This window comes from Urocitellus parryii, chromosome 15 (assembly GCF_045843805.1).
Source record: "Urocitellus parryii isolate mUroPar1 chromosome 15, mUroPar1.hap1, whole genome shotgun sequence".
Taxonomy (NCBI): Eukaryota; Metazoa; Chordata; class Mammalia; order Rodentia; family Sciuridae; genus Urocitellus; species Urocitellus parryii.
Genome location: NC_135545.1, coordinates 888,016 through 1,028,380, shown reverse-complemented (window position 1 = coordinate 1,028,380; position 140,365 = coordinate 888,016). Strand labels below are relative to the sequence as shown.

General features: G+C 46.7%; 7 protein-coding genes, 1 long non-coding RNA gene and 1 pseudogene across 14 annotated transcripts in view; 7 read left to right on the top strand and 2 right to left on the bottom strand.

Moving 5' to 3' along the window:
• The window catches only part of LOC113177137 (uncharacterized), a 22,921-nt gene extending 12,479 nt beyond the window's left edge, over window positions 1-10,442 (top strand). For 2 of the 4 annotated variants that reach the window (XR_013342438.1, XR_013342441.1), the window contains exon 5: window positions 9,663-10,090. The gene's annotated coding sequence lies outside the window, so the exon portion shown is untranslated. Of the gene's footprint in view, window positions 1-9,217; window positions 9,287-9,662; window positions 10,091-10,410 lie in introns of those variants that run through there. The other 2 variants (XR_013342439.1, XR_013342440.1) reach the window with 2 other exon arrangements.
• Window positions 10,144-13,772, top strand: Aurkc (aurora kinase C). The gene is made up of 7 exons (XM_077792878.1): window positions 10,144-10,496; window positions 10,622-10,661; window positions 10,879-11,070; window positions 11,366-11,504; window positions 12,214-12,362; window positions 13,161-13,335; window positions 13,520-13,772. Exons 1-7 carry the CDS (start codon window positions 10,385-10,387, stop codon window positions 13,688-13,690), a joined length of 978 nt encoding a protein of 325 aa, XP_077649004.1. The 5' UTR covers window positions 10,144-10,384; the 3' UTR covers window positions 13,691-13,772.
• A 6,761-nt stretch (window positions 13,773-20,533) lies between these two features.
• On the top strand, window positions 20,534-47,673 carry LOC113177139 (NACHT, LRR and PYD domains-containing protein 7-like). The gene is made up of 11 exons (XM_077792855.1): window positions 20,534-20,607; window positions 22,122-22,200; window positions 34,769-34,840; window positions 34,926-36,522; window positions 38,035-38,202; window positions 39,305-39,472; window positions 41,256-41,426; window positions 41,726-41,896; window positions 43,843-44,010; window positions 45,346-45,516; window positions 47,396-47,673. Exons 2-11 carry the CDS (start codon window positions 22,170-22,172, stop codon window positions 47,532-47,534), a joined length of 2,856 nt encoding a protein of 951 aa, XP_077648981.1. The 5' UTR covers window positions 20,534-20,607; window positions 22,122-22,169; the 3' UTR covers window positions 47,535-47,673.
• LOC113177145 (uncharacterized) lies at window positions 47,574-51,483 on the bottom strand. The gene is made up of 3 exons (XR_003300109.2): window positions 51,011-51,483; window positions 50,114-50,207; window positions 47,574-47,658 (listed from the first exon to the last, which is right to left on the bottom strand). It is a non-coding gene; the product is annotated as an uncharacterized LOC113177145 (long non-coding RNA).
• Window positions 51,484-51,579: 96 nt separating this feature from the next.
• On the top strand, window positions 51,580-61,158 carry LOC113177138 (uncharacterized). The gene is made up of 4 exons (XM_077792858.1): window positions 51,580-51,788; window positions 54,163-54,289; window positions 56,240-56,335; window positions 58,549-61,158. The coding sequence occupies exons 1-4, from the start codon at window positions 51,759-51,761 to the stop codon at window positions 60,174-60,176; spliced, it is 1,881 nt and encodes a 626-aa protein (XP_077648984.1). The 5' UTR covers window positions 51,580-51,758; the 3' UTR covers window positions 60,177-61,158.
• A 7,530-nt stretch (window positions 61,159-68,688) lies between these two features.
• Window positions 68,689-86,181, top strand: LOC113177144 (uncharacterized; annotated as a pseudogene). Its single transcript, XR_013342443.1, has 5 exons — window positions 68,689-68,884; window positions 71,482-71,608; window positions 74,802-74,893; window positions 76,922-77,528; window positions 77,682-86,181. The product of XR_013342443.1 is annotated as an uncharacterized LOC113177144 (transcript).
• A 2,143-nt stretch (window positions 86,182-88,324) lies between these two features.
• Znf304 (zinc finger protein 304) lies at window positions 88,325-97,667 on the top strand. The gene is made up of 3 exons (XM_026381667.2): window positions 88,325-88,424; window positions 90,243-90,369; window positions 93,921-97,667. Exons 1-3 carry the CDS (start codon window positions 88,410-88,412, stop codon window positions 95,627-95,629), a joined length of 1,851 nt encoding a protein of 616 aa, XP_026237452.1. The 5' UTR covers window positions 88,325-88,409; the 3' UTR covers window positions 95,630-97,667.
• Window positions 97,668-121,832: 24,165 nt separating this feature from the next.
• Znf772 (zinc finger protein 772) lies at window positions 121,833-128,191 on the bottom strand. 2 transcript variants are annotated; one of them, XM_026381672.2, is made up of 4 exons: window positions 128,017-128,191; window positions 127,143-127,269; window positions 126,562-126,669; window positions 121,833-125,931 (listed from the first exon to the last, which is right to left on the bottom strand). In XM_026381672.2, the coding sequence occupies exons 1-4, from the start codon at window positions 128,041-128,043 to the stop codon at window positions 124,784-124,786; spliced, it is 1,410 nt and encodes a 469-aa protein (XP_026237457.1). In that variant the 5' UTR covers window positions 128,044-128,191; the 3' UTR covers window positions 121,833-124,783. The 2 variants fall into 2 exon arrangements, with proteins under 2 accessions (XP_026237457.1, XP_026237458.1); XM_026381673.1 differs by lacking the exon at window positions 121,833-125,931 and adding an exon at window positions 125,996-126,378.
• A 3,449-nt stretch (window positions 128,192-131,640) lies between these two features.
• On the top strand, window positions 131,641-137,759 carry LOC113177141 (uncharacterized). 2 transcript variants are annotated; one of them, XM_026381670.2, is made up of 4 exons: window positions 131,641-131,785; window positions 133,576-133,614; window positions 134,357-134,483; window positions 135,664-137,759. In XM_026381670.2, the coding sequence occupies exons 1-4, from the start codon at window positions 131,765-131,767 to the stop codon at window positions 136,809-136,811; spliced, it is 1,335 nt and encodes a 444-aa protein (XP_026237455.1). In that variant the 5' UTR covers window positions 131,641-131,764; the 3' UTR covers window positions 136,812-137,759. The 2 variants fall into 2 exon arrangements, with proteins under 2 accessions (XP_026237455.1, XP_026237456.1); XM_026381671.2 differs by lacking the exon at window positions 131,641-131,785 and adding an exon at window positions 131,802-131,941.
• The last annotated feature ends 2,606 nt before the right edge of the window (window positions 137,760-140,365 follow it).

Genomic DNA, 140,365 nt, shown 5'->3' with positions numbered 1-140,365 from the left:
TGGGAGTGATTATTGACTTGAGGCTTTTCAGTTTTCCAATGTGAGCAGTTAATTCTGTAACTTTCCCTCATAGAACTATTATTTCATTCAATACTGAAATTTCTTTTTTCATTTCTGTGTGTGTGTGTGTGTGTGTGTGTGTGTTGTTGCTTATGGAGCCCAGACCCTCATGTGGGGCAAGTGTTATCCTACTGGGCCACACCCCCAGCCCCTCAATTCTGAACTTTCTTGATTCCTTTTGAGACTTAGTCTCTGATTCATAATTATTTGGAAGTATGCTGTTTAATTTCCTAGTATTTCACATATTTCCTGCTGTTACTGATTTCTGATTGTTTTACATTTGACCTGGGTTTTGTTGTTGTTTGTTTGTTTTGTTTTGTTTTGTTTTGTTTTGTTTTTATTTTTATGAACCAGCACACGGTCCATCCTGTTAGGTGTGCTGCCTGAGATGAGCCTGTGTTCTGCTTCCATTGGCTAGAGTGTCTGTACATGTCTGCTTGTCCTGTTGATGATGGCATTCAGATATTCAGTGTCTTAGCTGATTTTCTGACCAGTGTTTGTTTTTTGTTTTAAATCTTTGTCCAGTGTAGTTTTCTTTGTAAAACTTTATTGAGGATTTTAAGTCAGATATCCAATATAAGATAGCTTGAATTGTTTCAGCTTGTCTTTGTTTAAACCTCTGGTTGACCTTCACCTACTCTGGCACTTCACAGGGCCCTGGATTTGACATTTTCCATCTTGACATCGCTTCCAGGACCTCCTTCCAAGACCTCCAGTCTTGCAGAGACTTTTCTGGAGTTCAGCTTCCAGGTCAGGCCCTCGAACCTCAGGGCTCCCTCCCCTCTTTCCTGGCCTGGTGTGACGTCTTGCCTCTCAGATGGTGGCTGCTCTTGTTGGAGTTGCTTACCACTGCACTGCCGGGAGGTCACAGGCCCAGCTGGGGAGAAGATCCTCATTCCTCTGCTTTTCCTCTAGATTTAGATCGTTGTCCCTCTCATATTTCACATGAACGAGTCTCAGAGAGAAGAACTTATGTCACATTTCTATCAGTTGCTGAGAGAGTCCTGTTGATGTCTTGAACTGTAATTGGGGGATTGTGTATTCTGCATTAGATTTCTGTCCCTGGGTCAGAAAGTGTGAGATGATCTGAAAGGAGGGAGGTTTCTCTAGCTCATGGTCTTGAAGTCTCGGTCCATGGTTGCTTGGCTCTTGTTTGGGGCCTCTGGTGCGGGAGTGCCTCACGGCAGAGAGCCTGTGGTAGAACAGAGCTGCTCACCCCGGCAGACAGCATGCAGAGGGAGGAGGGGTGCCCTGTGACCCCACGTCCCCTCTGTAGGTCCGCCTCCTTGGGGTCTGTCACTTTGCAGTGGCACTTGGGCCCGAGGAGGACAGGAAGACTTTTCCTCCCTTAAATTCCGTCAGGGTTTATATCACGTAGCTCCGTGCTCTGTGGTTTGGCACATATGTTGAAAACCGCTGTCATCATTTATTGACCCTTTACCACTGGGTTGTGTCCTTTTATGCCACTGTGAGTTTTCTTGGCTGACTTCTATTTAGTCTCTTTAATCCTGATTTAATCTGTTTTGTGTCATCATTACTGTAATTTTTTTAATGTTTAGTTTACATTTTATTTGGATTTTTTAGCCATGTCTGTCATTTGAAGTGAGCTTTTTATGAACAGTATATGCTTGCATCATGCTTTTTTATTTATTTTGGATATTTCTGACAATTTATATATTTAGACAATTTAAAATAACTACTGATGTTAATGCTTTTATCTGCCATTTTAATTTGTTTGTGTTCCCTATTTATTGTCCTTTCTTTTTTATTGTTTTTCTTGGTGGAGGGTGGGTTCTCTTTTCTTGTAGGTTAGTGTATTTTTTTTAGGAGATGTAAGGTATTTGAATGTGTGTATTTAATTTGCCACAATTTCATGGTATTCGCAGTTTACATTCTGTATAGCCCCTGTCGTTGCCTGTTAGGTTTTCTTTGTTTCTCTTCGGATGCTCAGCGCCATATTGGGAGATGTGCTTTCTGACTTGGCGGTCAGACGTGCCCGACAGGCGTGAGAGTGTGTTCCTGCCCCTGCTACCCAGGCTGTTGGTTTTTCTCCAGATCCCAGGTGGTCTTCCCTTCTGTTTGGTGAGTGTCCTGGGCTTTTTTTCTGGGGTAGTTCTGCTAGTGATCGCTAGTTTTCTTCGTGTTCTTCTGTTTTTGTGAGAGATAGGATCTGGGCTCCACAGGCCTGGCCCTGGGTAAGCCTGTCCGTTCCTCTGTCCACTTTGGTTTTTTCCTTTCTTTTTTCTCTTCTGATTGTTCACTGTGGCTCCAGATAAGGAGTCCCCTTCCGTGTAGACCATTATTTTATTGCAGGTTGTCATTTCTGTCAAGCTGGGTTCAAACGTTGTTCCTTGTCTGTGGGGTTTGGAAGTTGGATTGCGTGTGTGATGTGGAATGTTTGGAGTTGCTTTGTGGCTTGTGATTAGTACCGCTGGTCACCAGAGCTCCTGACCAGATACCACTGCAGTTCTGAGGTAGTCCTGTAGTGAAAGATGACCAGGACCAGAGTGGGGCGTTGTCAAGTTCATCTCCCAAATAGGAATATGGTTGTCCAACATTGATTCCCAGATCCAGCATCTAAATGTCTTAGCAGAGATGGGACAGCAGTGGAAAGAAATGACCTAAAGGAACTCTGGGAGAAAGAAAAAAACTATTGTAGATGTTAGTTTCAAAAACCATGGATGACCCAGAATTCCATAATACGGCTTATATCAGGTGAAGGGTAGGAGGCAAGGGAGATGTCGTATTTGCTTTGAGCAAAGACTAAGAGTAACATGATAGGGTTAGGACAGGACAGGATGGAAGTTGGCTAGGCAGACGGACTTTCTATACAGGCACCCATCTATACAGGATTGTTGGCCACGGTACTCATGCAGTAGAGAAAAGGGACTCTGCCCTCCCACAAGGTGCTGCTCCAGGGAGGCAACTCTTCAGGGATCCTCAGGGGTCCTAGGGCCACACAGGAGTATGGATACACAGGAGATGGAAGTGTGTCACGAGCCAGTGCGTCCCACTGGGGTCCTTTAGGATTGAGTCCTTCAAAGAGCAACTGGAAGTACAGACTAGCTAAAGAACGTGGGTAAGTTCAGCATAGTGGTGCCTGCCTGTAATCCCAGTGGCTCAGGAGGCTCAGTCAGGAGGATCGTGAGTTCAAAGCCAGCCTCAGCAACTTGGTGAGACCCTGTCTCTAAATAAAATATAAAATAAAAAAGGGCTTTGGATGTGGCTCAGTGGTTAAGCGCCTCTGGGTTCCATCCTCAGTACAAAAAAGAGACATGGATAAATGTCATGAAATTAATCAAATTATACTTTTATGGACGTACAAGTAGGCCACAATGATGACCACCGATCTCTAAAATGTGCTAATTTAGAGAAGAGAACACCTGTGAGAAGTGAAGGTGTGAACCTGCAGCTGGTGGTCCTCAGAATGAGGACTTCTGTGCCTGGAAACCCTCAGCTCCCTTCTTCCAAGTAAAATCTTAATGTCGTTTCAGCCCTTGATGAGGCACTTGTCGTCCCTTCATCCAGGTCGGGGTCCTCCAGCTGTGTTGTGGAACACTGAGTGTTCCAGGGGGTCCCTGAGATGGGGAGGTAAACACTTTCACCCACCCCAAACAACGCTGCCCTGGGGGAGAGTTTAGAAATAAGAAATCAGTGGACGCACCAAGAGAGCACCCTGCATGCAGGTCATCCCTGTGGTGCGGTCTGAACTCGGAACCTCATGGTGATTTCAAGCTGGAGGAAACCAGGCTTGGTCCAAGCCCACCCTTTTGAGGACCTCCACTGGCTGCTGCAGAAGGGGTGCGGGCCGCTGTGTCGTGAAGAGCCCCAGGGCATGCTCCCACTGGGTCAGACTGTCTCGGTGTCTGTTCTCTCTGCTGGAAGGCTCATTCCCAGAGCTGGGCTTGCCAGGTTGGTTCTGCGGTTCCAGATCTGGAGAGATCAGGGAGATGGTCTTTGAGGACCCGCCAGCCCTTTCTGTCACTGTGCCACAGTCTTTGGAAGAAGCTGTTGTCGTTCCACATGTTGTGGTCACTCACTTTGATCCAACTGTCTTCTTGCTTGACCAAGGCAAAAGTCTTAGGGAAGATCGGGTCCTCTGGGTCAGGCTCACCTCCAGTTTCTATTCCTGGCCTGCGGTGCTGGCCAGCCACCTGCGTAGGGCCTGGTAACTGGGTGCTTTCCCCACAGTCCAGTGAGCTCAGCTCTGCGGCCTCATCCAAGGTCTGGGCTGCCCTGTCTGCCCTCGGAACATGACGTTTCCTTCACCTTCTTTCTCTCACAGGCTCGGCCCCTGTAGCGGTCTGTGGCCTGCTTGTCCCCAGGCCCTCACGTTCCCTTCACTCTGGGCTCCTCCACCTGACTTGAGGCTCCCAAGTGCTCTTTGTCCCCTTCTCTGTTGCGTCTTTGCAGTGCTGGCCCCGTCTGGGCCTCGGTCCTCTCCTGCCTGGGTGTCTTCCCTTGCCCTCCAGGGCTCTGCAGCCCGCCCGGGCCCTGTTTCCAGGTGGGCTGGTCATGCCGCGTGCCTCTTGTGGGCCGAGTGCTGTGCGCACCTCAGCTCTTGCCTCTTGACCACCACTCTGGCACGTAGCGTCCTTTTCCTGGTTTCCTGGCCAGGACCATTAGGCACAGAGGCCAGGGCTACACAGACAGGCAGCTGGAGTCTGGGACTGGAGGCCACTTAATGTGCTGCAGCTCCCAGCCCCGCCCGTTTCCTGGGTCTCCACTCGTGGGGAGGGCCTTTGTTCTTCTAGTCACTGTTCTGTGGGGGGTTTGGGTGGTTTCTTGTTTTTTGTTTTCCTGGCAGAAGGGATTGAACCCAAGGGTGGTGATTAAACACTGCCACATCCCCAGTCCCCCCCCCCTCCTTTTTTTTAATATAGAGACAGGTCTCACTGAGTTGCTTAGGGCCTGGCTAAGGTGCTGAGGCTGGCTTTGAACTCGAGATCCTCCTGCCTCAGTTTCCTGAGCTGCTGGGGTGACAGCGTGGCCACTGTGCCATTTCTGTCTTTAACATGCCACTCACTCATCTGGAGCCGGCTGTCCCTGTGTGATGGTGTATTGGGGCCATCTCTTCAGGTTGGGTGAGGTCAACCAGATTCCGTCTTTGTGGTGGCATTGTCTGTCATCAGTGGAAATAGAGGTGTGGGGGGAGGCGGTCGAGAAGCCATGACGGCATCCAGACCAGGTGTGCTTTTTGGAGTGAAGACCTCTCTGAGCTCCAGCTTCAGCCCCATTGCCACACACTCCCCTCCCTCCGTGTCCCACATCCTGCCCCTGCCCTTCAGGTGTGTTTGGTGACGGCCACGTGCACAGCAGCTTGTGTTGAGGAATTTTGTCCTTCAAAGTGCATATTGTTGTCACCATGTGTGACAGGTTGACATTGAGGCATACCTGCATGGACAGGAAGTACAAGTTGCAGAGGTCGTGATGAATGACAGTGGGAGTACTGGAAGATCACCTCTAGGTTTATTGATCTTGGAAAGACCCAGGACTCAGGATTCTGTCACACTCGCAGCTGTGACTTGTCACAGCCAGAGGAGACATAGCAAACCCCACAGAGCAAAGAGCCTCCCGGGGCAATGTCCAGAGAACCAGAGTGTTCTTCTCGTCCTGCCTCAGTGAGGTCACAGGTGGGCCTTGTTGGCACGTCACCGGGGACTGGGCTAGCATGTGAGAAGTGTCTCCTAGGAAGCCTGTTGGGAAATCCCTGCCAGGGTGAGTGTTGGGCACACTGTCCTCTGTCCAGCACATACCAGACTCTGGACCTCCCGAAGGGTTCTGGTGTTCATTGTGAGTCCCATGTTTCCACAAAAGACCTGGCCACACAAAGCTGCCTTCTCTGGAGCTGTGGGAAGCCTCCCAACATCTCAGTCCCAAGCTGCCACCAAGGCTCACCCTGTGAGCTGCAGGGTGGTGGTCTCTGGCCCCACTGTGACTTCTCCTCACAGAGACCCAAGTGATACTAAAGCACTGTGTATGTTCGGGTGTCTGTCACTTTAAGCAAACACTATTTCCTTCAGTGAAAAATGAAGATCTTAATTTTGAGATGAAGACTCATATAACTGTTGTAATAAAAAATCCAAGGCACAGTGGAACTTGTTACAAACCCCCGGGACAGGATTTAGTTCAGTTACAAGGTACAGAGGACACTGCTGAGAGAAGGACTTGGTGCTGGTACACGTGTGTACCTGTATGTGTGTGCCCAGTGTGTGTGTGTGCCTACTGTGTGCATATGTGTGATACACACGAATGGCTGCGATGGTCTGACCTGAATTCTCCCTCCACTTGCCTTTGCCTGTGAAGACAGAGTGGCCAGGGGGCAAGGTGTAGTTCCATGGTTTATACTGAAACGCTTCTTGTCCCTTTACTGCTGCTATCTGAAGCCTTGGCTTCAGCGGAGAACTAAGGAGTATGACACTCGTAACAGTCCCTGCATCATTAAAGGCAGATGACTCTAAAGGACATTATTGCAGACACTCGGGTGTCTGTTGGTTTATGTCTGGGGGGAGTCATTGACCCCAGCTGAGAGGGCCTCTGCAGACACTTGCTGGAAGCATCTGAGGAAGGCTGTCCTGCCTCAGCTGTGGGAAGCTAGTGCCTCCTGCAAGGTCTAGTGATGATGTCACTGTGTTCTGGAGGCTAAGGATTTTTAATCTTGGCTGGGGTATAGCTCACTAGCACACACAAGGCCCTGGGTCCACCCCTAGCAGCAGCTCCCACACACAGGGTGTTGGACATCTTAACAGTGGCATGGTCTCAGCTAGGTCAAGTGGGCAGCTTGTCTTGCCTGCTTGGAGCAGAGGATTGTTGTGCAGGGAGGATCCAGTAGTGAGACTGTGGGTATTTCCTGTCACTGCTCTTACCTGTAGGGTGGCTACGGAAGTTCCTGGCTTGGAGGTGGAGCACTGGCCTAGCATGCACAAAACACTAGGCTCCCTCTCCAGCAACACGTAAAACAACAGACAAACACCCATGCCCTGGGGCTGGGGTTGTGGCACCGGCAAAGCAGTGGGTTGGATCCTCAGCACCACATAAAAACAAAATAAAGATAGCCACCTAAACTAAAAAATAAATATTCAAACAAACACACACCCATGTCCTGCTTCCTTTCAGGCCTGGATATTAAGCTTCTTTCTGTTTTTATTCTCTTTGGACAAAGGGGACCTCTCTGATCTGGAGACTGCTCCTCCCAGGGAAGGCTAATCCCCAGGGCCCTGCACTCCCTGCTGTGGGCTTGCCTTTCATAAGCAAGTCCACCAGCCCAGAGTCCACAGCCCTCCACTACTGTGCCCATCATGTCCCTCCTGTTACCGTTCCTTGGTTTGCAGCTCTAGGTACTGAGGAGCTGGGGCAGTCCCAACACTAGGGCTCGCTGGGTCAAGCCAGGCGATGTCTAGATTGACCCCACAGCTTCCCCCACACTGCACGTGGCTCCTACCTCCTGACATGGTGCCTCTTGGCCCTGTGTGCGTTGGCATGCCACTCTGGGGAGCCGCGAGTGACAAGCTTCAATGTCAGTGTCTCCTGGCCTCATCAGAACCACAGAATGATGAGATGTGCGTTTAAAAATAGATCCACCTGAAAGCACTGGTCAGAGGAGTCCTCGAGGACTTGGAGCAGGTCTGCACATGCACGTCATTTCCAAGGAACAGTGCTGCAGCGGGGCTAGTGCCAGGAAGTGCCCTGGCAGCTAGGGCTCCCAAGGCCTGAGGGCTTGGGCACTGAGGAACTTTCCTCCAGGGGATCCTCTCCAAGCATGGTACTGTGTGTGCTGTGTCAGCCACAACTGGTTGACCCCTGTCCACCACGGCCTCCAGTATCCAGTCCCCTGTGTCCTTTCTCCAGCTTCTGATGATGGCAGATGCCTCCAGGGTTACTCCCACCCAGGCCTGCAGCATTGGCTTCCCCCTTTCTGGGCTCATCTTCTCTTCACTTTATGTCGCCTGTAGCTGTGCCATCTTTTGGCATCTCTGGGTTGCTGTCCGTCCTCCCAGGGCCGAGCCTTGTCCCTACTCTCAAGAAGGAGCACACATTTGGAAGTGTGCTACTTGCTCATCTCTGGAACCACTGCTTCTTCACCAGTCCCTGTCACCACTGTGGTTTTCCTTGTGTGTGTCTAGGCTTCTGCAACTCCTGATTCTTTGTCTTCTCTCCCCTCTCTCTTAAGCGAAGGGCCTCTTGGGGCTGACTTTGTCCCCGAGCCAAATCTGTGTTAGCTCTTTTTTGCTTTATTCCCTCTCACTTATCCAGACCCCACTCCTGTGACTCTCTTTGCTGCAGAGCCTCCCTGGCCAAGGTAGGAAGAGACTTCACATAAAGAAATCCTATCTCCTTGTGTTTCTTGGGCTGTGGGCAGGACTCCATCCTGCTGACCACTCCCTCCATTCTTGACATACTCTTTCCTTGGTTCTGTGCATCCTTCTCCTAGGTCACTCCCTCTTTTCTCTGCTGGCTTATCCATGGCTGGCCACCTATGTCGTGCTGGAATTTCTAAGTCCCTGGTCTGCTTTGCTCTCCCTTGTCTGTATTCATGGGTCCATACCTGCTTTGCCTACCAACACCTAGCTTTATCTCCCCAGTCCTGACCTTGTATGGTGCTCTAGACCTGTACACCAATGCCTGCTGTCAGCCAGTGGGCTGTCCACGTGACTTAAGTAAGGTCGGTAAATGGTTCCCACTTGAGCTGTGCCCTGCACCTGAGGTCCCAGCTACTCAGGAGGCTGAGGCAGGGGGATCTTTTGAGCACAGGTGTTGGCAACATAGTGAGACCCCATCTCAATGCTGGGGATGTAGTTCAGCAGCACAGTGCATTGGAGGCCCTGGGTCCCATCCTCAGCACCACCCACACTCACACAAAAACACCTGACCCTCTGCATTAGAATCCCTGCCACTGGGCTGGGGATGTGGCTCAAGTGGTAGGCTCGCCTGGCATGCGTGCAGCCCGGGTTCAATCCTCAGCACCACAAAGATGTTGTGTCTGCCACTGTGAATTCTGTCTCTGCAACTGTGAGATTGTAATTTTTTTTTCCTGTACTAGGGATTGAACCCAGGAGCACTTTACCATGGAGCTACATCCCCAGCCCTTTTTATATTTTATTTGGAGACAAGAGTCTCCAAAAGTTGCTGAGGGTCTTGTTAAATCTTCCTTCCGCAGCCTCCAGAGTAACTGTGAATCTTGTTAGAAACCTCCTACCAATTTTGCAACCCAGAGAGTCTTCCATCTCTGACACATAAACATGGAAGTAGACAGCACCCCATCTCCCAGGTTCTGTGGGAGAGAAGGAGCCTGACTTCCCTGGGTACCTTGATCCAAGTTGCAAACTACCTGCTATTGTAAACAAAGAAGTTTCTTTTCCCCTCTGAAGCCAAAGTAACTCAGAGTCACAAGGTAAGTTAGGATGAACTGTGTGGCAACTCCTGACATGTCCCCTCACTTGAAGACCATTATTTATTTTGAAAACAGCATATAATGGTCCCTCTGCTTGGGCATATGAAGGGTGAGGTTTTACTCTGTCTTTGCAGTGTCTTACTGTATAGCCGGTGATGTGAATCACATTCTGATTTAGTGTTGTTCAATAATACAACTTTTCTTAAATTAGGTAGGTGGGATGACACCCGTAATCCCAGCTAATCTGGAAGTCCAGGCAGGAAGATCACAAGATTAAGGCTGGCCGCAGCAATTCAGCAAGCCCAAGTCTGAGAAAGGGCCGGGCATGTAGTTGAGTGGTAAGAGTGCTTGCCCAGCAGCGAAGATCTTTCCCCAACACGAGTGACACACCCTCACTCGCAGTCTCTATCTATTGGTTACGAAGATTTTTTTTTCAAGTATAAACGACATATCCCATTTCCCGCCTAAAAATATTCGATTTCGAATGTTCTTGGAAGCCTCCATACTTGCCAAATATGTTCCGCTTTTCCTACATTTAAGACCAAAATTGCAAACATTACAGGGTTCGCAAAGAACCGAGACCGGGACCTGGCGACCTGGCGGCCGGATACTTGCACCCCCAGGGTGACTGCCTCAGACCCGCACGTGCCCTTGAGCCTGCCTCGCCAGCCTCACCCTGGCCCCGCCCCTGCGTAGCCCGCCTGTTCCGCCTCATTGGCCCATGCTCTGATAGACACGCCCAACTCCTGTCTTCATTGGGCACGCTGCCGATGGCGTCAGAGATTTCGACCAGTGGGAATGAGGAACCTTATCGGCCCCGCCCTGGAGGCTGGGGCACGGCTATAAAAGGCCTACTGCCCAGCCGGTGGGGACTTCCCGCCACATACCTCTTGCTTACTTTCATGTTTCCTCGTGGCCGCTTTCCACAACCATATGGACCCTGGCTGGCAACTCCAAAGGGCTCAGGAGGGCCCTGGCTCGCCCTCACCTGTATCATCCTCCACCCGGAGGCGGCGGTCCTCTCGGGCACCGCGTGGACCCACAGGTGAGGGGGGAGCAGCGGAACCTGTGGGTCCAAGGGCCAGCCCCTGGAGGGCTGGGGGCGCTGAAGAAAGAGTTTGACACCTCTCTCCCTCCCTGCCCTCCCTCCCTCCCCATCTCCTCTCCCAGGAGCTGCAGCGGGGCAGACGCGACCCGGAATCCCCGCCCTGTGAGTGCTTAGCCTTGTCGTCTGGAAGGGGAATGGGGGGCTTCCGAGGGCGCCAAGCTCGGCCTGGGCGAGTGGAGTGGAGGGTCGGCGCCTGGACGTGCGCTGCTGTTTTCCAACCAAACACCCCTGGCTGGGCCCTCAAGACGGGCAAGAGGACCTCGGGCCCCTGACTCCCCTCCACCTGCAGAACTGGGATCCTTTCTTCCTGTCCACTTAGGAAGCGCTTCACAATCAAAGACTTTGAAATCGGGCGTCCTCTGGGCAAGGGAAGATTTGGGAACGTCTACCTGGCTCGACTGAAGAAGAACCATTTCATCGTGGCCCTGAAGGTCCTCTTCAAGTCCCAGATCGAGAAGGCGGGACTGGAGCACCAGCTGCGCAGGGAAATCGAGATCCAGGCGCACCTACGGTAAGGACAGGCTCTGCCTGCGCCTCTCACGCTGGCTCTCTACACCGGTTTCCCCTTCCTGCTGCACATCCCAACTCGGCCTTTCCCACTGCCCCCAAGTAAGCCCTGGGCCTTGATTTTTCTGTGCTGCTCATTCCAGTTCGACCATATAAAGTTTCCTTCCTGGGTGGACATCCCAATCCTGACCACGGTCCCTGACCCCAGCACAGTTTGCCCCTTGTGTGACCAGTCACTGGTGATAGCAGCAGTTTTGGCCTCAGGGAGAAGTTTGACCCACCCTCCGTCCCTCCTGCAGACACCCGAACATCCTACGCCTCTACAGCTATTTCTATGACTCTACCCGGATATACCTGATTCTGGAGTTTGCTCCCAGGGGTGAGCTCTACAACTTGCTGCAGAGAAGCGGCCCCTTGGATGAGCAGCACACAGCCACGGTGAGGGGGCCTGGGCTCTGGGGGTCTTGGGCTCACTACCGGCCTGTGGTGGGGCGTGGGGGCTCTGTGGCTGGTCAAATTGCCGTTTAAGTTTATTTCTGAATTTTATTCTATAAATTTTATATAATGATGCATCCTCACATTTTTACATCTTAATTGCCCCCAGTGTGCTCCAGAATATTGTGTGTGTGAAGTTAGATTCATTTCTCATAATCAACAATCTAACTCCACTATCTTATACAAAACATGAAAGCAAAAAACACGTATATTGAAAGGCTACAAGGGATTTGCTAAATAAATGGGTGGAACTGGTAACTGGAGATTTCTAAAAGGGCACCAGGAGGACAGGACCCAGAGCCGTGGCCATGCCAACAGCAGTGGCTGAGCTGCTTGCCGTCTGGATGAATGAGTCTTTGTTGCCTCCTGATCCTCCTATTCCCTTGGTCAGGACTCAAGTCTTTTGGGAGATGGTTGTTGGCTCAGTGGAGGTTCTGTCTGGCTACTTGCTGTGGGAGGGCAATAGGACCTGTCCAGTTCAACATCCATCCTTTCCCCTTCCCAAATTGGACCTCTGGTGCCACTAAAAGGTGGTGTTGGGGTGAGTTGCAGAGAGCAAGATTCCTCTGCACTCCCAAGGTTCACGAGGAGCATTCTGTCTGATGGGAAGTGTGGAAGGCTTGCCTTTCAGATGTCTTCACTTTGTTCACAGATAATGGAGGAGGTGGCAGATGCCCTGACATACTGCCACAACAATAAGGTGATTCACAGGGACATTAAGCCAGAGAATCTGCTGCTGGGGCTGATGGGTGAGGTGAAGATTGCAGACTTTGGCTGGTCTGTGCACGCCCCCTCCCTCAGGTAGGTCAGATAGTGGTTGGGTGGGCCCCGAGTGCCAGTGAAGAGTGGTCCAGTTGAATTCATTGCAAATGTAAGACCCAGATACAAACCTGGGTTTGTACCTGAACACTGCCTTTTTTTTTTTTAAAGAGAGAGAATTTTTTGATATTTATTTATTTAATTTTTTTTTAGTTTTCGGCAGACACAACATCTTTGTATGTGGTGCTGAGGATCGAACCCGGGCCACACACATGCCAGGCAAGCGTGCTACCGCTTGAGCCACATCCCCAGCCCAACACTGCCATTTTTAAGTAGAAAATTGTCAGATATTTTCAGGGCTGGGGATGTAGCTGAGTGGCAGAGTGCTTGTCTAGCAAACGTGGTTCAATCCCCAGTACTGCAACTAAAAAGAAAACAGGTTTATTGTAGCCCAACTAGAACTTTCATTTTCTGATCTTTGTTAATGTATGACTTTAGCAATAAGATTTCATGTAAATACCTAATAACTTATGAACCATTGCCCCATACTTCCAGCAGTGTATTGTTCTGAATGAATAGATTAGAATCCATTCACTGGGTCCTTAATGTACCATCACTCTGTTTCTTGATGCTGAGAATATTTTTGTGAAAGCGTTCTGGATCATGAGCTAAATGATTGCATGAATTTCAACACACGTTGTTAGTGGTCCCGGTACATGCTTTCTCTGTACCGTGATCCATGATAAACGTTGGTGTCTTCAAACTCCGGTGCTTGGGCGGGGACTTCCAGGATTTCCCTGATCTGGGCCTCTGCACAGTGCTCCCCTCTCCCTCCACCAGGAGACAGACTATGTGTGGGACTCTGGACTACTTGCCCCCAGAAATAGTGGAAGGCAGGACCTACGATGAGAAGGTGGACCTGTGGTGCGTCGGGGTGCTCTGCTACGAGCTGCTGGTGGGACGGCCACCTTTTGAGAGCCCCTCTCAGAGCGAGACCCAGAGGCGCATCCTCAAGGTGGGATGGCCACACAGCGGGCATATACGGGGAGCTGGGTGGGGGCAGCTGCTGAGCCTGGGGGGGACTGGGGCACACACATGAGGTTACCTGCTAGGGTCCCGAGGAGTGCCTCGAGGAGGCACAGAGAACATGGAGCAAAGGAATGAACCAGACTTCCCTTGTTTCTCCTTGGCCTCATCAGGTGGATGTGACCTTTCCCCCTTCAATGCCCGAGGGGGCCCAGGACTTGGTCTCCAAGCTTCTGAGATACCAGCCCTCAGAGCGGCTTCCCCTGGCTCAGGTCCTGGAGCACCCCTGGGTGAAGGCTCACTCCCGGAGGGTGTTTCCTCCCGGTTTTCAGAAGGCTTCCTGAGCCCATCTACCTCTGTCCTTCATGTGCACCCAGGGAAGGGAAGGCTTCCTCGTTTGTCTTTTTAAATATAGGATGATAACTAATAAACACTTGAGTCATTTACTACAAGGGCTGTTTAGTTGTGTGCCTTGATGCACAACTGGGCAGAGTCTTTATTTTTTTGGAATCAGGAAAACTGCCCGAGATGGGGCCCTCTTGGCCTTGGAGATGGTGGCAGGGTTCTCCTTGAGCGCTGGTGGATAACTTCTGATAAAGGCCCTGGAGGTTCCCAACCTGCTGCCTATCAGTGCTTCCTCCTCTCAACTATTCCCCATGTTTTCAGGACATTTGTAACTGGGACCATCATCACACCAAAGCTCCACCCTCTGGAGGTATCCGGTGTGCTGCCATTTTTGAAGTAAAAGTAGTTCACTGCATTCCAGGGCCACAGGATTCCCAAATGCACCCACAGGCACCCCGACCTGCGTCATCTCTAGTAGCAAACGCAGCTTCTCTTCTGAGGTCTGTCACTGTGCCTGCCGCAATCTCAGTGTCCCCTTCCAGACTTGTCCACAGTCCCACGTGGCAGCCTCTGTGCGTCAGTGGAAGCTGACCACACCTGAGTCCACCTCCAGGCCCCAGCTATAAGCTCCAGGGTGTTTCCTGTGCAGTGCAGCCATCACTTCCGCCAGTGGTCCTTGTGACAGTTTGCCTTGAGCAGGGTCTCCCCTGTGGCCTTGTCCAGCCAATGTAGGATGATTCCTGGTATGACGGGAAGTACCAGTGAAAATCATGCAGATGATAGAGAAGAAAAGCCGGCTGTGGGCTGTAGCTCGGTGGTAGGATGCTTGTCTACCATGCAGGAGGCCCTGGGTTCCAAGCCACCCCTGCAATAAGGAGTAAAGCCAACAGTCAAGGGCCAGGCACAGTGGAGCACATCTGTAATCCCAGCAGCTCGCTGAGACAGGAGGATCACGAGTTCAAAGCCAGCCTCAGCAATGGTGAGGTGCTAAGCAACTCAGTGAGACCCTGTCTCTAAATAAAGTATAAGATAGGGCTGGGGATGTGGCTCAGTGGCCGAGTGCCCCTGGGGTTGAACTCTCTGGTACCAAAAAGCAGTCAAGTCATCCTGCCCCTCTGCCTCAGGTGAGCAGCTTCCTACTGAATCCTCAGCAGCTCCAGGACGCTGGTTTACAATCTGCATCTTCAGAGCTTGCATCTCTGCTTTCTAGCCTTATCTATCCGTTTTCTTGAGTTTATATTTCAGTTCAACACTTGGTGATTTTTTTTTTTTAAGAGAGAGTGAGGGGAGAGAGAGAGAATTTTAATATTTATTTTTTAGTTATCGGCGGACACAACATCTTTGTTTGTATGTGGTACTGAGGATCGAACCCTGGCTGCGCTGCATGCCAGACGGGCACGCTACCGCTTGACCCAAATCCCCAGCCCAACACTTGGTGATTTTTTAAAAAGGAGCTGGCTGGCATGTATAAACCCTGCAGTTTACACATCCGAGGAGAATAAACTCATCACTGCTTTGGGCAGGTAGATAAAGACAGAAAAATCACTAGGGCCTCAACAATGGCAACCAGATGGTGATACCTTGGTTTACCTTTTAAAAAGGACCCCTGAAAACACGAGAAGAGTGAGGGTATGCTTTGGCTTACCATTCTGGAGGCTTCCATCCATGGTTGGCCCCACTGCTTGTGGGTCAGGGCAAGGCCAGGGTGTGAGAGAGGAAGGGGTCTTGCTCCCTCCTATCCCCTTGAGGGGCACACCCCCAATGGCTGGAAGGCTTCCCACCTCCTCCCAACAGGATGGAGCCAGGAGAAAGCCTTCAACACTTGGGTCTCTTGGGAGCATTCTAGACGTGAACCGGGCCACACAGGTCCATACTTAGACAAGGTTACACTGGGGGTTTGAAGTGTACCCAGTGTCTACACAGCTTTCCTTATTCACTGATTCCACTCTGGCCTCCCATGAAGCATGGAATGTAAACATGTTTTCTTTTAATTCTTTAAATTTCTGGCATCAGGGATTGAATCCAGGGGTGGTTAAACACTGGGCCACATCCTCAGTGCCCCCTGCCTTTTTTTTTTTTTTTTTTTAATTTAGAGACAGGGTCTCAGTGAATTTCTTAGGGCATCACTAAGATGAGATGCTGACACTGGCCAGGAACTTGGGATCCTCCTGCCTCGGCCTCCCCCATTGCTGGGATTATGGGCATGTGTCACCACCCCCAATTCACAATGTTTATGTCATGAGAGCCTTTTCAGCACAGTTTCCATTTTCATAACCGCACATATCTTCAACTCATGAAAAGTTGGCTGATGCCTAGTGTGAGCCAGGACTTCCCTTCTGTCACCTGCACCTCAAGGGAGAAGCCCCAAGGCAGTTTACTCTCAGGTTCATGATAAGGAGAAGAAAAAGGCCACTGTTGCAGGCTACTCTTGTCAGGGGAGGACAGGAGTGTGGGAACCTGTGAGGTTGAGGGAATGACCCTATGAAAGGGGGGCTGGGGTAGTGGCTCAGTGGTAGAGCACTCCCCTAGCATGTTTGGGGCCCTGGTTTCCATCCCACCACATAAAACAAAACAAAGGTATTGTGTCCAACTACAACTAAAACATAAAGTTAAGAAAACCTATGAAAGGGGCCCACTGTGCTGACCCCCACGTTTTATTTCCAAGAAGCATTTACCTGCAGCCCTGACTGGCTGAAGAGGGCAGAATGTGTCACAGTCCTCAGCACACTACCTGTTATTTGCAGGAGAAATGCAAGTCCAAAATAAAATCGCTAAGAGGAAACCAAGTTTCTCTGACAGGAGAGACTAACCCTTTTCATGGACCAGATCCTGAAAGTCACAGATAAGGAAAAAAGATGACCATGAAATCTAAGAATACATCATTAAGAATTCAGTTAGAACCAGTGACCATGGGCCCACGTGCCCTGAGTCGCCCTGCAGTGCAGACCTGAGAGAGACATCATCCTGCTGTCAGCTGACACTCAAGAGGAAGAGTTGAGTGGACTCTGGAAATTTCCCCTATAAATCCAGAGGGCAGGAGGAGGCACACTGTCCCTCTCCTCTCTGAGAAGACCCACCCTCTCCCTTGAGTGTGTCCCTTTTCCTTCAACAAACTCATTGCCTGTTGGAAGCAGATGAAAGAGAAGACAAATGAGAAACGCAGGTGGACCTCAGTGGGTCGGCCAGGGGCAGGTTTTCAGAGGGAAAATGGCAACTGGCTGCAGTAGGGTCTAGATTAGGTCAAGGGCAGGGAACCTGTGGGGAGGAGCCAGGGAAGGAGGCCCTGGGTGGAAAGGGCACAAGACTGTCCAGGGCTGGAGGGTGGCTCTGGGCTGCAGCACTGGCCTAGCACATGTGCTCCTGGGCTCAGCACCGATCACTGAAAACACAAGGCCCGATCCCACGCAGCAGGCTCCCCACAGTCTCATGGCTGTCCGGCTGGGCACTTGTCCTTCTCCAAAGACCCGGGAAGCAGGTGGGCTCTGCAGGACTTGCAGTTGGCAGGCCTGGGCTGGCTCTCAGCTGGGAGCCAGTCTACAGGGCAGGCACTCACTCTGTGGTTTGCTGTCCCCCCACAGGCAAAGGGATTAAGGCTGTGGGCCTCAAGGGAGCTTTTGCAAGGATATTAGAGTGCACGGGACATCCACTGTCACGTGGAGGTGACAGGCTCGAGGGGGAAGCCCACCCTGGTTGTGGGAGTGAGAAACTTCTGAAGGTGTTCTCCCCTCTGTCCCTCATCCCCTCAAGTGACCTGTGGGGTCTCAGGTATTCTGTGCCAGGGTCTCTTTGGTAGGTGGGAAGGCTGTGCACGGTGTCCAGGCAGTCTGTCCCCTCCCCACTTCCAGCCACAGCCTGTTAGGTCCCTCCAGTCCCCACTACTTCTCCCTGTGTCCTGCTGAGCCTGGCCTGGCCTAAGATGATTGCAGCATTTGCTAAGTGGGACCAGGACTGGGTCAGAGGACCAGCTGCGGGGACACATGGGGACCAGGATGGCCACATAGGGATGGTGGAGGAAGGAGAGGAAGACGGAGAAAGGCAGCACATTACTGATAGGAGAGAGAGAGAGACCATGGGCCAACGTAACTGCAGACAGACACACTTCAGCGGACCCTTGATTCTCGACAGATTATGAGCTTCTCAATAAACTAGCTATTCCATGGGGAGGAAACCCCTAGGTCAGCCAGGTGGGTGGCTCATGTCTGTGTTATGCTCAAATTCAGGACCCCCCAAAGACCACCAGAGACCCAAGATCAATGTAAGCAGCAAAGAGGTGTTTATTGTCAGCTAGCTCTGTCCTCCGCGCACACACACAGCAACTGGTGATGCTGAGAGGCCTGGAGCCCAGGGTTTGCAGCAGTTTTATACACTCTTTGGGGAAGGCAGGGACCCCCACATACATCATAGCCTCTTTTAGCAAATCATCACACACCACGGGAAAATCAAATAACCACTCTAAAACATGATTAGCACATTCACTGGTGGGAACAAGTTGGGTAGGGGTGATTGGTTAGTACAAGAGGGGGATTCTTTGAACTGATTGGTTTAGGCCGTAGGGGTGTACCTGCTGAACTACATGGTTTCCCAACTTGTTATCAACCACCATGAACTACTGGGGGGTCATCTGGCACCCCAGGTATTTCCCTGTCTCATGCTGATTGGTGGCTGCTAGGGGGCTGCTATGGATCCCCACCTAGCCTGACTGAGTCAGGGACACCTGGCCCAGCAGATCTCTCCTGTTATTTGTAGATAAACACCTTAGCAGGGTGGGAATGTGCCTAGGAGTGCTCTGTGGGTTTTTCCAAGGACAAAGGCATGTCCCTTCCTTGGACAGGCTTTGCTCTGAGATAGAGGCTGGTTTTTCAGTCTGTAATCCCAGTGACTGGGGAGGCTGAGGCAGGAGGATCGCATTAGTGAGGCCCTACCTAAATTAGGGACGCCCTGTGTCAAAATGAGGTCCATTTCTGCCTGTGGCACACCTCTCATGCTGAGGCACCGGCTCTGCCCTCCAGAAGCTCTGAGTCGGGGAACAGTCGGCCAGCATCCTCCTCTTGCTGACGCAGGTCTCCTCAGGTGCCCTCTGTTCTGCTCTGACCTTCTCAGTGGCTCTTTCCAGACCCCAAAGAAGAGCATGAAAAGAAAACCTCAGGACTCTGTGCTCCTGATTGTTTACCCCGAGACACGTCACACCTGCTTCGCGCTTGGACACAGTTAAGGACCCCAGGACCCGCTTTGTCCTAGAGAGTAGTGCCAAGTGAAGAGCCACTGCCACACCGGTCACCAGGGGGCCATGTCACCCAGGAGGCAGGCACGGTCCACACCTCTCGTGTCTGCACACAGTGGGGACAGCTTTGTCTCACTGGAACTCTGTGCTTGGGGCTCCAACCCGGCTGCTGCCTTTTCCTGGGGCTCCATGAGCTGGCTCCTGGCTTCTGGAGTCTGTCTAGAGGCAGCCAGTCCAGACAGGGTCCTCGGAGGCAGACATCCCCCTGCCTGCGCTGGGAGCCCCGAGCTTGCGGAACTTGGTGGCCTGGGCACTCTGCTGACCTGCTCTCCCCCGGGCGTGGAAACCCAGCCTTTGCCACTCAGCACCCTCGGCCCGGTGGATGGCTTTGGATTGTGGCTTCTTACCAGTTCCTCAAGGGCTCTGTTCAGGCCACACTCTTCCTCTCCCACACAGCCGGTCACCTTTGCAGGCTCTGTCTACCCCACCCCAGGCCACTCATCCCAACAAAAGTCTGTTTCAATCTGTCATCCTCCCCAGGGAATTACGTAACCATGGAGATGCTACCCGACATTTCAGTCCCGATTCCTGGGAAGAACAGAAGTCAGAAAGAAGCAAAAGATAACTTCTCAATCTCCACGCATTTGTATATTTTAAAACCCCCACAGGCTGGGGTGGGCTCGGTGGTGGAGCGCCTGCCCAGCATGCCGAGGCCCTGGGTCGGGTTGCTAGCACCACAAAGTGTAACAAATAAAAATGCCTTTTAAAAAGGCTAACTTTGCCAGTGCATCTGTGATCCTAGGGACAAAGGAGGCTGAGACAGGAGATCCCAAGTTCTAGGTCAGCCTGGGCAACTGTGTCAAAGCAAAAATTTAAAAGGGCTGGGGCGTAGCTCAGTGGTAGAGCGCTTGCCCAGCATGTGCAAGGCCCTGGTTTGATCCCCAGCACGAAAAAACAAAATGTGGAAAGACCTTCACTGGGACCACCTCGCCCAGCTCCCCAGGCCTTTCGATCTTTGCTACAGGGTCTCTCTGAGTTGCCCAGGCTGGCCTTGAACCTGCCACTCCCCTGCCTCAGCTCTGCCTCTGCCTCAGCATAGCTGGGATTATAGGCCTGTGCCACTGTGGCCGGCTTCTTTCACTTTGTTCAACCTCCGGAGCTGTTTCTGGGAGGGGGAAGACAAAAGGTCAAATATTTAACAAAAGACACGTCTATTAGAAAAATCCTAAAGGGGCTTTTGAGAGAGCCAGGGGCCCTGCACAGAGCTCAAAGTGTATGTCTCCTGTTGCCTCCTGATCGCCCACCTGACCCAGGGGATCCAGAAAGGGGCTTGGACCAAGGATCCTGATTCCCAGTTCCCCAGGCCAATTAAGTTAGATTGGCCCAGGGCAGGCCAGGTGCCTCCTGTGAGTCCCCATCACAGGTGAGGACCACCCAGCAGCAAGGCCTGGGGTGGGAAGGAATCCTGCCTACCCCGCCCAAGGGCCAATCGCAGAGCCAGGCTGGTGGAGCGCCTCATAAAGCCCCATCCTCTTCCCCGACTCGGGAGCAGGTCCTGGCCCTGGAGAGTCAACTCCTCATCTCCTCTGGGGAGGGGCAGTTCCCGTGGGATTCGACCCTGGAACTTTCTGAGGCTGAAGCATTGCTGTGAGCCTTGGAGGATTTGCAAGGGGCCTCGAGCTGAGCTCTCCCCTGGTGAGTACAGATTTGGAGAGAAGAGCCCCCAGTGATTCTGTAGGTTTTCCTTTAATTTATTTATTTTTATTTATTTATTTTTAGTTTTTGGCAGACACAACATCTCTGTTTGTATGCGGTGCTGAGGATTGAACCCTGGCTGCAAGCATGCCAGGCGAGCGCACTACAGCTTGAGCTACATCCCCAGCCCCTGTAGTTTTTCCTAACATTGGTTTTGTCTGAGTTTTATAAAATGCACTTTCTTCTAATATTTTTAGTTATTGATGGACCTCTATTTTATTTATTTATATGCAGTGCTGAGAATCGAACCCAGGGCCTCACACATGCTGGGCAAGCTCTCTATCATTGAGCCCCAGCCCTAAAATGAAATTTCTATCTCATTAAATTTACCCACTTTAGATGAAGAGTAGCTTTGATTGGGTTTATGCAATGGAGCAAGTACCACCTGGGTTAGGACAAAGGGCGCACTCCTGACAGAGGTGGGCAGCGAACCTCGGGTCAGCAGGCTTTTCTCTATTCTGTATTTAGTGGCGGAGTCAACTGTAGACCCTGGCAGGGCTCATTTTCAGGGCAGAAAATGGCGGCCGGCTGAAGCCAGGGTCTGGGTTATCTGGGCTTCCTTTAGGGTGGGACAGGAATGTGAATAGGGAGTTCCCTTGGCTTATTGGCTTCTGGTGACCCATTAGGGTGGAGGGTGTGGTGTCAATCAGGAGAAGTTCCTCTGTGTTCCTTTGCTCAGTCTGAGGCCTGGGTTTTTTGTTTTTTTTGTTTTTTTTTTTTTTTTTTAAGAGAGAGTGAGAGGAGAGAGAGAGAGAGAGAGAGAGAGAATTTTTTAATATTTATTTTTTAGTTCTCGGCGGACACAACATCTTTGTTGGTATGTGGTGCTGAGGATCGAACCCGGGCCACACGCATGCCAGGCAAGCACACTACCGCTTGAGCCACATCCCCGGCCTGGCCTGGGGTTTTAAATGACAAAAGCTTAGGAAAATGGCTTCAAACTTATTTTCTATACCCTTCAACTCCCCCCTCATTGGGCAGCATTTGCACCTCCCAGAGAAGGTCCCTTGGCCCGCCACTGCGGCGGAGGCCTGTGCCTGTAGTTTTGAGATGGTGTCCTGTCTACAACTTGGATGGTGGGATCTTGATCCCCCAGGACTTGGGTAGAGCGTCACAGAGGCTGGGGGCGGTGACCTGTGCTCAGGAAGGTCACAGGTCTGTGTCCCACGCCCCACACCTGCGGGACTGTGCTTGCAGGAAGGGGAAGGCTGAGCCACCAGGGTTGTCCAAGGGCCCTGCCATCCCAGGCTAGAGCAACCAGGTTGCTTCCTGCGTCTTTGCAGCCAGAGTTTAACCTGCAGGCCCTTCTGCAAAAGCTGACCTGAACAGGGATGAATGAAGGAGTTTTAAATCTCTATTAAGGATCCTCCCGAGCCGGAGGACGACCTACAGAGGCCCTTGTGGTGTGAGTGGAAGAGGCCACCAGCAAAAAACTGACAAATTCTGATCCACAGATTCCCAGACAAGTGGCTACAGAACGTGACCTGCACATCTTGGAAAAGATGAGTTGCACAGAATCGTCTCCAATCCCAGGTAAGGACACTGGGCTTTTGAAACCCAGAGTAGTCGTCCCCAGGGGGTTCAGTGTTGTTGCAACTTGCAGCCCCTGCTCTGATGTCAGGAGGTGTGAGGGCCACCTCGCTGGGGGACCCTGCCACACGTGTTTCTCTCCTCTTCTGTCTACCCCAGGCTTTTCCCCACTCCGCTCTCCCTGTTGTGGTAACTTGATGATTGCGGCTGTATTGCACCAGTATTTGTGATTTTATTTTACCTCCTTTGATGGTATGTTCCACATTTTTAAACCTTTTTGTTTGGGAATAATTTTATACTTATAGAAAAGTTGCAAAGACGGTACCAAGAGATCCCATGCACCCTTCACCCAGCACCCCCTAATGTCTGCAGCTCCCCTTTGTCAAAACTAAATAGTAAACTTCATGATGCTGTTAATGAAACTCTAGACAGAGTTCATTGGCCTCTCCCTAATAACGTGTTGGTTTCCAGGTCCAAACCAGGAACTCCCTGCGCATTTAGAAGATGATGTCTCCCCAGCCATGAGTACTCGCTTTCTCTCTTTCACGAGTTATGTGGGGTTTTAGGGTTTGTTATTTTGTTTTTCAGTACTGGGGACCAGACCCAGGGCCTCATGCATGCTAGGCAAGCACCTACCACTGAGCTGACCCCAGCCCTTCAAGTTGTGTGTTCAGTGTCTTTGAAAAATGAGTTCCTAATTAGCTACCAATTAAATTGGCATTCTGTGGATGTTCCAGTTCCCACATAGAAGAAATTCCACCCAATTCCATTGCTTTGAAAGAAAAACATGCACTCAGCATCTCCTCCAGGGTAGGAGGGGAATTTCTTCTGTAGGAAAGTTCTAGTAGTAAGTTATTTTAGGCCTCAGACCGTGTGGTCTATGTCAGAACTGCACAACTTAATTCTTGTACCATTTATGGGTTGCAATCGCTGCACAATTCTGTCTTCTGTGCTGGGGTTGGAACCTAGGGACTTCCCCGGGTGAGGCAAGTGCTCCACCACTGAGCTGCCCTGGCCCTGCTGTTGCACTTTGAAAACAGCCGTTTGGTGATAAATGGGTGCAACTTTGTACCAATAAGACGTTACATTATCTGTAAAAAGGCAGACCACACCTGGACTGTGACCACAGTTTTCCAATAGCCCCCTGGTTCTCTTCCCCCCCACCCCTGGTTCTCTTCCCCACCCTTCTCTTCCAGTCCTGCCCCCTGGTTCTCTTCCCCCTGCCCCCTGGTTCTCTTCCCCCCACCCCTGGTTCTCTCCCCCCCACCCCTGTTTCTCTTCCAGTCCCGCCCCCTGGCTCTCTTCCAGTCCCGCCCCCTGGTTCTCTCCCCCCCACCCCTGTTTCTCTTCCAGTCCCGCCCCCTGGTTCTCTTCCAGCCCCGCCCCCTGGTTCTCTTCCAGCCCCGCCCCCTGGTTCTCTTCCAGTCCCGCCCCCTGGTTCTCTTCCAGTCCCGCCCCCTGGTTCTCTCCCCCCCACCCCTGGTTCTCTTCCAGTCCCGCCCCCTGGTTCTCTTCCAGCCCCGCCCCCTGGTTCTCTTCCAGTCCCGCCCCCTGGTTCTCTTCCAGTCCCGCCCCCTGGTTCTCTTCCAGTCCCTCCCCCTGGTTCTCTTCCAGCCCCGCCCCCTGGTTCTCTTCCAGTCCCGCCCCCTGGTTCTCTTCCAGTCCCGCCCCCTGGTTCTCTTCCAGTCCCGCCCCCTGGTTCTCTCCCCCCACCCCTGTTTCTCTTCCAGCCCCGCCCCCTGGTTCTCTTCCAGTCCCGCCCCCTGGTTCTCTTCCAGCCCCGCCCCCTGGTTCTCTTCCAGTCCCGCCCCCTGGTTCTCTTCCAGTCCCGCCCCCTGGTTCTCTTCCAGTCCCGCCCCCTGGTTCTCTTCCAGTCCCGCCCCCTGGTTCTCTTCCAGTCCCGCCCCCTGGTTCTCTCCCCCCACCCCTGTTTCTCTTCCAGCCCCGCCCCCTGGTTCTCTTCCAGTCCCGCCCCCTGGTTCTCTCCCCCCCCCTTTATCTTCCAGTCCCGCCCCCTGGTTCTCTTCCCTCCCACCCCTGGTTCTCTTCCCACCCCGCCCTTTGGTTCTCTTCCAGCCCCGCCCCCTGGTTCTCTTCCAGCCCCGCCCCCTGGTTCTCTTCCAGCCCCGCCCCCTGGTTCTCTTCCAGTCCCGCCCCCTGGTTCTCTTCCAGTCCCGCCCCCTGGTTCTCTTCCAGTCCCTCCCCCTGGTTCTCTTCCAGCCCCGCCCCCTGGTTCTCTTCCCCCTTCCTTCTCTTCCAGTCCCGCCCCCTGGTTCTCTTCCAGTCCCGCCCCCTGGTTCTCTCCCCCCACCCCTGTTTCTCTTCCAGCCCCGCCCCCTGGTTCTCTTCCAGTCCCGCCCCCTGGTTCTCTCCCCCCCCCTTTATCTTCCAGTCCCGCCCCCTGGTTCTCTTCCCTCCCACCCCTGGTTCTCTTCCCACCCCGCCCTTTGGTTCTCTTCCAGCCCCGCCCCCTGGTTCTCTTCCAGCCCCGCCCCCTGGTTCTCTTCCAGCCCCGCCCCCTGGTTCTCTTCCAGTCCCGCCCCCTGGTTCTCTTCCAGTCCCGCCCCCTGGTTCTCTTCCAGTCCCTCCCCCTGGTTCTCTTCCAGCCCCGCCCCCTGGTTCTCTTCCCCCTTCCTTCTCTTCCAGTCCCGCCCCCTGGTTCTCTTCCCCCCACCCCTGGTTCTCTTCCCCTTTCCTTCTCTTCCAGTCCCGCCCCCTGGTTCTCTTCCCTCCCACCCCTGGTTCTCTTCCCACCCCGCCCCCTGGTTCTCTTCCAGCCCCGCCCCCTGGTTCTCTTCCAGTCCCTCCCCCTGGTTCTCTTCCAGTCCCACCCCCTGGTTCTCTTCCAGTCCCGCCCCCTGGTTCTCTCCCCCCCCCTTTATCTTCCAGTCCCGCCCCCTGGTTCTCTTCCCTCCCACCCCTGGTTCTCTTCCAGCCCCGCGCCCTGGTTCTCTTCCAGCCCCGCCCCCTGGTTCTCTTCCAGTCCCACCCCCTGGTTCTCTTCCAGTCCCGCCCCCTGGTTCTCTTCCCTCCCACCCCTGGTTCTCTTCCAGCCCCGCCCTTTGGTTCTCTTCCAGCCCCGCCCCCTGGTTCTCTTCCAGTCCCGCCCCCTGGTTCTCTTCCCTCCCACCACTGGTTCTCTTCCAGCCCCGCCCCCTGGTTCTCTTCCAGCCCCGCCCCCTGGTTCTCTTCCAGTCCCGCCCTCTGGTTCTCTTCCAGTCCCGCCCCCTGGTTGTCTTCCAGCCCCGCCCCCTGGTTCTCTTCCAGCCCCGCCCCCTGGTTCTCTTCCAGTCCCGCCCTCTGGTTCTCTTCCAGTCCCGCCCCCTGGTTCTCTTCCAGCCCCGCCCCCTGGTTCTCTTCCAGCCCCGCCCCCTGGTTCTCTCCCCCTCCCCCCACCCCCTGGTTCTCCCCCCCACCCCTGGTTCTCTTCCAGTCCTGCCCCCTGGTTCTCTCCCCCTCCCCCCGCCCCCTGGTTCTCTCCCCCTATTCTCTTCCAGCCCCACCCCCTGGTTCTCTTCCAGTCCCTCCCTTCTCTTCTTCCCCCCCTGCTCCCTGGTTCTCCCCCCTTCTCCACCCCCACACCCCTGGTTCTCTTCCAGCCCCGCCCCCTGGTTTTCTTCCTCCCTGTAGAATGCTCCCTAATCTCCAGACGCACAGGTTCTTTGCCTGCTCTTCCTGACATGGCAGCACCTGGTGGCCAGCGGGCTGCTTTGCTGCTTTGCTGCCCTTGTCCCAGTCCATCTCTGGTTGAGCTACCTGATGCCTCCCCAGGCCCTGCAGCCAGCTTCTCTCGCAGGCGGCGGCTCCTGTGATCCTCTGAGTCCCACAGTTAAGTTCAACTCTTCCCCATCAAAACCCGGCCGGTGTGTGCCTCCTCTGCCCTCTGTGTCAGCCGCCTGCACCTCCCCAGGCCCAGGTCACAGTCCCTCTCTATGAAAGTGGAGGGGACCCCTGAGGCCTTTTCTCCTTGGGCCAGCGTGAGTGTTGAGTGGCATGTGAATTCCCTCATGGCTCCCTCTAGAGTAGGGCGCCACAGAACCCTGAACCAGGGTTCCTCCGGCTCTGATCTTTAGAAGTCATTAACCCCGTGCTGGGGGCTCAGTGATGGGCTCTGGTGCCACAGTGACACTGCCCCCAAATGTGTATTTCCACCATGCGGCCAGCGCAATGGTTTCATTAGTGAGGTTCTTGGCATAAAAGTTAGAAGAGATCAAAATAAAACACACAGACTCAGTTACCTTATTTCTATTGCTAGGTCCGAGATGGCTCCCCTCTCTGGTTCCCTCCTCTAACTGCCCAGCAGGGCAGCGAGGATTACTCAGGGCTAGCAGGAGAGAGAGAGAGAGTGAACAGCCTGGGAGTAGCTTTTTATTGGGGAACAAGAGATTCAGGGGAGAATTCCTTCCAATGAAGGCTGAGGGGGGGCTGCACCCCAAGGTCAGGGTCAGTGATTGGGCCCCCCGGGGTCAGTGGTCAGTCACACCCCCACACGGATGGGTTCTCTCATCAGGAAAGGGCCGGGAAAGTTCCGACACAGCCAGAGCGCCTCAGACCCTTAACGGGAGCTGCCCAATCACGTGTCAGAAATGGTTTCCCACATATTCCCCTTTCCTTTTCTTAACAATGAGGCGTGGGTTCACTCTCTGGAGTTTCTGGATTCTTGTTTCGAAGACACGCCATCCTATGGTTACAACACAAAAGAGAATTAACAGCAAAGAGAATAATCCAATAATGTACCAAGCGGAGTGTTTAAGAATATTTCCAGGGTTGAATCCATTCAACTCCTTCAATATTTGGTTAGCCAAGGGAGAAGGATCTGAAAAACCAGCTCTATTATTTTGAATGTCTTGGATATGGTGATGAAGTTCCAGAATATCCAAGCTATTATTACTATTTTGCCAAGTACCTAATAAATGGTTTTTAACCTTCTCCCAATCCCAGAGAGAAGTATTGTACTTGGCAGCTGTAACACATACATTCTTATAATTAGCATGGCATTTAAGCCTTTCCTTAAATTTTAAGGCTGAAAGTTCATTACCTATGTTTATAACAGTTGCCTCTAAGGCATTTAATTTAGTTTCAATCTTTTCATCCATATTTACTTGATTACGCAGAGCCTTGGAAGGATTTTGAGCTAAGTTATTAAGAAATTTTGCATGCTGAATATTCTGAGACAATGTCAGAGATGCAGAGACAGTTGAGGCAATAAACGAGACTAGCGCTAAAACACCAACAATTATAACTCCAATAGCACGTTTAGGTCTTGTTAGCTGGGCATGAATTTGCTGCAAGACTTGTAAACCAGCATCAGCATACCATGGCTCTGAAATATTAACAGGTAATAAAACAAAAGAGGGCTGATGAAGTATCAGCACTCCTTTTCCTCCATTATACCTAGTAATACAATTGGTTAGGTTGCACTTATTACAAGTAACAATATGTCTGTCATCTATCCATTTAACTTTTACATTTCCAATAATTAAAACATAAGGAGATTGGACACAAGCTCGTAAGCCATAGCAAGATCCCTCTTTACAGTTCTTGCTGGCTAATTTTGGTAAAAGTTTATCTGTAAAATGTAAATATCCTGAGGCAGCAATGAAACGTCAAATATCTTTTTGAACACCTCCTTCACTATAAGTCAAAACATTACTAACAAATCCTGTAGATGTCATAGCAGAATTTCTTCTTAATTGTCTCTTATCAATTTTTGGGGACCAGTCTAAAATATACCCACTATCTTTAGACACCTTATGTTGTACAGGAAGGGCATTTATGCAATCCATCCATTTAGGAAAGGTGCCAATCTCAATTATAGAACCATTTGGACAGTGGGGTATCAGTGGAGGTTTTACAGAAATGACTGGCTTGTTATGGGAAAGTCCCATCTTAATTACTGATCTAGTATTAGGTTTTAAGTCCCCATAAATAGAATTATTTGTCAGTCTAGGTCTACCAATCGCTGTCTTTTCTTCAAATGATACTCTCAGACAGCCAGCATGATTATCATGTGACCAACACAAAGGTAATTGGGCACTGTAGCCAGAATAATTAAATCTAGTCACACAATTGGGAGTAATATGAGTATCTGTAAATCCTCCCATCATGAATGAGTCATTAGTAAATGCTGGAATAGATTCTGCAGTCCACACACCTGGGTGTACCAGGGGTGGATCTGGAAAATATGTCCAATAAGTGTCTACTTGATTCCCCTTTACCTGACAGCCCAGTAGGGCAATTACTGTCGCTACCATCAAGACTGGGGTCCTATTCTTTCTAGGTGTCAAAGTATTCGGGAAGCCTGGGTTGTTAGCTTTTTCATGTCTTCCCACGAAATCAGCTTTTTGGCTGGTTCAGTCTGGTCTTTCTTCATCCTTTTCCGAAATCTCCTCCTTCTGGGTAGTGGCTCCTCTGGGTTGATCCTCAGTCTCTTGAGTCTGGGTTCTATCTCTTCCATGTCTGATAGCACGTTCAGGCACCCAAATAGGATCAAAAGCACCTTCTGGGAAGATACAAGCATGACCTCTGCCCCACATAATCACTGGGTCTGGGCCTCTCCACTGACCAGTCTGTAAATCTTTCCACAAAACTCTGCCTAAAGGGCCTGTTACTGAGGGAGACATTTGTCTCTCAGCAGCAGTGTGACCTTCTGCATCACAGTTTAAAAAATTTAAAACAAACAAGGCATGATTAAGGCTATTTTGGGGAGTCACAACCATATTCCCTCCCTTTAATTTTTGTAATTGAAGCTTAATAGATAAATGAGCTCGTTCCACAATGGCTTGACCTTGGGGGTTGTAAGGAATCCCTGTTTTATGATTAATTTTAAACTCTTGGCAAAATTGTTGAAAAGAAGAGCTTATGTAAGCTGGAGCATTATCTGTTTTAATCTGCATAGGGCACCCTAAAACGGAAAAACCTGCTAAGCAATGAGAAATTAAATGTTGAGTATTTTCTTTAGTACGTGCTGTGGCAAAAATAAATCTAGAATAAGTGTCCACTATGACATGCACATAACATTGCTTACCAAATTGAGGAATATGAGTTACATCCATTTGCCATATTTGATTTGGTTTTAATCCACAGGGATTTACCCCTGATGGCAGAGATGGAGTGTGAATAACACACTTTGGGCATTGGCTTACAATCTGAAGAGCTTGTTTTCTGGTAATATTAAATTTTTTACGTGAGCTAGAAGCATTTTGATGATGCAAGGAATGGGAAGCTAGTGCACAGTCATATGAAGACATCTGTTGACAAAAAGCTACTAACTTATCAATTTTGTCATTACCTGAAACTAGAGGTCCAGGAAGATTAGTATGGGCTCGAATGTGTCCTATGAAACATGGGTACTTTCACATTAGCACTGTCTTTTGTAAATTATGAAATAATTCAAATAACTCATGTGATGAAGTATACCCAATAACTGAGGTTTCAATATTTTTGGTAACTCCAACTGCATATAAGCTGTCAGAATAAATATTAATAGGCTCATTTGAAAAGTAATCTATGGCACAAATCAGAGCTTGAAGCTCTGCTCTTTGGGCGGAAGTATAAGAAGTTTGTATTACCTCTGTGTGAACACGGCTATAAAAACCTGCTTTACCTGAGTTAGAACCATCCGTCAACACCGATAAAGCTTTATCTATTGGATGAGCATGTACAATCTTTGGAAAAATAAGTGACGTTAATGATGCAAATTGTATAATCTTATTACGAGGATAATGGCTATCTATCTGGCCAGGAAAGTCAGCAAAAGCTATTTGCCATGAGCTAGAAGTTTGAAGAAGCCAATTAGTCTATTGAACAGAAAATGGAATAGTTATGATATCAGGCTCAGATCCAATTAATTGTAAAATCCTAGTTCTACCTTTAATTACTAATTGAGCTATAGAATCATGAAAAGGAATTAATGTTTTTTGAGGGGAGTGGGATAAATAAATCCACTCAATAACTCCTAATCTTTGCCATATGGCTCCTGTTGGGGTATGCTCAGTTGGAAATATTAATAAATACACTATTTCTTTAGGATCAATTTTAGTAAGCTGTGTATTTTTAATTGCATTTTCCACTCTCCTTAAAGTTATTTTAGTTTCCAAGGTTAGCTGACATGGAGAGGTTGGAGAAGGATTTCCTTGTAATATCTGAAATAAAGGACTTAATTTAGAAGTAGTTAGTTTTAAGGATGGCTTTAGCCAATTAATCTCTCTTAAAAGCCTTGAAAATCTTTATGGGTTTGTACGGAAACTGTTTGTTCCGCTCCAGTAAAAATTAAAGACGGTGGCCCCCATGGTTGGCACGATGACATCACATTGCGCGACCACTTACTTCCTCATTCTCTGGCCCGGGGGCAGGCCGACTGGAAGTTTGTGTTCCGTGTAGGCGGAAATGATAAGAAGGCGGGCTCATCTGCGCCATCTGGATCCACCGCATGGGGCTGAGTCCTGAAATATCTATTATCGCCAGTAGATGGAGCCCTGAACTTAAAATTGCGCATGCGACACTCATGCGCAAAATGATTATTTTTTTCCAAAAACGTAACATCTCCTGCAGGACTTTTGTCTTAAATCCTGTGGCCTCAAAGTTTCTTTTAGTGCTGCAGCTAGGGCTACTGTTTGTAATTGAGTAGAGTCTATGTTAGAACACAGGCAGATATACTCAGAGACTGTTCCTTTTTTACGGTGCGGTCTGAGGATATCCTGATGGTATCTATTTGCATTTTCAAATGCCAATTGTCTAACAATGAATTTGTTCGCCCCTGGATCACCGATGGACCTGTTTGCAGCCTGATACAATCGGGCTACAAAATCTGAATAAGTCTCACTGGCACCCTCTCTGATTTTGGTAAGAACTAAATTGGATTGGTCCTTGGAGATGATCTTTCTCCAAGCACGTTTTGCACAATCACTTATTTGATTGTATACTACAAAATCATAATTTAACTGTCTTTCTAAATCAGCAAAATCTCTGGTCCCTAGAAACATCTCTATTGGTGTCTCTATATCTTGTTTTTTGTTCCTTTCTGCCTGTTCAGTACAAAAATCAGTCCAGTACGTCCTCCAAAGTAAGAAATCTCCCCGGTTCAGACAAGATCTGGCTAAAGAAATCCAATCGCTAGGAGGAAGGGGTTGTGAGCAAATATTTTCTATCAGGCTCTGTACGAACGGGGAATTTGGACCATACGTCTCACATGCACTTTTTAGTTCCTTAATGGTTTTAAATGGGATTACAGCATGAACTCTAACTCTCTGATCTTGCTCATTAACTTGCTCAAAAACTGGAAAAAGGTGAAAACCGCTAGTATCTTCCCCCAATTCTTGAGCCTTCTTTTTTTTTAAAGAGAGAGTGAGAGAGGAGAGAGAGAGAGAATTTTTAATATTTATTTATTTTTTTAGTTCTCGGGGGACACAACATCTTTGTTGGTATGTGGTGCTGAGGATCGAACCCAGGCCGCACGCATGCCAGGCGAGCGCGCTACTGCTTGAGCCACATCCCCAGCCCCTTGAGCCTTCTTAATACCTTGCTGGACTGCGGTAAGAAAAGTCATTTTTAATCCAGCATACCTGTTAAATTTTGTCCTTTTAGCAGGTACTGGCCGAATTCGAATACCTGGGCAGGCGGTGTTAAACACAGCCTATTAAAATTTCTCTGTAAGTCCTGAATTTCAACCTCTGATTCTTTTTCCTCAGACTGCAAGACATGGTCAGACTCTGCACTATCGCCATTTTGAATTTGGGTTTCTAAACCACGTGGTTGAGAAGAACTCTGAGCCCCTCTAGGAATCTTTTCCATGTTTTCCTCTCCAGGAAGATCATCTACCTCTTCCAGAGGGCTTTCTAGGATTTGGGATGTTTCTCCTGTATGATGCTGCTCTGTATAATCTCCCTGAGGGCTAGCCTGATCTAGTTTAAGTTCACATTTTTAACCTTTGGCTTGGCCCCTAGTGCCTTTGTTTTTAATAACAAAGGCACTAGGGGCCAAGCCAAAGGGAAAGGCAATTAACTTAGCAGCAGGCTGATTTTCCATTTGAATAGACCTAACAGCTCTTTGAATGCCTTTTAAGAGGTCCTCAGGGGGCCATGATCTCTGGCCCATATATTCAAAAAGACAAACTTCTAGAGCCATCCAAGTTTTCTGAATATTTTCTATGCCTCCAGGTAATTCATTAGAAAGACAAACTTTTTGTAACTTCCTTCCTAATTTCTCCCAAGTAAGTAAATCTGGAGACTCTTGTTCACAAAACCAAGGCAATATTCACCTACAATCTTTAAAAATTGTAATAACTGAGTTTTCTTTATCTGTTTTCCTTTCTGATTAATTATACTGTCTAAAATAGTCAGATACATTTCCTTATCCATAGAAGTTGAATTTCCCATTTTAATTAATTTAACGTCTCTTTCCTTCAATATCTCCAGGTACTTTTGTGACCCAATTTGTCACCTCTTCCTCTATCTTTATTTTTTCCTTATCTTTATAGCGTGCTCCCACTCAATCTAACTAATCTAGAATGCCCCGCGTTGGGCGCCAATTCCACCATGCGGCCTGCGCAATGGTTTCATTAATGAGGTTCTTGGCATAAAAGTTACCTAGAAGAGATCGAAATAAAACATACAGACTCAGTTACCTTATTTCTATTGCCAGGTCCGAGACGAGCTCCCCTCTCTGGTTCCCTCGTCTAACCGCCCAGCAGGGCAGCAAGGATTACTCAGGGCTAGCAGGACAGAGAGAGAGTGAACAGCCTGGGAGTAGCTTTTTATTGGGGAACAAGAGATTCAGGGGAGAATTCCATACAATGAAGGTTGAGGAGGGACTGCACTCCAAGGTCAGGGTCAGTGATTGATCCCCCGGGGTCAGTGGTCAGGCACACCCCCACACGGATGGGTTCTCTCATCAGGAAAGGGCCGGGAAAGTTCCGAAACAGCCAGAATGCCTCAGACCCTTAACGGGAGCCACCCAGTCACATGTCAGAATGGCTTCCTACATGTATTGAGGGGTTCCTGGAGCCTGGGTTAGCTGCTGCATAAAAGGCTGGAGGGAGCAGCTTTGGTCCTCCCATTTCCACCATGGTGAAGCATCAGAAGCCCTCGCCAGGTAAGGGGACCTCCCAGCACCTCCCTCTTGGACTTTCTAGCCTCCAGAACTGAGAAGGTCCCATTCTGTACCAATTACTGACCCTCGGGTATCATTGCCCAGCAACAGGAGGGGATCAGACCCCCAAAGCCGGATTTAAGATGTCTTCCTGGTGTGCGTTTCAGGGGTGCTGTGACAAAAAGCCCAACTGCCCTCACTTTCAGAGCTCCCTGGGGCCCCAGACTCTGGAAACCTCTGCAGGAGAACAAAGATGACTCAAGGGAGCAACGGGCTTGGATCATGTTACCGGGGGCTGGGGCAGCGTGATAAGTGACAGCCCAGGTTCCTGTGCTCTCTGCCGCCACCGTCCACAGTTGATGTTGTCCCCTGTGTGTCATGGGGCTTAGTTCCTCATCAAACCAAGAGGCCTCATGAGAGCGGGAACCCAGCCTCCTGGAAGCCCAGCAGTGCCGGGCCTGTGCTTCTGGTGGCTACTGAGGGTGCTGGTCTCCTCTGCTCCGGCTGCCGGCGCCGAACACTACAGACCCGGTGCCTTCTGCGAAAGCTATTTTCTCACCATTCTGGGGGCTGGATGCGCCAGATCAAGGTCTGGCGGGCTGGCCTCTCTCTCTAGCAAGAGAGCTGTCTTCTCTGTGTGCCTCCTGGGCCCCTTGTTGCCAGGACACACGTCCTGTCTGCCTCATTTGTCCTCCACGGCGTCTCGTCTTCAGTGTGTTGGGGTTAGGGCTTCAGGGTCAACCCCTGGTGCACAGAGTTCAGTCCATGGTGCCTGCTTTAGACTTCTGATTTTTCTCCTGGTTAATTAGCATGTTTTCCAGCAGTATGGTGATTCTACAAGAATAGAATTACCGTCTAACTCGGCAATTCTCCTAGGTATATGTGCAAAAGGGTTAAAGATGGGTATTGAAACAAGAAAATGTGTGAGTGTATGTTGGCAGCATGAGTCACAATTCCCAGAAGGTAGGCACAACCAGATGTCCCCCGTGGGTGAGTGGACGAATGAAATCCCTGTCCATGCCATGGGCATTCCCCGCCACAGAGGGCAGGACACTGCAGCTTGGAAGGGCAGCCAGTGCTGTTCAGGGAAGGGAGTCACAGAAGGCCATTCCCTCAGGAGCCTGTTTATATGAAACTCCCCAAATAAACCCGGAGACGAGATGAGGGTCAGTATGTACCAGGAACTGGGGAGGGGTGATGGGTGGTTCTGGGTGTGAGGGATCGGAAGGAGTTTGGGAACAGACGGTGGTGATGGTCTCGTGACACTGTGGAAGTACCAATTGTACACGTTTCCATCTTTCATGGTGCTGGGGACTGAACCTCAAGTCCCCTGCTGAGCTGTCCCTCCAACCTGAAAGTGGTCAGTCTTGTGCATTTTGCCACAATAAAGCAGACCCCGTCCCGGAGGCCTTCTTTGCCTCCTTTGACTGTTGGTGCAGGAGAACCCATGGCCCCGCAGTCCAGCTCCTTCTGTGTGTTACAGAGGATGCCCAGGGGCTCACGATGGAGCACGCCATCCTGCGAGACCTGGAGGAGTCCTTGCAGAAAGAGGCAGGTGGGTGAACTCCCTCTCATGCCACAAATTTGGTGTTTGAGGGCATAGGAGGTAAATCGCCTTCCTGGCATTTTATGTTTTTCAGGAGAGGAGGAGGATGGGAAGCCCAGCGTTCTCGAGCATAAGCCTGCTTCAGCCTGGACAAGCACATTTTGGCCTGAAGACAGTGACATTTTCCACGACGTCACCCAGAGAAACCAGAAGCTGATACCATTCTTGAGTCCACTTATGGGCCCTGAGGCCAGGCCGCGCACAGTGGTGCTGCACGGTGCTGCAGGCGTTGGGAAAACTACGCAGGCCAAGAGGACTTTGCTGGACTGGACGGAGTTCAGTCAGAGTCCTCTGCACTGCGCCTTCTACCTCAGCTGCAGGGAGCTCAACCACATGATCCCATGCACCTTCGCAGAGCTGATCTCCAAGGACTGCCCCGAGATGCAGGAAGTCGCCCTGGAGGTCCTGACCCAGGTGGAGAATGTCCTGTTCGTGGTGGATGGCTTCGAGGAGCTGAAGGTGCCGGCGGGGGTGCTGATCCATGACATCTGTAGTGACTGGAACCAGAAGAAGCCAGTGCCCATCCTGCTGAGCAGCTTGCTGAAGAGGAAGATGGTGGCCAAGGCCACCCTGCTGGTCACCACGCGGTCCGAGGCCCTGCGGGAGCTCCTGCTCCTTGTGGAACAGCCGCTGCTGGTGGAGGTGGAGGGCTTCTCGGAGGCCGAGAGGGAGCAGTTCTTCCTGAGACACTTTGAGGACACGGACCAGGCACTGCGAGCTCTGGACACCGTGAAGCACAGCCCAGCCCTGTTCCACCTGGGCGCTGCGCCCGCCGTGTGCCAGCTGCTCTGCACAAGTCTAAAGCTCCTGATGGACGGTGGAGAGGACCCTGGCTTGGCTTGCCAGACCACCACATCACTGTTCCTGAGGTTCCTCTGTGACCAGTTCACGCCAGCGCCCAGCGGCCATCCCCAGCACCACCTGCAACGCCCTCTGAAGGCCCTGTGTCTCCTGGCTGCTCAGGGCCTGTGGACCCAGTTGTCCCTGTTCGACACAGAAGACCTGGAGCCACTTGAGGTGGAAGAGGCTGACCTCCGTCCCTTCCTGGACAAGCATGTCCTCCAGAGGGACAGAGACCATGAGGACTGCTTCTCCTTCATCCACCTCAGCATGCAGCAGTTCCTGGCGGCCGCCTTCTACATCCTGCGGTTCCCCGGGGACAGCAAGTGGCAGGGCTCCATGTTGGACATCAGGGGTGTGCGAGAGCTGTTCTCCACGGAGGCCAGAGCAAGGAATCCCCAGCTGGCCCAGGCCAGCCGCTTCCTGTGGGGCCTCCTGAACGGGGCCAGGGCGAGGGAGCTGGAGGCCACTTTCAGCTGCCAAGTGTCCTTGGAGGCCGTGCAGGAGCTGCTGCAGCGCACGTCGGAGGAGGAGGAGCCCGTGCTGTGGGCAGTGGGCCTTCTGGAGGTCTTCCACTGCCTCTACGAGTCTCAGGACCCAGAGCTGGTGAGCAAAGCCACGGCCGCTCTGAAGGACGCATCCCTGCACCTGACCACCAGCCAGGACCTCCTGAGCTGCTCCTTCTGCCTCCGGCACTGCCAGGACCTGCAGAGGCTCTCGCTGCGGGTGGCCAAGGGGGTGCTCCTGGAGGAGAAGATGGCCGTGCTGGAGCCCTGCCTGCGGGGTGTGAGGTGAGAGCTGTTCCCTGTACCAGCTCCTCCACCTCATCACGTCCCCTGAGGATGAAGCTGGAGTCCCCTGTGGTCTTGGCTTCAGCTCTCAACATCCTTCTCACTGGATTCTCTTCCTGTTTAGCTCTCCACATGGGACGGGATGTTGCAGCTTGGTAGGGGGGCTTGGAGTTGACCTTGCTTGGTGCCTGTGTTCTCGAGTGGGCGGAGCCCTGGATCCTCTTGGATCTTATACTCTTTTACATATTCTCTCCATTAATACCTGACATTTTTGCCATGTTTTTTATTTGTTTAGATTTTTATTTGTTTTAGATTAAAAAATTTTAGTGTTTTTTTTTTTTTTGAGAGGGTCGGGCAGGAATTGAACATGGGGGCACTGAGCCACATCTCCAGTCCTATTTTTTGTATTTTATTTAGAGACAGGGTCTCATGGAGTTTAGTGCCTCCCTTTTTGCTGAGGCTAGCTTTGAATTCGTGATCCACCTATCTTGGCCTCTCAAGCTGCTGGGATTATAGGCATATGCCACTGCGCCTAGCTTAAAGACTCATTTTTAATTGGCAAGTAATAACTATAGGTACATATGTGTGGGACTCAGGATTATGTTTTGATTACATGGAGGTGACAGATATGTTAATGAACTTGATCTTGGTGTAAAACATTTACTGTCCACTCTTGGAAACATGGATCCTTACAGTCCACACTCGGTACACTGGGCCCAAAGCTCATTCCCAGTTACTGAGGGATGCTTACGTGCAAAACGCTGGGCCCCGTCAACAGGAGGAGCCACACGTCAGTATTCCCAGTCGATGCCATAAGCCTATCTGCCACCTCCCATAGATTCCTCTGCCATCTTATTATAAAACTTAAGAGATCTATCCTTTTAGTAAATTCTTACACACTGGATGCAGATTTTTAACGACAGGCATGATTAGCCTTTTTAAAAAATTCTTTTTTTTTTTTTAGTGGTAGATGGACACAATACCTTTATTTATTTGTATTTTGTTATTTTGTGCTGGGGAATGAACCCAGTGCTCACACATGGCAGGCAAGTGCTCTGCCACTGAGCCACAGCCCTGGCCCAAGACTTTTCACTTTTGAGATGGAGTCTGGCTGTGTTGCCCAGGTTGGCCACTATCTCCTGGCCTCGAGCGATTCTCCTGTCCCTGCCTCCTGTCTTAAGTCGCTGGGACCCAGGCATGTGCCAGGGCACCCAGCTGGGCGTTGTTCTATGCCTCTGAGTGCTGCAGTTTCACGTTCTGGTCAGAATTATGTAAAATAACATGGCTGAAGCCTTCCCCTCGGGACAGACCCTCACATCAACACGCCTTAGACTTCCTCAGGCCACAGAAAGTGGAGTGCTCTCACTGGGCGAGAGTCCCTGTGACCAGCCTCTGAGGAGCTCTGTGGTCACTGGCACGGGCTAGTCGGGCCTGGAAGGGAGCAGTCGTCCTAGAGACCTGCTGCACCCCACTGCACTCTCCCGTCTGCTCCTTTCCATCCCTTCTTTGCAGGTCTCGGCCAGACAGTGAGACACTCTGCCTCTGGATGGACCTCTGCTCTGTGGTCTCTAACAAGAACCTGCGTGCCCTGGACATCAGCGGGAGCTTCCTGAGTGAGCCAGCCGTGAGGCTTCTCTGTGACTGTATGACCCACATTTCCTGCCGTCTGCAGACCGTGACGTAAGTAGAGGCCTCCACGGAGAGCCTGGGGCAGGGCTGGGCTTCGCATGTTGATGGCAGGAGCCGTATTGGAATACCTGACTGGACTCTGACCAGGTGCTCAGAATATGAAGAAAGGAAATGGTTCCTGGCCTCAAGGTTCGGGAAAACTGGGTCAAGAGCTTGGATGTCTGCCAACATCCCCTGTGGGGAGTAGTGTAAACCCAGCAGATACGTCACTGGTCACCATGGGGTGCAGGTGGCCACTGAACGTCTTCCTGTCTGAAATTTTTTATGCTCCAATCTCTCTCCCTCCAGCCTTAGCAACCATCATTCTCCTCTCTTAACATGTCAAACTCGGAGGTAGAAGGATGGTGGGTACATTAGGCTAAGCCAAATAAGCCAGTTTGACTAGAAAAACCCTGCTACTCTGTACCAGGTGAGATTCCCTCCAGTCCCTCTGACACCTCCACAGTGTTACAGCTGATAGGAAATTGCCAGAAACAGCCCTGAAGCCATCGAGAAGATCCTCCTGGACACAGGCTCTCGGCATGGGTCACCTCCCTTCCCATGGACAGGGAATTTGGACTGGCCTAACTGAGGCCTGGCCACAGCCCAGGGCAGTGAGCGGTGGGCCATGCTAACAGCAGAGTGGGCAGGGTTGCTCCCACACCTGCTTCATGCTGCAGACCATCCTTGGTGGGGGCCCAGCTGCCCTCCATCAGGGGGTTACCACGTGGCTTCTTGCTGCTTTTCAGTCAGGGGGAGACTGACTCGGAAAGATGGTGCTACCATCTCGGGAGTCGGTGATGTCACCACCTGTGACTGCCCCACCTCCCCTGCCCTGTTCTGTTCAGCTGAAGGAGGTCACGGGCCCGCTCACATTCGGGGACATGTCCGTCCATCTGGGTTCTTGCAAGGTGGCTGTTCCCGGGGATGTCACCCTGTCATCCTTTCTCCCCAGCAAACGCTTGTTGGAAATGAAATGGGGCTCATCATGTCCCTTGGCAAGGGCCAGCAAGTCTGGAGAAAGGAGCAGCAGACACATCCTGGCACCAGGCCTAGGGCTGCCTTCTCCAGGGACAGGACTGTGTCCCCCGTGACCTCCGTCCTGTCTCCCCAGGGCTAGGAACGTCTTCCCTGTGACTGCTTACCAGGACTTGTGTCTGGCGCTCCTGGGCAAGAGGACCCTGACTCACCTGACGTTGGGAGGCAGCGTCCCGGAGGCAAAGATGATGCAGCTGCTGGGAGAGACCCTCAAACATAATCGGTGCCGCCTGCAGTGCCTGAGGTGGGCCCTGTGGTCACTGCTGCCCCCTCCCCTGAGGTCCTCATCGTGGGCCACAGGGTGGTGTGTGCTGGACCAGGAGAAGGGAGTGGCTGTGACTGAGTACCCAATGGGACATGGAGTTGGGCGGGTGGCTCTGGATGTGATCCCCGGGGGCAGAGCAATGCCCAGGAGGCTGTGCCCCCGACTGTGGGGCATGGGGGGTGACATTGCAGGCTGCCTGTGGTGATCTAGGACAGCCTTGGGCCTTCATGGGCCCCACAGTGACTATGCCCAGTCACGTGTTCTGGCTCCTTGGTGGCTCCCTGGCTGGAGAAGCTGCTGTCACCCGGCTCTCAGAATAGGTGCTCCTCGAGTTGTCTCCACAAGTGGTCACCAGGGGCCTCCTTTCCCTTTGAGGACACTGGCTGGTGGCACAGGTTTCAGACTTAGAAATGACATGTCCTAAGTGTGCGTGAGCTCTTGTCATCCACGAGGGGGACTTGCTTTCCCTGGGTCAGAGGGTAGCTCTTGGTATTGATTTCGAAGCAGGCTGTTTTCTGTTTGTTCCCCTGTAGCTTTTAGATATTGATAAGGTGACCTCCTTAGTGACACTGAGTGAGGGCAGGCTGCGGGTCTCCTGTGACTTGAGGCCCTTACAGTCCCACTTGCCCTGGGCCCTGGAGTGGATCCACAGTCTGGGTGGTAGGGTCGAGTCCAGGGGAAGGCGCGACCTGCGAGCAGTCTTACGTGGGACACTGTGCTAAACGTGCCCTTCCTGTGGCCTTGACTTGGCTGGCATGAAGGTGCAGACCACCCAAAGTGGGAGCAGAAGGACACCCCAAAGGCTAAGCCCAGGGCAGAGCGTGAGCTTGGGCAGAGCTGTGGAGTGGTCAGTCCAGTCTGATCTGCCTGGAGTAGCCAGTGGAGCTGGGCCCCCCCCCCCCCCGCAGGGTGGGTTTGAACTGCAGCATGGGGGAAGGGAAGAGCTGGGCTTGGAGTCCAGTGCAGCCTCCTGACACCTGCGTCCGGGCCACCCACACCCATTGGCCAGAGCCCCAAGTTCTCTATCCTTGCCACACTGAAGCCCAACACACCGTGGACCTGGCTGCTTGGGTACCAGGTTGCACCTTGTCACTTCCACCTTCTCATGTCCTAAGAACTTTTGAAACAAAAAGTCTTCTGTGTGGACATGCGACTAAATCAGGGTCACTCCAAGTGACTTTGGGCTGATTAAAGACACAGAAAGTACCTTTTCTTGGGTTCAGTGATTGCTCCTCAGCCACAGCTCCCACAAGGTGTGGGGCAAGACCGGCAAGAAAGAGGGCGCACACTGGGTTTTACTGGGGAGAAGTCATTCAAATGAGGCAAGGGAGAGGGTTACAACAGACAAGTGGGTGTAATCCAACCCCATAGGGTGACGCTCACTCGGGGAGCTGTGCCTCTTATCTGAGCTGAGGTGAGGTCCAGTTGCATTGCAGCGGGTGCAATACCAGTTCAGCACCTCTTTACTCAGGACTTCCAGGTGTGCACGTAGCTCCTGGCCAGAGCGGCTCCTCGCAGTCTGGAGTATTGAGCATAAGCTTTAAGCCAGCTGTGTTGGTGAATATCATAGAGTTGTATTAGCAGTTTTATTTTCTCTCTTGGAGACCAGGCAGGATGTTGATCAAATGGCCGTGGGATACTTGAACAGGCAGGGCTGATGGTGGAGGAGCCACATTACTCAGGGCACACGAGGTAGTGCAGCACGGTGAGCTGACCTGGTCTCTGTCCTCCCAGGAAATGACGGGCTCCGTCTCCCCCATAGGCTGGGGCTCTGTTCTGCCCCCACCCAGCATTGGTCATACCTCTTCCTGACCCTCCAAGCCCCCTATTCCCTGACATGCCTGGACCTCTCCGACAGCGAGCTCCTGGACGAGGGGGCCAAGCTGCTGTGCGCAGGGCTGAGGTACCCCACGTGCCCCGTGCAGAGGCTGTCGTAAGTCTCCCCACCTCCTGGGTGTCCTGTGGGGTCTGGGGACGCAGGGGAAGAACGGTGGCCCTGGGCCTGCAGGCAGCCCTGTGGACCCACCCAGTGACCCTACGCCTGCTCCCGTCTCTGGTCCAGGCCAACAGTTCCAGCATCTCACCCCTGTCCTTTCCATCCCCACGGGGTCACCAGCAGGGTGGGAAGAGGACGAGGAACTGAGACGGGCTTTAGGGACCCCCTGTTTGGAGACGGCTGGGAAGACTGGGTGTGGGTGCTCTGCTCACTGGCCTTTCCTGTGACTCCTGCAGGTTGGAGAACTGTCAACTCACGGAAGCCTGTTGCAAGGAAGTGTCTGTCACTCTGGTCGTCAGCCAGAGACTGACACACCTGTGCCTGGCTGAGAACGACCTCGGGGACAATGGGGTGGAGACCCTGTGTGAGGGCTTGCGCTACCCCTACTGCCAGCTGCAGGCGCTGGTGTAAGTCCTGGGGCTGCCGCGAGCGTGAGCCATGTGGGTCGGTGTGGGGCTGCCAGCCACACTGACAACCCATTCAGATGGGACTGAGAGCCTGGTGGGAACTGTGGAAAGGGCGGGTGGTCACGGGAAGGGTGCTAGCATTTACCTGTTTTTCCAAAGACTCTTCTGCGTGGACTTGGATAGGCAGGTGGTTCTGCCTCATGCCTTGTGTGTGTCGACGTTCATAGCATGCCCTCGCCCTGCAGTGCTGATGAGATGGAGTTTACAGTGGCACCAGGGAAATGTTTTGTGTAGAGGGCCAGAGGGGTGACTGTTCCTGGTTTGGTGGGCCGTGAGGTCTCTGTTGTGGGCCTGTGAGGACTAGGCAGACTGTTCCAGTGATGCTAGGCAGCAGGACTGGGTCTCACCGGTGGACTGTGGCTCTCTGGCCCTTGCCATGTGGAGGCAGGCCCAGCACAAGCCACATGTCCATAAGCACAACTGTGACAGCACTCCTGAGATTGCACGGGGCTGGAGACCTCTTTCTGTTCAGAATTTCTGTCCTCTTCTGGTTTCTCTGGGGCTCCTGCTGCCCCATAGACCTATTGCCTACAGGCTTGCACTGTGGCTTCGAGGGAGTCCGAGAAACTCCCAGTGGCCTACCCCAGGATCACCGTAGGTCCAGGTATGTGCCAAACACTGAGATTGAAGTGTTTAGACTCAAGGGGCAGATGCGAGGGGGATGATCGTGTTTGTACCCAAAGATATTCCTCAGCAGAGTGTGGGCTTGATGTCATGCAGGTCACCACCAGGCAGATGGCCCTCTCTTGGAGCTGACTTGGGCATCTAAACAGTGCAACTTGCATATGGGGTCTATGCTAAATTTTTCAAGTATTATTTTTCAAAATCCTCACAATCTTATGAGAGTGATACCTTGATCTTTCTGACTATAGAAATCTAAAGCTTGTCCACGAAGCTTGCCCATGGCTACATGTGTGAAGTAGGCATGAAGCCCACTCTATAGACAGAGTTGTCAGTCATTACTCTAAATGTGTAAAGTCATCGTCTGACCGCACTTGTATTTCTGTAGCCTGTTGTAACTTCATTTGGTCTTTGGTTTAGTATTTGCTCCCCAAACACTCTAGGTTCATACACAGCTTTGGGACTTGCACAGTACGAACTGGTAGCTCTTGTTCAGTGACTCTGTGCCTGATCTTCTAGTGCTCCTTGAGTTCTGTGGCCTCCTGCGATGCTGGGCTTGGGCACAGGGTGGGAGGGCTGAGATGCACCAGTTGGCCCTAAGGTAGGATCGTCTGTCTGGCAGCATCCCACATGACTTGAGGTGTCACATGCTGCCGATGACTCTGTATCTGCCACTCAAATCTGAACACTGCAATCCTCAGTGCTTGGGTACAGGCTGTGAGGTCCAGTTGCCTGGATGTCTGATGTCACTGTCCTGCTCTAGTGAGCATCCCTGAAGGAGCACTGAGGAAGTCCAGTCTTACCAGAGGGTCTGCAAGATTCAAATATGAAGTGTGTTCCCTGAGTTGTGAGAAACGACCGGCTTTCCAGGTGCCCCTCAATTCTGCTGGGCCCACAAAGTCTGAGATTGGGAATAAACAGAAGGATAGCAGATGGACCTCAGTGACCTAGTGATGCAGGAAGTGAATGAGGCCTCAGCTCCTGACAGGTCTGGAGGAAGCCGGGCCCAGGCTCCTGACCTGCAAGACGGGCTGTGCCTGAGGAAACCTGTCTCTTAGGAGGTGTGTGTCTCCCTCTAGGAGAGGTGCCAGACTAAGGCCAGTCCTGTCCCCTGCCACTTGGGCTGGGCAGAAGTGTCCCGTGTCTGCAGTGCTGTGTGCACATCCACCTGGAAGCAGCGCTCTCCCATGAGGCTGAGGTGCTGGGGGCTGCGCAGGACGGGGGCCTTGGAGGGGATCCTGTCTCTTCATCCGATTGCTCTGCAGGTTGCGGGACTGCAAAGTGGGGAAACGTGGATGCAGACAACTCTCGACGCTGCTCCGGGAGAACTGCAGCCTCACACACTTGGACCTGGGCCTGAATCCCATAGCTGCTGGGCTGTGGTTTCTCTGTGACGCCTTGAGGAATCCAAATTTCCACCTAAAGTACCTAGGGTAGGTGTTTGTGCTCTTCTAAAGTGTTTGGAAAGCTTTAGTTTCTATATTCCAAAATACCTTGGATTGTGGCAATGTGTATCACCTGAGTTTTTAGGATTGGACCCCTCCAGGGGAAATATAGGTGTGTGGGTGCTCACATTTATCAGAGGTAGGTTTCAGAAATGTGCTGCTTCTGCTGGGATCCAGGATCAGGAAGCAAAGCCGGTCCCAGTTCAATGCCCAGGGGCTGAAGATGGGCTCCTACCCCTTAGGAAACCCATCAGCCCCATAAATAGGTTGGTGAGCTCTGCCTCCCTTCTCAGCCCGGCCCTCACATTGATGCAGCCCTCTTTGCAACTGGACAGAGGACCTGCAAGCTGGAAAGGTGGTCTGGGCTGTGTAAGGACCTCCTCACTGTGCTGCAGAGACCAGAGCAGACACAGAATACTGGTGCTTCTGTTTTGTGGTCCTGGCTGATCCTGGGGAAATCTTGGCATTCTGGTGGTCAGGATCCAGTGGAGCCACATGCAGAGTCGCATGACGTGCCTTTTCCCTCACGGAACCTCCCCACCTTCCACAGACAAAGGAAGCGTGGTCTCCAAGAGGCTCTGTGGAAAGAGGGGAATGTGAAGTGACAATAATGTCATACATTCTAATGACCGATTCGGCTCTGAGCAATAAGGTTTATAAAAGCAACCCGACCATCCCCGGCTCAGATTACTGCTCATTTCTCAGCTGGTCCAGCTGCCTGGGATCTGACCACCTGTCCCTCTGTGGCAAACTCTCCTCTGAACCTGCAGCTCTCCCAGGGATTGTGTTTCTATCTCGGACGTGATCTGCACGTTTCTCATTTCCTAGCAACTCTTAACCGATCACCCCAAGGGACCTTTCCAGTTGCAAGTTACACCACAGCATCTTTATTTCCAAAGCCTCAAATCTCATTACAAGTGGATGCTCCTTAGGAGCTGACTCTAGGCGTGCTGTTTGTGGGGGCATGGAACCCTGGGCCTGGCACAGCTAGACAAGGGCTCTGCCACTGAGCTGCACCCCAGCTGTGGAGCCCAGATCTCCTGCATTCCTCCTCCCCTGCTCGCGGCTCCTCCCCCAGTTGCCATATACTACAGGGTCTTCCTGCCTTGAAGGTCCATTCTCATGGAGAACTTCCTGCCCACTATAAGTAAAACCCTCTCTGGCCCACTCACCTGTTTTGTTCCAAGATCGTCCACGACACCCCCCACCACCACCACGGAGCTGATTACCTGCCCCATTTGCTCCCGGCTGGATCCCAGGACAGCGTGTGCACCAGGCGGCACACTGCGTTCCAGTATGTGAGCAGCTCTCTGCCCTCCACAGGCTCTGGGGATGCTCCCTCACCCCTCTGCACTGTCAGAAGCTGGCATCTGCCCTCATGAGCAACCAGACGCTGGAGACTCTGGACCTGGGCCAGAACGCCTTGGGACTGAGCGGAGTGACCGTGCTCCTGGAGGCCCTGAGGGACAGCAGCGGGCCCCTGAGGACGCTCAGGTATGGTCTTCCTGCTCCACTCTTGGGCTTCCCTCGAAGGGATCAGTGCTTCCCAGGAAGGGGAGGCGGAGTGACACACCCCTTTCCCAGCAGCCCTCGCCTAGGGGAGTCCGTCCACGGCCCGCTTCTCCTAAGCACTTCTCTTGGAGTCGAGTGTTGTCCAGTGTTGTCCAGCACACTCGGTACTGGGCACGCGGATGCCCAGACCCCCTGGGGCACAGGCTGGAGCTCGCCTGTGGGTGTGCAGGACTGGCGTGGGCGCACCGTACACCCCAGCCAGGATGTGTGGTTTCTGGTTTGCCGTCTCCCGGGTCCCAGGGTTGACTTGGTCCCCGCTGAGCGGAAGCTGGTTCTCCAGGGGTTTCCCTGACGTGGGAACATCTGCAGCCCTCCAGTCCCTTGATCTGTCTTGGGCTTCCTCTGGCCTTTCCCCAAAGCCCTTGTAGACGGCTCCTCCCTTCAGCAGAGCAGACCACAGGTGTGCACACTGTCACCAGAGGCCCAGGGAGAGGAGAGCGAGCCGTCCCCACCTGCCAGGTGGAGCAAGGCAGAGGAGGAGGGCTTTATTTAAGATACAGGCAGGGGCTGGAGATGTGGCTCAGCGGTAACGCGCTCGCCTGGCGTGCGTGCCGCACGGGTTCGATCCTCAGCACCACATACCAACAAAGATGTTGTGTCCGCCGAGAACTAAAAAATAAATATTAAAATTCTCTCTCTCTCTCTCTCTCTCTCTCTCTCTCTCTCTCTCCCCCCCCTCTCACTCTCTCTTTAAAAAAAAAAAAAAAAAAAAAAAAAAAAAAAAAAAAGATACAGGCAGGACGGGAGCTGGCCAACCCTGCTGTGGTCCTCTGTGCACCGTCCCATCTCCACTGCCATCTCTCTTTGGGGAGGATTGGGGTAGGGACCAGTAAGCGGTGTTCCTAATTCTCACCCCTGGTAAAAGTTGTGGAACCTGTGACATCCCCGGTGGCCAGCCCACTGTCACTCGCTCCAGGAATGCAACTCCTGCTTCCACGGGAATGTCCCCGCTGGCCTCATTCAGGGGCTGTTAGTTGTCAACATGGCGACCACTCAACCTGGTCTGCAGTGCAGGGGTGTGTCGGGGGCTGGAGCAGTGGAGCCATAATGCCACCAAGAAGTATGGTGGGACCTCGAGCCCTGTGGCCTCCCGCCTCATGTTGTGGTCTGGACCTATTTCTGTCCCCTGTTATCTCTCAGCGACACCCTCCGCCATCCCATCTCGCATGAGCGGGGCTGGACATGGCGGCCACGTGGATCCAAGTTGATGTTTCACCCTGGGGTTTGCTTTGGGATTGTTCTACTGAATGGTGCTTTTTTCCACTAGAAGGTTCCAACCCAGTGCCCCATGTGTGCCAGGCAAGCACTGAATGGTGCAGGGTTGGGGAACTTATCCCTGAGCCATATCCCTAGCCCTTTTTATTTGGCACCTAAGTTGTTAGGGCCTTGCTGAGACTGGTTTGAACTTGTGATCATCCTGCTTCAGCCTCCACTGCTGGGATAATAAGTGTGCCCAGCTCTACCGAATATTTGACTAACTAATATCTTCTTTGCTTTAGAAAATAGTTTATTCATTCACTCAAATATTGAGCATTTTAATGCATATATATGAGGCACAGTGTAATTGGATGTGTGTAGTGTGTACTGATCAAATCAGGGGAGCCCGTTGCTGGGTTCTTGAGGTCTCTGCAGGACGTGTGTCTGCACTCTGACGTTTCTCAGGATTGCTATTTTGTGGATCCAAAAGTGTCTCCCGCCGCAAGTGTCCTGAAACCTTCCTGGGCCCTTGGGCCGTTTGTGGTGAATTCTGGGACAACAGAACTAGCTTTTCTGTAAACGCTGATGTCCTCTGGTCCCCCAGGTTGAAGATGGATGCGTGGAACGCGAAGGTCCAGGAGGTGCTGAGGGAGGTGAAGGAGAGCAACCCTGGCCTGACCCTGGACAGTGCCGTGGGGACGAGGGCTCCCTCCTGCTGCCAGTTCTTTTTCTCCACACCCTGAGTCTCTCTCCCTCCTGGCTGTGTGTCCCAGGGGGGTCTCTCATGGTGGTGGTCCCTGGGCTGGGGGTCCAACGTCGGCTTGAGCATCGATTTCTCTCTTCACAGTGAGTTCTGATCACGGGCACCTCGGGGGTAATAAAGGGAAGGTCCTGAGCTTGGAGCTGCCTTTGTCCACGTGGTGGGGGGGTCACAGGGGCGTGGCTGGCGGATCAGCTGGGAAAAGGGCAGCCTGGGAGTGTGCTCAGGACTGTCCATTCCTGTCCTTGGCCTGATATAGTCGCTGCCTGGTGACTACAGGATTGGTGTATGTGTGTTTTTAAATATTGTTTTGGTTGTAGATGGGCACAATCTTTATTTTTGTGTGGTGCTGAGGATGGAACCCAGTGCCCCACGTGTGCCAGGCAAGCGCTCCACCGCTGAGTGGCAGCCACAGGGTCAGTATTCTTGTTATATCCTATCTTGGGATTTGGCAGATTTTTTTTCCCCAAAGGGCCAGATAGTCACTTTTAGGCACCGAAGGCCACGTAGACCCCGCCACGCTGCTCAGCCCTGCGCTCAGGGCAGGGAAGTGGTCACCATGGGTCAACAGATGGATGGGATTCTGTGCCAATGGAACTTTATTTACAAAGCCAGTGTGGGCCAGTTTGGCCTAGAGCCACAGCTCTCCAAAGCTGCTCTTGGCATCCTCTTACTTGGGAAGCACAACTCCAGCCACATCATGTCTCACTGGAAACCTCCTTGTCTATTCTTTCTCCTCCCCTCAGCAATTTGAAGGGAGAATGGCCCGTCCTGTACTAGTGTGACTATTTCTGGTAATTCATAGAAAACACATAAGTCTACTTGAGAACTAAGAGTCCAAGTCGCTGTTCAAGCAGTGATTCCCAGGTCTGACTGGACGGTCTGTCCATTTCCCCAGTCAACTTCCACCAAATGTAAGGTGCAGGTGACAGGACTGATCGTCTCCACCCCACCCTGGGGTTTCCAATGTCCCTCTCAGAGGTAGGGTCCTCTGGCCAGTGATTGGCTGGAAAGAGTAAATGGCAATTCTTTTCATGTCTCAAATATGGAGGTAGAATGAGTCGGCCCTCAGAGCGGGAAAAGTTGGCTGATGCCTAGTGTGAGCCAGGACTTCCCTTCTGTCACCTGCACCTCAAGGGAGAAGCCCCAAGGCAGTTTACTCTCAGGTTCATGATAAGGAGAAGAAAAAGGCCACTGTTGCAGGCTACTCTTGTCAGGGGAGGACAGGAGTGTGGGAACCTGTGAGGTTGAGGGAATGACCCTATGAAAGGGGGGCTGGGGTAGTGGCTCAGTGGTAGAGCACTCCCCTAGCATGTTTGGGGCCCTGGTTTCCATCCCACCACATAAAACAAAACAAAGGTATTGTGTCCAACTACAACTAAAACATAAAGTTAAGAAAACCTATGAAAGGGGCCCACTGTGCTGACCCCCACGTTTTATTTCCAAAAAACATTTACCTGCAGCCCTGACTGGCTGAAGAGGGCAGAATGTGTCACAGTCCTCAGCACACTACCTGTTATTTGCAGGAGAAATGCAAGTCCAAAATAAAGTTCCTAAGAGGAAACCAAGTTTCTCTGACAGGAGAGACTAACCCTTTTCATGGACCAGATCCTGAAAGTCACAGATAAGGAAAAAAGATGACCATGAAATCTAAGAATACATCATTAAGAATTCAGTTAGAACCAGTGACCATGGGCCCACGTGCCCTGAGTCGCCCTGCAATGCAGACCTGAGAGAGACATCATCCTGCTGTCAGCTGACACTCAAGAGGAAGAGTTGAGTGGACTCTGGAAATTTCCCCTATAAATCCAGAGGGCAGGAGGAGGCACACTGTCCCTCTCCTCTCTGAGAAGACCCACCCTCTCCCTTGAGTGTGTCCCTTTTCCTTCAACAAACTCATTGCCTGTTGGAAGCAGATGAAAGAGAAGACAAATGAGAAACGCAGGTGGACCTCAGTGGGTCAGCCATGCTTTATTAAACAGCCAGGGGCAGGTTTTCAGAGGGAAAATGGCAACTGGCTGCAGTAGGGTCTAAGTTTTATAGGGCTGACGGGGACTGGGTCCTGGCAGGAAACGTGTTGGTTACAGCTGAGGGAGACCTTGGGCAGTCAGGGCTGTGGTCACAGGTGATAAGAAAAACTGCCACAGGTTCAGAGCCCACCAGGCTCCCTTTCTCCTGGGGGTTAATATTTTCCATATCCTTCGCCTGTTACTCTGAGCAACATGCCTGAAATCTTCCCGACTCCTTACAAGGACTGGGGTGTGAAGGAGCAGGTCTTCATGCAGCCCAGTTTCCTGGAAGGCCCAGCTCTGTAACTCTGACTCTGCATAATGCATTCACAATTTCCAACACAATGTTGTTGGTTTACTGTCTGCAGCCAGTTGATGTGTGGTGGTTCCGGGCTCACTCTTCCCGTTGTTTTTTCTCCATCTATATTTTTATGGTGGTGCTGGGGATTGAACCCATATCCTTGCGTATACAAGTGCCCTACACCTGAACTCCATCTCCAGCCCTGCTCATTTTATTTCCTCGTGGTCTTACCTGGTGTCATGATGGTCTTACCTGGTGTCATGATTTGAAATAGCAGCTTCACATGTCCCAGCAGGATCCCTCTCCTCTACCATTGAATTGTCTGTGACCCAGACACATTGTGGTCCTGGGGACATGTCAAACAGACAGTAGTTGGAGTCCTGAGCTTTTCGATTCCCCCCCCCCCATGGCAAAACCCTCTACTGGGCCCACACGCCAGGCCTCATTTGAGGGGGACACATTCCAAAACCCTTATGGTTGACTGAAACCAGACTTTTACTGAGCCTTACAGATACACGCATCTATAAAGTAAATGACACCTTGACACTTCAAGGCTTCTGTCTCTGGATGGCCTGCATGATCCTTGCTGCACTTTTTGGCTATTAAGTAAAATAATTGCTACTTGGACACAAAAAACTACGATATCTGGCAACCAGTCTGACAACCAAGGCAGCTACTAACAAGTGGTCCACACTGTGAGCATGTGCCTGGGAAAGGGTTCCCCCGTCTTGGGCAGGAACCGGATAGAAGTGAGAAGTGATCAACCCGCACAATTTAACTCATGAATCATTTATTTCCAAATTTTCCCTTTCATCCTCTCTTGTGATAGTTGACCGGGGATAAATGAAATAGCAGATTTGAACAGACTGCCAGGGCCGAGTTTTGTTTCCCCAAACGTGTAGAAATGCTGAGGCAAGCATAGAAAGCAAGTCATTTATTTAAGGATAGAACAAAGACTGAGAAGGGGTCCTGTCCTGCCCCTTTTATACATTTTAGATTTTGTTTTTCTCCTCATCTTGCTTTTGTTTAATCCTGTTTATGTGACCAAAAGGGTGGGCCAAAACGTGAAGATGGCCGGTGGAAAGGACCAGCCCTGGAGGTGTTAATTAACATCTCCCCGCAGGGAGGAAGAATACCTGGGGCAGTTACCTTAGCAACAGGTGGGCGGAGGGGGGAATCGTTGGATTTCCTTTGCTTCCCAGCCCGCCTTCATCTTCCAGATCGAACCTAATTATCTACACGGATGATCTCTGGCCCCCGCCCCCGCCTCCAGACGACCGGACGTTTGCAGCGTTCCCACAGCCCGCGCAGGTGGGGAGAGCGGGCTTGAGGGGGCCAGGGCTTCGGCTACCTGCGGGCCGACTGCGCTCTGGGCTTCCTTCTCCTTGCCAGGTGAGCAGCCCGCCACGTGAGGTGAGGCTCGGCCCCTCCGCGTCTGCGCGCTGGCCCTGAGCAAACAGTGCGGCTGCCGGAGCCACCCCTCCCCGGAGAAGAAAGGAGAGGCCCACCTGCCGCCCGGTCCGGCAGAGCTGGCACCTGGGTGAAGAGCTGGCGCCAGGACCCGGACCCCGTGGCTTCACCGTCACCCAGAAGGCACCGCGCTCGTCCGCGGCGGCGTTGGCCCCTGGTGGCCCAGGACGGAGGCACTTCCGGTGGGCCTCGTGACCCGGGCGGAACTGCCCGACCTTCGGCGATGACGTCACTGGACGCGACGGCGCCGTCCACGCCGGCTGTGGGTCGCCCAGCGGTGTTCGGCTGCCAGCTTCCCGTGGCTGCTCGGAAAGAAGGAGGAGGGCAGCGGAGACTGGCCTCGGTGCCTGGGACCCCGCCGTGGGCCTCCGGGGCTGGTGGAGCGCGGCCGGCGCCCAGGGTCACCCCTGAGGCATCCCGGCCCAGGATGGCCGCGGCGCTGGTGGACCTGGCGCAGGTGAGTGGCTGGGGTTTCGGCTTGGCGACTTCTGTGCTGGTGGGGAGAGGCTGGCAGCCGAAACGGCCCCGGGGTTCCCTTTGCACTTGTGTTTACGAAAAGCCGGCTCATACTTACAAACGGCACTCTGTGCAGTCTGCAGCAGCCGGCCGGGAAGCAAGCCCCGCTTCAGCCGCACCTGCAGGCAGCCTGCGCTGTCATGCTTGCGTGAAGCCAGGATGCCATCTCTAGTGATAGTCGAGGAAGGTGAAAGGTAACTTCTCTGTTACCTGGTCCACTAGGTCCAGGACTTGACTAGTACCTCTTTCCCAGGTTTGTTCCTGCTTTAATAGGACCTACCAGGGAAAGCCATGTATGCACTCTTCCCCAATATGGTAGGATATACTCTGCGAGTTAGCTCTTACACTTTCCTCTTACACTCGTATCACATCTCTGACAGTTGCTCATTAATTGGTTGAGGTTCTACACCATGGCCTCCTGTCACAGCATAATACAACCTCTCAGCCACGGTCTGCAGGTCGCTTCCTCATCTGCCCTGCTTGACTACTTCTGATCTTGTCTCCTTCCTATCGTTCCTGGCTCACTGCTCTTCAGATACACCAACCTGACCATAGAAAGTTTTCTTTAGTCTCCCAGCCATTGCTCTTTCAGTTCACTGGGCCTCAGACGTTGTTCTCGGATTTCTGTAAGGCCATTCTTTGCATCTTTTTGGCTCTGCTCAAATTTTACTTCTTTGGAGAGGTCTTTACTGGCAGTGTAGGCTGAAGTAGGTCCTTCTCTGCTTGTCCTTGGCCTGCCTTTGTGTGTGTGTGTGTGTGTGTGTGTGTAGGCTATCTGGCACAGTTTTAAAATGTTGCTAAATTGAGGTTTTCCGTGATGTTGGGAGGCCAAATGAAGTAGGTAATAGCACGAGGCCCATAATAGCAGTCCTTCATTGTCTCTGATGTAAGCTGAGGGGAGGCATCATAACCACCTTACTTAATCTGATTTCAGGTTCAGTTACTACCACTGTTTAACATCAGAATAGTTCAGGACTTTGACACTACCCAATGTCACACAGCATTGAGGAGCAGAAACTGACATTTAGCATACAGACCATCAGAGCCTTTGTTTTTTACAGTTAGAAGGCTGGGAAGCCCTGGAGGTGACAGCTAAGGAGAACTATGCAAGTTGAGCAATGCTCCTCTAGGAAGTTGCTTTGGGCATTAAAGTGGAGGGCCAGACATCTAAGCAGAGAGAATTGTTTAGACAAAGGCAAGGTTGTTTAAGGAGGTCTAAGAGGGCCTGAGAGGTTGCCATGATTCTGTCCCTTTTCCCCACCTGCTGAAACATGTTTCAGAATGGTGAGATCCTGTGGTGGTTTGTTCCATGTGCATGCCACCTTGACTGTACAGCATTGTGACCAGTCACAAGCCCATGTTTTCAGGATCACCACCTGCATTATCCTTAGTTGTTTGGATTTCCTGTCTAAAAGTACTTTGGCCTTAGGGTTATCAAAGGGTTTAGCACCCTGTGGGTATTTTCCATGCACTTGGATGATGGCTTTACCCATATTGTAAGTATTTTTTGAGGAGCTGCTGAAAAAAATTGAATAGTAAAATTTAGTGGGAAGACTTAACCACCTTGTTACTATAGACTTACATTGGTGGTAGAGTAATTGACATTACAATCCTCAAACCGGGACTCAAATGCCATAACTGCTCAAACATGAAACTGGGTGAATTGGTGGGGTCCTTCAGGCTCATGTCACTGACTGCCATGTAGAGGTGAATGATGCTGGTGTTTACCCCGGAAGCTATGGAAGGATTAATAGAAATCCTAAAGGCCATGCATAGAATATTTTCTTTTTCAACCTTATGACTTTCATTGATAAAGCCAGAGTTCCTGTATTGCTATGGAAATGAAGGCTCAGAGATAATGAAAGCTCCTTAAGGCTCCATAGATGGCAAGTGCCAATTTCAGGAGTTTGGATTCTATCAGTCTGACTTTGAGCTGGGGACTGGCAGTCATTTGAACACAGAATGTTCTCAGCCTGGGGCAGCACCTGCCTGCACCAGGAAGATGCAGATTGCACTAGTGGGGTCATTATCATTGTTTCCTCACTCCTCTGATGTCCTAGAGCCCTTCTGTCTACATCTCACAGTGCAGAATTTGATCCCATTGACTGTTCTTGCATAAGCAGCATCTTTCCCTTACATGGTATTATGTTGAAGCAGCTCCTCCTTCCTTCTCCAGCCCAGCATGGAGCATGGCCCTTGGGAAACACCATGTGATTTAGGCCTTGATCTCTTTGCATGTTTTTCAGTGAAACAGACTCTCCTGTCTCTTGGAACAGCCCCACGACCAACAGTGTTCCCTCTGATTGACTTTCCAGGGGTCTGTGACCTTCGAGGATGTAGCTGTGACTTTCACCCAGGAGGAGTGGGGACAACTGGACCCAGCTCAGAGGACCTTGTACCAGGAGGTGATGCTGGAAAACTGTGGGCTCCTGGTCTCACTAGGTAAGGCCTTCCACCTCGAGCATCCAGCGGACCTGCGGCCTCCTTCACTCCACCCTGGCTGCTCCAGAAGCCTCTGGATCCAGCCTTCTTCCCAGGGCTTCAGTCATTTACTGGACTCACCTCTTCCTGTCTGGTGTCCTGTGTCTCTCTGGGCAGTGGAAGTAGGGCCCTTGGGCTCCCAGGGTGCTGTGGAGAAGGCGACAGTGGAAGGAATGGGGAGGCATTCAGGACCCAAGGTGAGGTTTCGAGGGAGAACCTGAAGACCACCACAATTTCTCCTGGCTCCTGCCACCATATCCAAACAAGGGCCTTTTCTTCCTGAGCCAGTTTGCAGCATCAGTGGCCTTCTGGTCCTTGCTGTGTGTGACCACCAGATTCCTGGTCCTGTTGTCAGCATGTTTGTATTTTTCCTTATTTGCTGCTGGCTCTTGTGGGACACCCTTGAGGCAGCAAATGGCAACCATGAGCCATCCTTCCCTCAGCCTCTCACTCGGTGCCCAGCGTAGATTGGCCCCAGTCTGTGGTTCTTTTTTATGCCATCTTTCAGTGGGGAGTCTGACTTAGGAGCAGGGTTGGATCAGGTCTCCCCAGTAGCTCAGTGTGCAGGGTGGTGTGGGATATGATCTTTGCTAGGGAGGGGTTTGATAGAATCAGATACGTAAATTCTTAACAATAAGGAGTCCTCTGTAACCCAGCCGACCTTCGCTCACCTTTGGTGCTCCGGCCCAGACTCCCCACACTCCAGTCTTTGCAACTTCCTGCCCTTCCTCCCCTGCCCTCCTGCCTGCCGCAGGACAGCACTTGCAGTTTTCTCCTTGTCCTGTGGTGTGCTCAGGGTGATGCAGCGTTCCACTCTGCTGCCCTTTCTCAGCATCTTCTCACCAGAGCCTTCCTGAACACAGTCTCCAGGAGGCCCCGCCCCATCACATGCTGCTTCTCCCATCTGCCTGTATTTATTTCTATCCTCCTAAGCCAGAGGTTCTCAAGTGGGGAGCCCTTCCGCACACATGGGGTGACGTGGGAAAATGTTCTTGGTTTTTACGTTGGGTTGGAGGTATTACTGGCATTTAGTGGGTGGAGACCTGGATGCTGCTGAGCGTCCTTGTAATGCACAGGACAGATCACCACTGCACACGGGACCTAAAAATCAGTTGGCGGAGGTTGGACCTGTATGAGAGGAAGCACAGACACCCCCTCACCTGGCATCAAGAGACCCTGGAGAAGCCATTCTTGAGGACTAATCTGGTCTGGAGACATGCCCTGGACAAGCAGTTCCTTGAGCACCTTTTTCCTGCCACTGAGATTTGTTGAATGAAAAGTCTGGGTTTAGAGCTGAGTCTCAGCCCAGCCCCTTTCCCTGACACTTGCTGATCCCCTTTCACCAGAGGGAGAAAGTACAGAGGTGGGACTCAGGTGGAAGGTCATAGGGTCATTGTCGGCACTGCCCTTGGAAAAGATTAATCTGCGTTAATTTGCCTGAGTTGGATGTGAAATCTCCAAAGCCGTGTGCTAAGTAGACCTCTGTTGTTTTCATTGCCAAGAGTCAGGCATTAGATGAGGAATGGAAAACTGACTAATACATATACCTTTGCTTTGAGTGAAGAGAGATTTTAGATGTCTGTTTCCCCCTAAATTACTGCTTAAATATTGTTCAGGTTTGAGCTGACCCAGTGCATTCAACCTGCTTGCCTAGTCCTGTGGATGTGGTTAGCCCCAATATGAGCCAGCTTCTGAGTGCATACTGGGGCACAGTGGTCATCCAGTGTGGATGGCCAGCCTTGTTCCAGGTCACATGTCAGCTTTCTTTTTGTTCTGGTGGGAAAGGCTTCATTCTAAGGACTGGCTGCTGGGCTTGAGGCCTGAAGGAGATGGAGGATGTTTACTGCTTTTCACAAAATCCATGTTTCTCCCTTTTTTTCTTTTTTTTTTTTTTCTTTTGTCCCTGAATAGGGTATCCTGTTCCCAAACCTGAGCTGATCTTCCAGCTGGAGCAGGGGCAGCAGTTGTGGACAGTGATGATAGACCTCTCTCAGAGCACCTGTCCAGGTAGGAGCCATGACCTTGGCTAGTGGAGGCCCTGCAGGCTTGAGGCAGGGAAGACACTGGCCTCGGTATCTCTTGGGAAGCATCGTACTGTGGCCTCTGGATTTTGTAGCCATGTTGCCCTTTGACCTGTACCCCTCTGGTCAGCCAGACCCATCAACTTGTTCCAGGTCCTGGGAAAGAGTGAGGTTAGTGAGCTAACACCTGGCCAGGGCTCCAACTGTGTGGTCATGAAACCTGGCTTGGCCATCACCAGCTCTGAGGCCCTTCCTAGTAAGGTTGAAGACTCGTGGTTTTGTACATAAGGGTGATGGAGTTGGTACAAGGCTCAGCGGCTCAGCATGTGTAGCTGTGATTTTCACTGTCCCCAGGTCTGCGTGGTTCTTTCCCTCATCAGCCTGCTCTCTGATGGTTTTTCTGCCTTTCTCCAGTGAGCACAACCATTCCCACTCCAGGGACACCAGTCCCCTCACATTCTACCTGAGGAACTAGATATTATCCACACTTGTGTACAAACTGTGGAGTATATGTCCAGGAAAACAGACAGTGTGTTGAATATCTCAATTCTCTCCTCTTAAGTAGCTGTGCTTATTTCAGATTAAGTGTACATATTAGAAGAGGTGTGAATTGTGGGACAGAAGGGTGTCCAAGCAGGAAGCTTCTGTATCCTCAGGGATTTGTTAATCATCTGGTTTCTCCCTGTGACGATATATAGTTGGTATGTTGCTGACTTGGGATGGTCACTGCAGTATTGATGGACAATTCTGTTGGGTTTCATTTTATATATATATATATATATATATATATATATATATACACACACACACACAGCTGATTAAGTAATTGATTATGTAAAACCGTCTCTAGCAGTGTCCCCTTTTAAGAGCCATAATTGGTAACTTTTTTTATTTTTTCTTAAGGTACTAGGGGTTGAAACTAGGGGTGCTTTACTCTGAGCAATATCTCCAGACCTTTTTACTTTTTATTTTGAGACAGAGTCTTGCTGAATTGCTTTGGGCCTCACTAAATTGCTGAGGCTGTCCTCCAACTTGCAATCCTCCTGCCTTGGCCTCCCCGGCTGCTGGGATTATAGGTGTACACCACTGCACCAGGCTTTGGTTGCTACACTGTGGCTTAATGCTCTCACGGTCGTCTTACTAATTTTTCTGGTTTTGCCAGACCTTAGCCTGATTCATTTCTTTAGAATACAATATTTAGGGGCTCACAATGAGATAACTTTTTGTAAATTGTCAATATGGAATTGAGATAATGTCTCCCCTAAAGACTTTCTGTCCCTTCACCCAGCCTCTTCATTTGGTCTGGCTTTCAAGGAGTCAAGAATTAAGAAGTGTCTGAATGTGGTGGATACCCTATATCCCAGCAGCTCAGAATGGTGATTCAGGAGGATCACAAGTTCAGTGCTAGTCTTAGCAATTCAACCAGACCCTGTCTCAAAATGAAAAATAAAAAGGACTGGAGATGTAGCTTAGTGGTAGAGGATCCCTGGGTTTAATCCCCAATGCCGTCAAAAAGATGGATATATAAATTCAACAACTGATACAGAGAAGGAAAGAAATTAATCACAAAACTGGGGTTTAACAGATGTGAACCTTTCCAAAAAGTTGAGGTTAGATATTGTTGCTCTGTCTCTGATCACATGTTTTGTCTTTCTGGTGTAGACAGATCTTTCCCTGAGTCATCTCTTCAGGATAAATTGAAAGGGGGTCCAAAGTGATATGAGGAGCCTACCTTGTATGAAGCAGAAATTCCAGAAATCTAGTGTTCGATGATTCCCATTGATCAAACACCAAATGTGACTTTTGCTGAGATTTCTCATCATACGCTTCCTGTCTTCCATGTGGGCCACCTTCGTTGTGCTTTCCTGGTGTCCCTGTAACAGCATGGGATGGCGTCCTGTAGAGGAAGCTTCCTCCACATGGTCTCAGCATTGCTCTGTCCAGCCACGTGTGGGCTGCAGTTGTGGAGCTTACTCCACTGCAGACGCTCTGTGTGCTGACTGACCTCTCCCCAGGTCTCCCTTTCAAGGAAGGTTTGGGATCCAAGGGTCAGGAAGAAAGATGTTCAAACCTAAGGTTCAGAGGTAACAGAGTGGACAGAGAGGCTGTGTTTTGAGTTCCATGTTTTCACTGAAGTGAGGATCTTGTCCTTCTGTGTTGTTATTAACAGGCCCTGTTGTGTGTTTAATTTTCTTTCAGGTGATAACAGAAAACCTCAAGCCACCAAACCTACTACTTGTGAGCCAGCCTTGTCCGAGGGTGCCTCACTCCAGGGACAGTTAACACAAGGGGCCTCAGGGTGCTCCCAGGTGGTGGCAGCCAGAGGTCAGAATGGGCCATCAGCAGTGCAGGAAGGACTCTTGAGACCAGGTGTAGAGCTGCAGGAGAAGCTTCCTGGGAAAAGTATCCCTAGACCTGGTGGTTCAGGGGCATCTGAGGACATTTGTTCAAGGATGGTACAGGTCCCTGTCTGTCTAGGAGATGCTGTTCATGACTGTGACCCACAGATCACTGCTATGGATTCCATGAGTCAGGAGAATGAAAACATCTTCAAATGCAGTGAATGTGGGAAAGTGTTTAACAAGAAACGCCTTCTTGCCCGACATGAGAGGATCCACTCTGGAGTGAAGCCCTACGAGTGCACGGAGTGTGGGAAGACCTTCAGCAAAAGCACATACCTGCTTCAACACCACATGGTCCACACAGGGGAGAAGCCCTATAAATGTATGGAGTGTGGAAAGGCCTTCAACCGCAAATCACACCTTACTCAGCATCAGCGGATCCACAGTGGGGAGAAGCCCTACAAGTGCAGCGAGTGTGGAAAGGCCTTCACCCACCGCTCCACTTTTGTCTTGCATAACAGGAGCCACACTGGAGAGAAACCTTTTGTGTGCAAAGAATGTGGCAAAGCCTTTCGTGATAGGCCGGGTTTCATTCGACACTACATCATCCACAGTGGGGAGAATCCCTATGAGTGTTTTGAGTGTGGCAAGGTCTTCAAGCACAGATCATATCTTATGTGGCACCAGCAGACTCACACTGGGGAGAAACCCTATGAGTGCAGCGAGTGTGGGAAAGCCTTCTGTGAGAGTGCGGCCCTAATCCACCACTACGTCATCCACACTGGGGAGAAGCCCTTTGAGTGCCTCGAGTGTGGGAAGGCCTTCAACCACAGGTCCTACCTCAAGAGGCACCAGCGCATTCATACTGGAGAAAAGCCTTATGTGTGCAGTGAGTGTGGGAAGGCCTTCACCCACTGCTCTACTTATATCTTGCATAAAAGGGCCCACACTGGAGAAAAACCCTTTGAGTGCAAAGAATGTGGGAAAGCCTTTAGCAATAGGGCAGACCTCATTCGCCACTTCAGCATCCACACTGGGGAGAAGCCCTATGAGTGCATGGAGTGTGGGAAGGCCTTCAACCGCAGGTCAGGCCTCACGAGGCACCAGCGTATTCATAGTGGGGAGAAACCCTATGAATGCATCGAGTGTGGGAAAACCTTTTGCTGGAGCACAAATCTCATTCGACACTCTATTATCCACACTGGAGAGAAGCCCTATGAGTGCAGTGAGTGTGGAAAGGCCTTCAGCCGCAGCTCATCCCTCACTCACCATCAAAGGATGCACACTGGCAGAAACCCTGTCAGCACAGCAGAGGAGGGGCCCCCTTTCACAAGTGCTCATGCCTCCGTCAACATTCAGGAACTTCTATTAGGGGATGACTTTGTGAATGTAACTGATAAGGAAAAGCTTTTGAAAGAGGAAACATCCTACATGGCATCTGATCATTCATACCAAAGAGAAAACCCACAAATGTCTTCATTATAAGAAAACCTTATTATTTGTTATCTGAAGACTCATTAGAAATTGACTTAGCTTACAACACTGTTCTCCATCTGAGAATTCATCCCAGGAGAGAGAGACAGGTTATTTTGCACTTAGGACTACTTTCAGCTGCATCTTTCTTCTCATTTACAGTGCAATGTTATCTCAGGAATGTTTATAGAAAGGAAGTGATATAGAGTGAAACATCGGCACTGCTTCTTTCACACTATTCCACTCAGTCTATGGGACTCGTTCATGGATTTCTTAGTTTATTTGGGTGGAGAGGGTTCTGGTTTAGGAGACAAAGAACCTTGACTGTCTTGTATATGCATTCAGTGCTGTCCAGTGTTGAGAGTTAGAAAGTTGAGGTCAAGTCTAGAAACTTACTAAATATCCTCCTTATTGTACAATATTGTCTCTGTCTTGTGGAGCACACGTTTTTAAGAAGAATATGAAGGTGTGAGTGCAGTGAGTGTGGGAATACTTTTATATTTAAGGGAATAAGGAAACATGTTTTTGTGTTTGTGTGTGTAGTGCTAGGAATTGAACCCAGGGCCGCAAGCAATTTAAGCATGCAGTATACCAGTGAGCTACATCCAGCCCCAGGGTATACAAATGAATGGACACTTGTTATTGCACCACTTAAGACTGGCAAACTCTCTTTAATATGGTTTCAAACACCACTCAGAATTTTTCTTGATCCCCTCTTTTCGTTTACTTGAAGCTATGTAGTAAGTCTTAAAATTGGGTAAAATGATTCCTTTTCTTTCTTTTATTTCAAGTTGATTTAGTACTTTTTTTTTTACTTTCGACGTACACTTTAGGATTTGTTTTTCTGATATCATAATGAAATACCAGTTATTTGATAGATGTTGAGTTAAATCTAGGATCAGTTTTTTGAGAATTGTATCTTTCTATTGTGGTGAGTCATCCATTTATGAATGTGGTTTTATGAACATGGTATATCATTTTGTTTATTTAAGTATTCCTTGACTTATTCCTTTACTGTTTTATAATTTATAGCATATAGCTTTTGTATATTTTTAATAAGATTTATACCTTTTTTTTAACAGTTATAAAATTAATATTTAAACTTTCAATTTCCACATGATGTTTGGCAGTATGCAGAAATGTAATTAGTTTTTGGATATTGTCTTACTATCCTTCAACTTTGCTGATGTATATCTAGCATTGTTTATATTTGTTTTGCTAGAGAATCCTTTGGATTTTAAACAAAGAAATGTCCTCTGTAAATAGAATCTTTTCTTCTTTCCCATCTTGCATATCTTTTATTTCCCTTATTTTAATTCACTAGCTAGGATTTTCAGTATGATGTTGAATAGGATTAGTGAGAACTCATCCATACTAGTAGGGAAGAAATGTTCAGTTTCTCATAAATAATGATGTTGAACATAAGATTTATTTTAGCCAAAAATAGAAAATTTTTTTCTATTCTGAATTTGCTGAGATTTTTTTATTACTGATTGTTGAAATTCGTCAAATGTTTTTTCTCAATCATTTGAAATCATCATTATATGTTGCTTCTATATTCTGTTGATATGATATGTCGTATTACTTTGAGATCTGAATATTTAGCCAGACTTGCGTCCATGGAATAATCCCCAGTTGGTCATGGCATGTGATTTTGTCTACCATTATTCCATTTGCTAGTGTTTTGTAGAGGAAAATTTCCCTGATTTCATTAATTATAAGGAAGCTGTGTTTTCTTCATTGCTTTTGGACTGTCTTCATCTGGTGTCAGGGTGACGCTCATCTCCCAATATGAATGGGGAACCCTTCTCGTCTTTTCAGTTATTTGGAAGATAATTTGTAGAATCGGTGTAATTCCCGTCATGCTTGGTAGTATTCTCCAGTGAAGCATTTGGACCTGGAGGTTTTTCTTTAAGATGTTTAATTATATATTTATTTTATTTTATATGTATAGAACTTATAAGAGTATTTCATATTGGATAAATTATCATGGTTCTTTTCAAGGAATTGTTTTATTTCATGCAAATTATTTAATTTGTTTGAACTATTTTCTATTATCCTTTGATTGCAGCAGGATATGTTCTTTTTTTTTTTAAACGAATTACCATCTTAAAGCATGCAGTTTTTTTTTTTTTTTTTAAGAGAGAGTGAGAGAGAGGGGGACAGAGAGAGAGAGAGAATTTCAACATTTATTTATTTTTTCTTAGTTTTTGGCGGACACAACATCTTTGTTGGTATGTGGTGCTGAGGATCGAACCCGGGCTGCACGCACGCTGGGCGAACGCGCTACCGCTTGAGCCACATCCCCAGCCCAGGATATGTTCTTATATGCCTTGTTTTACTTCTGATATTGGAAATATATCCATTTTCTCTCTCTCTTCTTTGTTTCACAGTACTCTGGATGGAACCCCAGGGTGCTCTAATGCTGAGCTCCATCCCCAGCCCTTTTTGTTTTGAGACAGGGTCTTCCCTAAGTTGCCCAGGCTGGTCTTGAACTTATGAACTTCCTGCTTCAGCCTCTTCAGTAGCTGGGAGTGTATTCATTATAGCCATTCTGCTTTTGTCTTTGTAATCTTTTTTAGATTTTTTCAATTTTCTCAGTTATTTAAAATTGTGTCAATTTTTTTCTCTACTATGTGTTCTTAATTCAACCCATTTCTTGGATCTGTGTTATATCCTTTCTTCTACCTAATTTATTTATATTTGGCTCTTATTAGTTTCTCAAAGTGGGTGCTTATTGATTTGAAGCCTTTTTCTTTTCTAATGTAAGCATGAAATTCTTTGAATTTGAATCACAGTACTGTTAGCTTCATCTTAATTAGTTTTAATTATATTTCTCCAATTTTGAAATTCTTGGTGAGACTTCATTTCTAATGCATGAGTTATTTAGAAGTTGTTTAATTTCTTAGTGTTTTGAATATTTCCTTTTATCTATTTGTTGTTGATTTCTAACTTGTTTCACATTTGTCCTGTTTATATTTGTTAAAGTCTTTCATGACCTGTTTTGTATGGCTTCTTGCAAAAAAAAAAAAAAAAATGCATGTTCTGCTGTAATTGGGTGGAATTTCTGTAGAGGTCCAGATGATCCTGTTTGTTGGTAGTGTTATTCAGATTACCAAGAGAATGGTGCTAAACTCCTGAACTATATGAATGGAAGTATCTGTTCCTCCTTGTAAGTTCTATCTTCTATCAATTTTTCTTTCATATACTCACAGCTCTGTGTTTGGTATGTACATACATGTAAGTTTACTAAGACTTCTTTGTGTATTGGCCTTTTTATAACTTTTTCTGGTGGAGGTGGGGTACTGGGGATTGAACTCAGGGCCACTCAACCACTGAGCCACATCCCCAGCTCTTTTTTGTATTTTATATAGAGACAGGGTGTCACTGAGTTGCTTAGTGTCTCACCATTGCTGAGGCTGGCTTTGCCATCCTCCTGCTTCAGATTCCCAAGCCACTGGGATTACAAGTGTGCACCACTGCGCCTGGTTTTTATCATTTTTTAACACCCTGGTTTTGCCCCTGTAAGTACTTTTAGCTCTGAAGTATACTTTATCTGATATTTGTATATTCACTCTTACATTTTTTTTTTTGGCTAATCCTCGTATCCTTTATATTTTTTCATTATTTTATTTCAGACCCTTAACATATTTGAAACAAGTTTCTCATGAATAGCATACACACTGATTCTGCTTTTATATCCTTTTTATACATTTGTCTTTTAATTGGTATATTTAGGCCATTTAAAGTAATTATTGATTTGCTAGCATTCACAGCTCCATTTTATGATTTGAATTTTTTTTCCCTGCTAACTGTTCCTCTCTTGTGTTTGATGTTTTCTTCCCATTGGTTAATTCACCTTATTTTAGAATTCCATGGATGTATCTGTAGTTTTGTATGTATTCTATCCAATAAGCAATTTTACTTCTCAGGGTCATCATGGCCATTGTTTTTATAATTTTTCTTGTTCCCCACAAATGAATGAATTCTCCTCAAGGCATTTTACTGTCAGTGGTCTAGAGAGCTTACCCAAATCATGTTTCCCAGTTGAACATTTCTCATGTCCTTTACCCACTGATCATCCTGCATCTTTACTGTATTAATACACACTGATCCCAGTATGTATGTATCCACCATGTGGCTATAGGTGAGCAATCATATAAGATCAAGTAAACATGGTATTACTATGTGTTAGAGATTGGGAAGTTTTACACGTATCAACTGTTTTTGCCGCAGTCTGGCTGGGCACAAAATAACTGAACCGCCATGAAGCACTTGTAGGTTCAAACAGCAACTCTTTATTCCCGAACTCCACCAGCACACTCCACACACACTCCCGGGAACTCTCATCCTCCACCGGGCTCCAGGCGAACTCTCTCGGGAACTCCAAAGTAGTGGGCATCTAAGGCAGCCCTATTCCTGCAGCCCTATTCCCGGAGCAGCAGGGTCCATATACAACTCAATACATAGCCTGTTTCAATCCAGCATCATCCAGTCACAGCAATTATAATTTAATTATCATCATCACCTCTTAACCACTCCTTCTGGCGCCATCCTGACTTGGCTGTGGCCCTCAACAGTTTTAACCTTTATAACATCCTTTTTTTTTGGGGGGGGGGTGTTACTGGGGATTGAACTCAGTACAGTAATTACAGGGATGCTCAACCACTGAGCTACATCCCCACCCCTATTTTGTTTTTTTAAAGAGATAGGGTCTCACTGAATTGCTTAGAACCTTGCTTTTGCTGAGGCTGGTTTTGAACTCACAATCCTCCTGCCTCAGCCTCTTGAGCTGCTGGGATTACAGGTGTGTACCTCTGTACCCAGCTCCTTTATAACATCTTTATGTATTAGTTATTTTCCCATTTTATAGAAAGATGAGGGAATATGCCAAAGGTTACCCATTTGTGAAACTTGAGCTTAGGGACTGGAGGCAATGTTGGTTGACTCCAGAATAAAAAACTTTTAACTTTATTGCCTATTATAGGGTGGATCTTTGTTCTCCTGGTCATTATTCATTTTTACTAGAATGGATGAAACAGGCTTATTTATTTGAAACCTTCTATTTTTAAACATTTAAGAATACATCTTGGCCATCTCTTCAAGCAAGTAAGATGAACCATACTCTTAAAAGGGGTGTAGTCTGTTGTAACTGTAGAAAATTTAGAGAATGCCTGGGTTTGAGAAATAGGGGAGATGGAAAGTAAGGAGGAGCAGAAAAGGGCCAAGGCTTGCATTTGTCTTTAGATGTTTTTTGAGGTGCCTGAAAAACAACTCTGTGAATCTGCCTAACTTTTGCTTTATTGCCCAAACCAGATCACTGTAGCCCTCTCTCCTCTTCCTTTTATTGTCCCCATAGTGAGCCTCTGCTCCATTCTGTGCATTCTATCTTTTGTTTTTTTAATAGACACTTAAGTATTTGTTAGGTGAACAGCCACATATAGCAGGGTGTTTTTGTAATGATTTTTGAGTCCTTCACAGTGTTCACCATAAAGAATGGGCACCATCTATGACATGATGACCTTACAGAGGATATGCATGGACTTTTGTGGACAGATGTGCAAAATTTTAGAAGTCATAATGAGTGACTGTTGGAGTCCTGAGGACAACCTCCAAGTTTGATTTACTAGGAAAATTCAGAGAATTCATCATGTTGTCATGGTCAGTGGTTATCATTTATTATAGCCAAAGGATGTAAAGCACTTACTAAAGGGAGAGACTCATTGGCTGAGGAAACCAGGCACTACTTTCTTGAGCCTGTCTCAGTGAAGTCATATTAGATGTGCTTAATGTAAGCTTTATCTGGAACTTAACAATCACATATGAGATTCTATCAGGGAATCTTTTGATGCTCATTGCAGAGAATTTGCACTGGACATGTTTTCCAGAACATACAATTCCAGATCTCCAAAAAGATAGCAGGTGTTCCTCATAAGCCATATTGTTGACACAAACAATTAAGGCACATAGACCTGACCACTTTTCATTTCTGGGAATAATGTGCAATCTGAAAAATAATGTCCCAAACTCCAGCCAGGTGTGAAACTTGGAAGCTCAAAGGATAATCAGTCTCCAGCTTACTATGTTGTATCTTCAGTCACTTAAAAGGGACTCATCTACTAAATTCAAAATTCTTTATCATTAAGCAAATATAATTTTCTACAACATATATCAGTTATAGCTTTCAGATGAAGCCTTACACATATAAACCATTAATTTAATAAGTGGCAGTTCTTAAACCAGTATTTAATTTAGGAAACACAAGGTACAGCTGGGTACCATGGTGCATGCCTATAATCTGGGCAACTTGGGAGGCTGAAGCAGGAGGATTGCATGTTCAAGCCAACCTCAGCAACTTAGCCAGGCCTTATTTTAAAATAAAAAATAAAAGGGCTGGGGATGTGACCCAGTGGTTAAGCATCCCTGGATTCAATGCCTGATGGGGAAAAAAAAAAAAATAAACAAAAAAACAGAGGTAGTCTGGTGAGAAAAAACATTTTTCTCTGCCTAATATGTACACATAAATACATTGGCAAGTGGTCTGACTTGCAAATATTCCCTGTTAGCCTTTCTTTCTGTAAAGATGGAAGATAAATGCTGTGTATTTCTATATCACATGTCAGTAATTTCTTTGTTCCTGCTATTGAATGTTATATCCTCTGGTTATAGCAAAGATTAAAGAATATGGGGTTCATGAAGACTTCATGCATCATTAATTTGAGATTAAAGAACATCTTATTGCAGACTTAGTCACTTACAGGTCTGTGAGTCTATTTTGGAGAGAGTGAGCACAGTACGCTCCACCTAAGAGGGCCCTCTACACAGACAAGCAGGAGACTTAGAGGAATCCAGTCTCTTACTGTGTGTGCAGCTTACTTTTCACACTGAGTGGCCCACACCTGGCTTTTCCTTTCTGCACTTGTCTCCATAGCGTTTAATGATGTGCTTCAGTCTTGAGGATTAAAGACAATGTTTGCTTACAATTTTTAAATTTTAGTCATAAGCAATAATGTGTTTATGTTAGGCATTTCTTTTTTTTTTTAAGAGAGAGAGAGAGAACTTTTTAATATTTATTTTTAGTTTTCAGCGGACACAACATCTTTCTTTGTATATGGTGCTGAGGATCGAAACCGGCCGCACGCATGCCAGGCCAGCCACATCCCCAGCCCTATGTTAGGCATTTCACAACAAAATGGTCTTAGTTATGTTATTAGATGTTCACTTTATTTTGCTTCCTTCAGAGCACCATCAAGGGCATTGACCTGGCAGTCAGACTATGCTTTCTGTCCTTGTTCTTAACTACTGAAGACCTTTAAGAAAATTCTTATCTCTTCTGCCTGTTTATCAGGGTCTGGCGAACGAAGCCACCAACTCCCTGCCATTACTACCCCAGGGCTAGATGTCAAGGAAATAGGATGGTCTCTACTGACTAATTAGCCAATCCTAAACCTTAGTTGGCTTACTTGCCTTGCCTGCTCTGTGCTGAAAAAGCACAATAAAGGCTCTTGACCTTGCTTTCCCCTCACTTGGTGACCAACTCTATGCTTTTCCACCTGGCCTCACGTTATGGTGTGTGACATTCCTCTTGGGGACCTTAACAAAGGACCAAGACATGTCTTGGCAATTGTACCAAGGTCATTTGGCTCACCACCCCTGGGCAGTAAAATTGGCATTTAGAAATGACCCAGCAAGTCATTAATAAGTTGGTAAATTTAAGTTCAGGAAAGCAAACAAGCTTTTTCCGCGGGATTTCCAACAGGGTGTTGGGGATCAAACAAGAAAAGATTAAGAACTATGGACCGAAGAGGGTCAGTGCCGAGAGGAACTGTTCAAGTAGTGACCAGACACCCGAGGTTCTAAGTGGGCTTTCTGAAAGCGAGCCTCCCCGTGGCCCGTCACTTCCGACACTGCGGGGAAGGGTCAAGCCAACTCCTCCGGGGTCTCCTACACAGACGTCCTCCGGACGCACTTCCGGCCTTTACGAAGGCGCCGTCCCCGGGCCTGCCTAACGCTCCCTCTCCAGGAGGCCCCCGGTCCCCTGGGCCGCGAGCACCGGCAGCAGCGTGGTCTTTCAGCCGTTTCCCCCGCACAGTCACTCGCCCTCTCCGGCCGGTCGGTCCCCGCGACGACTCGGGCAGCGATCACCTGCTTTGCCTTCACTCTCCCGCTCCGACTTGGGCCTCGGACATCGTCAGGACGCCGCCCACCCCTCAACTGTCCACCTTCCCCGCCTCTCCCTCCGCAGACGCCGGGCATCGTCTCCGCCCGCCACGCGGAGGCCGCACAGGGGAGCAGCCCGCCTCCCGAGATTCGGCCTGGCTGGGCGGATAACCGACGGTCTGGACCCCCGGTTACAAAAAATAAAAGAAAAACAACAACAACAACAAAAGAACAGCGCCTGAGGCGGATTCGCACTTGGGGGGGCAGCCTTGAGGCAAGGCCGCGCTACCCAGGGAGCACTGCGGCGCGCCCTGGCCAATGAGGGCCCGCGACAGGCCGCTTCCGGCGGCGGCGCTACGTCACCTCCAGGCGCCCGGCAGCCCGGGCCGGCGCAGGGACTGCATCGCGGGTGCAGTGTTTCGGCTCGGCCGTTTTGGGGTCCGGCCTCCCGCACCCCGCCGGGTGTCCAGGGCCGCCCGCGCGCTGGGAACCGGGAGACAGGCGGGCGGCAGGGTCGTCCCCGGCTCAGCATGGCGGCGGCGCTGCTGGACTCCGCGAAGGTGAGCGGCCAGGGTTCGGCTTTGCAGCTCCTCTGCTAGTGGTTCCTCTGGCCCTCCAGCCCCGGGGGCCTCTGACGGTGTTTAAAGGGTGAATGAGGCTTCCTCCTGAGGTCTCCAGCCTCGTCCTGAGGCTCAAGTCTAAACACCCGCCCCGGAGGCCACCTCCGACCTCATGGCCTTCCGTTCTAGGTACTCTTGACTCCCAAACCTGACAGACGGTGCTGAGTTCCCTTCCGCCTTGTCGCCCTTGCCCTTGCCTTTGTTTTGCCTGGGACACTGCCTCTACGTCTTTGCAGGACTTCTAATGTTCTCTGGTTTCTGCTCAGGCTTACCTTGTTTGGAGAGGCCTTTTCCTAACAGTTCAGGTTAAGTGGCCCTTCCGTGTCTACTCGGTGTCTGGAATTTTTGTGCAGGGATTTTGGTAAAATTAAAGGCGCTTACTGGGTTAGTTTGCCAAGAATGTTGTGGGAGCAAAGAGGAAAGAAGTAATTGCAGAAGAGCCATAATATCAGTCCTGAATCGATTCTTTGCTGTGCACTGATAGGAATTAGGTATTGTGGGGAGCCATTCTCACACGTGATTGGGCAACTCCCGCTTTGGGTGTGAGGTGCTCTGGCTAAACTGTGTCGGAGCTTTCCCGACCCTCTCCTGGTGCGAGAGCCTGTCCGTGTGGTGTGGGGGTGTGACTTGACCATTGACCCTGGGGCCAATCACTGACCCTGATCTTGGAGTGCTGCCCCCCTCAACCTTCATTGGATGGAATTCTCCCCTGAATTTCTTGTTCCCCAATAAAAGGCCACACTCCCTGGCGTTCTCTCTCTCTCTCTCTCTCTCTCTCTCTCTCTCTCTCTCTCTCTCCCCCCCCCCTCTCTCCCTCTCTCCCTCTCTCCCTCTCTCCCTCTCTCCCTCTCCTGCTAGCCCTGAAAGGTAACTGAGTCTGTGTGTTTATTTCGATCTCACTAGCTAACTTTTATGCCAAGAACCTCTTTAATGAAACCAGTGCGCTGGTCGCATGGTAGAAGGTATAACTTCATTTAATTGCCATCATCTTAAAGTTAGGATCTTTCATCATTACTGTTTTACATAAGAGGAACTTGAGGTTTACAGAGGATGAGTTACCTGCCCCAGAGAATGATAGTTTTTATGTATTGTAAACTAACAGCTATTAACAGCGCCTGTGTTCACTACCCAGAGGGACAGGGAGGCTGGGGTAGACACCTAAAATAAACTTTACGAGGGGAGCATGCTTTCTTCCCAAATGTAACATTGGGCACATGGTGACGAGGCATTTCAGGCAGGTGGAACTGTGTGTGGACACAAGAAAGCTGTATTGGTTAAAAGGACTCCTCAGAGGACCTGTCTGGTTCCTTGCCCCCAACTGATGACACATCCTAGGAGAGATGGTGAGACTTTTTGATGGCTGTTCCATCCTGCATATCCAGGAAAAACATGTCTAGTCAAGGGCCCATGTTCTCAACCACCCGCTGTGTCCTCTTTGACCATTGTACCCTGTTTCTGAAGTGTCTTGGCTCAACAATGAGTGCTGGCAAAATTCAGGTAGGAAAAAGAAGCAATGACTCATTATCAATTCTCCCTGGGCATCTTTGAAGCCCAGGAGGAACAAAGAAAGCCAAGGGAACTTGTTTAGGCCCTGCTACTTCCCAGGCAAGAGCCATAAACTCAGATGATTCATCTTTGAGGTGGGTGATGGTGATTCCTCTTCTGTACTCTTCTGTGCATGTCTGTGGAACTATTTTCAGAAGTGCCTGAGATGGGTATAGCAGTAAAAATTTATCTGGAGTTCTCTATATCCTTATCAACTGAGGATTAACTACAAACAGAAGAGTGTGATGGTTGCATAATTAGACTGTAGACTAGAGGAATGGGTCCAGATTCTGCCTCTGCAGGTGAACTTGGGGTGAGCTCATAGAGCTTCTTGGACTTCAGGTCTCTGAGGTTGAAATGGAAATGATGATGGTGTTGACCTCAGGGGCTGTGGCCTGTTATCTGTGTTTCTTTAAAAATACTTTTAATTCTTATGACTGTTCATAGTGATATAGAAAATACTGGGGGTAGATGCTCAGACAGATTAAATAAGGGCTCCACAGTCACACATAAGAGGAAGCAAGTGTTGATTTCCAGAGCTTGTTTTTAACCCTAGAAATCTGGCTCCTGAGCTGGGGACTTAAGATATTTTAACATATAAAGTCTCCAATACAAGCCAGGTGCACAGCGGGGACCAGTAAGACTCAGGTGCTGTTGCTCTTGCTTCTGACATTGTTTTTACTGTTGTTATTTTCTCCATTCCTCTGATATCCCCGAGCACTACCTTTCTGTGCCTCATAGTCCACTCAGCATTTTCCTAGCCCTGTTTTGAGTCCCAGTGTCTTTCTGCTAAGAGACTTTGCTTTCCTTTGCTGCTGTAATATGTCCAGAGCAGTGTCACCTCCTCGAGCCCAGTATAGAGCTGGGACTTCTGGAGGCATTTGGTGATTGGGACTTTGGGTCTCCACATTTTTTACAATGCTCAAGTGACAGGTACTAATATTATCCAGCAGGCGCACAGCAAATACTACTGCCCGTCTTTGACATTTCAGGTGTCTGTGACCTTCAAGGATGTGGCTGTGACCTTCACCCAGGAGGAATGGAGGCAGCTAGATCTGACCCAGAGGACCTTATACTGGGATGTGATGCTGGAGACCTGTGGGCTTCTGGTTTCTCTGGGTAAAGTCTCTCCTTTTTGTCATATGGGCCACCAGAAGCCTCCCTTCCTCCCTCTGGCTCAAGGGCTGGCTGGTGAAGAAGGCCTCAGGAGCTGCCTTTCCTGTTCTCCACAATTTGGGGCTTTGTGTATGTTGTGTGTGCTCACCTCTTTTTTTTTTTTTTTTTTTTTTTTTTTTTGATGGAGGGGCTACAGGGATTGAACCCAAGGGCATTCAGCCACTGAGCCACATCCCCACCTATTTTGTATTTTATTTACAAAGTCTGAGTTGCTTAGCATCTCACCATTGCTGAGACTGGCTTTGAATTTGCCATCTTCCTGTCTCAGCTTCGCGAGCCACTGGGATTACAGGAGTGTGCCACCGTGCCTGGTTTGTGTTCATCTCTTCTTGATTTCCTGTGTCTCGGCAAGAGTTGGGAAGAGAAACAGTTTGGCTCTGGTAATAGTCAAAGGAGAGGGGTGTGATGGAAGGAAATTTGCATGTTTTGCAAAACCCAGAGGCAGCATTTTCAGCCAGGTCCCATGGGGAGCTGGGACAGCACCTGGGAGAAAGCATGACTGTGCTGTGACTTCTGAGTCTCCTTCTGCCCCTGTCTTTGCACAATGGCTTTTTTGTGTGTGTGTGTCACATGGATTATCTCTGAGGCCCACACATTTCTTGCCTATTTTTCTACATATTTATTGTTTATTATTATTATTGTTTTTCTGTTTACATTCCTTTTAAAAATTCTTCTAGCAAGTATGGAAAATAAGGCCATTACAGTGAGTCCCTCCTTCTGTTTAATTCATTTACTTTAAGAGAGAAACTTTCACTGCAAGATGCCATTCTTTGCGTTTGGCAGTAAAAGTTATTTCTGAGCTGGGCATGGTGGCACGTGCCTATAATTTCTGAGGCAGGAGGATCACAAGTTCAAAGCCAGCTTCAGCAAAAGTGAGGTGCTAAGCAACTCAGTGAGACCCTATCTATAAATAAAATACAAAATAGGATGGGGATGTGGCTCAGTGGCCAAGTGCCCCTGAGTTTAATCCCCAGCCCCCCACCCCAAAAAGTTATTTCTGTTGTGAGATATTGATAATAGTAGCTGATATTTGTGCAGATATCTATATGTACCCAAATGACCATGTGGGATTCCCTCCCAATTTCTTACTTTTTAGTGGTTCATGAAATATTGAAGGCTGGAGTCACTGCGCTTTACTCTGGCCTCTGTTCCCTGAAGAATGAATCTTCCTAATGATGGCTGCTTCTCACCTCCACAGCTCAGTTGGTCTAAGGCTGTTAACTCCACACAGATGTGCTTGCTGGCTCATTAGTGTAGCACTGGGAAACCAGCGTCGGGGGCCAGACCCCAGAGTCTAGGCCCACTTGTACTGCTCTTGAGCTGTGTATTTCTGAGAAAGTTACTAGACCCCTCTGTGCCTCAGTTATCTCATGGGTAGAATGGGCCAGTGTAGCATTGCACAAGGTTCTCATGCATGTACCTGACTCACAGTAAGTGCCTGGTGAGACTAGCCTTGTGCAGGTTATCAGTTTTGACCCCCTGTTGCTTTCACCACTCTTGCAGATACCATCAACATATCATTCTTGTGATGATCCTCTTCACTCTCGGGAATGAGATTGCATAATTTTGTCATCAAATTGGCCAGATGCTTGAGGCAACTTAGGTTTCCATCTTGGCCCAGCCAGTCACCATTTCCCTAATTCTGACAGTCATTATCTTCCTGATCCTTGGTATCTATCTGGGCAACAGTGCTAATCACACTGTGTACTTTAAGTGTGTGCTGTGAGAAATTCTCAGGACAAAATATTTTATGCAAGGCCAATAGGAAAAGCAAAGTAACATTTTGCTTACTACATAAAAAAGACTAGATCAATAAGGACACATATTTCTTTGTGAATGAAAAGATGTAGTAATACTTTAAGTGGTTTTTTTCCCTACTGCATATATTTTAATTTAGAATTCACAAAATATAGTGGATTTAAATTGCTAGGCATAGTCCTTAAGGGGTATATTTGACTCCACCATGTAAATATCAGGTTTTTACTTAGTATTAGGAGTGAAAACTCCATGACAAGGTGGCAGATTATGTCATGGAGTGACATGAACTCGAGAGCCACACCAGTGAAATCTTCTCAGGAAGTGACATCTGTCTCAGACTCTTAAGTTTAATAGTCAGCTAGAAGTGGCAAGGTATAGGTGCAGTGGCATTTTGATAGAAGGACTGGAGGAGGTGAGGGGACTGCAACTGCAGAGCTGAAGGAAGGGCTGCCTGATCACTGAGTCCAGTGTTGGGCACGTGGCAGGCACAAGTGACCACTTGCTTAGTGATGACTGATGAGTTCTGAGCTATAGGTTGGGATCTTTCAGGTGAACCTTCTGTGGGTCTCTGTGCCTCCAGAGTACTGTGTCTTTAACCCCAGCCAATTTGTGAATAGTATTTGGCTGCAAGTGACAGAGCACCTCTGTCTTGTAAGGAATGTGTTATCCTACCTCATAAGACTCCTGGGTTACCGTGGCTGACCCAGTTATCTGGGGTTTATTGGGTTGGTTTTTGCTTGTTTTTTGTTCTTTTGCTTCTTCTGCTTGGTCTATGTCTTTAGGCACATGCCCTCACAGAAGTCCCAGAGTGCCCCAGGTAAGAGGAATGAAAGACCCCCCGCTCATTTAGCCCTTTTTGGATTACCAGCTTCCTCTTTCTTCAGTCACTGGTGTAGGTCAGCTGCCCACCCCAGACCTCGAAGCATCAGGGAATGCTGTGTGCCAGAGGGATATCGGGATGCTTCTACCTCTTTGGGGACCACAGTTACCCAGAATGTTTAGTCTGATGCCCAGGCTTACCACAGAGATTTCCGGTTGGTCTGAGGGGCAACGAGACATTCCTAGGTCTTAGCAGTTCACACAGGTCAAATACATGTGACTTTGAGTGGTCAGAAAATAACCTCCAGGAAATCATCTGACCATGCTGAGCTTCGTAGGTGGAGACTGGAGTTGGGTCTCTCTGCAGCTGTTTCTCTTGTCCGCGGTGTTGGGTCCCAGAGTGAAGCTTTGCCTTTTGTTTCCAGGAAGCAGTTCAGCATCTTGCTCACTTGGATGGGAGCAACTTCATTTCAGGTTTTCATGCCTGTCCTGAAGCTACAGGCTAGACCGAGGATTTTCTTCTCACTAGGGTCCCTGTGTCCTTTGTTCTCATGCACAGACTGTCCTCTGTTTAAATCAGAGCTGATCTGCTAGTTGGAGCACAGCCAGGAGTCACAGAGAAGAGGGACCTTTCCCAAGGCTCCTGTCCAGGTGGGTGCCAACAGCTGCAAGGGTGGGTTTGTGACAGCTTGAAGAGTTGGAGGTGATATTGCCTTTGAACTTTGAGGGAGCCTTTTTTTTTCTTGTGGCCTCTCTGGGGACTTGGGCCTTTTAATCTGTGGTTTCTTCAGCCACTGATGCCACACAGCTCCTGGGTACTCAGCAGGCACAGTCTCTAAGTCAGGCACTTTGCTCTGACTGCTCAGCCTCAACAAGTAGCTTTGACACAGACAGCCTCAGGAATTGGGGAAATTGTAAGACCTCATTGTGCCTTTGTGATTTCAGCTGAGGTAGATCTAATTGCACTAACAAATGTACTCAGATCTCCCTGGTTTGGAATATAAAAACTATTTTCTCACCACTGGGACCATCTGGGTTAAGGGGGACTCTGCACCACAGTTTTTCATGGACCCAGGTTTTTTCTGTGTATAGCACAAGGAGTCAGTGTGTCCCTGGCATGCTATAGTTGGCAAGGGGCGACCAGGAAGGTAAGATGTCGCACCCTCTTTTGTGTACCTGACATCCTCATGTTCTACTGACAAGATAGCTGGACACACTTGTGTGCGTGGAACTGTGTCAGAAGAGAAGAGTGAGTGTACCATGTGGTAAACATCTCAGTACGCCGCTCACCTAAGCAGTGGTGGTAATGATGGTTTGTACGTCATTGTGTTGAGGATGTGATCAATCGTGTGGAACGACTACACAGTGTGCCTGACTTCAGTGAGTGGCTCAATAAGAGTAAGCTGTTAGCATTGTTCGTGCTCTGCTAGTGCTAATGAATATATTGATTTTATAAACATACATGCATGCATATACATATGTAATGTGGACTGACTCAGGGGTATTTCACCACTAAGATAAGCCATACCTCCAGCGATTTTTATTTTTTGAGACAGGGTCTTGCTAAGTTGCCCAGGCTGGCCTTGAACTTATGATCCTCCTGCCTCCTGAATTGTGCATAGTGGTAGTATATGATGTTTCCTTCTGAACTTGAGGAAATGAGGCCCATTGAAATCCTCTGTGCTCCATCTTTTCCTGCCTTAACCCTTTCACTCTTCAAGTGTCAGTCACACTCAGAGGGTTCCCTGCTCTGTCTTTTCATTCTTCCCATTTGGTGGAACCTCAGGTGACATTTGGCCTCTCTGCCCCAGATCTGGGCTGCTGAAGGCACTAGGGCTATGGTGATTGGCTTCACCATTGAGTCATGGCCTCTTACCCAGGCCCCTTTGGCTGTGTCTCCATTGCCCCTTCCCCCACCCATCTTTGTTTGATTATTTGTGGCACTAGGGATGGAACCCAGGCTGCACGGTTGCTAGGCAAGCCCTCTGCCACTGAGCCACAGCCACTGTGTCCCCCCGCCCATCTTAATGCAGATCAGGGATCCCCTGTTCCAGCCACTTCTAGATTTTTTTTTTTTTTTTTTAAATCTCAAGACTTCTATGCTGGCTTGTGTTGGATATTATTTCTTTTTTTTTTAATTTTTAATAGAAGGATACATTTTATTTTTTTATTTTTATTTTTAAAGAGAGAGAGAGAGTGAGAGAGAGAGAGAGAGAATGAGTGAGTTTTATTTATTTTTTAGTTTTTTTCAGCGGACACAACATCTTTGTTTGTATGTGGTTCTGAGGATCGAACCCGGGCTGCACGCATGCCAGGTGAGCGCGCTACCGCTTGAGCCATATCTCCAGCCCTGGATATTATTTCTTTATAAATGAATGTGGTAGAAATGAAGATGTTGGTTGATAGAGTATTGATTTTCTGCATTGTCAAGGCATTTCTAACTAATAATATAACAAAGTTACAGGGGAGATTTCTGCACTTAATAGCAAAATTGTGTGGTGTTCTGTGGAAAGTGAAAAAGTTTAAAGAGTCCAAGAAACACAGAGATTTTGAATTCCAGGGATCTCAAACAATACCAGGCATGGAGCCATGTTTCCATCTCCTTGTTCTTACTGAATTGTTGATTTCTTTGATGTTGTCATCTCTAATGAGTCCTTTTGATCATTGTATTTCCTTCAGGTAGCAACACAAATTCTAAAACCACAGAGCTCACCCCTGCTTGTCTGGCCTGGCCTGAAGGAGCCTCACATCAGCAACAATTGACACTGAGGACGTCAGGGGACTCCCAGTTGGGGCAGTATAGGGGTCTGGATGGGACATCTGAAATGCAGAAAGGACTCTCGATACCAGGGATTGAGAAGCTTCCTGAGCACATGGGCCCTGGACACTGAGGCATGAGAATGGCTGATTCTGTATATTCAAGGACTATGCACATCTCTCCAGGTGATGTTCTGTGTATCTGTGACACAGTGGACCAGATGCAGGTCCCTTGAAGGATTCAGGGGAAAATTCCTACAAATGCAAGGACTGTGGGAAAGTGTTTAATAAGAATTGTCTCCTCATTCGGCACAAGTGGATCCACTCTGGAGTGAAGCCCTGCACGGAATGTGGGAAGACCTTCAGCAAGAGCACACATCTCCAGCACCAGATGATCCACACCGGAGAGAGGCCTTACAAGTGCTTGGAGAGTGGGAAGGCCTTCAACCGCAGATCTCACCTTATAAGGCACCAGCGAATCCACAGTGGGGAGAAGCCTTACAAGTGCAGCGAATGTGGAAGTGGGAAGGCCTTCACCCACCGCTCCACCATTTTTTTTTTTAAGAGAGAGAATTTTTAATATTTATTTTTTAGTTTTCGGTGGACACAACATCTTTATTTGTATGTGGTGCTGAGGATCGAATCCAACGCCTCGCGCATACCGCTTGAGCCACATCCCCAGCCCCACCGCTCCACTTTTGTCTTGCATAACAGGAGCCACACTGGAGAGAAACCTTTTGTGTACAAAGAATGTGGCAAAGCCTCGCGCGATAGGCCGGGTTTCTTTCAACACTACATCATCCACACTGGGGAGAAGCCCTATGAGTGCACGGAGTGTGGGAAGGCCTTCAGCCGACGGTCATACCTCAAGTGGCACCAGCAGGCCCACACTGGAGTGAGACCCTTTGAGTGTAGTGAGTGTGGGAAGGCCTCTGTGAGAGCGCTGGCCTCATTCAGCACCACATCATCCACACTGGGGAAAAGCCCTACATGAGCATGGAATGTGGGAAGGCCTTCAGCCACATGTCTCACCTCAAACAGCACCAGCGCATCCACACTGGGGAGAAGCCTTACGTTTGCAGTGAGTGTGAGAAGGCCTTCACCCACTGCTCCACTTTCATCTTACATAAAAGGACCCACACTGGAGAAAAACCCTTTGAGTGCAAAGAATGTGGGAAAGCCTTTAGTGACAGAGGAGACCTCATTCGTCACTTCAGTGTCCACACTGGGGAGAAGCCCTATGAGTGCATGGAGTGTGGGAAGGCCTTCAGCCCACAGTCCCACCTCACAAGGCACCAGCAGATTCACAGTGGGGGAGAAGCCCTATGGGTGTATGGAATGTGGGAAATCTTTTTGCCGGAGTGCAAACCTCATCCAGCATGCCATCATCCTCATTGGAGAGAAGCCCTATAAGTGCAGTGAGTGTGGGAAGGCCTTCAGCCGCACCTCATCCCTCACCCAGCACCAGAGGATGCACCGTGGGAGAAACCTGTCAGCACAGCAGAGGAGGGCCCCTTTTTACAAGTTGGAAAGCTTCTGTCAACATCTCAGGACTCAGGTTAAGGAAAATTTTTTTTAATGTGACCACTGAGTAAAACCAGTGATCAAAGGCAACTTCCACCTCAGCCTCTGGCCATTCATGCCAAGAGAAACTCCTTTAGTGACATCTCTGAAAAAAGATGTCATAAATCACTTGACATCTGAAGAGTCAGGTCTGAAATGGACGCAGCCTAGACTTCTACGTCTGAGAGTTCCTCCGTGAGGGAGACCCAGTGATTACTATGCTCTTAGAAAAACCTTCAGCCACATCTTTCTTCTTAGTTTAAATTAAAATGTTATTTCAGGTATTTTTTTTAAAGGAGGAGGATAAGGCTTGGTGTGTAGCTTAGGGCTTCATGTGCAAAGTCCTGGGTTCAGTCCTCAGAGACAGCAGCACCACCAATGGAGAAAAGAGGAGAAAATGCAGGCACATCTTTGTTCTGGCCTCTTTGATAAGCACTTTGCCATCTCTTCATGATTGTACTTGGGAAAAGGAAAGTGTTGTTTCAGAAATGAAAGAGCCCTGTTTCCAGTGTGCACACTCATCGTGTCCAGTGTCAGAACTAGAGGCTTGTGTTGTGAAGTGCTTCTGTTCATGGAGATGAGGCTGCACACACAACTGCACATCTTCACTGCATTTGTGTGTGTGTGTGTGAGTGTGTATGTGTGTGTGTGTTGCTAGGGATTGAACCCAGGGCCTTGTGCATGCAAGGCAAGCACTGTACCAACTGAGCTATATCCCCAGCCCTCTTCATTGCACATTTAAAGCTGAGTCTTTTTAAACAACTATTTCTTATGCCTTAATCCACCCACCTCATACTTTCCTGATCCCAGTCTGTACATAGTCTTTATTTTCCTGTGGGATGGGGATGATAGTGTTCCTGACACAGTTAACTCAGCTGGGGCCCAGTTCTTCCCTCAGATTCAGCTTTCTCTCCTCTTATCCTTCCTGAAGCTTCTGTATGTTCCCCCAAGCAATTTTCTAGAGGTCAAATTAAAGCCAAAACAAAATAAAATGCAAGGCTAAATTAGGTTAAAGGAGCAGGATAAACACTTTAAGAAACAAAACACAAAAGCAATCTTATTTTTGATGTTATAAAAATATAACGGTGAAGATCCACCGTGGAGTGTCTGTAATGTCAACAGGTGAGCCTGCAGTTTCATGAGAGTCACCTTCATCACCAGGGACTTAGTCCCTGTTGACTACTAGTACTACTATGGATCCTCTTTTGGAGCGTAGGTTTTGAGCTACATGAAGTAGTATTACTCAGCATTAAAAAGGATGTTGTACAGAAGGATAGAAATAATCACATGTTTACTTTGAACTCTCCACTGAGCTTTTGAGGTGACCATGGGTAATTCACACTGGCATTGTAGGGAGCGTCATTTTGTGTTGTGTTAATCTGTGTCGTCATTGTTTTGGCAGTTCTTTGTTCCTTTCATGTAGTGTCTTAGAACTCTTCACCAAATTGTCAGTCCTGTGAATTTTTCCTTCGTCCTTTCTTTCTTGTAGGTCCTGCATATTTATTCTTCCTTTTCCCTTCCTTTCCCTTCTCACTTCTTTCCTTCCTCTCTCCCCCCCCCCCACCCCTTCTCTCTCTCCCTCTCTTTCTTCTTTCTTCCAGGATCACTTTCCCACTGAGCTCCTTTTTATTTTGTGAGACAGGGTCTCACTAGTTTCTTAGGGCCTCCTTAAGTTGCTGAAGTTGGCTTTTTAAACTTGCTACCCTCCTGCCTTAGCTTCCAGAGTGGCTGGGATTATAGGCATGTGCTCCAGCACCTGGCTCTCATATTTTATCTTAAATTTTACCTTTTTTGTTTGAATCTCTGAACCATACTGTTAATTTTGTTTTACTGCATGAGGTTTTAGGTTTTTTCTCTTGCTGTTGCCTATGAATGTTCAGTTCCAGCACCATTTTTTTTTTCCCCTAAAGACTGGCCTACCTATATTTAATTGTGTTCCAGTAATTCACTTGCAGGTCAGCATGGGAAAAGAAAGAAAAAGAAGAAGCAGAGCAAGCGAAGCAGCAGCAGAGAAAAAAAAGTCCTTTATTGTGTACAAGCAATCTTTTTATAGTATTGTGAACAAAGAAGGCAGCCTTCCAATATCAATAAATCAGGTCTTTCAGCTAATTAAACATAGCATATAGAAGTTTTACTTTCTAATCAGAAGTGACCCGCTTCTCATGGCTAATCTACTTTCGGCCTGGAGTATGTTGAGCTCTGCTCTTTGTTAAGAACAGATAATAAAATTTTTCTCAGCGCCCTCCTAGCCCACTTGGCAGAACATCCCGTTTGCAGGCAAGTCCTCCCAAGGACAGCAGACACCTCGTTTTCAAGCATGTCCGCTGTTACCTTATCTAAACCTTGAAGAAGCCTCTCGTTTGCAAGTAGGCCCTCCCAAGGACAGCAGACACCTCGTTTTCAAGCATGTCCACTGTTACTTATCTATACCTTGACAGAATATCCCGTTTGCAGGCAGACTCCATCAAGGCATAGATACCTCCACGGACAGTAATAGTAATGCAGTTACATCTGATTCTCTACATAATTGCTTTTATGGCTTAGTCAAATATCATTGGGTTTCTTCATGTTGATCTCTTTCTGCAGTCTCTATTTTATTTATCTAATTGTCCATGTTATTGGCAGAGGCCAAAAATTCTGCTTACCAAACTATCTTGTTTTACTATGTTGGGTCTTCCAGTCCATAAATATGATGTCTGTTGTTTAGATCTCCTTCATTTATCTCATGTTTTGCAATTGTGGACATTTTTTAAATAGATTTTTTGTAGATATATCTTATGGAACCATGTTTTTGTGATATTTAGGGTTTTATTTTATTTATTTGTTTAGTTAGTTAGTTATGGGGTGTGCTGGGGATTAAATCCAAGAGCATTTTGCCACTAAGCTATATCCTCAGTCATTTTGAGACAAGGTCTCACTAATTTGCTGAAGCTGGCCTTGGAAGATCCTCTTGCCTCAGCTTTCTGGGTCACTGGGATTATAGGTATGTGCCACCATGCCCAGCTGTTTTTGTTTTGCTCTTTCTTTGTTGTCCAGACTGGCCTCGAACTCCTCAGCTCAAGTAGTCCTTCCTCAGCCTACAATCCTGGTAGGTGCTGACCATACCAGACTTGAAATTGAGGTTTTAATTTGATGTTGCACGTGATCTTTGCCTTTGGAGGGAAATATAATTTTTACATATTGACCCTGTAAGTTATGACTTTGGTGATCTCACCTATTAGGTCTAGCTGTATGTTTCAATAGATTCCTCAGGATTTTCTTAATAAAATATGTTATTAACAAATACAGAACCAATTTCTTGATCTATATCCTGTATCCCTTCACTTTCTTTTCCTCTCTTCTTTACTACCTAGATCTATACGTGTTGAATAAAATGGTTTAAAAAAACTAATAAGATAAGAATTGAGGCCTGCACAGGCCCCAACTTCTCTCTATGGTTTGGGAATGCTATCTGCTTTGTATAACAAAATGGCGGTTTTGTTTTCTGGAAACAGTCATCATGTTCTCTGAAAAATCCTCTTACATGTTATCTTTGGCATTTGCCAGTGATAGTAGGGCTGGGTTGGAGGCCTTGTGAGTCTAGGGGTTTTGTTGAGGTCTGGAGTGATGATAGTGATCGTTACCAAAAAAATCCAGAGTGGGGCATAGATACCTCCAGAGCCTGGGATCATGGCAAGCATAGAAGTGTGTTCCTTAGAAAACCGGTATAGTTCTAAAAATTATCTTGTGATGTGTCATACACAAAATATATATGGTGAAATTTTCAATAAGGTCATTACTAGGCGGACCTCAAACATTGGGATAAAGGACAGAATGTTGGTCATGTATGCGGTATGAACTGAGGGAAAGCAAGTTTGTGTCTCGAAAGCTACTGGGAATGTTCTATCTTTTGCTCTGCCTGAGATTTCATGGGAAACATGTAGGGAGCCTTCGATCTGTGTAGTGAATATGTGTCTATTAATCTCATTGATACATGTATAAAAAGAAAAATAATTTTACTTGTGGACTCACACCTTTTCATTAAAAAAAAAGGAAAAAGCTTAGCATGCGCCCTGCATGAGCTCATTGGATTGGAAATTCCACCCAACACTGGAGAGGATAGTGTCCTCCAGAATTCACTGATTTTGTTGCTTTTCTTCATAGTTTGTTAACTTAAATGTGTACAACTAATAGTAGCTATGGTGTTTTGTCTGCTTTGAAATTTACATGAATAGTGCTATAGAGATACTTTTTTGTATTTCCAGGAAAAAGTACTGTATTCAGATATTTTTAAATGAATGCACACATTTCTAATTATCAGGTTTTTTTAACAATAGGTAAATGAAATGGTATTTCTTTAGACTTCCTTTTTAAAAATATTTTATTTACATTTTAGTTTTCGGCAGACACAACATCTTTGTTTGTATGTGTTGCTGAGGATCGAACCCAGGCCACACGCATGCCAGGGGAGCACGCTACCGCTTGAGCCACATCCCCAGCCCCTCCTTTAGACTTCCTTAATGGTACCTCATGAAAATGATGCAGATGACATTATTTAGGGTTTGTCATATGCAACCCTTCAAATTGAATCTCATCATAATTTTAAAACAAAACAAATCATATATATATATATTGGCTCAGTGATAGCACACCCCTGGGTTCAATCCTCAGTAATGGAAAAAACAACAAACAATAACACAAAAAACAACTAGTACACTTGTGCCTTTATGTAAAACTTTACTCAGTATCTATGTGGCTAGTTTCCAAATCAGGGAGTAATTTTACTTAATATTTGCCCATAATACTTGCCAAGATGTATCCCTGACACAATTCCTCAGAATATATGTGCAAATGTGTTAATGCTAATGAGAACAATAATAGTTTTTTATTTATTGGTCAGTGTGTAAAGAGTAATTTTAATGTAAATTTTATGGGTAATTTAGTAGTATTTCTAATTTCCAGTAATGAGAGAGTTTGTTAAGGCTGAGTGCTCAATTCCATCCCCCAAATTTATTTCCTTTTCCCTTCCCCTCTCCCTCCTTTCCACCTCTTCTCCTCCTTTCTTTTTCATGGAGACTGAACTCAGGAGTACTCTACCACAGAGCTACTGTCCCAACCACCCCCTTTAAAAATAAATTGAGATAGGGTTTTACTAAATTATACAAGTTGGCCTTAACTTGGGACCATCCTCCTTCAACCTCCTGAGAAGATGGAATTACAGGTGTGTACCATCATGCCCAGTTTACTCTGTGCCCCCTCATGCCACAGGAGAAGAGGTGCCTCAGAAGAAGGGTCTAAGGAGTTCCAGGAGAGAAGGGTTAACTTAACTAAGTACCAGTGGGACCCTTGGCTTAGGTGATAATAAAGAATTTTAGCATTCACCATTGGGAGGCATAGAGGTTTATTTAGGAAAGTAGATTCACATTCATGGCTATCTCAAGTGAAAGATGGATTTTTGTAGTTCCTGGCTCTTTTAAAGGTAACTTGTTGAGGGCATGTGTATGTGGGAATGATATCCATCTAATTATTTCAAGATTATCCTTAGGCTGATGTGGTCTTTTATTCCCAGAAGCTGAGTATTTGAGATTAAGGCCGAGGCTGATAAGATTCTAGCACAAAGCTTCCTCATGAAGGACATTACCATAGCAGCTAAGCATTGAACATGAATTAGTCATCTTACTAGTTCCATGGAGAAACTGTAGAATATTCCAACTGTGGAAAACAGAGCACCTTGTTACCCTCTGGGAGTTTGCTCACCAGAGGAATGCTGCCTTGTACATTTTAAAAAATTAGTTTATTTTGCATTACAATTCTTATTACACATATAGGGCACAATTTTTCATATCTCTGAATATAAAGTAGTGCCTTGTGCATTTCCATAGCCAGAATCCCCACACTGGAAATTCTTACACTCTAAATTATAGGTTTTTCGATATATCTTTCAATCTATTCATTTGGGAGTTAGTATAGTACATAGATAGATTTTAGATTTTCCATAAAGTTGGTAGTAACAGACCTGGGAAAGAGACTAGCTTAGGGAATGACAGGCCTGGAAATGTATGCAGAACTTAAATGTTTTGTTTCCTTGGCCTTCATTTATTTTCCCCTTCTACCTATTTCTTATTCCTTCTGCTCTGCAATAGGTAGAAGCTGAAGTGTGAGCCTTTCTCCCTTGCTTCTCCTATTGGCCAAGAATAAGTGTCCTTCACTGATCAATCAGTGCTCCATCTTATTATTGGTTCTACAGTTTCAAGCAGGAAGAAGAACCCAGTTTGGTGTAAAAATTAGTGACACATCTACTGGAATTCTTGGAACCTATCCCCACTGTACAAGGGGAGACTTTTGTACTTACTATCAAATGCATTCCTGTTATCATTATTATTCTCCTTTCAATTATCACTGATTGTTGGCCTAAAACATCACAGTCCAGTTCAGCAAATTCCCGTGGTGGTGGCCTAATGAGGAAAGCTAATAATCCTTAAGGTTCTTTAGGTAACCACCTTTGGCAAATTAAAGAAAGGCTGTGGAAACCAGTTTTGGCATATTAAAGAAAGGCTGTGGATTTATTGATAGTATCTTGAAAGAAGGGAAATTCCAAGGAACTGGCCTTCTAGGAAGACAGAATTTCAGGTCAGTCCTGGACTTCAGGGTGGAGGAAACTAATCAGCACTAGAGTAGTGAAAATTAATTGTATTTTGTGGGTTGAAGTGAGCAGGAAGACCATGTTTCACAAAAGCATCCAGTTGCTACATTTGAGAACAGAGGACAAAAAAAAAAAGAAGCTGAAAACCGAAGATACTAGAACAGTCTCTGGTAAAATTCTTCTGGGAGGAAATTTCAGAGAAACAAAGGGATCTGGTTGGAAAATGAAGGAGGCAGAGAATGCAGGAGATGAGAGGAGAGGCCAGGAGAAAATCATGGAGGCACTGGCAAACAGTTTGACTTCATTCTGGCTATGACAAAAAAAAAAAATGGTGAATTTAAGTAAACGACTGATAAGACTGGGTTTACTTGTTCAGCTTTTCCCGACCAAAGACAGGACAACTGCTTGCAGTGGACTAGTGAAGAGGATGGAGTAGGAGCTGGAACTCACGGCCCCATACCCAGAGTTTTTGAGTTAGTAGTGGGTTCAGAAAGCCTGCATTTTTGTCCACTTCCCAAGTCTTGCGTACTACAATTTCTTTCTTTTTTTGATTCATGTATTTTGAGATGGGAGTCTCGCTAAATTGTCCAGGCTGTCCTCCAACTCTTGGGCTCTAGCGATTCTCCCATTTCAGCATCCCAAGTAACTGGTACTAAAGGCCCTCGTCACCTTCTGGAACCACAACTTTGTAAACACCAAATTAATGTGTACCAGTGCTATTCCCAAGGTAAAGTTGTTTCTGTTTTCCCGATAACTCTCGGTCCTCACTTCTCAGAATTGTGAAACAGCTTGCCCAGGGCAAAACGGGCAGGAAGGCCAGGGAAGGGGTCTTCTGTGCCCCTCGATAGCCACGGAAATTTCAACAGTTCTTTTAGGAAGCAAAACTCGACCTCTATCGGAGCTCTGGAACGTAATTTCCTCTTAAGGTCTGTCCCAGCAGTGCCGCTTGGCCGTTGCCATGGAGAACGCAACAGACGCAGCGTGTGGGCGCCCAAAGCGCGGGCACTAGGGTGCGCCCAAGCCCGTTCCCTTGTGCTTCCGCCAGCGCACAGCCCAGGGAGACACCGGAAAGGAGCATTTCCCCAAAGGGACAGGGCTTCCGGCTCCGCAGAAGGAGACTCTGCCTTATAGACTGGAATGTGTGACAGGGACAGCTTTCGTGGAACAGAGCAAGAAAACAGCGGGGATGGAGTGAGGGAGCCCGCCTCGGTGTTGTTTGGAAGACTCCATCTCGCTCAACGGCTCCTGAGTGAGACTTGAGGCCGAGATCGTCCTTCTCAAGGGCTTTACTTAGAGATTCTACACCTCCTTCGCTTTGACCCCCACAGGCGGCGCCCTGCGCCTGTGGAGCAGTTCGAGAGCTACAGATACAGTGGAGAGAATCGGGTCTTCTAGATTTCTCCTAGAGGGAATTCATCGTGTTTATTCAGTGGGTGGTGGGAATAGCTGAAGTCATCTTGCTGATGTCATTTCACTTAAGAATGCTTAAAGGTTTGATTTTAAAAACTAAACCAAAGAAATGAAATTTTTAAAACTAAGCGTTTTTCATGTCATTTAAAATGTCTATATGACTCTCATATTTCTTTATTTTGATGTATTTGTTCATTTATTATTTTCTCTAAAGCATGATGATGATCATGTAGCAGTGCCATCTTCACAGGTGACTCCTAATCATTTCTTCTGATGTGTTTTTCTTTTTAAAAAATTTCCTTTTGTTTTTAAATTTCTTGAGACCTTCTCCAAGTCAACATTTTCCCAGGGTTTTATTTTGGCTAAAACAAACACTGCAAAACACCTATTCAAATTGAATTTATGATAAATCTTGCAAAACACACATGGAGAAGGGATTTCATTGTTTAGTTTCCTGAGATTGTTTTGTGTTGCTATAAAGAAATGTGATTGGCACCAGAGGCATCAAAATGTGCAAAGGTATGGGTGTGTGAGCCATCTTGGTGCTTTTGAAAAACTTATGGGGAGATCAGGGGCTCAGTACTGTGTTGTTGTTCTAGCTGAGGGGCTGGTTTGAGAGGCTTCCCAGAGGAAGTGGATACTGAGTTGGGACTAGCTAAGAATACATAAATCCCAGTGGAACTCGTTCCAGGAATGCCAAGGGGCTGGCATATCCTGTGGGGCGATCAGACAACCCTGAGGTCAGTGGTGACTGGACTGTGGTAAAAGAAAATACCTGGGTCTGGTGCGCGTGCATTAATCAATAGCAGGCATTCTGTAGATGTCATTAATAGAGCTACTCATTAGCCCTGCACTGAATATTTGTCCATGTTAGTAAAATTACACATATGTTAAAAGGTGAAAATAGGCCAGGCCTGGTGGTGCACCCTGTAATCCCAGCTAACTAGCTTGAGTGAGGCAGGGAAGTTGCAAATTCAAAGCAAGCCTTAGAGTTAAAATTAGAGCTAAACGAAAACTCTAGTTCTCAAATATGAGGTTGGGCTCCAACCCCAAGGGAACATATAGATTGGGTCCCAGGAGTTTCATTTTTATGTCTGGCAATGCAGATGTTATGAAACCTGGGACCCCAATTTAGGAATCAAAGAAGTAGGAGGGCATTTAATGTTGGTATCCAGAGTCCCCACGAGGGAGGTGTATTCGTTTATGACAATTTAAGTCCAGTCTCTAAAAGCTGAGAGTTGAGGCTGCACTACCCGGGCCTCAGAAGGAGGAAAGATTGTAGATTGAATCACCTGCTGGAGATTTCTGAGGCCTGGCATCGTCCCATGTGACGACGGAAACCCGAGTACCCCCCAGTAAAGGGAGCTCGTGTCTCCCAGATACTGTTTCCACCCTCTTTCTCCCCTACCTGCTCTTAAGCGGTGTTCACCCAAGGATGCCCAGGGTCGAACTGCATTACCCAGAAGTCTTCGCGGAGAGTACGCGGCTGCGTCGGGCCAACAACCGCGGGGGAGGGCGTTTCCTGCCACCGCGGCTTGGAGGCGGGACTTCCGGCGTCGCTCTGTGACGCGTCTGCCGCGCGCGTTGGGGTTCGCCGGCCGGGCGGGCTTGTTGCGGGCCGCGTCTCTTCCCAGCTTCGCGGCGGGCGCACGGCGGTGGGTGATGCTGCTCGCCGTCGCCCTGCGAGGACCCGGGATCCGGTCTCCATCTGTCCAGGAAGGCTGAGGCGCGGCGGAGGCTGGGGTCTAGCGGGATCCGCTGTGTTCGCCCGCGTGTCGCTACCCGGTCCCTCCTCCCGTGGCGGCGTCCGGGCTGATGGACGCGGCGCAGGTGAATAGAGCGTCCCTCGGGCCCTCGCTGACCCGGGAATCGGTGGTGTGTGCCGGACGCTTCGCCCCGAATGTAGCGTCGACCTGGCAGTGCGACGAGATGCAGGGTTCCCACGGCCCGGGAGCCGCGGGTCGAGACGCGGGGCGTGAGGACGAGTTGGAAGGTTCCAGGCGCAGGTCCCTGGTGCGGAGCCAGCAGGGCCTCCGTGTCTGGCCTTGAGTGGCAGCTCGAGGAGCCCCGCTGCTCTCCCGAGGGGCGGGAGCCGCGAAGCGGTCCGTGTGGAGACGACAGTGCTCCGGGCCGGCTCCGCAGGCTTCCTCTGGCGCAGAGTGAGGAGTGCGGGTGTTGGCGGGAAGACCGACGGAGCCTGGGGCAGCGGTGTCGTGCGCGTTGACGGTGTGGCCGGTGCGCTGGGGAGATGTGTCTGTGTTCACGTAGACTCATGAGGTTTTCTGAGGGGGCCTTGATATCGTAGGACTCTTCAGCCGCCCTGTCTACAGTGAAGTCTAAGCGCCCTGCATGGGTGTCATTTCTAGCCGGAGGTCCTGAATCCAGACCAGGTGTTTATGGAGAAGATCCCACTACTGGTAGTCAGTGGGAAGACACATGGAAAGGCGTATTAGACCCAGGAAGTGGCCTGTGCAAACGCTTGGACAGAAGATTGAATTGGGAATGCTGAAGGAACCACTGCTCTAGTATATCTATTGGGAACAGAAAGCATAGGTCGGGGTGAGAGGAATATTAGGTTGCAAAACTGGGCCTCTCTTGTGAGTGTGAGGGCCATGGGAGATTTGGAGCAGATGAGATGATGAAACTCAGATTTAAACAGTTCCTTCTGCCTTTCAGATTGAGAACTGACTGGGCATGAGGGAGGAGTCTACTGTAATATTATTGATGACATCTGACAGAGTTGTGGATGAAGAGGTGAAAGAAGTTGGTGAACTTCTTATCTGTGTTTGAAGTATTGCAGCAGGTTTTTTTGATGTGAAGGGTGAAGTAGAGAAAGTTAACTGTCATGGGTGATCCAAGGTTTCTTTTGTTGTGCTTTATTTGGTAGAGTGATGAATGTGCTGTCATCTGAGATGGAGAAGTTCTTGCAGTGATTTTTGTGTTTATATCAGACATTCTACCATGTTTAAGGAGTCTCTAGGACTCCCTGGTGGAATTACCAAGCTGGATATCCAGGTTTTTATTTCTGGGGAGGGTTTCTGTTTTAGAAATTTCAAAGGCAACAGCCAATATGTAGAGCTTTGGGAATATCTTCAAGTCATGGTAGCAGTGCAGTTAGCAAATAAGAAAGATGAAAGTGAGGATGGAGAGGTGAGTCTGTTGCTTAGGTGCCTTGGTGGCAGTGGTACATATTTATGTTGGCTTGGGAGGAATGCCATGGAGATGGTATGGGTCAGGAGTTGCGGTGCTGGGTGTCCCAGATGTGAGCCAGGTTGATCCTAAGACTGATGTACGTATTGGAAGGAATGTGAACTAACAGTCTTCCAGCTCTAGTATTGGTGGCTTCTGGGAGAAGGTTGAACAGAGGTTAGGTTGTGTCTGGCACCCATGGTATGGATAAAGCAGTACTGGTTGTCAGTTGAGTGGCGCGCTTCATGCCAGGCCCATAGTTAGGCAGCATCTTCACACTTGCCTGGTTATGCTCAGGTTTGGACCTAGTGGTGAAAAAGACACGAGGAGCAGGCACTAAGGGGTTCAAGGGAGACTGGCCAGGAGAGGGACCAAGTGCTGTGTGTTATGTGAGTGGATAAACTGGGGGACTCTGGGGAGAGATGCTGCCTGAGGGCTCAACTCTCCTCATCATGCTAGGGCTGTGTGACCTTCGAGGATGTATTTGTATACTTCTCCTGGGAGGAGTGGGAACTCCTTGAAGAGGCTCAGAAATTCCTGTATCGTGATGTGATGTTGGAGAATTTTGCACTGGTGGCCGCACTTGGTAAGTTCCTATTTTAATTATGTATTGTTACATGGCAAATTACTCCAAAATTTAGAGGCTTATCACAATGAGAACTACTATGTGTTAGTTTAGTGCCTCAGATATCTTGGTCACAGTTTATGTGGGTGTTTTTGGCTCAGAGTCTCTGTGTGAGATTTCAGTGAAGTTGTCAGCCAGAGCTGAGTGTCATCTAAAGGCCTTCCTTGGGAAGATTCTACTTACAAGCTTGCCCCTCATCTTCTTTTTTTGGTGGGGAGGCAGTACTGAGGATTGAACCCAGGGCCTTATGCATGCAAAGCAGGCACTGTACCACTGAACTATATCCCTAGCCCAAGTTTGTCCCTTCTTGAACTGAGAGCATGAGTTTCTTGCTGTCTGTTGGCCTAAGACCTCCTAGTGTACCTCATATCATGGAAGCTGACTTCTCTGAGAGCAAGTGAGCAAGAGAAAGCACCTGGGATGGAAATCCAGTATTGTAACTTCATCTTAAAAGTGACATTCTGTTTCTTCTTCTTCTATATTCTCTTTATAAATCAGTCAGTGCAGCTTATAATGAAGGGAAGAGGCTTACATGAGGGTCAAATTACCAATAAGTAGTAGGAATCACTTTCAGCCATCTTTGAGGATTTCCATAGAACATTATGCTTATCCCATTGTCCTTGAATTGATTCTCCCCTGGAGATAGCACTTGTATGCTGTCATATCAATGAATTTTCCACACATCCCCACCACCACTTTTTTTTTTCCATTACTGGCTATCAAACCCAGGGCCTTGTGGTTGTGCTAAGGAAGTGATCTACCAGTGAGCTACACCCCTAGCCCACCCTCGCTTCCTGGGTTACCAGAGTGGATGGTATTTCTTGAGCAGTCTCCACACCACTTTACATAGTCTACAAGACTATGGGGATTCAGGGTTCTTTTAGTCTTCAAAGGATTTGACACACCTTGAACACTTACTGTCCCTGTTGCCCTCTGCTCTGCCACCTGTATTTCACAGGTTCTGCATCATCCTCTAGCTGACCTTTTCTGAGATGTGGCTATGTGTAGGGATTTAGCTTCACCTGGCTACAGCCCTCTTGAGTCTTCACCACAATAACTTCACCACATAGTGTTTGTCCTGATGTGTTTGTCCACATAGTTTCCTTTCTCAGCACACTAAAAATAGCCATTAGAGTGGTACATAGCCTTATGACCTGACCCTCGAATTGGCAGCACCAGGAATTGGACTGCTGTCTTTAATACCAGCTGGAGATAATTTAGGATACATTTATCTTAAATGAAGTAATTTTTGTCCTGATTTCTATATAAGCCCCCTTCCTCTATAAGTTGCAAATATCCTCTTGACTTGCTACTGTCTGCTACGCTGCTGTAATTAAGTCCCCAATAAATTGAACTCTGTCCATTTCTGGATTCATTTACCTTTTTTTTTTTTTTTTTTTTTTTTTTTTTTTTTTTGCGGGGACGGGGGAAGTGGGGAGTTTAATGGCACTTTGCAGATTTTTCTCATATGCTGGGATTGGATTTTTCCAGAGTTGTTTGTATGCCAGCCTGGAGACCAAGAAAATAGGGAAGAGAAAAATTCTTAGTGGGAATCTCAGATTGGCCATCTGTCCCTGTGTGGGAGGGGTGACCCATTGTTAGATGTTTGTGGGCCACTATTTGTACACAGGGACAACCCAGAAATGCTTCTGGGTGTGGTACAGGTATTTGTTGAATGCTATTTATCCCACTGCAGTAAGGGGAGACTGTATTTCTGCTACAGCATATTGGCCATTGCTGTGGGCTTTTCAGTTGGCCACTGATGTCCAGCTGGCTGTGAAAGGGAAAGCAAAGAAATTGCAAGATTTACAGCTTGAAAGAGATATGTATCTACCCCTCTCTTAGCCTATTATTTGGCTGAAAAAGTGGAAGACCACATTATTAATCTAAAAACCATAGCCTGGTGATTTCTGCAGCTTGTGGCAAATTACTGAAAGGAAACTCATGTGTGAGCTGTTGTCTCATTACCAGAATGGGATGCAAGAAATTGGAATCCCTGAGAGGAAGAAAGTGAGGAAGGACCTGAGTGATAGGGGATTGGACCCCCTTGCTGTCTATGAGTCCTGCTTTTCTTCTCAGCTATTAATGCAATGAAAAGTAGAGGATAGCATATTCAAGTTGCAGGAACTCTGGCTACTTGGGAATAAACTGATAGCAGTATTGCCAGATATTGCAAAAACTTTTAAACAATTACCCTATGACTGTCTACTCTTATCTACTCTAATAAAGCTCAAATTAACATCTGCTCTGATCCTGTCCCTTGTGTAGGTGATATACAAGGCTGATAAATGTTACTTTCTATAGGTGATACATGCAACATGCAGAAGAGAGAGGCATGTGAGATTGTAAGATTCAGTTCAGATGAGTTGAAAGGGATTCAGCTTGACTTGACTGAAGCCATCTTGAATTATAACTACCATGATCACATGAGTAACCGTAATCTAATTTTCCCCTGTGGTTTTCTAGCATGCTATACACAAAACCATTAGAATGGTATGTGGAGCTCTACGACTGGAACCTGGTGCTGTTACAGCAGAAATGTGGCTGATGTCTTTGATAATAGCTTGAGATAAACCAGGTACATTTCAGGTGGATGGAGTCACTTCTGCCCTGACAGGTGTATTAGCTGTCTGCCTCTGAGCCTACCTTGTGGCAGGTGCTATAACTGGGACCATTTTTTTTCTGGAATTCTGTTACCCCAATTAGAGGTACTAAGTGGTAACTGGACTGTTTTGACAAATTCCCCTTGGGTTTCAGGGTTTGTTTTTACATTTTGTTTACTTCTCTGTAGGGTGGGCTGACCTGGGCTGGTCACTTTCTCTTTGTTTCCTTGCAACTTTTCTTTTCTAGATCCTGTATAGTGCCCAGTGGCATAGGGGCAGAAGACTCTGGATGTCTGGTTGAGCCAAATTTGCTTCAGTTATAGTAAAAGAGAACTGTTGGAGACATGCCCACCCCTCAAAAGGGAGCTGGATTCAGATTCACCTTGAATTGTTATGTTCTGATCCCTATTGAGCCTGTTTTTCTTGGTACTTTGTCCGCTTATCATTTTTTTCAACCATCCCTTGGTTATTTCCCCTCCTTTGTGGCCTCCATGTGTCACTCCCTCTGAAATGCTGTATGACACTGGCATATCTTAACATGTCATAAGTTGTGCACATTGAATAGTCCTTGAGAATAAACTAGTACTGGAGTCAGATTTTTCTTGTCCCAGACATCCTTCGGTGCAGGGTGTGTCTACTTAACACTAGCAGCCAGAGCCCTGCTGAAACCCTTTTGCAGAGGAGTGAATTAGATACCTTCCTTCGACTCTCTCTCCCATATGCCATCATTAGGTCTTTGCTCATCATTAAGGATCCTCTATTCTGTGACTTGTAAAGTCAAGTGGTCCTTGCCCACCTGATCCTGGCTCCCTGGTTCCTCCAATAAGCCAATTTGACTTTTTCTTCTAATGGAGTTACTGTTTTCCACCAAAGTCAACATGGTCTTCACCAGCATTTCTTTGCTTTCAGGTTGTTGGTGTGATGCAGATAATGAGAAGGCACTTTTTGAGCAGAGCATTTCAGTAGAAAGACAGTTGGAGATAAGACATCCTGAGTCAGATCTCTTCATCCAGAAAGCCTACCCATGTTTTATGGGTGTCCCACTCTTGAAAGACATTTTGCACCTGGATGAACACCAGGGATCATGCCCTGTGGAAAAACTGCACATGTGTGGGCCATGTGAGAGAGGATTCTTGTTTAGTGAAAAATTATACCAGCACCAGAAGCTACAGTCTATAGAGAATCCCTTCCGAGGGGATGATGGAAGGACATCATTTATGAAGACCTGTACACTCTACACACCAGGGACACTCTTTTCATGCAGGGAAGAAGGGATAAACTTGCCAGATAGCTTTGGCTTCTTTCAGCACCAGCCCAAGCACAGTGGATTGTGTCCATACAAAAGGACTGAATACATGAAGCCTCTCTCACAGAGTTCCAGTATCAGGAAACACCAAGGAGACCATGATCAACAGATGGTTCACAATTGGAGAGACAATCAAAAAACCTTCCTGGACACCTTCACTTTTTTTGACAAACAGATAACTCATACTGAGGGGAGACCCTTGAGATGCCTACCATATGGAGATGTATTCAAGGACAAGTCAATTCTTTTTAATCGCAGAAAAACTTACAGTGGAGAAACATCTTTTGTGTGTAAAGAGTGTGGAAAAGCCTTTGTTCACTTGTCCCACCTAAAAATGCACCAGAAATTTCACACTGAAAAACAGCATTACACATGCAGTGAATGTGGGAAAACCTTTAGCCGCAAAGACACACTTGTTCAGCACCAGAGAGTCCACACTGGAGAAAGACCTTTTCAGTGCAGTGAATGTGGGAAAGCTTTCAGTCGTAAAGACACACTTGTTCAGCACCAGAGATTTCATACTGGAGAAAGGCCTTACGAGTGCAGTGAATGTGGGAAATTCTTTAGTCAAAGCTCTCACCTTATTGAGCACTGGAGAATTCATACTGGGGCAAGGCCATATGAATGCACTGAATGTGGGAAATTCTTTGGCCATAAATCCAGCCTCATTAAACATCAGAGAGTTCACACAGGAGCAAAGTCTTATGTGTGCAGCAAATGTGGCAAAGCCTTCAGCTGCAAAGATACACTTATTCAGCACCAGATAATTCACACTGGAGCAAGACCTTATGAGTGTAGTCAGTGTGGGAAAGCCTTCAGCCGTAAAGACACACTTGTGAAGCATCAGAAAATCCACACTGGAGAAAGACCTTATGAGTGTGGAGAATGTGGGAAATTCTTTAGACATAGCTCCAATCTCATTGTACACCAGAGAGTTCACACTGGAGCAAAGCCTTATGAGTGCAGTGAATGTGGAAAATGCTTTAGCCACAATTCCAGCCTCATTCTACATCAGCGAGTTCATACTGGAGCAAGGCCTTATGTGTGTAATGAATGTGGGAAGGCCTACATTAGTAGCTCTCACCTTGTTCAACACAAGAAAGTTCACACTGGAGCAAGACCTTATGAATGTAGTGAATGTGGGAAATTTTTTAGCCGTAACTCTAGCCTCATTCTCCACCAAAGAGTTCACACTGGAGAAAAGCCTTATGTCTGCAGTGAATGTGGGAAAGCGTATAGCAGAAGCTCCCATCTTGTGAGACACCAGAAAGTTCACATTGGGGAAAGGCCCTGTGTGCAACAGTTTTGGTGACTGTTTAGCTGTAGTTCTTAAATTTGTTTAGCAGCAAAAATGTCACATTAGAGGGAGGTCTTACAAATGCAGAAAATTTGCTATTTCCTTTTTCAAGTAATAGTGCACACATCAAATAAAATCTCTGAGTTTCTTTTGTGAGAGAATCATCAGCCTGCATATGAACCTTGTACATTGTTACATCTACTCTGGTGAGATTTCCAGTAGGCACACATATGCATGATCTTTTCCTGAGGTGTATAGGAGTTTCTAAACTGTTCGTGACTACAGAGTTAACATCACTGCCAGTACCTGTGGCAGAAGCCATCATATTGCCACCAAGTCTATGGATAATCCCACCATTCTGCCCAAGGAAGGCAATCTCTTCTTGCTCTCCTGTTCCCTACAGGAAATCATGAGTGTTCTGGTCCATTGAGGGACCTCATTTCTCCCCTCACTGTTAAGGTCTGAGCTAGGGTCTGCTGAGCATTTTGAGACAAATTTTCCCTTGATGCAACAGTGTTGGCTGTGAACACAATAGCCATGACTTATTTTTCCTACTGCCAAGTCACAAAATGTTGCAACTACCTGTTCCATTCTACTGTTTTATGCAGCTATAAAGGCACTTTATGTCATTCTTTTTGCTTTGTTTACTTTGTGAAGTGAATTGAAAAAAAAAAAATTGGCTCCCGCCAACATGAAGAGAGGAACACTTTTTGTGTGCACAACTTATATTTGCCTCAGGGGGGACCACAGGAGTGCAGAGAATGGTTCTCAGTCTAGTTTACTGTATGTGTGCTGTTGCCGTTGGCCTGCTAGTAAAGACTGAAGAGTTTTATGTGCTCTGGTTCTTTGCTCTGGATGCAAGGATTTCTTGTAATCCCATTGTTCATTCTGAGGAAGGAATAATTGGTATGATTATCTCTCATGCTCCTAAAAGTAACATGAGTCAGGTTCCTTAAATGTCACATTCTCCAGCATCTCACATGTTGAAGGATTACCATGTCTTGAACCTCTACAGGGGCCAGTATCTTATATCCAGCATCTCACAGGCAAGTGCATTTACTGTTAAAACATACAGGGTAAGGCAGGAGTAATAATTAGTATAGAAACAATGAAATACTGGAGTGGATAGGACTGGCAATCAAAAGATTTGTACATTCTGACTGGTTGCCCACAAATACCCATGAGTATGGCTGTGTAGGATGAGGATGTATGGAAATTCTGAATCTTTTTAGATATTGATATTATTTCCTGTGGCCAAAGCTACTATCAGAGTAAATAAAGTTTGTGGATTTCTGTACCCTCCACCCCAGCTATTGACCTTATGGCCATCACTGCATAGGTGGGGACCACAGATAGGATAGGGTTTCTCTGATCCCACCAGCACAAAACAATTGGCAGATCTGGTTTTCCATGAAGGATGCTTGATAGAGATTTCTATGAGGGAATGTATTGTTTTTAATGGCTTTATCAGGGTATGATTACATGCAATACATTGCAAATATGTAAAGTATAAAACGTGTGCTGCTATAGCATGCACATACAGCTGTGAAACAGTCATAATCAAGTTACTGATATGTCCAACACAAAAAAGTATTCCTTTTATCTCTATAATCCTACCAGTTCTTCCTAACTCTTCCATATTAACAACAGTAAGCAAGCATTTTGTAGGATTTCATAAATGGAATGGTAATTTTTTTTTGAGAATGAGGGCTTTTTTCACTATTTTGAGATTAATCCATCTTGTTGCATGCATCAGTAGTTTGTATTGCTGAGCAGTATTGCACTCTATGACACATTTTCAAATCCATTGTGTTGTTAATGGATGTTTGGGTTGTTTCCAGTTTGGGGCTGTTACAAATAAAGCTACTGCGTAGATTTATGTTCAAGTTTTGAAGTAATACTTTATTGTATAGATGGGCCACAGTTTGTTTATCCATTCACTTATTGAAAGACATATTAGTTGCTTTCGAGATTTGACAATTATGAATAAATCTGCTACAAACTTTTGTGTGTAGTTTATGTGTGGACATAAGTTTTCAACTCATTTAGGTACATGTCAAGGAGCATAATTTGTTGGATCACATATTAAGAGTATATTTAGTTTTTAAACTGCCAACTTAAATTTTAGCCATTCAAATAGATGTATAGTGTTATATCATTGTATAGTTTGCAATCTCCTAATGACAAATCAAGGACACTTTTTTAAAACATGTCTTTAGCAGAGAAGTTTTTAGTCAAGTCCAAATTACGTGATTCTTTATGGATTTTTTTTTTCTGTTTGTATTAGCTTTGTGTCACTGCAACAAAATTCGTGACACAGGGTATTTGTGAAATAAAGAGTGGTCTTTAGGTTCATATTCAATATTGGACATTCCTATTGGTTTGAGTCTCTGGCAAGGGTGAAAACTCATATCAGGAGTTCATGTTGGAGTAAATGTTCACATCTAGAGCCAAGAAGAGGGCTGGGGTAAAGAATGGCCTTATACTGTTAAGTTCCCAGGCCCAGTAAAGAAAGAACTGAACAAAGGAGGTACAGAGGGATATAGGAGAGGTGGTTCAATAATAACAGTTTTTTGGGGGACAAACCTGCATCACGGGTTCCCAGTGTAGCCTGGAGCTTGTCTTCCACATATAGCTGAGGGAAGTTATAGGGGATTGGGAATTTTTTGCAGTATGGCTACTGCTTTGGAGTCACAGGGAAGGGTTCTTATGGTTGTCTGTTGGAATAACTTTTGGTTTGCAGCTAGCAGCTATGAGCAGCTTGGAGTGCTTGAAAAATCTATGCTTGTTCAAGCCTGAGAGGAACACCTGCAGGAAGGGGTGCACTGCTCTAGCAAGCCATAAGTGAAACCACATCCTCAGCACTGGTGGTTAGCGTTGCCAAACTACCAGGCCAGGAACCAATAGTCGGGAGCTTCAGGGCTTGAAACCCCTGACTCAAAAGGCCCCCTCCTGCTGAGGGCCATTGCCAAGTAGGAATAACGCATCGATATTTCCTTGCCAGCGTACCCCATGTTAAATGGACTTGCCTTGGAAATTTGCTGTGACCTTGCATGTGTGTTTGAGAAAGGTGACCCTGCTCAAAGACCAGGGCGGATCCGGGTTTAGAGATGATCAGGTTTGAGGAAGTTTCCCGCTCCTTGAGTTTAAGGCGTTCCCGGTCTGAGACATTGCGGGTTTTAGGGAAGTTGGAGGTTGAAGATTATTGCTGCTGGGATTAGGGTGTTCCTGCTGCTTGTTCCCGTTGAGTTCTCGTGAGATTCAAATGGGATTTGGAAAAAGCCTCTTGGAGTAGGTGAATTGGGGGCGGCGGATTATTGGAGATTTCACCAGAACGTGTTTGTAGAGGCCGGTGTGAGTTCGGGAATAAAGGATTGCTGTTTGAATCTACAAGGTGTGTGGTGGCTTGTGATTCTGTGCCAGCCCAGACTTGGCACCCTCCCCTAGGGACAAAGACCCTTCCAGACTGCTTTCCACCATGACAGCAATATTTAGAGCTTCCTGATAGTGCAGCTACATTAGGCATAAGGTGATTGGCTTATGAATATTATCCTGCTTATCTATGATTGACAGGCATGCCCCACTCGTACCCTATAACAATCGTATGCGTTCCAAAAATAAACGGGCTGCTGGACATCGACTGAGGTTTGTTACCAGCCAGCTTCTCACCAGCCCCTGGTGCCTGGGTATTGACTCCATGTCTACCCCCGACGACTGAGGTAGCCAAGTGACCAATTGACCCCACCAGTAACCAGAACAACCACAGTTGTCACCATCATTCTTTGTGGTATTCACTGTTCCATTTTGAACAGGGTGTTTCTCAAGTTTTAGTCCCAGATAACAATTCTTGTTAAAGGGTATTGTCTGGGGTTTAGATCAGGCTGACTTGTTCTGGATCAGAGTGACTGTGGGGTGACAGTTGTTCTAGGATGGGTATGTTCTAAAATGGCATTGCCTAAGTTATTTTCCCTAAGAGGTATCAGTGCAAGACTTCTGACTAAATTGAGACTCTCGTATTAATTCACAAAGGTGAACTCAAAAAGGTAATTGAATAGGTAAGGAAATGTACTTTTTACAGTGTCACCTGTAACCAAGTTGTCAGATGGTATTTTATTCACTTACCTGGGCAAAATCCTAGAATAAAAATGGTAGGGTCACAGATGTGGTCAACACTTGTTTTAATCTATTTGGGGGGTATTGTCCAGTTGGCTAAAATATTCCACAGAAACTATGAAGTCCTATATTCTGCCAGTTCACTACTGCCCTAACCCACACTTTTTTCTTTTTTTAGGATCTTATATTAGTGTTTTAACTTGGGATCTTTCAGACTGAAAGCACTCCTTCAATAATCAGGATGCACAAGATACAAAGTTTCTATTACAGATATTGAAGTAGAAGGGCACACTCAGCAACCACACAAATGGAGTCAGGGAGCCCATGAAAGGAGAAGGTGTGTGTAGAAAGAGAGGAAGACAAGAATAAAGTAATGGGGACTATGAGTTTTGTGTAAAGTATAAGGAATAATTAGGTGAGGAACATCCCCATTGGGCAGGAAGAGAATGTGCAGGTTAGGGTTTGTGGTTTTGAAACTAGAGTCTCTCCACTTCTACAGGTATGTCTGGTCTGCACAATCTGCTGGCTTCTACAGCTGAGAAAGCCTGTTGTGTTCAGAGCTAATCAAGGCAGGGGATCCTGCCAGCATCAGCTCTAAGGGTCACATCTGGCAAAGCCTTCACTGCAGTTCCTCGCTGCCATTCAGGGGTGTATTGTGGCTCTTAATGTCAGGCTATGCTTTTCTGTGTTGCAGCAGACCCAGAAACTCACTGCCAATTTCTTCTTTGTGGGTTCTTGTGGATTTGAAGAATGACATTTACAGATGAGGAAGAATGAATGTAAAATATTAGGATTTATTCATATGAGAAGAGAGCTCTCACAAGGTGAGAGGGGTTGCTGCTTGTGCTGGTCTAGACGTTTATATAGAACTTGGGTCAATGGCCATTGCCCAAATTTATACTAGTGAGAGTTTGAAAAAAAAAAAAAAGACTTGTTCGTCCTCCAGTCTCCATTCAGGTCTACCCAACTTCCACTTTCCTGATGCTCATCAGGAAGCCACAGTTTGAGGTCTGTGGTGCAGTGCTGTGTGAAGTAGGCATTTGCACTGGGGCCAGGCTGGCCCACAGTGGTGTGACGGTTTGGTGTACCCTGGCTTGTCTTGGCCTTGCTCACATGCCTCAGGCCTGGGCCAGAAGGGCAGGCTTCACAGGCAGTGCAGCCCATTCTTGCCGCCCTCCCTCCACCCCACCCTAGCCACTGCTCCACTCTTTCACCATTGCCTCAACAATGGCTATTGCGGCTCGGTGATCAGGGAGCCAGGTCACTTTGGGGGACTACAGTATGAGTTCTGCATACACAATAACTACACAATCATTAAAAATGGCTTTTGGTAGCTTCCTTTTCACAAGTGTTTTCCGAATTTCAACAATATGCAGATAGTGTGGCATTTAAAAATACATGCAAGAGAGAGGAAAAAACTGTTTGGTCCTGTGATTAATGAATGCCAAGTAAACAAATTCTGAATCTAAGGGACCTGGGGTTATGGCTCAGTGGTAGAGTGTTCACCTAGCATGCACGAGGCACTGGGTTTGATCCTCAGCACCACATAAATGTAAAATAAAGATATTGTGTCCACCTAAAAAAAAACTTAAGAATAAATATTTTTTTTAAAAAATTCTGAATCTAAGAAAGCAGTTCTGTAAACAGAGAAACTGGAAACCCTACACCCAATGTGTTCAGTGCATCTACTATTGTGCCTGAAACATTACATACTACATTTGATAAAGCAGTAAATACTCATCACTGCATTTTAACCTGTGACAAGTCTCTCAATTTATTATCCACTTCTTCCACCAAACAGTTAATGAAAAATGAAAAAAGAGTCAGGCATTCTGTGCATGCCTGTAATCCCAGTGACCTTCTAGGCTGAGGCATTGCAAGTTCAAGACCAGCCTCAGCAACCTAGCAAGACCCTGTCTCAAAAGAACTGGGGGTATATTTAGGTGGTAAAGTGGCCCAGAGTTCAATCCTCAGTATGTGGTTGGGGGAGACAGACAGACAGGTTCAAGGAGAAGGGGAAGAGGAGAAGAAAAGGTATCACATTAAAACATGAGTGTGGCAAATGTTTCTGTACAGTAACAGGCTCAGATTAATTTTCTGATTTCTTGACTTAGTTCTCTCCAACTTTACTGAGCTCTTCATACTGAATAGATATTACTCTCTAGAACTAGTTTTGAATAACTACACAATCATTAAAAATGGCTCTTGGTAACTTCCATTTCACAAGTGTTTTCCGAATTTTAACAACGTGCAGATAGTGTGGCATTTAAAAATGAAATGAAAACCACTTTTCAGCAAGATAAAATGATGGAATCTCACACCTTTTCTCGGGGTTAATAATCATGCTTTGCACATGTGCTTCTACTACACAAACAGCACACATTGTTTTGGCAGGAAATAGCACAGTGATCAGTTCTCTCACTTTTAGTTTGAGAGTATTAAAATAGCTTGAAACTATTTTAGATATTAAATAATTATACATTATTTGAATAAAACTGTTGTTCCCTAGGTAGGAAGACAATCACTGACTGTACAGCCAGGAAGGATGTTTGCTCTTGGAATCAAACACACTTTTGCCCTTTCAATTCACATCAGTACATCTTATCATCCCTCCTCCACATTCCCACTGCTAGTCTGTCTTTCTTCTCCTAGGCCAAACATATTGAAGATTATTGTTACTGTTATTATTTTTATATTAGCGGTGGAGACTAAACCTACAGTCCTGCACACGCATCACAACTGAGGTATATATACACTTCGTCCCCTTGAAACTATGAAATAACTCCAAAAGCTTACCTCTACATGTATTTGAAAAGCAACAAGACAACCAAAAACTTTAGAGGATGTGGAGTCCCTTTATGGCGTAGTGTATCCCTTTAGATAAGTAGTCTTTTAGGATCTTATGCTTCAGAGTCTGAAATAATGGGTTTCTAAAATTTCTGTCAGACTCCTACACTCCAAGACAACTTGATATGTCGCCTTTAAGAAAAAGCTTCCTATTTTTGCAGCACTGGAACCCCACTTCTCAGGGTCCCACCAGTGCCACCGGCCTTTAGCAAACAAGGCGTGGCCAAATCACTGAAAGGAGACGGGCAGCGGTGTGCAAACTCCACTACCCAGAAGTCCTAGCGGAGGTCGCAGCGACTGGCCCAATGAAAGCTTACGCAGCGTCACTGACGTGCGTGCGCAACACGCGGGGCGGGACTTCCGGCGCCAGTCATTTTGGTTGCTCTTCGGGCTTGTGGAGTACTTGGTTGTCACCTCGGTGACAGCGGGAAAGCGCCTAGAGGTTTGGCGCCCACACCCGAAGCCGGAGACGAGCCTGAGCTGATCCTGGCTGGCGAAGGCGGCACTGTTCCTACCCAAGCCCTCCCCCACCCCTGCCTCGCTCCCCGCTGCCCGGCTGGGCGGGCGGAGGCCGCGCCCCTGAGCTCGGCCTCCCTGCCCGAGTGCCCGACCTGCCCCCGACAGAGTGCCGGAGCCCGGGTGGAGGCGCGCCTGCCCCGCGCTCGGCAGCCAGGGCCGGTCCAGAGCAGAGGCGCTTCCTGTGGGGTCAGGTTTCAGCCATGTGACCCGGTGTGGAAACGTCCCCGTCCCCGCCTCGTTTTCGAGTCGGCAGCATTGGGGAAACTGGGCGTCGGCCTGCGGAGAGCGGGTGAGATGGAGTGTGCGGCGGGGCCTCCCGCGGGGCAGCCGAGGAAGGTGGTAGGCGGGGTGAATGGCAGGGGCGGGTCCAGAGGGAGCAGTTCTGGGGAGGGAAGCCGGGCGGCAGGCGGAGGGAGGCAGGACCCAAGTGAGACCCTGACTCTAAAAAACAAAATAGGGCTGGGGTGTGGCTCAGTGGTGAGTGCCCCTGAATTCAATCCCCAGTACCAAAAAGATTAAAAAAAAAAAAAAAAAGGAAAGAAAGAAAAGAAAAAAGAGAGATAAGATGGGGAATTAAGGCAGAGGGACTGGTGAGGTAACAGCAATGGACCCCAGGAATATTATGGTAGGTGCTTGACAAGAGTGGTGCCCGTATAGGAGTAGTGTGATGAGATTTTAGAGATCTTACAGACAGAGCCTAAAGGATTTCCTGCCGCCCCTCAACATTTGAAATCATGGTGTTGGGAAAGTTAGGAGGGGGAACAGGTTTCAGGAAGAAGATCATGGATTATTTTAGCCGTATTCTTCCTATATGTCTCAAGGTGGAGAGAGCAAATAGATAGGTGGACATAGGGGCCTACAGTGTGAGGAAGAGGGCTGGGCCGGAAATATCAAAGGGATGGAAAGTGTGGGAAGGGCCTGAGGGCCCAATTGGGTGACGAAGTCTTAAGGTTTTAAGACTGTGGGGGCTCTGTGGGGTTGGCTGAGACATGAAGCGGACCATGTCCCGATTCTTCAGAGAGCTGCAAACCTGGCCAAGAAGGAATTCTGGACCATGTATGCAAAAAAGGAGATTTGGCTGGGCAGGTGTGGCATGCCTATGATCCCAGCAACCTGACCGGATGGGGCAAGAGGATTCAAGTTTGAGGACAGTCTTGGCAACTTGGAGCTGGCCTGGGATGGAGACCAAGATATTAGATTGTTCATACACTCCACCTGAAGACTTGGCTGACCTTTAGGATCACTGTAGAACAAAAGAAAGGTCATGTAGGCTTGTGTAGCAGATAGACTCCAGACCAGGACACTGCTTCTTTTCCTCCCTCACATTTTAAGGCAAGAGGGGATAATTTGCTATTGTAGTCAAGAGACACCAACAAGTTCTCTTCCCTGTTATGTAAGCAGGCTTGGTTGCAGAAAGGACAAGTAGCTGACTTGCCTGTTCAGCCTCTTCCTACAGCTCATTATTCTGAGAATGTATGAACTACTTATTGATTTAAATACTAATTAACCAGTATCTTTCTCTCTCTCTCTCTCTCTCTCTCTCTCTCTCTCTCTCTCTCTATATATATATATATATATATATATATATATATATATATATATAGGCAATTAGAAGTGAAATCATTTAGCTGGGTTCCACGGTGCATGCCTGTAATCCCAGTGACTTGGGAGGTTGAGGCATGAGGATTGCAAGTTCAAAGCCAGCCTCAGTAACTTAGTGAGGATCTAAGCAACTTAGTGAGACTCTGTCTCGATAAATAAATAAAAGTGAAGTTACTCAGTAAGTGCAAGTTCTGCAAACTTCATGATTAGTTTGACATTAATTTATCTCTATTTGCTTACTATGGAAAATTTCATATCATATCCTCTACAACATCAAAAAAAAAGCTGAAAGGATACATCCAATTTCAAAGCCATAGTACTTCATTGGTATTAAAAACTTATAAAACAATCCTATGGATAGAATTATCTGATTTGTAGTGTGTGCTTCAAATGTTTGATACCTATATGAGCCCTGTAAGTAGGAACCATTCTTCTCCTCTATTTAGAGATGAAGCCCAGGGAGGTTTAGTTCTTTCCCAGAGTCACAGATCTGCTAAGCCCCTCTGAGCACTGAGGTCTGAGAAGCTGAGTTCATAAAATCAGCTTGAGGTCAGTTTGATCCAAGGCTGGGCAGAGAGGTGGTGGTCCAACTCAACCTGTAGGTTCTACTGTGATTGTGATTTCTCATGACCTCCCTCTTCCCTCAGGGTCCCCTGGCAATGGCAGAAATGAACCCTGCACAGGTGAGTAGAGAGTTCCCTTTCAACTACCCTGTTACCTCCCATATGACTCTGGCACCTCAATATAAGAGACTATTTGTCTGCCCTTCTCCCCTTTTTCATGTCTGAAGAATGGGTTCCACCAGGTCCAATATCCTATATTTGGTCTTGGGTCATTCCTGTTTTTGACAGTTGATGGGGTAAGGTACAAGGCACAGGATCTAGAATGTTCAAGTGGTTGGAGGTGAAACAGAGCAGACATTTTCAGGGAACTGCAAGTCTCTATTATGTGTGGTAGGCGTGGGGAGCAGGGAGAGGGGTGGATAGAGACACAGACATCAGGCCTAGAATGACAGCATCAGGTTCTGTTCCTCTTATTTCAGGGGGGTGGGATCTAAGAAGATTTGAAGCAGAAGAGGGCCATGTTATGACTCAGACTTAAAGGACTCCCTCTGGCTTTGCAATATGTTTTGTACTGGAGCTGCCCATATTTCACAATATAGAAAGTGATAAGTGGGGCTGGGTTGTGGCTCAGTGGTGGAGCATTTGCTTGGCATGTGTGAGGCACTGGATTTGATCCTCAGCATCACATAAAAATAAAATAAAGGTATTGTGTCCACCTACCCCCCCCCCACACACACACACGAATATACACATTTATTTTAAAAAGAGAGAAAGTGATGTGGTGACTCCTGGTGGAGGACTCCATATTGGAGACATGCACAGCATGTGGCTGGTGTGAGGCTGAGAATGAAGTTGTGGGTCAGAACTAGAAGGCAGCGTCTGTAGGTTATTGTGGTAATGCTATTTAAGGATAAGGAGTGAGAGTCAGGGGGACTGCAAACTGCATCTCTCAGTGGGATGCTTAGATGCTAGTGGTTGGAGTTACAAAATACCAATGAGGATTCAGAGTGTGAGAGTGTATGTGTGAGATAGTGGGGTGGAGGAATAAGACAGAATGAGGAGCAAGTGAACCATGATATGGATACTGTGGGGGAAGGGGGAAGGGGATCAGTAACCTTGCTAAGCCTTGATTGGGGTGAGGTGGGGTGAGGGTTTGGGTGAAGATTTGAAGGTCAGTGCAGCTGGGTTTTGAATGAAGTTTTGGTGGAGAGCAGATGGTCATGACTGTTTATGGGACAAGAAATGCAGTGCAGAAGCTGGATGGCCATAGTGTTTGAGGTCCCTGCATACGCTTGGGTGGCTGAGTGACGTTGAAAAAGGGGCTAGATTGGAGACCGTCGCAGCAGGGCTTTGATCAACCCCTGGTGCTAGGGAAATCTGGTGTTATGTACCAGGACTGGGGCCAAATTGGTCACTGGTTGTATTTGCTCTATGTTACCTTGTTTCCATATTGCAGAGTAATGGAAATCTCTGTAGTGTGGTCTGGGAGGTGTCTCTGGAACTGTAGTAGTGGAGGAGCCAAAGCTGTGATCAAAGTGCAGTTCAAAGAGTGATGTGTATGTTGGAGAATTGTTAGTGATCAACTCTAGGCTCTGAACTGGGCACAGGAAGGAGAGGGGTAAGTCCAAGTTTGGTTGTCTGGGAAGCAAGATCTGGGGGGCCCAGGGAAACTGGCTGGCCTGAGGGGATAGAGTTCTGTATGCCAGGCCCACAGCCTGTTTTTCTGTGTGCTAAACACAGTGGGGATCATGACAATGAGCTGCTCTTCTACTTTGGGAGGTGTGGAGGAGATTTAGTAGTGAGTGGTTGTGGGGAAGGACTGGAAACTGGACAGAGGTGTAGCCGTGATTGAACCCATGGGGCATAACTTTATGGATATGAATGAGTGACGACAGGTATATGCCAATGTCAATAAAAGAAGGAATTTATTCCTTACATTTTTCCAAGAACAGTTCATGCACATGTTGCAGGGCCACATAAAAGAATTGATTGGTCAGAAGGCATAAGTCAGGAGCAAAGGGGAAGTTTAGGCCATGGTCATTATTGGGGTTCCCAAGGAAAAGACAAGTCAGGGCAGGATGACCAGCTTAAATTTGGGTGTTAAATAATTCCAGCATTCCTGGGGCACCAGGGTTTGGCCCTGGTTTGACTTAGGACAAGGGGACTACGGGCTTGATCTGTGAGAGTTAGATGAGGAGGTCACTCTGAATGTGGGCTTAGCATGGCCTAGGAGATGTAAACAAACCTGTTAGTTTAGCCCCGTAATTAATGGGTGCCACATAGATCAATGTAAAATCTAACACAACCCAGTTTGAAGAGAAGGCTCTCATCTACTGTACTTTTTCTACTGTGGCAGGGTCGTGTGGTCTTTGAGGACGTGGCCATATATTTCTCCCAGGAAGAGTGGGGGCACCTTGATGAGGCTCAGAGATTCCTGTACTGTGAGGTGATGCTGGAGAATTTGACACTTTTGTCCTCACTAGGTAAGGCTCTCACTTCTACACAGTATCTTTGGTTGGGCTCCTGTCCCTGTTACCCAAGGGCAGCTCTGTTTTCCTGGTATGTTCATGGGTCTACTTCCTTCCCTGATTTCCAAGCAGGTGTGTTGTGGGGGCCAGGCCAGGGCTCTGTCCACAGCTCCAGTTCTACCCTAGCAGCCCATCCCCCACTGCTCTGAGGGCTTGCAAGAAAGACTCAAGTCAGAAATGTCAAGTTTATCTAAGAGATTCTACTGACCTTGCCTGTCCCTTGCCAGGTTATATTTGAACAGATAGCCTGGCCTGGAACAGGAATCTCTGGCACTGCAATGATCATTGATTTGGGGGCCACTGGGTGGATTCTGCAGGACTGTTCTCTGACATTCTTATGATTATGGAATGTGGGATGTCATGGGGTGGATCTCTGTCCAGTTTCCTTCTTTTCCCTGGGACCAGCCTTTTCCAAGTCTCATGCAGTTTTTCACTTTGAGTGATAGGGAGAACCCCCGGTACCTGAGAGAGTGAATATTACTTTAGCAATTGTCATAGAGTCTTAAAGGGGTTTGGTTCTGTTGGCTGGTAGTTGAGAAAGGGTGATGTCAGAGCTGGGTTCAGATCAACTGGGAACCTTCCCTGAGCTCACCATTGTTTGATGCCAGGGCCAGAGGCCACAATTTATACCTTTTCTTCTCCATTGTCATATCTACTCTGAGGTCCTGCCCATGTCTACCACTAGTGCCACACATCCCCTCCCCACCTTTTGTGGCCTCCACCTCTCACCCATTCCCCCCAATGTTCCCTTCACAGGGCCCTCCAACACGTGAGCTTTACTTAAGGAGTTGTGAAGTCTGCATGCATCTCCACATTGAACACCTGATGCTATCACCAATAGGTGTCCCCAGGTCTGGATACAGCCTTCTACACATGTTCACAGTCACAAATAGCCAGGCCTCCTACATACTGTTCACCAGTCACAAACAGCCATGACCTGTTGAAATCATTTGCAGAGCAGTAGGTTGGAGGGCCTGCTTCTTTCCCCTACACCATAGTCCCATTTTGTGTCTTTATCCATTGTCAGAGCTTTCCACCATGGAAGCTTGCCAAGCCCAGCTCTGTGCTGCAGGCCTTCCTCACTGGCTTTATATCCACCTCCTGTCAGCAAAGCCATGAACTTATTCATGGACGTCTGACACACATTTATGATGGGGCTCCCCCTCTCATCAGAGTCAACTTGCACTTCATCATATTTCTGTCCTTACAGGTTGTTGGTATGGAGCCGAGGCTGAGAAGGCAGCTCCTGAGCAAGGTGTTTCTGTAGGAGCACCACAGGTCAGGACTCCAAAGCCAGGTTCATCCACCCAGAATGCCCAGCCTAGTGAGACATGTGACCCACTCTTGAAAGATATTCTGCACCTGGCTGAACAAAATAGAACACAAACTGAACAAAAGATACATATTTGTGAGTCAGAGCCTTACGAGCCCCAAAAGCAGATTGAAAAGAATCTTTCCAGAAGGGACAATTGGAAACTTTCATTTTTGAAGAACCACGGAGTTCACATGGCAGAGAGGGCCCTCACGTGCAGGGAAGAGTGGAAAGAATTGCCAGCCACCTCACGCCTTCTCCAGCACCAAGTCTCTCACTGTGGGTGGAAGCCAGACAGGGAAACTGAGGGCAAGGAAGCCCTTCAGAGTGGACACAGTGATTATGTATGCAGTCAATGTGGGAAAGCCTTCAGATGCAAACATTCAATGCTTGAGCACCACAAAAGCCACAGAGGAGAAAGGCCTTATGAGTGCAGCAAATGTGGGAAATTCTTTAGGTACAATGCCAACTTTGTGAAACATCAGAGGATTCACAGTGGAGAAAGGACTTACGAATGTAGAGAGTGTGGAAAATCCTTTATGTACAACTATAGACTCATGAGACATAAGAGGGTTCACACTGGAGAAAGGCCTTATGAGTGTGACATTTGTGGGAAATTCTTTAGGTACAGTTCCACATTTTTTAGACATCAAAGAGTTCACACTGGAGAAAGGCCTTATGAATGCAGTGAATGTGGGAAATTCTTTATGGACAGCTCCACACTCATTAAACACCAGAGAGTTCACACTGGGGAAAGGCCTTACAAGTGCAGTGAATGTGGGAAATTCTTTAGGTACAACTCCACACTCATTAGACATCAGAGACTTCACACTGGAGAAAGGCCTTATGAGTGTAGCATATGTGGGGAATTCTTCAGGTACAACTCTAACCTCATTAAACATTGGAGAAATCACACTGGAGAAAGGCCTTATAAGTGCAGTGAATGTGGGAAATCCTTTAGGTACCACTGCAGACTCATTAGACACCAGAGAGTTCACACTGGAGAAAGGCCTTACGAGTGCAGTCAATGTGGAAAATTCTTTAGGTACAACTCCAACCTCATTAAACATTGGAGAAATCATACTGGAGAAAGGCCTTACGAATGCAGTGAATGTGGGAAAGCCTTTAGCCACAAACATATACTTGTTGAGCACCAGAAAATCCACACTGGAGAAAGACCTTATGAATGCAATGAGTGCCGGAAGGCCTTCATTAGGAAATCCCATCTGGTTCACCACCAGAAAATCCACAGGGAAGAGAGGCTTGTCTGTCCTGTAGGTGTGGGGCTTTCTTTAAGTACAGCTCCAGCTTTATTAAACATTAGAAATTTCACAATGAAGAAAATTTACCATTGACCATTTTAAATTTTAAATTGACAGTTAATGTTATGTAAATTCATATTTCAAATGCAGTTGATCTCAGAAACCTTTCTATCTTGCAGAAGTGATACCCTATTCTCTTTCCTAAGTGCCCCTGACTAGTACTCTTCTATACACTGTTCTATGGATTTGTTACCTATTAGCGTCTTATATAAGTAGAGTCATACAACATTCATCTTTTTGTGAAACACTTATTTCACTTAGGATAATGTTCTTAAGGTTCACCCATTTGTAGCATGTGTCAGAAATCCTCACCCCACTGACTTTTTTCCCCAGTGAATTAATATTCCATTGTATGTACATAACACATTTCTTTATCTATTCATTGGTTAATGGACATTGGGTTTCTTTTACTTTTTGACTACTAGGGAAAGTGCTGTTATGAACATAAACATACACACATAGCTTTTTGAAACTCCAGTTCTGTTTGGGTATTAGGGTATATGCCCAGAAGGGGAAATTTTGGGTCATAAAATATTTTTAGGGACTGTTTTTCATACTACCTGCACCAGTTATGTTTTCACAACAGTGCTCAAGGGTTTCATTTTCTATATCCTTGCCAATATGCCAATATTTCAGTTCATTCTCTCTCTCTCTCTCTCTCTCTCTCTCTCTCTCTCTCTCTCTCTCTCTCTGAGAGGGAATTGTTTTTTGTTTTGTTTTGTTTTGTTTTTTAGCAGCTATCTTGGGTGTGAGGTGGAACCCTGCATTTTCTACTTTTATACTGCTAACCATTAGTGACACATCTTTTCCTGTGCTTCTTCAAATTTGTATATCTGAAGAAATATCTTTTCAAGTCATTTTCCCATTTTTTAATGGGGCTATTTGATTTTTTTTTGTAGATCTGTAGAAATTTTTTAAACATTTTGGATTTTAATTCCATCCTAAATATATGCTTTTCAAATATTTTCTCTCAATCCATAGGTTACCTTTTTGTTTTGTTGATTGTATCCTTTGATGTTGTTTGTAGGAATTTTGATTGTTATGTAGTCTAGTTAATTTTTATCCGTGCTTTTGATGTTTACATTACAATTGGATACATACTTTTAAATTTTTTTAAATGAATTTAAGGCTGAATCCACTTGGAGACCTAGGCTAGAAGTAGGTCAGTTCCTCTTTTGGAGCAGCTAATTATATCTGTATCCAATTACTTAAATTAGCCCATTCACAGGGAATCTGGGAAACAGCTAATTCAATCCAGTAGTCTCATAAACTGTCCCCTACAACTTCAGGTTGCTATGGCTGCCCTGTTGCTATTCCCTGTGGGTTCCTGCTTGAGTTTTCTCTTTCCTAGCTGTAAATAATAAATACTTTTGCCTTTAATATATATTAAAGTGACATTATGTTATTTCTTGCCATGAAGTGAACTTTGTTTCAAAAAACAATCCATACCAAAAAAGGTATTAAAATTGCAGTGGGCAGTGGGATGTAGCTCAGTTATGCAACATGTGCAAAGCCCTGGGTTCAATTCTCAGCAACACATACACATACAAATGCAGTAGATGTTGGAAAATTCTTTAGCCATTTTTCTGACCTAATTCAACACCAGGAAATTCACACTGGAGAAAGGCCTTAGGAGTACAAGCAGTGCGTTCTTTCCTTGTTCAACATAACTCATTACAGCAAATCTCTAGTGATTCGTTTTATAAGGAGGTAGTCAGCAATTGATCCCCTACTGTCCACATTAGGATTATTTGCTGTGTTGCCACATATATGGGAAACTTTGTGAACTGTGTGGCACTATAGAGTTTGACTGGCACCTTTGTCAGAGTTATTCCTTTTTTACAAAAGTCATCTTCCCTCTAGCAATGTGCAGAGAACCACAGTGTGTAATAACTTTGTCACATTAAAATGCTCAGATATGACATCATGCCGTGCTCTCTTATTTCAAGAGATTATTTGACACCTTTGGGCCTTTATGATTGGTTTGGTTTGTGGATGTCAGCTTTGGACAAAAGACAGGGGCTGGTATTGACTGGAAGATTGTTCAAGTTTTCCTTCAGGGCATTATTTGTCGTTTTGTGACTCCAAGGATGGATTTTTCCAAGCTCCAAGTCAACCATACCATGAACTCCTCCCTTCTCTCCAGTTTTGTAATAATTTCATATTATTTAAGCTACCACAAGTCTTAGGTATCTACTATGTGCTATTAGTTTAGAACAGAATTGGTTTCTGCTAGAATAAAAGGATGAATTCTTTTTTTTTTTTTTTTTTCCTTTTGGTACCAGGGATTGAACTCAGGGGCACTTGAGCACTGAGCCACATCCCCAGCCCTATTTTGTACTTTTACTTAGAGACAGGGTCTCACCAAGTTGCTTAGCCTTTGCTGAGGCTGGCTTTGAACTCTCAGGATTCTCCTGTCTCAGCCTCCCAAGCCACTGGGATTATAGGCACGAACCACTCGCTGGCCACCACTAACTTCATTTGTAATGCTATAGTTTAGTTTAGATTTTCTAATAATATATGTAAATGAGATCCTACAGTTACTCTTGTATGGATGCTGATATAGCATTTAAAAATATTTATCCATGTTTGTGTAAAAACCAGCATCTAGTTTTTTAAGAGGGAGCATGGGGCTGCACTATGCATTATAGGTGCATTGGGAATAAATAGCAACGTGCCTTGTTTGATGTTTGACAATCACTCTGAGCAAAAACGGTCCTTACTATAGGAAAATAAAGCTTAAGTAAGTTATATTTAGGTTCAGTTAAATATGAAGCGAATGTCAAAAATTGTAAACTAGCCACATCCCAGTGACTCAGAAAGCAGGAAGGATTCCAAGTTCAAAGTTAGCCTCAGCAATATAGCAAGACCTCGTCTCAATAAAAAGTAAAGGGGACTGGGGCAGTGGCATGTAGTAAAACGCCTTGGGTTCAATCCCCAGTACCATCCCCACCCCACACCCCCCAGTTCAGAAGGCCTTTATTTTTTATCTGTTCGTTTGGTGGCGCTGAGGCTCGAACCCAGGGCCTCACGCGTGCTACGCCAGGGCCCAGCCACTGAGCTAAGGCCCAGCCCCCAAATGGAGGCCCTTTCTCAAGGCCTCCAGCGCAGCCTGGCTTTCACCCCAAGAGTCAGGCGGGATCTGCCCTAGGGAGCGGGCCGGCAGAGGCGTAGGGGCAACTTTCCCCACAGACTGCGGTGCCAGGAGGCCCCAGCGCAGCCAGGGATGCCCAGCTCGGGTCGCTGAGGGCGTGCTGCGTGGGGGCGCCTTCCTGGGTCCCAAGGCGGAGGACCGGCCTCGTGCCTGCTGCCCCGAGTCGGAGTGACTGATCCAGGCAGAGCGCCCAGGAGCTCGACTCCGTGGGGGGTGCGTCCCAGGGCCAGGCCGGTGTCCCCACCCGGGGCTCCTGCGTGGGGTCGGGTTTAAGCCTGTGACAAGGCGTGTTCGTAAAGGCTGTAGGCGCTGCCGAGTGGGCAGCCCTGCAGGGAGCGGGGAGCTGGCAGGGAGCCCTGGAAGGTTGGCCGGGAGGTGGGTCAGTTCCATGGTGGCCTGCCCAGGTGGGAGGTTTACAGTGGGGTGGGAAGGAAGGGAGAGAAGGTGGGGTGGTGATAAGGAGGTCACTGCGGAAGACCCTAGGTGAACCGTGGTGCTAGAAGAGGGAGTGGGTGCAGGATTCCTGCCACATTCCCTACGGCTAAGGGACAGTAGGGAATAAAGGTCTGGTCTGTCTCATGGTTTTCTTTCTTTTTCTTATTTTGCCTTGAAAATCAGAAAGAATGGAGCTGGGGAGCCTCTTTCAGTGTGGTCATAGGTAGATTGTGGATATGGTGATTCTGAGATGTCACAGGTGGAGACATCCCATGGAACAGGACGTGAGTTCCCAAATCAGGGAAAGTAGCAGGTCTGGAACTTTCAAAGGGTTAGAAGATGTGCACAGGACCAGGGCTTGGCCTCTGGATCAGATTGAAAAGGAAGAATCTTGTTTTATTTCACATGGGCTCTTTAATGAGGAAGGTGAGGACTCAGACTTAGGAGGTACACTATGAGGGAGGCAGAAGAATCCCTGACTTCCCTTCAGAAAGGAGTAGGTGATTGATTGATTGGTGGTACTGAGGATTGAACCCAGGGCTTTTGCATAAGAGGCAAGCACTGTACCAACTGAGCTATATCCCCAGCACAGGAGCACATCTGAAGTAAGAATTCTGTTTGTACAAAGAGAGTCCTGGATGAAGTACAGATGCCTGGAGTGGAGGTGTAAGTTGTTATAAACATGCTACCCTGTAGGCTTCATAGACTCCTAGGGTTGCTCTGTGAACAAGGGAAATATAAGTTGGGATAGTAGAACATTGGACCAGACCTGGGCATACATTCTGATCATCTACCCCAGTCCCGGGACCTCAGCAAACATTCTCCAGAACATTCTTCAGAGTTGGTTGGTAAAGGGACCAATCACTGAGCTGCCTGCTCAGCATCTCCCAACAACTTAAGAATTTATAAAATATTTATTACACTAATTAACCAATATCCTACATGTGTTTACATAGCTAGTCAGAAATTAATGTAACCAACAGGTTATAATTGTTGGGATGTTCATTTACCTTTAAGTATTTGCTTACAATGAAAAGTGTTATATAGGGCTGGGGATGTGGCTCAAGCGGTAGCGGCTCGCCTGGCATGCGTGCGGCCCTGGTTCGACCCTCAGCACCACATACAAACAAAATGTTCTGTCTGCCGAAAACTAAAAAAAAAAATAATAATAATAATAAAAAAATAAAATTCTCTCTCTCTTTAAAAAAAAGAAAAGTATTATATATTACATGTTTTCTTAATCTTAAAAAGGAGAGGAAATATCTAAATTTTCAAAATTCTTCCACTTCTTTTGCACTGAAAACACATAGACTTTTAATCTATAAACTGTAATTGCCAATGCAGCGTGTTCTACTATGCCAACATGAACCTTATGGTGTGGAAACCATTTTTATCCCCATTTTACAGATAAGATCACTGAGGCTGAGGGGAGGTTATGTCCTTGTCCAGAGTCACAAAGGTGCTAAGCTTAGCCTTAGGTCACTTTGCTCCAGGCAGGGCAGAACCACTAGTATCCATTTTCCATGGTCTGCCTCTTAGCCTTTTTAACTCACCTGGTTTCCTACAGACTATAGCTAGCTCTGTGTACTGTACCCACCTCTCCCTAAATAGTCCCCTTCTCTGCCACTCTAGCTTTTAACACTCAGGAGTCAGAAATTTTATTTAAGATAACCCAAGAACCTTGCCTGTTCCTGGTCAGGTTTCTATTCAGGTGAATGAAAACTGCCTTCCCTCCATTTATGTTGCTGGCATTCTTAGGGCCTGCCCATGCCAGAAACTAGGTAGTTTCTTTTAGGCCGTCAGATCACTTTGAGGGAAAGTGGAATCAGCCACAAACGTGGCTAGGCCTAGAGTGAGAATGTGGAGGTGAGTGCAGCTGACCTCTGATTAGAGATAGGTAGACAGAGAAGGTTCTACCAGGCGACCAGCACACTGGCTTCATACTAGAGGCTCGTAGCACAGAAGTTAACTAGTGAGATCAAAATAAACACACAAAACTCAATTTACCTTTTTCTTTGACCAGGTCTGAGATGGCTCTCCCCTCTGGCTCCTGCCTCAAGCCACCCGGTGGGGCAGCAAGACTTACTCAGGACTAGCAGGAGAGAGAGAGAGAGAGCACGCCAGGAAGTGGCCTTTTATTGGGGAACAAGAAATTCAGGGGAAAATTCCATCCGATGAAGGTCGCAGGGGATAGCATTCCAAGGTCAGGGTCAGTGATTGGTCTCAGGGTAAATGGTCAGTCACACCCCCACACGGATGGGCTCTCCTACCTAGAGAGGGTGGGGATTAGTTCCGACACAGTTTAGCCAGAGCACCTCACACTCAATCAGGGAGGCGCCAATCACATGCGAGAATGGCTTCCCACATATTCCCCCTTTTTTCTTAAAAATCAGGCAGTGGTTCACTCTTTCGAGTTTCTGCATTCTTGTTCCGAAAACTTGCCATCCTATAATTACAACACAAAAGAGAATTAACAGCAAAGAGAACAATCCAATAATGTACCAGACCGAGTGTTTAAGAATATTTCCAGGGTTAAATCCATTTAACTCCTTCAATATTTGGTTAGCCAAAGAAGAAGGATCTGAAAAATCAGCTCTATTATTTTGAATGTCTTGGATATGGTGATGAAGTTCCCAAAGATCCAAGCTATTGTTATTATTTTGCCAAATACCTAACAAATGGTTTTTAACCTTCTCCCAATCCCAGAGGGAAGCATTGTACTTGGCAGCTGTAACACACACACATTTATAATTTGTGTGGCATTTAAGCCTTTCTTTAAACTTTAAGACTGAAAGTTCATTACATATGTCTATAACAGTTGCCTATAAGGCATTTAACTTAGTCTCAATCCTTTCATCAATATTTACTTGATTATGCAGAGCCTTGGAAGTATTTTGAGCTAAATTATTAAGAAATTTTGCATGTTGAATATTTTGAGACAATGTCAGAGAGGCAGAAACACTGGATGTAATAAAAGAAACTAATGCCAAAACAGCAACAATTATAATTCCAATAGCACATTTAGGTCTTGCTAGCTGGGCATGAATTTGCTGCAAGACTTGTAAACTAGCTTCAGCATACCATGGCTCTGAAATATTAGCAGGTAATAAAACAAAAGAGGACTGATGAAGTATCAGCACTCCTTTTCCTCCATTATACCTAGTAATACAATTGGTTAGGTTACATTTGCTACATGTAACATATCTGTCATCTATCCATTTAACTTTTACATTTCCAATAATTAAAACATAAGGAGATTGGACACAGGCCCGTAAGCCATAGCAAGATCCCTCCTTACTGTTCTTGCCAACAAATTTTGGTAAAGGCTTCTCTGTAAAATGTAAGAATTCTGAGGCAGCAATTAAGCGCCAAACATCTTTTTGAATACCACCCTCACTGTAAGTCAAAATATTACTAACAAATCCTGCAGGTGTCATAGCAGAATTTTTTCATAATTGTCTCTTATCAATTTTTGGAGACCAGTCTAAAATATACCCACTATCTTTACACACCTTATGTTGTACAGGTAAAGTATTTATGCAATCCATCCATCTAGGAAAGGTGCCAACCTCAATTGTAGAACTATTTGGACAGTGGGGTATTCGAGGAGGTTTTGCAGAAATGACTGGCTTGTTATGGGAAAGTCCCATCTTAATTACTGATCTAGTATAAGGTTTTAAGTCTCCATAAATAGAATAATTAGTCAGTCTAGGTCTACCAATCGCTGTCTTTTCCTCAAATGATACTCTCAGACAGCCAGCATGTTTATCGTGTGACCAACACAAAGGTAATTGGGCACTGTAGCCAGAATAATTAAATCTAGTCACATGATTGGGAATAATATGAGTATCCGTAAATCCTCCCATCATGAATGAGTCATTAATAAATACTGGAATAGATTCTCCAGTCCACACAGCTGGGTATACCAGGGGTGGATCTGGGAAATATGTCCAGTAAGTGTCTACTTGATTCCCCTTTACCTGACAGCCCAGCAGGGCAATTACTGTCGCTACCATGAAGACTGGGGTCCTGTTTTTTCCTAGGAGTCGAATTATTCAGGAAGCCTGTGTTGTTAGCTTCTTCACGTCTTCCCATGGAATCAGCTTTTCGGCTGGGTTAATCTGGTTTTTCCTTGTCTTTTTTCGATATCTCTTCCTTTTGAATGGGGGCTTCTCCAGGTCGATCTTCAGTCACTTGAATCTCGGTTCTATCTCTTCCATGTCTGATTGCACATTCAGGCACCCAGATAGGACAAAAAGCACCTTCTGGAAAAATACAAGCATGACCTCTGCCCCACATAATCACTGGGTCTGGGCCTTTCCATTGACCAGTCTGTAAATCTTTCCACAAAACTCTTCCTAAAGGGCCTGTTACTGTGGGAGACATTTGTCTCTCAGCCGCAGTGTGACCTTCTACATCACAGTTTAAAAAATTTAAAATGAACAAGGCATGATCGAGGCTATTTTGGGGATCTCAACCCTATTCCCCCCTTTTAATTTTTGCAATTGAAGCTTAATAGATAAATGAGCTCGTTCCACAATGGCTTGACCTTGGGGGTTGTAAGGAATTCCTGTTTTATGATTAATTTGAAACTCTTGGCAAAATTGTTGAAAAGAAGAGCTTACGTAAGCTGGAGCATTATCTGTTTTAATCTGTATAGGGAACCCTAACACAGCAAAGGCTGCTAGTCAATGAGAAATTACATGTTGAGTATTTTCTTTTGTACATGCTATGGCAAAAATAAATCTGGAATATGTATCAACTATTACATGTACATAACATTGCTTACCAAATTGAGGAATGTGAGTTACATCTATTTGCCATATTTGATTTGGTTTTAACCCATGGGGATTTACCCTGATGGTGGAGATGGAGTGTGAATAACACACTTAGGGCATTGACATACAATTTGATGAGCTTGTTCTCTGGTAATATTAAATTTTTTTACGTAAGCTAGAAGCATTTTGATGATGCAAGGAATGGGAAGCTTGTGCACAATCATATGAAGACATCTGTTGACAAATAGCTACTAATTTATCAATCTTGTCATTACCTGAAACTAAAGGTGGTGGAAGATTAGTGTGAGCCCATATGTGTCCTATGAAACATGGGTATTTTCTCATTAGTACTGCCTTCTGTAAATTATGAATAATTCAAATAACTCTTGTGATGAAGAATACACAATAACTGAAGTTTCAATATTTTTGGTAACTCCAACTGCATATAAGCTGTTAGAATAAATATTAATAGGCTCATTTGCAAAGTAATTTAAGGCACAAATCAGAGCTTGAAGCTCTGCTCTTTGGGCAGAAGTATATGAAGTTTGCATTACCTCTGTGTGAGCACGACTATAAAAACCTGCTTTATCTGAGCTTGAACCATCAGTGAACACCGATAAAGCTTCATCTATAGGGTGGGCACACACAATCTTTGGAAAAATAAGTGATGTTAATGATGCAAATTGAATAATTTTATCATGAGGGTAATGAATATCTATCTATCTGGCCAGGAAAATCAACAAAAGCTATCTGCCATAAGCTAGAAGTTTGAAAAAGCCAATTATTCTGTTGAACAGAAAATGGAATAATTATGATATCTCTCTTCCCTCCCCAAAGATCAGTCTGGTACAGTTTCAACCCTCTAATCACATGGTTGGCTTTTCTGGTGACCAGCCTCCATTCTTGTATTATGGGAGCCCACCATAAATCACCTCATTAGCATAAGAAAGACAAACCTCTGGAAGAGTCCTAAAAGTTTTGAAACCCTGAACCAAAAAGAACCAGATATATTTCTTATCACACTTTACTTTCTATTTAACATATGTTAAGATTTCCAATTGTTAAACCAACCTTACAGTTTACATGTGTACACACATACATCAATTTAATTTACTGAAAATCTTTTTAAGAATTTTATTGGCTTTTTTTGGCATCTACTTTCTTGTAGTGGCCTTTAGTTTTCTTTTAATATCATTAACTGGTTTTGTTATCCATGTAATAATTACTTCACACCATATTTGGAATGTATTCTATCCTTATTTCTTGGAAGAGTTTAATAGAATACAAATTATTTCTTCATGAAGTGTTTTGTAGAATCCATTAGTGAAGCCATCTTGAAGTTTTTGATGGGGAGACTTACATTTACACATAGATTAGCTTTGCCTGTTATCTGGAAATATCAAGTATCTAGCAGAGGAGTTTTTTTCAGATTATCTATTTGTTTCTGAGTGAACCTGGTCATTGGTATTTTTCAATCAATTAAAAAAATTATAGTTGTAGATGAACAGCATGCCTTTATTTGTTTATTTTGCATGCAGTTTTAAGGATCCAACTAAGTGCCTTACATGTGCTAGGCAAGCACTCTGCCACTGAGCCCCAGCCCCTCGATCAATTTTTGTTCTCTTATTTTCAGTTTACTGAGGAAGAATTGCTTAGACACATGTTATCCATTTATTTTTTATTTTAAAACAGGGTCTCATTGAGTTCAGGCCTCAATAAGTTGCAGGGCTGGCTTTGAACTTGCAATTCTTCTGCCTTAGCCTCCCGAACCACTGGGATTACAGGCATGCATCTCTGTACGGGCTGCCCCAGGTTACTGTGAAAATCAATTCTAGGTTCTAGTGCTAGGATGGAAAGCCCAGGCAGAGACCCAAACTCACTATATACTTGTCAGAAGCTGGCATCTGGGCTTGCCAAGGTAGAGAGAACACAGAACAAGAAACCAGAGATGCACACAAGGCCATTTCCAAATATTCAGCTAAGTACAGATCTGAATATGCATGTAATACCCCACAGAAGACAGCCAAAGAGCCAACAGAAAGGATCAGATCAGCAGAAAGGATCCTCTTAAGGCTTGGAGACCAGAGAACTCCTGTTCCAACCAGTTTGAATGGAAATGTTCAAAATTATTCATGAGGCATCAGGAAATAAAATTCTTCTGCCTTATTAGATGGGGAATAAAAATGCTTGGAATCAAGGCCTTAAAAGATCATATTGTCTCCAAGTAACTTAATGTAACAGAAAAAAAAAGAAGAAGAGAAATACAAAAGTTTTCAATACCCAAAGAGGCAAAATTGAGTGTTCAATCAAAATTATACCATGTTAATTGTATCACATCAAACAAGGTAGATTTTAGGGCAAAGAATACTGCCATAGATAAGGAGGGTTGCAATGATAAAGAAGATAACTCATTAAGTGGACATAGCAATAGGAAATATTTATTCACCAAATAACACAGCATCAAAATACATGAAGAAAAAAATGATAGAACTGCACAAATAGGTAAATCTACTTTTACATTCAAATATATAAATAATTATTTTCAAATAATTGATATAAACAATTCCCAAACACAGAAAATCAGGATACAGAAAACTTAGACAATCTTATTAGCTTCTTGACCTTTGACACTTACAGAACCCTTCACCTAACAATAGTACAATACACAGACATGTCAGGTGAACCTGCAAATCTTACAGATAGCCATATTCTGGGCAATAAAGAAAGTTTCAATAAATGCAAATGATTCAAGTCATAAGGTATGTGCTCTAAATTAAATTATAAATTACCAGAAAAAACAAAGAAAAACATGAAATATTTGGAAACGAAACAATACATTTCTAAAAAGAGCCATATGTCAAAGTAGGAATTTACAAAGAAATTTTAAAAGATTTTAAACTTAATTAAAATAAAAACACAATATATTAAGTTTCATGGGAGGGAAATAAAATAGTCCTTATGGGACAATGCTACCATTATGCACCTATATTAGTAAAAAAAAAAAAAAAAAAAAAAAAGCCAAGGGTGTCAAATGAAGGACCCCTTTCATATTAAAAAGTAGCAAAAAAGAAATCTAATAAAAGCTGAAGGTAATAATAAGGGTCAGACTGAAAGAGAAAAAATAGAGAAATTAATGAATCCATGTGCCTTAAGATCATAAAATTGATAAATCTCTATCAAAACTGATCAGAAATAAAACATTCTGTACAGACAACATCAGCATCATGACATGACTACATGTAGCATGACTACAGATTCTAGATACTGCTGGTAATAAGGGAATTTTGAACATTTTGACTACTTAAATAAAATTAACAAACTACTCCTTGCAAGACATAATCCATCAAAACTTGTTCTTGACAGAGAAAGAGGAAGAGGAGGAGGAAGAGGAGGAGAAGAAAACTACTATGAAATTAATCTTGTAGTTAAAAAACTTTCACACGAAACAAATTCCAGGCCCAGACAGCTTTGTTGGTGAACTCTACCAAAAACTTAAGGAAGAAATATCAATTTCACAAACTGTTTTGGATAATTAACTAGCAATTGTTTTGGTTAATTAACTAGCTCCCAAATTATTCTGTAAAGCCAACATTATGCTGGAACCAAAGCCAAGCCGAAGCATTAAAGAAAGTTAGAAACTAACATCCCTCACAACTGTAAATACAATAAAATAAAATACCTAAACAAATCCACCAATATATAAAGAATAATACATCACTACCAAAAGGGTTTTTTTCCCTAGAAATGCAAGGTTGGCATTACACTGAAAAATCAGTCAATTAAATTCACCATTAAAAGTCTAAAAATGTAGAGGGGGCTGGGGCTCAGCAGTAGCACACTTGTCTGGCATGTGTGAGGCACTGGGTTTGATTCTCAGCATCACATATAAAATAAATAAAATAAAGGTCTATCAACAACTAAAAAACATATTTAAAAGACTAAAAATGTAAAATGAAAACAAAGCACAGATTGCAGTCATCAATATCCTAGGAATACCATCCCCCTACACACACACACACAAATCCCTACCTCCTTGTATTTACTCTGTCATGTAGTCCCTTCCACCTTTACCAGGACTAGTCATTGCCACCTACAGAATGTGTTATAATCACGTGTTACAACCTGCACCTCTAAAATGGAATTAAATTATAAATCAATAATGAGTTAGACACTTCAATTTGGGTCCTGGGTAAGTCTCTCCAAATGATTTGCTTTGGAAATATTTCTCCATATTGGAATACACTCACAGTATAACAGAAAAAAAAATAAATCTCTAATAACACAAGACAACATGGATGAACACAAATAATCAGAATTAAAGAAGTCAGATACATCAGAGGACATATTGCATTAGTTCACATATATAAAATCTAGGAAATGCAAACAAACCTACAGTGACAGTGGATTGCCTGAGGACAGGACAGGGAGAGAAATTATAAAGGGAATCAAGAAACTTTTGGCTGCCCCGGTGCAAATATGTATCAAAACTTATGAGACTGGGGGGCTGGGGTTGTAGCTCAGTGGTAGAGGGCTTGTCTAGCATGTGTGAGGCACCGGGTTCAATTCTCAGCACCACATATAAATAAAATTCTATTAACAACTAAAAAAATTAAATTAAAAAAACTTATATGAGACTGCACACTATAATTATGCCCCATTTGTCGCAGAAAATATTTAGAATGATATCTCTGAGAGTGACCTTAGCCTCAAGAGACAAAGGTGTGGGAGTCTTGAGAATTTCCACAAACCCTCATAAAGCCAAAATGATGGAAACATTTGTGGAGATACTTTTATTTATCTAACTATCAATTTATTTTTGAGATGGGGATCCCATCATGCAACCCAGGCTTATCTTGAAATCTGAGTTCAAGTGATCCTCCTGCCTCAGCCTTCTGGGTAGCTGGGACTACAGGTATGGCACCACACCTGCTACTATGGATAGTTTCTATCCCTATAGTCTGCTGCCCTCTCCTAACTCCCTGTACCAACTGTGATCACACCTTTTCCTTCTATGAAACACCAGAGGTATCTGTTTTACAAATGACATATTTCAGGTCCAAAGGGTCAAGTTCTCTGCAAAAGGGCTGAGAAATATGAAATGTCCTTTGAGAACAAGGGACCCAATTCAAGATGCTCCCAGACACAACAGAGATTGTCAAAATTCCCACCGCTTAGGGTAACTTTGGTCACATAAATACTCTCAGCATATAGATCCCAAGATCAGATCTGCAAAGATCAGTATTCTTTCCTAGGAGAGTGCAAGCAGCAATACATGTGAGGCCAACACTAGATTGAGGGCTATTCTTTGCCATCCTCCTAGCATCCGAGACACCAACAGCTAGGGCTCTCACAAAATGTCTTCATCCCTTCATGCCAGTGGAATCTAATTCTGCTCCCAGACCAATCCACAAGTGAATCCCCAAGATTAAATATGATGTAGAAATTAAGACATCTGTTGCCAAGCCAGAACAATATGAGGCAGGCAATTTCAGTTTAAGTGTCTGAGAAGCTAGACCAATCCATCACAGATGCCACCTGAGACCAACCATGTCCGTGTAGAAGGGAAACCTGTGCTGGCAATCAGCAGAATCCTACTGGCCCAAACCTGACCCAATCCAGGCTTAATCTAGTCAGGGGAGGGGCAGGAGAGTGTGAGAGTGCTCCACAGCCTTGGGCTACTCATGATCCCATGGAGGGACACAGAGGTGTGGCTCTCACAGTACACTGGAGTGCACAATACAAGGCTCTAAGTGCCAAAACAGTGCCTCCTCTCAGAGGCAATGCCAGAGATACAGTTCTGGCAAGGGTCCTGCGCAAAAAGAAAATGCAAAAAGCCCCAGAAAGCTTCCAACACAGCTGGCATTCAGGATTTCCCCAGGATGGATGTTTGAATGTCTGAGGCTCAACCTCTGGCTGAGGGCTATGCACAAGGGCTGCTTCCTAATCTGTTCTCAAGTACCAGTCATGCTGAACAAGGACATGGCTGCAGCTACAAATTAAGGCCTTGCTCCAGTGTGGACTTTCCAGTGGCGGATAAGAGAAGCCCTTTGCCTGAAGGCCTTCTCACACTCACTGCATTTATATGGCCTTTCCCCAGTGTGAATCCTATGGTGCTGAACAAGTACATGTTTGTGACTAAAGGCTTTTCCACATTCATTGCACACGTATGGCTTTTCACCATTGTGAACCCTTTGGTGAGCAATAAGATCGGAGCTTTGGCTAAAGAACTTTCCACATGCAATGCATTCATAAGGCCTTGCTCCAGTGTGAACACTCCAGTGTTTAATGAGCCTATACTTGTGACCAAAGTATTTTCCACATTCACTGCATTCATAAGGCCTTTCTCCAGTGTGTACACTCTCATGCTGAACAAGTGTGGACTTGTGGCTATAGGCTTTCCCACATTCACTGCATTTGTAAGGCCTCGCTCCAGTGTGGACTCTCTGGTGGACAATAAGGTTAGAGCTATGATTGAAAACCTTTCCACATATGCCACATTCATAAGGCATTTCTCCAGTGTGAATTCTCTGATGCTGAGCAAGTATGGGTTTGCGGCTGAAGGTTTTCCCACATTCACCACATGCATAAGGTCTTTCTCCAGTGTGGACTCTCTGGTGCTGAACAAGTGAGTCTTTGCGGCTGAAGGCTTTCCCACATTCACTGCATGTGTAATGCCTCTGTCCACCAGGAATGGTCTCCTCATACCTGGTATTACCATGTGGATCCCACTCACTGTGAGGGTAATGGTGCGGGAAAATGCTTGAGCTGCTTGGGGAGTCTTTACAACTCTTCCTTGTCATAGAAAGCATCTCTGAGGGTTGGACAGGACAGTGGTTCACAAGAAAGGTATTGCCCTTGTCCCTTCTAGTGGGTTTCTCTTCACTGGGCTGCTTGTGGTGCTGGCGAAGGTTTGCCGTGAACCAGAACTGTTTCCCACATGCCATGCACATGTATGGTTTCTGCCCAGGGTGTGTGTCCTGGTGCTTGGCCACGTGTGAAATATCTTTCAAGAGCTGACCACATCTCTCACAGAGGTGGGACTCCTGAGTAGAAAAGCCTCCCTTGGGAGTCCTGGTCTGTGATACTCCCTCTATAAAAATGCTCTGCTTAGGTGCCTCCTCATCCCGTACTCCATGCCAACAGCCTAAAAGCAGAGAAATGCTGGTGAAGTACAAATTGACAAGTATTAGGAGTACCCTCATTACAAATGTGCATCAACGACAACTAAGATCATAAATCACAGGAGGTCAGGACAACAGGCCTGAAATTAGGTTCAGTAGCTGGTATCTGAAGATCATGGAATGGAGGAAGCCTTCATGGGAGAAGACACAAATGTGACGTACAGCACAGGAAGATGATGTAGGGTCCCTAATTAAGTCTTTTACAATCAAATTTCCTTGGCTTCTTGGGACAGGTGAGAGTTGTACAGAAGGATCATGTTCATGCTCAAGACAATCAAAGTGCTACTGGGTATCTGTTGTTTAAGGACCGTGCAGGGCATGTTCACTGAGATCAGGCTAATGTTGACGAGTATTGTGGAGGAAGCAATGGAGAGGAACAGCTGAGATGCAGAGGCAGAGACATGGAATGGCTAGAGACCAAAGATCAGAGAGTAAGTCAAACGTGTAAATAGGAAAGTAGACAGAATTGAAGTATGGCCAGTGACCTTGGCACTAAAACAATTGTGGGCATAGAGAGGTTATGGAATGATTTAAACTCAGCCCTGACATCATAGATAAGTTCCCCAGCTTCCCCTCCCCAGGGTCACACTTACCTAGAATCTCTCTGGCAATGGCTGGAATTATGTCCACCCAGTCAGGTTGCCAGGGCTCACTGCCCAGCTCCAGTGAAGCAACTCTATGAAACATGGATGATGCATGTCCTAAGGGTAAGATAGGACAGATAAATGGCCATCACTGGTTTAGGTGACCCACCCTACAGAGAAGAAAAGTAAATATTATAAAATAATTTCACAGTGGGGTCAACCCAGTGGTCGTAGCAAGTAGTAACCATACTGGTCATTGCAATTCCAGGCACTAGCCACAGGAAATGTCAGCTACAGGAAGGGGGCAAAATCTGAGGCACAGAGATGTCAGGGAGAAGACAAAATGGATATATTCCACTGGCTGACTGGCTTTATCTCTGCAATCCTTTGGGATGGCAGGTTCTGGGACTCCTGAAAAGCAGGAGGCAGAAATGCACACAACCCAGGTCCAGCATCCACAGCACCAGCTCCAGGGAACTAGGAAGGAGGTAGTACACATGGCTGCAATGTAAGAAGGACATGGCTGCCCTGGGGAACAAGGAAAGGGAAGAGTCCAGTTCAGGACACTGGGGGGGGTATAAGGGCCTTACCCAGGGAGGCCATAAGAGCAAAGTTCTCCAGCATCACATCACGGTACAGGTGCCTCTGAGCCTCATCAAGGAGTTCCCACTCTGCCTGGGAGAAGTACAGGAACACATCCTCAAAGTTCACCTGCCCCTGCCACGATGGGGAGAGCCAAGTCCATGAAGTGCCTCTCTTCCAGGGGGCCCATTCCTGTCCTTACCGCACCCTCCCCCCACAGGAAACACCAGAACCAGGTGCCACTAGTGTCTTCCTCCTCATGATCCCATCAATCACCGAGCCTACCACAGCCCAGGCAATTGGGCTCTAGGCTTCACATACAGGGTCCACCTTCTGTCAGCCGATTCCCGTTAGGCCTGGACCAAATGTCCTGCACGACCCCACCGTCCCGGGGGCCACACGGTGAAGGGGGCTTAGGACAGCATCCCCACCGGGTAGGTCCCATAATTCTTCCAAGTTTATAATACCCGACGGAAGAGGGAAACTGTGAGAGGCAGGAAATCCCAAAAGAGCCCCGAGGGTCTGCCTGCCCCCCTTCTGCCCACAGAGCGAGGGGGCTTCAGCTCTGCCCTCCGTTTCCACCCCCAACAGGCGCGCGGCCGCTCCCCGGGCTCCCCTTGCCTTCCTCTCCGCCATCGCCACCTGCTCTTCCTGAACGGACCCTCCCTAACCCTCGGAGCGCTCACCTGTGGGAGCCTCCCCGGGCTCCCCTCAGCCCCCAATAGAGGCTCAGCCCCACGCCCGCGCCGCTCCCTCCGCTGCGAGTCCCGTCGGCAGGGGCTCAGCCGAGCGCTCCGAGCCCCGCACCTCCGAGGCTGGGCTGCGGCGGTCCCACAGGGGGGCTTCAGATGCGGGGTCGGGTCGAGCCGGGGATGCACCCACCTGCGCCGCGTCCGTCTGAGCCGCCATCGGGCCGGGGACTGGCCGGGTGACTAGGCGGCGCCACCGCGGAGGCCGCGGCCCGCTCCGTTCAGGGAAGACAATGCCTCGGCTCCCGACTTCCCTTCCTGTCACCACGGGCTTGACATAGCGTTCCTGGGACTGATCGACTACTCAAAAAGCAAACAAGATGTCTCCCGTGAAGGGAGCAGGAACTTCCGCCTAACCACTTCCGCTAGAGCGGAAACGCCCCGTCCCTGCGTCTTGATTGACTCGGAGCTACTGAGGCTTCTGGGTAGTGTAGTTCTCCTGGCTCTAGAGGAAGCTCCGGCCAAGGGCCAAACCTTCAGAGTAGGAGCCCAGCTGTGCCAATAGCGGGGCCTGGAATTGGCGTCTGGAGGCTGTGTACTAGGCTGAGCTTTGCTTTTTCTGAAGAGCAGTTTCTGTTTTTGATGAGTGTAGTCTGTAACACATCACAGAAATACTTACCATTTCAGCCTCCTTATGCAGAAAATCCGCATCTTAAAAATATAAAAATGGACATACTCTGTTTTAGTCTGCTTTTTCACTGCTGTGACTAAAGAACCGGATGAGAACAACTATAGAAGGAGAAAAGTTTATTTGAGGGCTCAAAGATTCAGAGGTCTTAGTCCATTAAAGGCCCCCTCCATTCTTCAGGGCTGGAGTGAGGAAGAAAATGATGGTGGAAAATCATGGCAGAGGGAAGCAGCTCCACCTGCCAGATACAAATATATGCCAGAAAGCCACGCCTGAATTCCCACCTCCTCTAGCCACACCCTACCACTTCAGTTAATCCCTAGCAGGAGATTAATTCACTGATTAGGCTAAGGCTATAACCCAATTAGGTCTTCTCCAAACCTTCTTGCATTGTCTCACACGTGAACTTTGGGGGATACCACATCTAAACCATAACACACTATCTGTGCTAATATCTTTCCGACTTCTACAGCTGGAAGCTATTAAATGTTATAGTGTTTTCTAATACATTTAACCTAAAGCTCTAGACCTAGTTTTCAGAGCCTCAACGTTTTGGATTAGGACAAAACAGACAAGACTCCAGACAGGGCACATGAAACATGGAATAGGAATGTTTGAAGGCCCTGAAGATGTAGCTAACTCTTGTTCTGTGGTTACCTCATGCAGGTGGCCTTGGGCTCAATCCCTTTACCTGAGATCCTCATTCTTTCTGTTTTCTCATTTTCATACTTTTCCAGCTGTAGAAGTGTGAATGACATAAATTCCTGGACTGTGGATGTAGCTCAGTACCACAAACACAAAATATATTTCTCCTGTGTATAGTCAGTGATGGGTCAAACTTAGTGACACACTTTTTAAAATATATTTTATACTCCATACATCGGAATCTATTCAATCACTTTGAGTATTTAACAAATACATAAAAAGATGGACAATTTACCAATGGTCATTCAATAATGAAAAGACAACATGAACAATTTATGTGCAGAAGAAATAATCAGCAAATCAAATTTTTATACATAGGAAATGTTTTAAATAAAAGTATGGTATAAGGCTATTTGAGGCCAAAAATAATAAATGTAATGGAATTACATTTACAAAGAAAATAAATTTCTGAATGTAATGTGAGATACCAAAGAATGTACATTGTAGCAAGAAAATCTTAAATCTGTGGGAATGAGGAGTAAGGAATAGCATCACTGTTGGTGGTTGGTAATCTTTAATTACTTGGTCCCACTGGAGCATTAGAATAGCACAGGGTCACCAAGACAATGGGGGGCTGTGGCTGTGGCTCAGCAGTAGAGCACTTGTCTAGCATGTGCAGGCACTGGGTTCAATCCTCAGCGACACATAAAAAAAATAAGATAAAGGTATTTTGTCCAACTACAACTAAAATATATTTTAAAAAGATTATGGGAAATACTTAATTATAGGGTTGCTTATCTGTTCTGGCTTATAGGTTGCTTATCTGTTATAGATTCAAACTGGCCCTTTGAAATATCAGGCCCCTCCCTTCATGAGGATACAGTTCTATTTTTGTATCCTGTGGTATTATCTCTCTGTTCACTTTTTCATCTAAGGATAGTTTTGATGCTCCTTGGGTCTCTAGCTGAAGAATTCTTACTTCCAGTGTCTATGGACCAGATGGTCATATCTAGTTAGAAGCCTAGAATTTCCTGACGTACTGGGTGGTGGCTCATTCAACTGTTCTTTAACCTTGGGAACACCAGGAGGTATTTTAACCTGTTTGGTTGGTTGCAGTAATTACCTTTTCCTCTTTTCCTATAGAAGTCCACACGTTGAGGGTGGTCCTGTGACTGGGTCTTGAGGAATACTTGGTTTTCATGCCCTCTTGGATGAGTTTGACTTGTCAAACACTAAGGAATGTGGTATCCAGCCTTGAAGGAGGTCTGGTTGAAGACAGGGTTTGAGAATCAAACTTTTATATTATTTTTCCTGGCAGACATGAAAATATTTCTAAAAGCTGAAAACAGAAGTGGATCCCAGAGATTATAGAGAAAACTTATAGACCCAGAAAAAGTTGCTGTTTTCCTTTTAAAATACCCTCATGAAATTTATTTTGTGTTTTAAATTAGATAGGTGAATTTTCCACTAGGCAATTACTTTTCCTTAACTAAATGACCACGTAGTATATTCTTTCCTTACTGATCATGTTATTTGCAATTCCACACATATATGCATCTGTTTAAGTCTGTGAAGGAATCCATTTTTCTATTCCTGTGGCAAATGTTTTGAAACATTCAGTGGAATGTTCCTAAAGGTATAGGAAATTTTTTTTAATTTAAAAAAACATATCTGTGCAACAACTACCCATGATAAGTTTCTTAGGCATCCCCTCTTCTTTGCTCCTGTTACATACCCAGAAAATGCCCTAGAGCTTGTGTCATCTGACAATTTGATAGTTATTCCGTTGATGTCTTTAAATTTTACACAGATTTCCCTAGATGATATGCTTTTTTTAAAATTGCCAGATTCTGAGTTTTCTATAAGTAGTATTGTACTGTATGAATTTTGTTATGGCTACGTTTTGTAATATGGTCATTTATCTACAAAAGTTGGCTTACGGATTTGAGTTTTGTCGCCCTGACTTAACAAGTATCTGTTTGGTCCTTGATAGGAGAGAGCACACAGATCAGTGTGGAGTGCAGGAATAAAGACTTGGCATCCCCAGCCCTCTTGCCATCGGTATCCATACTTCAGAGCCCTTTCTCATCTCAAACATCCTGCCTTGCTTCACCACCCTCGTCCTTTATATTGAGCATCTCCTTGACTTGCAAACTTTGGGAGAACATGATTGGTGTTCTATGTTGGTCCTGAAGAGCCTATTCAAGTCCTTGAGAAAGAAAGACTGAACTAGCAGCTTTTCAGGGAAACTGAGACTAGCCCGTCTGCAATACGGACAATGTCGGGACGGTCTGTTGGTTCTTGATCCAGATGTCTCCTTTTCTTCCTCGGCCACCAGGCCCGCCTCCTTCCAGTTTAACGCCGGGGAACTACGTTGCCCAGAAGGCTCTGCGCCGAGCCAGGCGTTTCCGGCGCCGGAGCGGTACTTCCGGCGTCGTGTGCGGCGACTGTTTTCGCTCCTCTGGGTCCGCGCTGTCGGTCGGGGGAGCGCTGGCTCTGCTGAGGTGTCAGGGGGCGGGAGGACCGTACCGGAGGAAGTCTTTGTCCCCTGTCAGAGCCCTGGGGCACGGCGACGCCGCCGTGAGCGCGCCCGCCCGGAGGGAGTCGGATGGCGGCGGCCGCGGCGCGGGTGAGCTGCGCGTGCTGGGCCCGGCCCGGGTCGGCTCCGCGTGCGGAGGGCGGGCGGCCGGCCTCTGGGAGTGCGGGCCACAGCGCGAGGGAATGAGTCCCCGCGGAGGGAGGTGAGCAGACAGGGACGCCTGGGGGAAGAGGAGACGAGTGGTAGGTACGTTCCGTGGGCAGATGGCGGGTGCTGGAGGGACTTGGCCCAGGGCTGGCCGTGGGCAGGGGAGCGGTGATCAGAGTCCTGGGGGATTCCCTCGTGTGTCACAGGGGTCCGAAAGAAAGTAGGGGGAAGGGCCATCTCAGCTTTCTGTTTGTTTGTATATATTTTTCATTTTTTCCTGAATCACTGGCAAATGGACATAGGAGAGTTTTTGCAGGGAGCAGGTTTCAGGGAGATGAGGACTTAGGCTTTGGACACGATGAGATGTCCCAGAACCAGGATGGGAGCATCACCTGGGCAGCTTGCTCCTTCACATCTGGAGTTCTGGAGAGGGACTGGGCTACAGATAACTAAGAGGTGTTCAGTGGAGGCCTGAACCAGAGCCGGGCCTGGAGCTTATATTCAGGAGAGGAAATCTTACGTTTTTATTTCAGATGGTCCCTGAGATGAGGGAGGGCAGAGGTAGGCCTGGTGGGTAGGGCTGCCTTCTTAGGGGTAGAGTCCTGTGGTCTGAAGTGGTTCTGGTTGGCGTCTGTAAGAGTGGAAGGATACAGTATCAGGAGTCAGGACTGAAATGGAGAACAAAGTGTTGGACAGTATAGATTTGTCACTCCAGGCTCAGCATGCCTTAAGTGGCTACTCCCTGTGGAGAAGAGGAAAGTTTGTGGGGCTGATAGAGTATCCCTTTTGGTGCCTGAGTTCCCCCTACCTTAAGGGCAGAAGGGATGATCACCTGCCCCAATGGAAGGACCTCCCCCCCAGCAGAATTGCCTACTAGAAGGTTTATAACAGGCAGCTAGGTTGCCAAACCTACCCACTTGGTTTCCTCAGGCTCAGGTCCTATATTTATTGACTTTTTGAATTTATGAAATAGGTACTTATTTAAGCACTAATTGATCAAAATTCATACTTACACATGGGGCAGTTAAAACAGCATGGACTGTAAGCACTTAATACTTGGTTGAAATTTTAATATGGTGTTCAGCATTTGACTAAAATCAAATGTCTTGCTGGGAATGGTGGCAAATATTTGTGATCTCAGCTATTCCAGAGGCTGAGGCAGGAGGTTCCCAAGTTCAAGGCTATCCTTGATCACTTAGACCCTGTCTAAAAATTAAAAAAAAAAAAATGGGGATGTAATTCAGTGGTAGAGCACCCCTGGATTCAATCTCCAATGTGAAAACAAAAACCCAAACAGTAAAAACACACAATCAACTAATGTCCTAATTAATGTTTTAAATATCAAATTCTTATTTCAAAGGTGTATTTAAAAAACATCCTACATTACCAAAACCTTCTACATTATCAAAACCTACCAGTTTGTTTGCACTGAAACTATTGATAGTAGCATTATGTGCACAATAGAGTACTTGACACATATGAATGAGTTTGATTCAAATAATACTCCTATTGGATGGGCACCATTATTATTCCTATGATACAGATGACAACATTGATGCTTAGGAAGTTTGGATACTTGTCCAAGGGCACTTAGCTGGTAAGAAACCATAAGACTTAGGCCCCAGATGGTAGATGGTTAGGCACACCTGACTCCAGGATATGTAAGGGAACTTGAAAGGTCCTTTGAGATGCCAGTATTATTACCTGCTTCTCACATCCTTGCTTTTCCATAGGTTCCTATGGCTGTAGAATCACTTATAGATGATGAAGAGGTAAGTATAGGTGCCCCAGGTCTCACCCTCTTCAGTTCCCACCTCTATGGTTTCTGGGACTGTACTGTCCTGGGACTCTTCTATTCTAACCTTCTCTCTGCATTCCCTGAAAGGTGGTCATGTGGTATCAGGGCCTGAGTCCAGATCAGGGATTATATGGAGAGGTTCCCATTCCTGGAAACCATTGGCATGAGAGTCAGAAGTTATTAAGACGATAGTGATCAATATTAGAAAATGCTTTGAGCTGAGATTTTTCTAGGAGTGCTCAGGCAAAGCTAGTTTTTCATTATGTTGGGTGGCATGTTCGGAGGCAGGAGCTGGGCATCTATTCTGAGATGTAAAGGAGGTATAGTGCAAAGAGTGATATGCATGTCTGGAGAGTGTATATGGATGGCCCTAAGGTCCTTGTACTGAGGGCATAAGGGACAAGTGACCCAAATCTGGCCATATTTGAGAAGCATGATCTGGAGGATTGCAGTAAATTATTTGGCAGGACAAGGACAGGACTCTGCACATCTAGCCCAGAGATCAGATGGACTCTATCCACATGTCTCTTATTGCCCTGTGCCAAAGACTGTGGTCAGTGGAAACTTGAGAGACTGGGCATCCATGGCTCCAGAGCCTGATATCTCCCTTGAGGTAGGGGGTAAGGAAGAGAGTAAGTAGAAGTGGATTTGGTGGAGAATACTGAGAGTTCCAGGAAAGGAGGCTACATATAAACTCAATTCTTCCCATGTGACAGGGTTATGTGACCTTTGAGGATGTGGCTGTCTACTTCTCACGGGAGGAATGGAGACTGCTTGATAATGCTCAGAGACTCCTGTACCGTGAAGTGATGATGGAAAACTTTACACTTGTGACCTCTCTGGGTAAGGTCTTTCTCACCATCACAGCATCCTGCGCAGGGCTTTCCTAAAGGCAGATATATCCTAGGTCATGGACACTGCTGCTTTCTCCAGTGATCTGGAGTAGGTATTGTAGGTAGTAGGCCTGAGCTGGTACATTACCACGTTCTCTCCACAAACTATCCCAAAGCCATGCAGGGAAGGACTTGAGGATCAGGAGTCTTGTAGTCAGCCTAATGGCTCTCACCCTGTTGGCCTCTCAATGGCCTGGTGATGCTGTGTAAATCCACGGCAGTTCTGTGTCCCAGGTTCTGTCCTCCTCCTCTAGCTGACTGACCTGAGGTCTGCCTGTGCCAGGAACTGAGGCCATGATGTGGTCACAACTCTCCTGGGTTGTTTGCAAGACATTCTTCCAAGATTCTTTTTGTATTAGTTTTCTTTCCTGGGGTTAGTTGTGAAATGGGTTCTCTGGTCCAGCGTTGGTCTCTTACCTGTCCTGTCTTTTCCTTAGGACTTGTATTTTCTAGGACATGTGAAATCACTCAGCTGAAGTCATAGGAGATCCCTCCATTCCTGCACAGGGAGTTATGACTGCAGCCATGCTGAAGGGTATTTGGCGGGTAGAGCTGAGAAAGATGTGAACTCAGGGATGGGGTCATATCAAGACGCTATTAGTGCTTCTGATATTTTGGTGGCTAAGGCATGGGTAACTTCCATCTTCTACATTTTCCTGCTTAACATTTCAGTTATTTTTGACCTGGGGCTATCCCCCACCTCTCTTTCATGTTTTACCCATTCTTTAGCATTTGCCAGCAAAGGCTTTTGCTGAATGTGTTGTGAGGTGAGCATTTATCTGAGTAGTCCTTGGACACAGACTCTCCAAGTGCAGTCAGTCTGGGGGGATTTGGACATACCCTATGGACTGTGTTCCATGTCTACAGCAGTTGAGGCCTCACAGAAAGCTGTTTGCAGGCATCCTACCTGTGCTGTACCCCATTCTATGTCATTGATACCCAGGAGACCTCCCCAACATGTGAGTTTGCCAGGTTCAGAAGTTCACAGTGAACTCCTTCCTGCCTGACCTAGCCCCCTCATTCTCCCAGAAATACCAGGGACTCTTTACTGGGATACCTGACACACATTTGTGAGTGTGCTGCTGCTCCCACTAGAGTCATGCTCTTCATCAGCATCTTTCTGCCTTCAGGTTGTTGGCATAGAGCAGAGACTGTGGCACCTTCTTCTGAACAGAGTGTTTCCACAGAAGGAGTGCAAAGTGAAAACCGTCACCAACATCAGAAGCTGTGCTGTGGAGAGAAACCCTTAATAAGAGAAGAGGACAGGGTCTCGGTTTTGATGGGCTGCAGAATCCACCTGTCAGAGAAGCCTTTGCAAAGCAGGAAGGATGGGAAAGATTTTACACTCAGCTCAAATCTCCAGAAGACTCGCCGTAAAGCGGAGCCTCCCAGGAGCACTGGGACTGCAGAGGCCGTTAATTCTGGGAAAAGGCACTACCAATGCAGTGAGTGCGGGAAAGCTTTCGGTCAGAAATATTTGCTTGTTCAGCACCAGAGACTACACACTGGAGAAAAGCCGTATGAATGTAGTGAATGTGGAAAGCTATTCAGCCATAAATCCAACCTTTTTATACACCAAATAGTTCACACCGGAGAAAGACCTTATGGGTGTAGTGAATGTGGAAAATCCTTTAGCCGAAATGCTGACCTCATTCAACACCGCAGAGTTCACACTGGTGAAAAACCTTTTACATGTAGTGAATGTGGAAAGGCTTTCAGGCATAATTCCACACTTGTTCAGCATCACAGAATCCACACTGGAGTAAGGCCTTATGAATGTGGTGAATGTGGGAAGTTCTTCAGTTTCAACTCCAGCCTCATGAAGCATCAGAGAGTTCACACTGGAGAAAGACCTTATAAGTGCAGTGAATGTGGGAAATTCTATAGCCACAAGTCCAGTCTAATTAATCACTGGCGAGTTCATACTGGGGAAAGACCTTATGAGTGCAGTAAATGTGGGAAGTTTTTTAGCCAAAGCTCAAGTCTCATGCAACATCAAAAAGTTCATACCGGAGAAAAGCCTTTTAAGTGCAATGAATGTGGAAAATTCTTTAGTGAAAATTCCAGCCTGGTTAAACATCAGAGAGTTCACACTGGAGCAAAGCCTTATGAGTGTAGAGAATGTGGGAAATTTTTTCGCCACAGCTCCAGCCTTGTTAAACATCGGCGGATTCACACTGGAGAAATGCCTTATGAGTGCAATGATTGTGGGAAATCGTTTAGCCAGCGTTTCAACCTCATTCAGCACCAGAAAGTTCACATTAGAGAAAAGTCTTGATGCTTCAAATGTGGGTAAACCTTTATCCACACCTCCAACCTTTCCACAACCCTGGAGAGGACACAAAACTAAAAGGCATTACGAATGCAGTTAGTGTGGAAAAGACTTTAATCAAAGGTCTGTTCTGACTAGGTGGCATAAACATCACAGCCCAAATAAATCTTATCAACACAGTGAATGTGGAGGAAGTCTTAAGCCAGTGGTGTAAACTTGTTCCACACCAGGAAGTTCAAACTGGAGAAAGGCCTTAGTAGTGACTTAACAGAGAAGTATCAGGGACTGAATATCACTCATTCCAGACATGCACACTGAGAGAAGGATGAAAATTGCTGCCACCATGCTTCTCCCAAGATATGGTCCTTTGCCTGTAGGCTCTAGGGAGAAGAGGAACTTGTACTCTTGGCTACACAAGGTGGAATTTCCATCTAACTAAGCAAGGAGGTAGGGAGGAACAGAATGTCTTGGTTCAAGTAAGACTGACTCTTGCTCTTCGTACTGAATGTTAGATTTTCCTAAATAAATAATTCATGTATACCTTGAGGACCATTTTCAGAAGACTCTCAATTGTATCTTTTATATTTCATCAGGTTTCCTGGGAACATGTCTGTAATGTTCTTCACACTCTCATGTTAGAAGTTAGTCCAAATATTTAAGTTTTTAAGAGCCTTTCAAGTGGTTATTTGTTTTCACATCTCCTCCAAGAATATATCACATTATCAGTTCTTCATATCCTTCCTGACACTTTCTAATTCATGGACTATTCATTTTAGTCATACCAGTAGGTATGCAGTAGTATTTTGTTGGGTTTTAATTTCTTCTCCCCTAATGGGTCAGTGTTGCGTTTTTTCATGTGTGTCGTCTATATACCTTGAGTGAAATGTCTGTTCATTTTTTTTGTCTGTTTAAAAATTACTTGTTTTTTTAATGATTGTTTTGAAATTTTATTAATATTTTGGATGCAAGTATTGCCTATATTTTCTCACAATCTTTGGCTTTTGTATTTATTTAACAGTATCTTTCCTAGGGCAGAATTGCTTAATTTTCATGAAGTCAAATTTATCCATGTATTCCATTATTGTGTACTGGTACTTCATTCTCTTTCTTTTACTATACTGTATCTTTGCCTTTAAATATTCATTCTTGTAAAATATTTGTACATTTAAGTCCAGATGAAGAATTTATGTAGAAATGTTTACATGTGCACATATCCTCTATTCTAAAACAACCTAGCAAGCAATTACATTCCAGTAGTTATAGACATATTTAATATCCAGTTATTAGTTTGAAATATATATATATATATATATATATATATATATATATATATATGTACTGGGGATTGAACTCAGGGGCACTTGCCCACTGATCCACATTCCCAGCCCTATTTTGTATTTTATTTAGAGACAGGGTTTCACTGAGTTGCTTAGTGCCTCGCATTTGCAGAGGCTGGCTTTTAACTCTCATCCTCCTGCCCCAGCCATCCAAGCTGCTGGGATTACAGGAATGCACCATTTTGCCCAGCTTGAAATATAATTTTTATTTAATTATTTATTTTTAAATATTTTTTTTTAGTTGTAGATGGACACAATACCTTTATTTTATTTATTTATTTTTCTTATGTGGTGCTGAGGATTGAACCCAAGGCCTCACATATGCTAGGCAAGCACTCTATCACTGAGCCACAACCCCAGCTCCGAAATATAATTTTTAAATTAAAGGAAACTGTGTCCCTTAGGGAAGAGGTTATTTTCAGGATTGGGCAGGAAATGTACAACATGAGCTTAGACATATTTCTGCATATTAGAAAGTAATGTAAATAGGATAATATTTATGTATTAGTTTTCTATTGCTGTCCTTATAAAGTATGACTTAAGCAACACAAACTCATTATCTAACAGTTCTGAGGGTCATAAGTACAACACAACACAGATTTCACTGGGATAAAATCAAAGTATTACAGAATTGTATTCCTTTCTGAAGTCTCTAAAATTTGTTTCTTGCTCATTTTAATTATTGGCATATTTCAGTTCTTCATGGTTATAAAATGAGATCTGGACTTTCTCATGACCTATGAAGAATGGGGAGCTATAACCTAGATTAAACGTAAGCATAAACTTAGATGTGCCAGTGCTTCTCTGGCCTTCTTTAAAGACAATAACATCTTGACTATGGAATAATGTGTCCACATTTACAACCCATGAGTAGATGAGTCTCCTTAAAGCCATCAGAGGGAATTTCGTTTTGTTTTTGGTACCACGTATTAAACCCATAGGTGCTTTACCACTGAGTTACAGCCCCAGCCCTTTTTATTTTTCATTTTGAGATAGGGTCTCACTAGTTGTTTAGGGCCTTGTTGAGTTGCTGAGATTGGTTTTAAACTTGTAATCCTCCTGCTTTAGCCTCCTGAGCCACTGGGATTACAGAAGTATAACACCATCACTTTATGTGACTCCAACTTCACCCTCTGTCTACTTTAATATAGTTTCACATTTATATTCAAAATGTGAGTGGGAAATAAAGACCTATAAAAATGGAGTATTACACTTTAATAATGGTAAAATGTTCATAATCTAGGAGCTGAAGGTGTGGTTCAGTGGAAGAACACTTGCCTAGCATGTGTGTGCCCCTGGGTTTAAGTCCCATATCATACCAAGAAATGCTAATATAAAAATGAGTTTAAAAATCATGTTATACAACCAGTAAATGTAATTGTAATGAGCATAGATATATGCTTTTAATATTTAATGGCATTTTTAACTGGTTATATGATTTTGGTTGATTTTTAAAACTTTATTCTAACCTGTATTTTCCACATTTACTAGAGTGAACAATGTTTATTGTACCTTGAACTTTTTTTTTTTTTAAATTCAAACTCAGGATCTTTCTGCCATGGCCTCCAGACTAGCTGGGATTACTAGGCATTTGCCACCTCATGAAGCTTAAAATAAAAAATGTTAAATGTGTAGTAGATTATTAATTATAAGTGCTTAAATCAGTTTTTATAAAGATTTTTAAAGTGATAACCTAGTAGGACTGACAGAGATGAATAAAACACAATTAATGATGAAGGAAAGATTGAGACAATCGATTATTACTAACATTAAGTAATTTTGTGTGTCAAGAGTTTTACCAATTTATATGAAATGTACATATTTTTTCAAAAATAACTTAAGAAAACAAACAAACAAAAAAAAACCTTGAATAGCCTATATATATTTAAGAAACTAATTAAAAACATTTTCCCCCAGAAATAATTAAAGGCCTAAGTACTTTTCACTGGTGAATTCTACTAAACATTTTTTTAAAAAACTAACAGCATGGGCTGGGGATGTGGCTCAAGTGGTAGTGCGCTCCCTGGCATGCCTGCAGCCGGGGTTCAATCCTCAGCACCACATACAAACAGGGATGTTGTGTCCTCCGAAAACTAAAAAAATAAATAAATTTCAAAAATTCCCCCCCCCCCTCTCTCTCTCTAAAAACGTAAGCACAAATAACAGCATAATAATACATTATTTGAGAAAACAGAAGGAAGACTTTCCAACTCATTTTAAGAG

Excerpts from the sequence above, each read along its gene's own strand:
- Aurkc (XM_077792878.1), top strand. The coding sequence starts at position 10,385 with ATGGACCCTGGCTGGCAACTCCAAAGGGCTCAGGAGGGCCCTGGCTCG. Across the intron at positions 11,071-11,365 it reads GAGATCCAGGCGCACCTACG|ACACCCGAACATCCTACGCC; the intron begins GTAAGGACAGGC and ends TCCCTCCTGCAG. Across the intron at positions 11,505-12,213 it reads ATGAGCAGCACACAGCCACG|ATAATGGAGGAGGTGGCAGA; the intron begins GTGAGGGGGCCT and ends CTTTGTTCACAG.
- Znf772 (XM_026381672.2), bottom strand. The coding sequence starts at position 128,043 with ATGGCGGCTCAGACGGACGCGGCGCAG. Across the intron at positions 127,270-128,016 it reads CTCAGACGGACGCGGCGCAG|GGGCAGGTGAACTTTGAGGA; the intron begins GTGGGTGCATCC and ends CCATCGTGGCAG. Across the intron at positions 125,932-126,561 it reads CATTGCCAGAGAGATTCTAG|GCTGTTGGCATGGAGTACGG; the intron begins GTAAGTGTGACC and ends CTCTGCTTTTAG.
- LOC113177141 (XM_026381670.2), top strand. The coding sequence starts at position 131,765 with ATGGCGGCGGCCGCGGCGCGG. Across the intron at positions 131,786-133,575 it reads TGGCGGCGGCCGCGGCGCGG|GTTCCTATGGCTGTAGAATC; the intron begins GTGAGCTGCGCG and ends GCTTTTCCATAG. Across the intron at positions 134,484-135,663 it reads TACACTTGTGACCTCTCTGG|GTTGTTGGCATAGAGCAGAG; the intron begins GTAAGGTCTTTC and ends TTCTGCCTTCAG.
- LOC113177138 (XM_077792858.1), top strand. The coding sequence starts at position 51,759 with ATGGCCGCGGCGCTGGTGGACCTGGCGCAG. Across the intron at positions 51,789-54,162 it reads CGCTGGTGGACCTGGCGCAG|GGGTCTGTGACCTTCGAGGA; the intron begins GTGAGTGGCTGG and ends TTGACTTTCCAG. Across the intron at positions 54,290-56,239 it reads TGGGCTCCTGGTCTCACTAG|GGTATCCTGTTCCCAAACCT; the intron begins GTAAGGCCTTCC and ends GTCCCTGAATAG.
- LOC113177139 (XM_077792855.1), top strand. The coding sequence starts at position 22,170 with ATGAGTTGCACAGAATCGTCTCCAATCCCAG. Across the intron at positions 22,201-34,768 it reads AGAATCGTCTCCAATCCCAG|AGGATGCCCAGGGGCTCACG; the intron begins GTAAGGACACTG and ends TGTGTGTTACAG. Across the intron at positions 38,203-39,304 it reads TGCCGTCTGCAGACCGTGAC|GGCTAGGAACGTCTTCCCTG; the intron begins GTAAGTAGAGGC and ends CTGTCTCCCCAG.
- Znf304 (XM_026381667.2), top strand. Across the intron at positions 90,370-93,920 it reads TGCACTGGTGGCCGCACTTG|GTTGTTGGTGTGATGCAGAT; the intron begins GTAAGTTCCTAT and ends CTTTGCTTTCAG.